This window comes from Alnus glutinosa, chromosome 8 (genome assembly GCF_958979055.1).
Source record: "Alnus glutinosa chromosome 8, dhAlnGlut1.1, whole genome shotgun sequence".
Lineage (NCBI taxonomy): Eukaryota > Viridiplantae > Streptophyta > Magnoliopsida > Fagales > Betulaceae > Alnus > Alnus glutinosa.
Genome location: NC_084893.1, coordinates 27,097,560 through 27,236,014, shown reverse-complemented (window position 1 = coordinate 27,236,014; position 138,455 = coordinate 27,097,560). Strand labels below are relative to the sequence as shown.

At 36.1% G+C, this 138,455-nt stretch overlaps 18 protein-coding genes across 25 annotated transcripts; 11 read left to right on the top strand and 7 right to left on the bottom strand.

Annotated features, from left to right (window-relative positions):
* Nucleotides 1-7,494: 7,494 nt before the first annotated feature.
* Nucleotides 7,495-8,799, top strand: LOC133875996 (heterodimeric geranylgeranyl pyrophosphate synthase small subunit, chloroplastic-like). Its single transcript, XM_062314293.1, has one exon. The coding sequence runs from the start codon at nt 7,611-7,613 to the stop codon at nt 8,505-8,507; it is 897 nt and encodes a 298-aa protein (XP_062170277.1). The 5' UTR covers nt 7,495-7,610; the 3' UTR covers nt 8,508-8,799.
* A 1,877-nt stretch (nt 8,800-10,676) lies between these two features.
* On the bottom strand, nt 10,677-12,288 carry LOC133876243 (protein S40-7). The gene is made up of 3 exons (XM_062314529.1): nt 11,909-12,288; nt 11,708-11,766; nt 10,677-11,508 (listed from the first exon to the last, which is right to left on the bottom strand). The coding sequence occupies exon 3, from the start codon at nt 11,496-11,498 to the stop codon at nt 10,926-10,928; it is 573 nt and encodes a 190-aa protein (XP_062170513.1). The 5' UTR covers nt 11,499-11,508; nt 11,708-11,766; nt 11,909-12,288; the 3' UTR covers nt 10,677-10,925.
* Nucleotides 12,289-21,123: 8,835 nt separating this feature from the next.
* LOC133876457 (ATP synthase gamma chain, chloroplastic-like) lies at nt 21,124-22,869 on the bottom strand. Its single transcript, XM_062314735.1, has one exon. The coding sequence runs from the start codon at nt 22,478-22,480 to the stop codon at nt 21,362-21,364; it is 1,119 nt and encodes a 372-aa protein (XP_062170719.1). The 5' UTR covers nt 22,481-22,869; the 3' UTR covers nt 21,124-21,361.
* Nucleotides 22,870-25,462: 2,593 nt separating this feature from the next.
* Nucleotides 25,463-31,046, top strand: LOC133875314 (uncharacterized). The gene is made up of 9 exons (XM_062313410.1): nt 25,463-25,822; nt 26,227-26,283; nt 26,528-26,580; nt 27,447-27,498; nt 28,394-28,459; nt 28,542-28,601; nt 29,658-29,700; nt 30,093-30,137; nt 30,428-31,046. Exons 1-9 carry the CDS (start codon nt 25,711-25,713, stop codon nt 30,489-30,491), a joined length of 552 nt encoding a protein of 183 aa, XP_062169394.1. The 5' UTR covers nt 25,463-25,710; the 3' UTR covers nt 30,492-31,046.
* A 1,113-nt stretch (nt 31,047-32,159) lies between these two features.
* On the top strand, nt 32,160-42,736 carry LOC133875277 (aconitate hydratase, cytoplasmic-like). The gene is made up of 20 exons (XM_062313355.1): nt 32,160-32,692; nt 33,399-33,503; nt 33,830-33,990; nt 34,074-34,166; nt 34,614-34,799; nt 35,103-35,264; nt 35,938-36,082; nt 36,223-36,365; nt 36,493-36,549; nt 36,648-36,727; nt 36,821-36,896; nt 38,111-38,296; nt 38,383-38,450; nt 38,578-38,696; nt 39,115-39,236; nt 40,551-40,649; nt 40,750-41,229; nt 41,742-41,840; nt 41,979-42,221; nt 42,339-42,736. Exons 1-20 carry the CDS (start codon nt 32,383-32,385, stop codon nt 42,405-42,407), a joined length of 3,003 nt encoding a protein of 1,000 aa, XP_062169339.1. The 5' UTR covers nt 32,160-32,382; the 3' UTR covers nt 42,408-42,736.
* A 334-nt stretch (nt 42,737-43,070) lies between these two features.
* On the top strand, nt 43,071-44,072 carry LOC133876322 (uncharacterized). The gene is made up of 2 exons (XM_062314596.1): nt 43,071-43,694; nt 43,803-44,072. Exons 1-2 carry the CDS (start codon nt 43,071-43,073, stop codon nt 44,070-44,072), a joined length of 894 nt encoding a protein of 297 aa, XP_062170580.1.
* A 1,534-nt stretch (nt 44,073-45,606) lies between these two features.
* LOC133876395 (aconitate hydratase, cytoplasmic-like) lies at nt 45,607-56,984 on the top strand. 2 transcript variants are annotated; one of them, XM_062314667.1, is made up of 21 exons: nt 45,607-45,935; nt 47,891-47,995; nt 48,251-48,411; nt 48,505-48,597; nt 48,943-49,125; nt 49,364-49,525; nt 49,679-49,823; nt 49,924-50,066; nt 50,154-50,210; nt 50,298-50,377; nt 50,456-50,531; nt 51,299-51,403; nt 53,857-54,042; nt 54,130-54,197; nt 54,327-54,445; nt 54,840-54,961; nt 55,491-55,589; nt 55,690-56,175; nt 56,257-56,355; nt 56,445-56,687; nt 56,815-56,984. In XM_062314667.1, the coding sequence occupies exons 1-21, from the start codon at nt 45,626-45,628 to the stop codon at nt 56,881-56,883; spliced, it is 3,111 nt and encodes a 1,036-aa protein (XP_062170651.1). In that variant the 5' UTR covers nt 45,607-45,625; the 3' UTR covers nt 56,884-56,984. The 2 variants fall into 2 exon arrangements, with proteins under 2 accessions (XP_062170651.1, XP_062170649.1); XM_062314665.1 differs by lacking the exon at nt 45,607-45,935 and having other exon boundaries at nt 47,858-47,995.
* A 1,318-nt stretch (nt 56,985-58,302) lies between these two features.
* LOC133875292 (uncharacterized) lies at nt 58,303-61,983 on the bottom strand. Of its 4 annotated transcripts, none has more exons than XM_062313381.1 (6): nt 61,838-61,983; nt 61,538-61,665; nt 60,386-60,555; nt 59,659-59,736; nt 58,999-59,143; nt 58,303-58,913 (listed from the first exon to the last, which is right to left on the bottom strand). In XM_062313381.1, exons 1-6 carry the CDS (start codon nt 61,920-61,922, stop codon nt 58,494-58,496), a joined length of 1,026 nt encoding a protein of 341 aa, XP_062169365.1. In that variant the 5' UTR covers nt 61,923-61,983; the 3' UTR covers nt 58,303-58,493. The 4 variants fall into 4 exon arrangements, with proteins under 4 accessions (XP_062169365.1, XP_062169364.1, XP_062169366.1 ...); XM_062313380.1 differs by having other exon boundaries at nt 61,538-61,668; nt 61,838-61,973; XM_062313382.1 differs by having other exon boundaries at nt 61,538-61,662; nt 61,838-61,966.
* Nucleotides 61,984-62,095: 112 nt separating this feature from the next.
* Nucleotides 62,096-68,072, top strand: LOC133874971 (AUGMIN subunit 4). The gene is made up of 13 exons (XM_062312926.1): nt 62,096-62,346; nt 62,647-62,694; nt 62,782-62,895; nt 63,555-63,896; nt 64,101-64,200; nt 64,572-64,617; nt 65,770-65,863; nt 65,992-66,063; nt 66,204-66,262; nt 66,668-66,736; nt 66,819-66,870; nt 67,449-67,526; nt 67,645-68,072. The coding sequence occupies exons 1-13, from the start codon at nt 62,209-62,211 to the stop codon at nt 67,720-67,722; spliced, it is 1,290 nt and encodes a 429-aa protein (XP_062168910.1). The 5' UTR covers nt 62,096-62,208; the 3' UTR covers nt 67,723-68,072.
* Nucleotides 68,073-69,571: 1,499 nt separating this feature from the next.
* On the top strand, nt 69,572-70,974 carry LOC133874972 (protein translation factor SUI1 homolog). Its single transcript, XM_062312927.1, has 2 exons — nt 69,572-69,732; nt 70,353-70,974. Exon 2 carries the CDS (start codon nt 70,421-70,423, stop codon nt 70,757-70,759), a length of 339 nt encoding a protein of 112 aa, XP_062168911.1. The 5' UTR covers nt 69,572-69,732; nt 70,353-70,420; the 3' UTR covers nt 70,760-70,974.
* A 2,328-nt stretch (nt 70,975-73,302) lies between these two features.
* On the bottom strand, nt 73,303-79,154 carry LOC133874970 (calcium-dependent protein kinase 2). The gene is made up of 8 exons (XM_062312925.1): nt 77,960-79,154; nt 76,411-76,554; nt 76,148-76,300; nt 75,028-75,143; nt 74,653-74,820; nt 74,439-74,566; nt 73,803-73,902; nt 73,303-73,733 (listed from the first exon to the last, which is right to left on the bottom strand). The coding sequence occupies exons 1-8, from the start codon at nt 78,702-78,704 to the stop codon at nt 73,659-73,661; spliced, it is 1,629 nt and encodes a 542-aa protein (XP_062168909.1). The 5' UTR covers nt 78,705-79,154; the 3' UTR covers nt 73,303-73,658.
* A 6,223-nt stretch (nt 79,155-85,377) lies between these two features.
* On the bottom strand, nt 85,378-90,858 carry LOC133876029 (serine/arginine-rich splicing factor SR45a-like). Of its 2 annotated transcripts, none has more exons than XM_062314333.1 (4): nt 90,714-90,858; nt 87,455-88,604; nt 87,062-87,292; nt 85,378-85,706 (listed from the first exon to the last, which is right to left on the bottom strand). In XM_062314333.1, exons 2-4 carry the CDS (start codon nt 88,567-88,569, stop codon nt 85,577-85,579), a joined length of 1,476 nt encoding a protein of 491 aa, XP_062170317.1. In that variant the 5' UTR covers nt 88,570-88,604; nt 90,714-90,858; the 3' UTR covers nt 85,378-85,576. The 2 variants fall into 2 exon arrangements, with proteins under 2 accessions (XP_062170317.1, XP_062170318.1); XM_062314334.1 differs by lacking the exon at nt 90,714-90,858 and having other exon boundaries at nt 87,455-88,146; nt 88,248-88,376.
* A 2,370-nt stretch (nt 90,859-93,228) lies between these two features.
* Nucleotides 93,229-95,037, top strand: LOC133874679 (NEP1-interacting protein 1). The gene is made up of 5 exons (XM_062312553.1): nt 93,229-93,398; nt 93,645-93,796; nt 94,077-94,160; nt 94,242-94,406; nt 94,734-95,037. The coding sequence occupies exons 1-5, from the start codon at nt 93,230-93,232 to the stop codon at nt 94,863-94,865; spliced, it is 702 nt and encodes a 233-aa protein (XP_062168537.1). The 5' UTR covers nt 93,229; the 3' UTR covers nt 94,866-95,037.
* A 2,691-nt stretch (nt 95,038-97,728) lies between these two features.
* LOC133875280 (reactive Intermediate Deaminase A, chloroplastic) lies at nt 97,729-101,828 on the top strand. Its single transcript, XM_062313359.1, has 6 exons — nt 97,729-97,960; nt 99,984-100,099; nt 100,207-100,251; nt 100,796-100,869; nt 100,952-101,001; nt 101,495-101,828. The coding sequence occupies exons 1-6, from the start codon at nt 97,774-97,776 to the stop codon at nt 101,587-101,589; spliced, it is 567 nt and encodes a 188-aa protein (XP_062169343.1). The 5' UTR covers nt 97,729-97,773; the 3' UTR covers nt 101,590-101,828.
* Nucleotides 101,829-102,579: 751 nt separating this feature from the next.
* LOC133875497 (OVARIAN TUMOR DOMAIN-containing deubiquitinating enzyme 2) lies at nt 102,580-108,416 on the top strand. 3 transcript variants are annotated; one of them, XM_062313647.1, is made up of 9 exons: nt 102,580-102,730; nt 103,569-103,650; nt 103,757-103,802; nt 104,397-104,505; nt 106,406-106,497; nt 106,594-106,656; nt 107,188-107,306; nt 107,859-107,934; nt 108,053-108,416. In XM_062313647.1, the coding sequence occupies exons 2-9, from the start codon at nt 103,586-103,588 to the stop codon at nt 108,107-108,109; spliced, it is 627 nt and encodes a 208-aa protein (XP_062169631.1). In that variant the 5' UTR covers nt 102,580-102,730; nt 103,569-103,585; the 3' UTR covers nt 108,110-108,416. The 3 variants fall into 3 exon arrangements, with proteins under 3 accessions (XP_062169631.1, XP_062169632.1, XP_062169633.1); XM_062313648.1 differs by having other exon boundaries at nt 102,647-102,792; XM_062313649.1 differs by lacking the exon at nt 102,580-102,730 and adding an exon at nt 102,804-102,822.
* Nucleotides 108,417-109,324: 908 nt separating this feature from the next.
* Nucleotides 109,325-114,062, bottom strand: LOC133875458 (uncharacterized). Its single transcript, XM_062313604.1, has 3 exons — nt 113,448-114,062; nt 112,654-112,782; nt 109,325-111,391 (listed from the first exon to the last, which is right to left on the bottom strand). The coding sequence occupies exons 1-3, from the start codon at nt 113,850-113,852 to the stop codon at nt 109,832-109,834; spliced, it is 2,094 nt and encodes a 697-aa protein (XP_062169588.1). The 5' UTR covers nt 113,853-114,062; the 3' UTR covers nt 109,325-109,831.
* A 4,667-nt stretch (nt 114,063-118,729) lies between these two features.
* LOC133874512 (transcription factor IIIA-like) lies at nt 118,730-125,002 on the bottom strand. Its single transcript, XM_062312350.1, has 8 exons — nt 124,848-125,002; nt 121,993-122,089; nt 121,630-121,793; nt 121,386-121,520; nt 119,942-120,230; nt 119,511-119,746; nt 119,229-119,372; nt 118,730-119,109 (listed from the first exon to the last, which is right to left on the bottom strand). The coding sequence occupies exons 3-8, from the start codon at nt 121,744-121,746 to the stop codon at nt 118,936-118,938; spliced, it is 1,095 nt and encodes a 364-aa protein (XP_062168334.1). The 5' UTR covers nt 121,747-121,793; nt 121,993-122,089; nt 124,848-125,002; the 3' UTR covers nt 118,730-118,935.
* Nucleotides 125,003-136,804: 11,802 nt separating this feature from the next.
* Nucleotides 136,805-137,598, top strand: LOC133875405 (uncharacterized). The gene has a single exon (XM_062313531.1). The coding sequence runs from the start codon at nt 136,911-136,913 to the stop codon at nt 137,280-137,282; it is 372 nt and encodes a 123-aa protein (XP_062169515.1). The 5' UTR covers nt 136,805-136,910; the 3' UTR covers nt 137,283-137,598.
* The last annotated feature ends 857 nt before the right edge of the window (nt 137,599-138,455 follow it).

Below are 138,455 nucleotides of genomic sequence, written 5' to 3'. Positions count from 1 at the left end.
GTAACACTATATATACCCGATGTAACATAATGTTTTCATTGAGTAATAAGAATATATTTCCTGCAATATTCTAAGTCTTTTATGGGGAAGGGGACGGTGGAGATGGAGGGATGAGGTTTGGGGGATTTTGAAATTTATGAAGATGGGTTTTCTGAAATGAGGGGAAAGGGAAAAGTCTTTCACACGTTTTCTTTTGGAATTTTTTTTTTTTAATTAAAAAAAAAAAAACTAAAGAAGGTGCCACGCTCGTCCTCTGTATAGACGAGCTCCCCTCCAAGTTATAGGTTGATCGAGCCACCCTAAAAATTCACTTTTGAGGCAGCAGGGGTGGCTTCAAGTGATTAATTTTAAGGGTTGCTCGACCATCCCCTCACCCGAGGAATAGCAGGATCATCCCCCTATGTACTGGTGACCAACCCATTCCTCTCCTTAATCTTTCCTTCTTTTTTGGTGCGTGGGTGACACCAAATAGAATTAGGAATTGTTCCGACAGTGTGTGATAGTAAGCGAGAATTGAAGATTGAATGTGAAAGGATAATGCAAGAAGAGAGAAATTAAATTAATAAATAAGGAAGAGAAAATCCTATCCCACCCAAAGAAAACAGAGAGAATAAATCTAATAATATTGGAATTCTTATTTCAATCGGAATAAAGAACTAAGGGTACATTTGGGATTGCAATTTTATAAACAAAAAGTGCAATTTTAAATCAAATCCCAGAAAATAAATCGTTTAGGAATTACGTTTTAAAAAAATTGCGATTTGAAAACGCATAAAACTGCTTTTTCAAATCGCAAGCAATGTGATGCTTTTTTGAAAACGCAGAATTTTAAATGCTAACCTGCGATTTTAAATGCTAAACTAGAATTTTGTCAAACGCTTAATTGTGCTTTTAAAAATCATTTTTTCAAAATTCGCATTTTAAAATCGCTATATTTAAATCGCACTTTTTGAAATCGCAAATTCAAACGGACCCTAAACCCACAAGTTAGCTTAAATAGCTGAAGCAAACCAACATTTCGCCAAAAACAACAAAAATCAAATTATTACATAAAAATATCAAATTGCGAATCAAATAAATATTATGCCAAAAATCTGGCGAATTCTAAAAATAAAATCCTTACTAAAATGAGAAAAGAAATATTTCCTAAAATGGCAAAAAAATAACTTCACATAGTGATTGAGGGAAAAAGAGTAGATTTTGGGCTTGAAAACGACTATTCCATGGCCATAACATATGCACTTAAAAGAGCTTTCTAAATTAGGGTTATGCGTGATTCCTATACTTGTAACTAATGCTCTGTTTGTTTTACTCCAGTGACATCCGGCCACCGTTGCCGGATGCCGGTAGACCAAATTCCGATCGAAACTGGCCGGAATCCTGCATGGTCAAAAGCCGGCAGGATCTGGCCAAAATGGCTTGGATCTAGCCGGATTTGGATGGATCTGGCCACTGATCCGGCCGGATCTAAAAGGATTCGGCCACGAATCCAGAGGAGCTCGGCCGGAATCCAGCAATTTTGGCCGGATTCGGCCCAACATTTGCCGGATTCCAACGACAATTGCATTTTCATCTTTCGTAATTTTTTCATACGAACCAAACGCCGTAAAATATTTTCGAAAAAAAATATTTTTTTTGAAAATAATTTCGTCGAAACAAACGGAGCATAAAATTATACCTGATTTACTGCCTATTGCACATACGATATTGTCACAATTATGCCTCATTCTGCCGATTCTTGCACTAATCTTTCCTGTTAAAATATTTCAATGTCACTAATTCAGAATCACACAAATGCAGCATCTGGTAATTCTTCTGCATCAATGACGTGGCAGTTTGAACAACACGGCATCGTATTGGCAAGTGTGATGTGATAAACTATTTATGTGGATGATGGGCCGTTAATTATTTGAATGGCAAGTTGATAGATTGAGCAAATTAATTGTCAAAATTGAAAACCAGATTAGTAAATTTAAATCGTGAGAAAATGGGACTAATTTTTGATCTCTCTCTGATTAATTATCATTTTATTTTATTTTTATTTTGTCTTTATCATTTCTAAATTGTTAGCCATGGGCTAAAATAGGAGCTGCCTAAAATCCAAACCATTTGACAAACACTGGACTGATGGAAGGCTGCCTTCCTCTCACTGGGCTCCAATAAGCTAAGCGTTGGGCCCTTCGTCCCAATTACCATCGCGATCTTAATTTCATTTCAAATATATATATATATATAATTTCAATTTATTTTTTTGAAAAAAAAAACACATCACTATTTTTGCTTAAAATTAGAAACAATCATAGTCTCCAATTTTTCTTGACCTCCTTGTATTAAGTTGATAAAACTTCCGACATTTGGTGTTGCTGCTGATCAGAGGATTGATATTTGATTCACTTAAACAATATTTGACTATTGTTAATTATGTTAATATAATTGATATTCTATGGTCATTATTAAAATAATAATTAAATAATTAAAATTTATCATTTCTTTTTTTTATCTTCCGAGATAAATAATGATATCATAGAAATGGGAGCTATTATTTCCGAAATTAAAGAAGACAATGACTTGATGTGACAAACTCATGCATGATGTCAAAATTAGCATATTCAACTGTATATAAGAGTCACATTATTTAAATTTTTTAAGAGATGTATCAACATTAATAAAAACAATAGCAAGCCTCCCCTCTCTCTTTCTCTCTTATGACCTTCCCACCGTTTCGTGTTGCTTGCCCGGGGAGGGAGGCTCTCCTCCCGGGGTTTTTTCTTTTTTTTGTTTCTTCTCTTAGCTTTTTCGGGCTAGAGAGGTTTTTGTGCTAGAGTCTTCCAGCCACTAAGGCTGTTTGGAGTTTTGAGTCTCTTGGACTTGTCTGGTGGTGGATTTTAGACCTTCTAGTCCGTTTTGGACTATGGAGGTTTGTGTAGTCTTTTAGTTTTTTATTGTTTCATTCGATTAGCAGGAAAACATTTCAGAGAGGCGTCGGAGGAGGAGATTTCGTCGTTTCGGTGGCTGGCGGAAGCTTTGGTTAGGTTTCAGTTTTTTCATTCTTTGAAGGCCAAATCTGCGCTGTTTCACAGCTCCCCAGTCAACACGCGCCCCTTTGCCGTGCTCATCGTCGTCCTTTGGTTCAGACGCTGCCTTCTACGGCCGAGTAGCTCAGTGGTTACCGGCGCGTGGCATCCACGTGCCAGGGTGTTCTTCGTACTTTGGGCCACGCGTGATGGCCATGTTTCGTATCTTTGCCGTGCAGGGTGGTGCCCTTCTTACTTTAGGCGGTTGCAGGGGTTGTCCTGTGGCGGCGCGTGTGCTGCACGCGCCGTCTCCGGTGGTGTTTCCTCCGACGGCAGATCCTGCTTTGGGTGTTTTTTTGGCTTTTGACAGATTGTATTTAACAGTTTGCTTTGGGTTTAATTTAGTCTGGTCATTGCTTTTTAGCACAGTTTTGTGACCGACTCCATAGTGCAAGTAGAGGTTCATATCTCAATGTAGAGGCACATTTCTGTTAGCTAGGCTTATTAGTAGCAGCTGTTGGTATAATCTGTGATTTGGGTAACTGTAATGGGGCATCTGTATTCTGTTAAGTCCCTGCTATCTGTAATCTGTACTTTCGTTACCCTATGGGTGTTATTAATGAAATCTTTACACTTTCCCTTTAAAAAATAAAAAATAAATAAAAATTAACATTAACATTTATGCGTAAGTCAAATGAAAATAAATCATTTCATGATTAATATTTAATATTATAACATTTAACAATCGCTTTGATGAGCAGTGGCGAAGCCAGGATTTTAGTTGAAGGGGGTCAAGATTTTTTTTTTTTTTTTTTTTTATCAATGATATAAAAACAATTTTAAGTTAATAAAAAATTAATTAACTTTTTTTTTTAAAGCCGTGCTAATCCCCATGTTCAGTTTTTTTATTTAAAAAAAAAATACAAAAAAAAAAACAAAAAGATAGCAATATTTAGGTCTGAGAACTTAACTAATGAAAGGCAAATACATTTCTAAAGTTACTAAAATAACTACCCCATATGGCCATATCCCATTACATAGCCCACTAACCCACTCCCACATTATCTAAAGGCCACAGACACAAGCACACACCATCTACCAAGTGGAACACGTGGTTGCCTCCAAACCACCCTCAACCTTATCACTTCACTACCCACTTCACATGTTCACTATAACCTTCACAAACCTTCTTCGATCTTCAGACAAAATACTTCACACACTTATCCTTCAGTCAACATGCTGCACATAACATATTCTGCTCACACAGTGATTGAACACAGAGAATAAAAAAAAATCGTGCATGAACTAACCAAATCATAATGCTTTCAAATAAATTAAAGGGTTAAATACCCTGTACACCCTGTGCTTTACGACCTTTATTTTTTGCCACCTCAGTTTCACTTTTTATCAAATTTGGTACCGGTGGTATATAAAAAGACGGAAATGGTACCTCCGTCTAATTTTCCGTCCAAAACTAACGTCCAGCCACGTCATCCTACAGGTGTCGGCGTGCATGCGGGACACCTGTTCTCGTGATACACTTCAGTGCTGACGTGGCTATCATTTTTCTTTATTATTATTTTAATGATTTCTTTTATATATATATATATATAATAATAATAATAATAATAATAATAATAAATGAAAAAAAAATTTCTGTTCAGCCACCCCTTCGGGCCACATAGGGGTGGCCGAAACCACCCCCATTTGGCTTGGGGGTGGGTTGGCCACCCCCTAGGACCAAGGTTTTTTTCACTTTGGCCCTTGGGGGTGGCCGAACCACCCCCATGGGCCACGGGGGTGGGTCGGCCACTTCCAGACCGTCTGTAAATATTATTTCCAGACGGTTTAGTTAAAATCGTCTGAAAATTTTCTGGACGGCTTTTACCAAACCGTATGGAAATTTTTTTCACATGCCATGTCATCGATCCGCGTGATACCCCCTTATTTCACCACATCCATCCGATTTCTTTCTCAACCAAAATACAACCATCCGATTAAAACCTTCACGTACACTAGCTGTATTGAAAACCTTCACGCACACTGTATTCTTAAAACCATCGATATCTTCTCTCTCTAGCTCTCTCTCTCTCTCTCGTTCTTCTTCTTCCTCCGGCCCAATCCCAAAATTTCTCGTCTCTCTCTGTCTTGCTATCTTACTAATCTTTCTTCTTTTGTTGTTTGTGTTTTCTTTTTTTTCTTTTTTTTTCAGAAGACGACGACCCACCCCATTGCAGCATGACTTGGTCGCCGGTGACGAAGATCTAGGCGTCGAGGTCTCACCAGGAGGGTGGTTTTGACGTCGTGGTGACGGAGATCAAGGCTTCGAACTCCGATCCACTCCAGGCCAGAGTTTTGGAAGATCGAGTTCGATCTTCCACTTTTTCTCCCCTTTTGAACTCTCTTGGAACTGTGTGTTGGCCGGATTTTAATTTTGGGTTGGATTTCATGGGAGGAGGAAGGGGAAGATTTCGCCGGCCCTTGAAGAAGTTTCTGACGAAGGAGAAAAAAAAAAAAAAAGTTTCCGACGAGGGCCAGAAATAGAGCATCGCCAGCGATGGAAAAAAAAAAAAAAAACAGTTAACGCCGGAAACGAGAAAAATTCTAGACGTATTTAGACGATCATAGCTAAAATATTAACATATATATATAAAAGAAATAAATCGAGTCATCAGAAAAAGAAAAAAAAAAAAAAAAAAAGGTCTGGACGGTTTTGCCCAAAACCGTCCAGAAAAAAAATTTAGCGACTTTATATACTGGACGGTTTAAAACCGTTCAGAATTTGGTTTTTTTTTGTAGTGGTGTCATGTTGTTGATATTTTTCGGGAAAAATGAAAATGAAATTGCATTTATTATTTGTATTAAATGGGATATTAGACTCTCCATCCTTTTCAAAGCTGAACAACCTTATTATATATGGAGATGCAGGGGCGAAGCCACACTTTGGCTTGGGGGTTCCCCCCCCCCCCCCCCCAAGCCAAAGGTCTCCCCCAAAAAAAAATTAATTAATTAATTTTTATCTTTATTTTTTAAAAAATTTATAATTTTGGCAAACTGGCTCCGCCCATGTGGAGATGGATCCTCTTCTGTTGGTTTCAACCGGAAAAGAGCCGATCCTTTATAAGTAGAGGGCAAAATTATCTTTTTACATAAGGGCATTGACTCCAGTCGACTCCATAGTCCCTAAGTAAACCCGTATCTATAATTTTGAGCCTACATATATGAACGTGATACACATACATGCAGCGTTAACACGTGAGAGTATATAAAAAAAATGATAAATAAAAACAAAAAGATTTCATCATTTAATTAATGTATTAATAATGAGCTACTTTAAATTTAAACGTTCATCATGAATGTAATTAACGTAATTCACGTAATCGTATTAAAATGAGTGTACCTTAATTTTTGTACTAATTTATAGGGAGTTTAATTTAAATCACCGCATTTAAATGAATTTTATAAATTAAAACTGGTAAGGGTCAAATAAAACCTCAAATTGCTAACACCTTTTATTTATGATTAACAAATATACCTTTTTCTTCTTCTCTTTTTTTTTTTTTTTTTTTTAGTAAAATAGATGAATTTCAAGTGGTGAATTCCCCTCTAAGACCTTTTTTTTTTTCTTTTTTTCTTTTTTTTTTCTTTTTTCTTTTTTAAATACAAACTACTGTTATTCTAAGAAGCACCACCTTTCTTATTCAATGCGTTTCGAAATTGACACCCCCCCCCCCAAAAAAAAGGTGTAGTTATAAAAAAAAAAAAATACAATCTCTTGAATATTATATATATATATATATATATACACACACACACACTACCATGCAAATAAATTTATAAAATATTTGATGGGTTGGACTAAATGGAGGTAATGACTAAGGATTAGGGAGGGATGGGAAATCCTGAAATTTTTATCTGAATTTTGAGGGGTTCTTTTGAATTTTTGGGTCGAATTCAGGTGGGGAGTGAGAGACAATGGTGCGGGACGTGAGTACTCCGAATAGGTATGCCTAACGGATCAGAATACTCTCAAATTATCTGTTTAAATTTGATAGAATTCAAACATATGATTATGAGAGACCTCTTATGAGACCTATCTGATCGGATAAGTGGTTGAACAACCTAATTTTTATTTGGTCAAGTGGGTCGACCAATAAGTAGTTACTTACAATTATCTGTCCAAATTCTCTTAAATTTGGATAAATAATTTGAGACAACCACACAACCATCTTTCATTTTTTTTTTTTTATTTTTTTTTTTTGGGTTAAAATTCCTCCGTGAATTTCGGACAAAAGAATCCCCCCCCCACCCCCCCGGAAGAAAAAGTGTGTACCAAACCAAAAAGAAAGAAAGATTAGTGAAAACGATGTGTTTAATTAATAAATCTAATGAAAAACGTTTTAAAGTGTGTACAGTGGAGGCATTAAACATGTTCCACGTGCCGATACCAACAAGACAAAAGGTCATCATAAAACAAGCTCACCGCCCCCGACAATTATTGCACTCCACCTTAACTTTTCCCAAACCTCCCCCAACAAAAACTGGTCTACACTTGGACTACAGCACAACAACCATATCCTCCTGATCAGTTCATCAATGGCCGGAGCTCTTCTCCGCCTTCATGGCAATGCTCTCTCCAGATCGGCTGCTCTCCGGCCATCTCCATCACTCCCTCACAGGCCTATGATGGTCACCATGTCCCAAAATCAGTCCTACTGGGCCTCCGTCAACGCCGAAATCGATGCCCATCTCAAGCAGGCCATTGATCCTCTACGGCCTCCACGTGAAGTCTTTGAGCCCATGCACCACCTGGCCTTTGCAGCACCGCAAAACAAAGCCCCGGCATTGTGCGTCGCGGCCTGCGAGCTCGTTGGTGGCCACAGGGACCAAGCCACGGCGGCAGCGTCAGCGCTCCACCTCATGTGCGCGGCTTCCTTCACTCACGAGCAGCTTCCACTAACGGACAGGCCCAGGCCCAGGCCCAGGACCAGCTCCAGGCCCACGGCCCACCACGCATACGGCCCAAACATAGAGCTTCTTGTCCCGGACAGCATGACACCGTTTGGGTTTGAGTTGTTAGCTAAATCCGACGACCCGGCCCAAAACAACTCAGGCCGTATATTACGCGTCACGGTCGAGATCGCGCGTGCCATGGGCCCGCAAGGAATTGTGGATGGACAATACCAAGAATTGGAGCGCCCTCAATCGGACCACACGCGGTGGATCAAGCGCGTGTGCAAGAAAAAGGAAGGCGGGTTTCACGCTTGCGCCGCCGCGTGTGGGGCAATACTAGGAGGGGGAAGTGAGGAGGAAATAGAGATGCTTAGAAGGTTCGGGCTCTATGTGGGGATGATACAAGGAATGTTACATGGGGTTGGAAGAAAAGAAAAGGGACTAGCAAAAATGGTGGAAGAGCTAAGAACTTTGGCACTCAAGGAGTTGGAGGAATTCAAGGGAGGAAAGGCTGAGGCAATTGCTAGCTTTCTTTGCTAAAGTTTAGGGGCCTTGATGTTGATGTCAGGAGAGGAGGGGGGACATGGGACAGGGCATGACATGTAATTGTTGTGTGAACCTTATAATGTGTCCAAAAGATATCTTATGTATATTGTGAAGTGTCTTGTCCTCATTGTTTTCTTCCTAGAACTTATTGTGATTAGTGACCTTCTTCAGTGTGTTGTCCTAATACCTCTTTCTTTGCCACTTGTGATCCTATGAACCTTCCAAGGACTTTAATAATGTCATAACGGGCATATAAAGGTAAGGAGATTCGACTTTCGTTGCAAAATCACAATACTTTTTTATTTACAGTCAAGATTTTTATTTTATTTTATTTTATTTAACGTCTGTACATGGTGTTACTTTCATCTTTGTTACGTCATTTGAAAGTTCCAAATAATTATGTGGCTTATAAAGAAAACACGTACTTGTAAAAATTATAACAGCTTGAAAATGCTCGGACCCTTTACAACTTTTTGACACGTATTAAGATGCCGAATATTTTTCTTATGAAAAAATGTTGTTTGTAGCCAAACATATTGTGGAGTACAGGTGGCAGATGGCCAATCAGCAAATAATTGATGACATTGGAAACTAAAAACAAAGAAGATTAACTTCACCATGTATGGAAAGGTCAAGAATGTGGGGTACTAATTAAACAGATAACAACATAATTAAATGGAGGAGAAAGTTAAAAGAAACTTGTTTTCTAGCGTGGCTTCTTTAAAATATTCATTTCCTGTCAAGGCCAGGATCAACATTGATGGAAATTTAATTATCTCAAAACTTTTTATAAGGGAAGAAAATACAAATGAAGTTGGTGCTCTGTCTCTTTCAACTTTCAACCTTCTTTAGTTCACACTAAATGCTTTCTGGGCCCTGACCAGGAGGAGCTCCACTTAGGAGCATGGCTAGCCTGTTTACTAAGCCTTAGCCCATGTCCAATCACAAAATCGCATTTTTTTAACATAATAGCGAAAAGTATCCATTTAAGAGCGTGTTTGAAAAATACACATTTTTTTAAAAATACATAATTTTAAATATCAAATTACGATTTTACAGAAGTTTAATTGTTTTTTCATTAACTTCATTTTAAAATTGTTATTTTTATTTTATTTTTATCAAATCACATGTTTTAAAACCGCTAGACTAAGGGGCGGCTAATAATTTAGATCAAGTCTTAAAGTGTGTTTTGTTAAATTAATATAAAAGGAAATATCTTATTTTATAATTTAATAATAACTAATCATCACCATCATTGCAGAGACGTAATGCTGTTTTTATTCTACCTAATAGAAAAGAGTTTCACCATATGTTACATTCTTACCTCATGTGCATATCCATCCAGTCTTCACAAAATATTATGTTTTTGTCATATATTTTTAATCTCAAAAGCAAAAAAAAAAAAATAAAATAAAATAAAATTGAAGAGTTTATAAGGTCTATTTTGACTCTAATTATAGCACATTTTTGTTAACCAAATAACATCACAGTTAATAATGCTTAAATACTTTATCAAAAAAAAAAAATGTTCAAAGTATTTTATATACAAGATAATAGAGAGAGAAAGAGACGGTGGATAAAGATTATAGAAAAACTAAAAATATTGTAAATATTATTAGTATTAGGAATATTTAGTAATTAACTTATACAAATGGAAAAAACAAAGTTAAGTGTTTCGTGAAGTTGAGATTCGACTTTTAAAATCGTGTATTTTAAAAACGTAATCTTATAGATTTGTTCACGTTTTCAAATCGCTAACCGAAGGCGCTTTAACCGAAAGCCCATCAAAGTTTTAAAATTTAAATGCAATCACATCCTAGAACCCTTTTAGAAATCCCAAACCTAAACTACTACGATTGAGACGAGTCTAAAAACCTGCCAAACCCATCTCACTACCATCACTAATATAACACCAATCAAAGTTAGACTCAAAAGGGGGAGGGGTTTAATCTTGAATGAATCAGATCATGATACCAACAATCTGATTTTCAATCGATACGTATTTCGGTCTTTAGCCACGACATAAACCTGCTCGGGCACGTGTTCAAAATTTGAATTACGATCGGGTAATTCAAACATGTGATCACATGAGGCTGCCCGTTATACATGTAATAGACAACTTTATTGCACGGATCCAAAACATTGGTGCCTTTGAGTATCCCCTGACCAAATCATGTATAAATTTTCTATTCACAAAGAAAAAGGAAAAAACATTTTGGTAAAGGTGCCATGGGAATGGGGAAGGATCAATTGCCTTTTCACATTACAATAAATTTAGCATACCCTGAACACAAACCATAAGACAACCTCTAAGACTAAAGGAACCACCACAAGCCCGTATGCTTAAAATCACAGAAATTGGAAATATAACTAGCATAAGGAATGCATGGCCATGGAGATTGGAGACCCCCTTCAAGGTGATTCAAGAAAACCAGTTTTTGTTAGGATGGCATTCCTCACTTTGCTAAGGTCCCTCCCTTTGAGGGTTCTTCCAGCACCTTCTAAAACAGAGAAAGAGGATATCTGGCTTCTTGCAAGCCTTCTAGCGACTACCTCATGTGGGGGTAATTTGTAATTGTACTCATCCTCATCACTGTCCCCACCATCATTCACAAGCCCAGTATCATCATCATCATCATGATCAAGCCACGAAGAATTCTTGGAAGCCATCTTTGATTTCTCTCCAGAAATCTGTGACCAGTTTTGAATGTTGACAGGTGCTGATTGCTGAACGATTTTGGGTTCATGAGAGGAACTATCACTGCAACTACTGCTACATGTAGCTCTTGGTATCATTCTTGCAGCACTTGGGAATGGCCTAGGAACAGAAACAGAAGATTCCTTGGATTTGTCAGCCATGGAAGTTGAATTTCCTTCTGCTCTGTCTCTGAGAACAGCCCAAACATCTTCTTCCTCAAAGTCTCCATCTCTCAAGGATCTCCACAAACCACTGCTCTGCCTGACTAAACTATATCTATTCTCCATTGATGATTGCCTATAAACCCAAAAATCAAAAATAAACAATCAAAAATCTCAAAGTTGCTTCGTTTACATATGGGTCTCCTCCATTTCCACAAAATTGTTTCATTACAAAACGAGGGAGACAGATTCAAAAATTACTCTAATGGGTAAGCTGCAAAAACCAAAAGCAATTCGTGCAGGGGAGAAATTAGTTGAGGAAAACAAGAATCTACCTTTCCCTGGATTGAGAACCTCCAAAAGTCACAACTTTCCCCAGATTCTAAAGGGATATCTGCAACACGGGAAAGGAAAGTTAGTTCAAGGAAGACAATCAATCGTAGGACTATTTTCTTCCTTCCTAGCTTCTTATGTATTTCCTATTTTCTCTCATTTTCTAGGATGTTTCTTCCATAGTCATATTCTTGGTTTCTTACCTCAAGAGAGAGTTTGAAGTGGTCGGAATGAGGGTTGATTTAATGGAGAGCCAATAGACCCACAGAAAGTGAAGTGCAGCACATAGGGCTTGAAAACAAATAAGACAGCGCGCCCTGACTTTTTGTCTCTTTAGAGATCTCCAATTTGATGGGTCTTCCACTCTTCCTGTATTTCACGTTTGGTCCCTTGGTAAGCCTAACTTTTGGAAACTACAGAGGGCAGTGACTAAAACTGACTCTGATATTTTTCACTGACTAATTCCCTTAGAAAATCTGATTAGAAGAATTTACAGGGATATTTAGAGGGTCGTTTCTCTTTAAATGAGGAGAAATCAAAAGAAAAAGAAGAAGAAGAAGAAGAAAATCAATCCTTAGAAAAAGGACACAAGGAAAGAAAACAACTTGATGGCTTGATGCTTTTGCCGAAGGAGATTTAAGAATGAAAATATGGGAGTTATGATATTCCGTTATGCCCATTTTATAATCACTTCAAAACGTGGCTGTTTTAATAAAATTATTAATTATATTTGCTTCCTAGATTTGCTTTCCATTTTCTTTTGCTTCCTAGATTTACTTTCCATTTTCTTTCCCCTTGAATTTATTTTAAGCCTACTTGTGTCGGCCACGTGCATGAGAAATTTCAGTAAACATTGTACGGTAAATTATATATTAATAATTTGTTGTTCCTAGTGGATGAATTATAGGGTTTTTTTTTTTTTTTTTTTTTTTTTTTTACTTGTCCACACAAGAGGGGGAGAGATGATTCGAACTAGTTACCTCCGCTTTATGAGGCTTGATCCCCAGCCGATTGAGCTACCCCTTAGGACTTTATTTTTATTTGTTAAGTTTACATCTACTAACCCAGCATTATTTTTAGGAAAAATTACTTAATCACACCCTGAGTTTTCGGACTTCATTAAATCATTCTATGAGTTTCTATTTTTTTTTTTTTTATCATTAATTAGTTCATTGAGTTTTTTTTCTAATATCAAATCAATTTTTCTATCCAATTTCATATAGATTTCTTTTTCTTTTTCTTTTTTTTTTTTTTAACAAAATCTGTATAAAATTACAATTATGTCATTTTCTTTAAAAAAAAAAAAAAAAAGTATAATAATCAAGGGTCTTGCCGTCCCCACTAACAATTATGTCAATTTCATATAAATTTCATTAATTGTAAATTACAATTACTTAATCACACCTTGTCATTTGTGACCAATCTTGCGGTCATCCCCGAATAAAAGCCACCCCACTGTTGAAGGGAGGTTATTTTTAGGAGGTTGAACTCTTAGTTAGAAACGGATCATCTCCATTTCAGCCTCTTGTTTTACAAGGAATCAGCTCAAATGGAGAGGATTCGTTTGCCTCTTAGTTGGGGTGGCTACAAACATCCTCTCTGGTAGGAGTAGCTCCACCTTATGTATCAATGAGCAATCTCTCATGCAAAAGGGTGGCTCGTAAGTCACTCTTTTATATATATATATATATATATATATATATAGAAATGCATAGTTACTGTTTTATATAGACTTTGTAATCTCTCTCTCTCTATATATATATATATTAACAGAATTTTTACTGAATTTGACAGAATGATTAATTTGATAACAAGGACAAACTCAATGGGCCAAATGATAAAAACACAAATTCAAGAAACAATTTAATAAAAAAAACACAGAATGATTAATTTGATAATAAGGACAAACTCAATGGGCTAAATGATAAAAAAAAACATAAGTTCAAGAAACAATTTAATAAAAACACAAAACATATATAGGAAATAACTTTCTTATTTTTACATTGGCTTGTAAATTCCATTGCCCACCTTCCTTAATATTCCCAGCACACAGATTAGTTACTTCCAAAAGGAAGCACATAGAAGAGAGGAAGACTGCAATGCACTAAGATGAAAATGATACTTTTTAAAAAAATATATATATATATATATATATATTTGTATGTAAAGCATATATATATATATATATATATATATATAATAATCCAAAAAAGAATTTTAATATCTTGATGGGAAAAGTTGAATGGGGGGTGCTAGCCTCCAAGGGCATGATCTCAGAGATGACAAAATTCCCCTGTTGAATCGGTAAATGATTAGATTTAAGACAAAAGTTGAAAAAAAAATGAATTATTTATTGGCAGTTTTTGTGTGTCGACTGTCCAGAAATGTGACCCACAATCCCACATGCACATTGAGGCAGCCGCCATTCATCGTATTTGGCTGAAATTTCCAAACTGCTGAGAGAGAAAAAAACAGAGAGATTTTAAGGTTGGCACGACAAACCAATCACATTTTTCATGCTTCCACTTAATGGGTAATGACCAATCCATCCTCTCTCTCCTCTTGGTTTACATATATAAAAATAAGCATTAGAATCTAATTAATTTTTTTTCCTCTTGATAAGGCTTTTTGCGAGCGTGGCGGCTGTTCCGCATGCAGTGGGGTCAGGGTCAGGGTCAGCCGACACCAAATGCACACACGTGATTATGCACACCGCCCGCTCCCTTTCCAAGCGGAATCGTGGCAAATAATAAACAAATAAATAAAGGGGTGGCTGAATGGCGCTAAGCGGTGGACTCAGCGGCGGAGCTACTCCTCCCTCCAAAGGCATGGGGTTTCTCTCCCAAGAAAAAAAATAATAATAATTTTACCTCTAATTTTTTATTTTTTTATTTTTTATTTAGTTTTGGCCCCTCTAATTTTGTTTCTTTTCAATTTGGCCCTCTCAAATCCTAAATCTTAGCTCTACCCCTGACGGTGGCGGTGGGTGGTCGAACAACCTCTCTTTGACTGTTCAGCCACTCTTTTGGTCAGATGACATGTTTTATTCATTTCTAATAACGAATTCGAGATAGGATTGGTAAATCGTGTTTGCATGTTGATAGGAGTGGAACTACAATTTTAAGAAACGTAAGAGAAAACTAAAAAGAAAATATAAAGTTTAGAGGTAATAATTAATTTTGAAAGGCCCATTTATAAGAATTTTTTAAAACTTTTGGGACATTTTTTAAATTTTGGAGTGCCTGGGACCTCCCAATGGCTATGGTGGTTCCACCCCTGCATGTCGGGTTCGAATCGTGTCGAGGCATATTCATAAGATTATATAGGTCAACCGTAACTCGATCCATTGAATTAAACGGGTTAGGCCCCTCAACCACAACTCGTTAATTTTGTGTTGGTTTCGTGTTGGGTTCGTGGGTCGTGTCAATAATTGATAATCCTAAATGTTATGTGTCAAGTTCAGGTCATGTCAATTTATGAGTATAAGACTTTAAAGATTAACCCTAACACAATTCATTCAATTAAACGAGTTAGACCTTCAACCCTAATTCATTCATTTTTGTTGGGTTTAAAGTTTACGGGTCGTGTAAAAAATTAACAACCCTAATTTAGGGGTGGTCGAACCACTCCTTCACCAAAGAATTGATCCGGCTATCACTAAACCACCCCCTTTTACATGGGGTCCAAACCACCCAAAATGAGTAATTTGACCACCAACAACAATTTCTCTTATTTCTTTTTTTTATATACCGTCATAATATAAGCCGCTCATTTGAAATAAAACAGTTAGACTTTTCAACCCTAATTCATTCATTTTTGTTGGGTTTAAAGTTTATGGGTCGTGTAAAAAATTAACAATCCCAATTTAGGGGTGGTCGAACCACTCCTTCACCGAAGAATTGATTTGGCTACCACTAAACCACCCCTTTTACATGGGGTCCGAACCACCCAAAATGAGTAATTTGACCACCAACAACAATTTTTCTTATTTCTTCTTTTTATATGCCGTTATAATATAAGCCGTTCATTTAAAATAAAACAGTTCAAATATTATACGGAATCTCAATCCTTCCCCTAATAATGGAACTCAAGTCTTACCTAGTAGAACAGCTTTTTTCTATTAAATATTGTAATCTTTTAGCCTTTTGACTCAGCACTATACAAGTGATGAGAAACAGAATCAAAGATAAGCAAATAAACAAGCATAGCACTTATAAAAGAAAAAGACAAGCAGTTTTGAAGTGAGTTTATCTTAAGCATACATGTTTATGATTGAGAAATGAGATGTTTAGTATTCTGTGAAATTATTACAAGTGATAAGAAACATAATCAAAGATAATGAAACAAAAGAAGCAAATAAACAAGCATAGCACCTATAAAAGAAAAGGACAAGCAGTTTTGAAGTAAGTTTATCTTAAGCTTACATGTCATGATTGAGAATTGAGATGCTTAGTATTCTGTTCAATTATTAGTATTGGGAATGGGATCATATGAGAGGAATTATTATTAGTGTGAACAACTGGCCTTACCTCACTGGTAGCTGACTCAGAATCAGAAAGAGATCTCCTTGATTCAATATATATAGAGTTTTTCTGGACTACATTTTTCTTGAAAAGAGAACTCTTTTTTTTCTTCTTTTTTTCTTTCCTTTCCTTTCAATACCATTGATGAGACAGGCTAGATTCATGTCAGTGAGGCTGAATCTTGCTTTAGAGAGGCGGCCATAAAGTATGCAGTATTGTCTTGGCTGTCATGCTGAAGCACAGTTACCCTTATGTGGGAACTCATGCCACAGGCCTCATATTCATTCGTTGATAGTGGGATTTGAAGAACAACCTTTTTTCCACTGTAATTGGTACCTTCTGAATCAGCATTTCACTGTAATAGCATGATTCATCGTATTATAACAGGGCAGTCCATGTGAGAACATGAAGCAGGCACCACCAAATAAGTGTTCAAGTTTTGCTTGTTAGAAATATTCAAAAATCCGGCTTAAGTGCTTTAATTTAGGTTTTATTTGGCAAATATTTATAAAGAACAGAGTAGTGAGTTGTTAATTTTAAAATTAGTAAAAAGTGATGATGTGATATAAAGTAAAAAGAATTTGTATAAAAAAGTTTTATATTGTAGTAAATTTTTTTATTTAAATAGTAATAAAAAAAAAAGTAAAACAATGAGAATGTTTGGATATTAATTGTTATTGAAAAATGTGAAAAGTGAGGAAAAATGCATAAAAAGGTGAGGCGCACTACTCTCGTCTGTTCCGGAGCTTGCCAAACAACGCATTAAACTACAACGCATCTGATGTAGAAAAAATACACGGTCCAGATTTAATCGGATCTTTTAAGATGTTTCTAGTTTTCGTTTTCTTACGATGTTTAAGGAGCTACAGACGTCTTTTTTCTCTCTTTTTGAAGCAGACGTTTCTCCATCCTCGATCCGTTCCCTCGGACTCCAAATTAAAATAACCAATTTACAAGAAAGCTTCATCATCAAATCAACAATCTTTTCCATTTGAGAGTTCTGAACATGAGCTACAACGGCATAGAAGGTGCGCTACCCTCAAATATAAGCCAATTGACCCAACTCCAAATCCTCGACTTGATTGTAGAAACAAGATACAGGTTCCAGAAGAGTTTAGCCACTTGACAAAGCTTCAAGTCTTGAAGTTGGGAGGAAACAGCTTGGTGGGTAAAATACCCACTACTTTTGGAAACTTCAAGCGTCTTCTTTCCATGAACTTATCCAACAACAGCTTGGTGGGAGCATTTCCAAAGAAATTCTAAGTCCTCCTAGTTTGAGCACTGTTTTTGAATCTATCTAAGTGGACTTCTACCTCCAGAAATTGCTCTGGAAGGTGTTGTTACCATCGACCTCTCTAACAATTGTTTGTCTTGTAATATCTTCGCAGATCAATCATAAACTATACGAGCTTGGATGAATTATCCATGGCAAGTAATATTCTTTCAGGTCCTATTCCGAATACTCTAAGAGAAGTGAAAAGCCTTGACGCTCTCGATCTCTCCTCCAACTAACAACGGAGGAAGCGTTCCTGTAAAAAAAAAAAAGACGTCTGCTTCAAAAAAAAAAAAAGAATGCGTTTTCCTCCTTAAACGGCGTTAAAAAGAACACTAAAAAAGCATATTATTTCAACGACGTTTGGTCAAAAAACACACCATTTGAGTTAAAACGAAGTTATTAAATTTGGACCGTACATTTTTTCTACAACAAATGTACTGTAATTTCAACTACAGCACCGAAGCCGAATCCATTATCCGAACACTTATCTAAATGAGTAAAATTATATCCCGATCACCTAGATCTTAAGATAAAGCAAGCCAAAATCTGCAAGGATTGAAATTGCGGGCAACACATTGTGCAGTACCAATCTCAATCGGGAGATTCTATCACATCATACCCCATGTTAAAAACGTAAAACTTTCTCTTTTCATGAGACTCATCATCATCTTTTTCATTATATTGTACTACTAGTATCTCACAATCAACTTTGCTATTGTAGGTGGCCGGCCACCTCTTTAGTGACTTTGAGGTGGACAAACCACTGTCTAGGTTATTACAGTGGTTTGATAACCTCTAAAAAAATTAATTACAGTGATCAAACCTCCCAATCCTCACCTTCAAATCAGCCACCCACTTCAGAAAAAAAAATAAAATAAAGAAAACTCATCTGATTTGATGGTTATGGCATATCTCCAGACTCCAATCCTCTCCAGAGTCAAGATAGATGGCGGAATGACCACCCTGGCCCCTGCCTCTTTTCATAATTGATTGGATTTATAAAATCAAATATAAAATCTTTTGATATTTGTACCCAAAACAAAACAAAAAAGGAAAAAAAACTGGACAACATGGTTGGAATAGGGTGTGAACAACTGGCCGCTAAATTAGCTACCAAAATAAAGTATATGTTGAAATGTTGCAAATTAGTGTGTAATCTGTAAGAGAATATCTTCTATAAGTAGGGTTGGGCAAAAACCTGCCCACATGCACCATCTCGCGTTTGTATCTTATCTTGAAAATTTTAGTTTTTAGTTAATTTTTTGCGAGAAATAGTCCAAAAATGACATATCCGTACAGGGCAGGGCGGGTTGAGAGTTGGGATTTTTAAAAACCCCAGGAACCCGCCCTGCCCTGTACCGCATGAAGAAAAAAAAAAAAAAACACCCTAACCCTACTTAAACCTAAGCGCCGCACCCCTCTTCATTTTTTTAATTTTTTCTAGAGTTTTCTTTTCTTCTAGCACAGCGGGTCTTCTTCTCTTCATTTTTCTCCTCTCGTCACAGCCTTTCCTTGCACCACACTTCGCCTCTTCTCTCCTATAGCTCTAGCTTCGTGATGTAGCATGAATTCCTAGAAGGTCTCTATAAACCCCTCATTTTACAACAACCAATTATAAGTGGATAAGTCATCAAAAACCAAAAAATACAATAAATATGAAAACACCCAATCCTTTAAAACAAATTAGAGAATGATGATTTCTATACACTTCGCCAGAATATGGTGGCTTTGGGTGGTGGTCTTTGGCAGATTTCGGTGGTTGGGTGGTTGTCTTTTCCCCTTGATTTTTTTTTTTTTTTTTTAATATTTCCTCAGTTTTGTTGGCAAATCCGATGGGGTGATGGGGTCTTTGCAAGGAAGAAAATTTAAAAAGTGCTCTTTTGTTCATTGGTTTTGTTTTCTTGGCAGATCCAGCCGAACGCCGAAGCCGAAATCCACGGAGTCATCACCGGAATACGTCGAAGTCTACAGCCGTAATTTGCCTCTTGGAGCTTGTTCTTGTCGAAGAGTGTTGATTGGTAGTTGAGAATCTCAAATTTGGGGTTGAAAAAGATCGTGAAGGAATAAATCCTAGGAGATTTTTGGTTTGGGAGGGTGAGGGAAAACATGGGTTGGGCTTTTTTGGGAAAGAGCTTGTGAAGGCCATTGATGGTGGTGGTACCGTGCAAAGCTTAGAGGAATGAAGATTGAAGAATGGAAGATAAATTTGGGGTTGAAAAAGATCGTGAAGGAATAAATCCTAGGAGATTTTTGGTTTGGGAGGGTGAGGGAGAACATGGGTTGGGCTGTTTTGGGAAAGAGCTTGTGAAGGCCATTGATGGTGGTGGTACCGTGCAGAGCTTAGAGGAATGAAGATTGAAGAATGAAAGATAGACGAGCACAGAGTCGTGGTGGCAGTAATACTTGACTAGTTTGGATGACTAGTTTGGCTAAAAGATCCGGTGTTTTCATCATATTATTCTGTTATAGTATTTTTTTTTGTATCTGTTGAATTTCTATTGGAGACTGTAAAAGTGGTGTTTTACAGCACATCCTTATAAAAGGGGCTCTCAAACTTTAAACCCCTCACATTTACATTTTTCATTTCTACTCTTATACCATGTTATCACTTATGTTAAAAGTTTAAGCGGATAATAAAATGATGAATTTAATTATTTGATTAATATTCTAACATCTTTATTCACGAGTTGATTCAGAAACTCTGTTATGATATCATGTTAAATTACCAACTATTTTAAAAATTAAATCTAATAAGAAACAGTAAATTCAATCATTTTGATATGCATTAAAATCACATGGTGATAATCTAATGAGCCTGTCTTGAAATTGTTCCTTTTTGTTTTTGGGATAATTTTGAATTATCTTTCACTTCTGCCAAATTATTGACGAACGTGTTCCTCATGCAGGGTATGATCTTGACCAGTTCCTTTGTTTTTTACCTATATTGTTTTCTTTTTCAGGAAGATACAAACCAATGAACCATAGCAATCGTGGAAGAGGTATGAAACATCCAATGAAGAACAACCAAAGTCAAAGACCCATCAATTTTCATCAAATGAACCTATCCAGAAATGACCTAGCATTTTTCTCCAAAGTGGTTTCATTATTTTTGAAAAAAATAAAATAAAATAAAATGCCATATAGGCAAAGTTAGACAAAAATTGTGTCAAGAGTTGTACAACAATCATTTCTCAAATCCATGTATACCTTTTTCAGTAAACATGAGACATAGATAGGACTATTTACCATAGTGCTTTTTTTTTTTTTTTTTGAAAGCTACCATAGTGCTTATTAATGGACAGGGTGAATGGAATACGGTTCCATCCTTCAGTACTTTTTTGCATAACTAGAAGCTGAGTAAATTTGATTATTAAGATACTCTGAACAATCTGGCATAAAGGATTTATCTTTCTGGAGAATCAGATAGCCTATTTCACCAAATGATTGCCCTAACCAGTCTTCTTAATGAATTATAGTTATGCAGAGCAGGAGGACAAGTGGTACATGATAAAGCTTCCCATACTCTAGATGCCTAAGAAAGTAACGCTTACCAATATCCAGCTCAACAAAGTTCCATAGTGTGAGCCCCATTAAGAATTTCCCTTGTCATTGTTCTAAATTTTCCATTTTCAAACTGCTGTTTATTTGACAAATGCATATATCAATCAATCAGCAGAAAAAGAATGAGGTGATACAATAAACAGAAGGGCACCATAATGTTAGAACAAAACTGTAACATCTTTTTGGCTTGATTCCTCATTCTAGATCTTAAAGTGTATAACAACTCGGGATATCATTCCTCGAGAAACTGTCAATCAAAGTGATGATTTTCGTGACAAAGATTGGAGGAATGGCAATCAATCAACCTCTCTTAGTGCCTCAGCTCCAGCAACGATCTCCAATAACTCACCAGTAATTTTTGCCTGCCTCGCCCGATTATAAGCAATCGAAAGAGTCTTCTTCAACTCCACTGCATTATCTGTAGCATTACTCATTGCATTCATCCTTGCTGCAAGCTCACTTGCCAGTGATTCCTGCAATGCCCTCAAAATCTGACTATTCAAATAAAGAGGCATCATGGCATCAAGAATCTGAACTGGATCCTGCTCAAATTGCATAAGTGGCGAGAGGGCCTCCCTCTTTGTCCTCACGCTATCCCTTTCCACAACCAACTTCCCCTCCTTAGACGTCAACCTAAAGAACTCATCCTCCATGGCATCAACACAGTTCCCATTCACATCGCAAACAACTCCTCTTGGTGACAATGGAAGCAATGTATGAATCACCGGAACACTCTTAACCAACGACACAAACTTAGCATACACAAGCTCGACCTTATCAACCTCTTCACTAACAAATAGCGAAAAGACATCATCAGCAATGGCCTGAGCACCTTTTGTGGTAGGGAAACTCCCTCCTTCAATAAACCTGTCCACCAATGCATTATCCCTCCGCCTAAAATACGAATTACCCTTCTTGCCAACACTGATCACAGTGTAATCCAATCCACGATTCTTCAATTCGGCCATCCGGGTCTCGGCCTTTTTGATAATTAAATTGTTGAAACTGCCACAGAGACCGCGGTCGCCGGTGATAACCACAAGGGCAACTTTTTTGACAGGCCTAACATTTGTTAAAGGAACATCTATATCCTCTACTTGAAGCTGCTCATTGATACCGTATAACATTTCTACAAGGGCCTCCGAGAAGGGCCGGCCCTTGATGACCGCCTCTTGAGCTCGTCGGATCCTTGCAGCCGAGACGAGCTTCATGGCTTCAGTAATTTTATGGGTATTTTTTATAGAATCAATCCGCCCTCGTAGTTCACGGATACCACAATAAACTTGGGTTTTTTGTGAAGATTGAGATAGACTATGTGGGAGTGAGATATGAGGCAAACTGAGAAATGGGTTTTGGTGTGAATGAAAAGAAAGCAAAGAAATGTTAGAAATTGAAGGATTTGCAGAGACCCACATGGTTATATCAAAGAAAGCAATAGTTTTTGATGGGTTATATTAATACAGAGTTTGATTTTGTGGGTGTGGTTTGGGTCACTGCAAAACCAATGGGATGGGAAGGGTTTTAGCAATTTAGCCTGGGGTTTTTCCTGAGAAGATTTAGTTTTTGAGCTTTGAAGATTTTAGGTTTTTTAAGTGTGTGAGGTGTGAAGGAAATTTGAAGGGACTTCACCTGGAGGAGATTTTGGAGGACTGGTTCTGTGTTCTCCGGCGAGGCAAACCACCATTCTGTGTGTGTACGGTCCCGTCAATCAGTGGGAATTGGGGGAGAACAAGAAAGGGAAGAAACATAGCAAAACTACGCAAAAGGGGCATCTGTTGAATGGGTAAAGTTGTCTACAAAAAAGTGAAAAGACTTACCCTTCAAATAAAAGGGGAGCTACCAAATGGAATTTTTATCTAATTGATATATAATTCCAGTAGCCTCCGGCCACGGCAGTGTCGGTCCTTCACGCTCAGCGCGTGGCTTACACACGCTAGGGAAGTCTTTTTGTGGACCGGCGAGTGTGTGTGTCACAGCTTGTCTTCCAAGGCAAGGTTGGAGGTTTTTCGGTGGATCTGAGGTCTTTTGGCGAATTTCTGCTGTTGAGGAGGTCTCCGATGGCGGTGCATGTAGTACACGCGCCGTCGCCGACGATGGCGCCACTAGATGCCGGTCTCGATTTGTGCTTCTGGTTTAGAGTGTTTTATTTCGTTTTTTTAGTGTTTTCTCACAGTTTGCCTTTGTGATGCTTAAAAGTTACTGAACTATTTGTTGGCCTAGGTGTTAGATCTGCCTTTTTCTATTTGTGAGTTGTGCTTTAAATGTAAAGAGTGGCTCATTATTGTTCCCGTAACAATTTGTATTGTTCAAGTTGCTGTTTCAAGTCAGATTTATCTGGCTTAGGGTATTAGGGGTCTTGAATCTCTTGTTTTTGTCCTTGCCATGTGACTTCATTCATTAATATATGATGGCATGCGCTATTTGTTAAAAAAAAAAAAAAATGTACAATGGAAGAAAGGAATGGGAAAAATGCTTCAAATAAAAAGCATTAAAGATAAATGAAGCAGCCCAACAACAACTCTAATACAATTAATAAGGTGCATAAATTTTACTGAGAATATGCTATAGAGTAATATTTATTGCACAATATTTGTATATACTTTATATGACAAAAATGACGTGAAAATTATTTTCAATTTTTTTATAAAGTGTATAATGTTATGCAACACTTTTCACGTCAGCTTTGTCGTATAAAGTGTGTATAAATGTTGTGCAACAAACATTATTCTAAACTATATAAATAGCTTGACCCAAGAGAATCTTGGCCCCCTAGTAAAGAAAGAGACAGCTTAAAATAGCGGTTTGAAGAGACAATCTATGGACATGCTTGAAACAAAATCTACTGCAGCAATAAGCAATCTTAAAAACCACAACATGGAGTAAAGCACCGATAGAAATTAGACGAGTCGTTGACAAGGAGCATCACCACGATGCTTGGGGAGTGAGGTATTCAGTAAAGAAAGGCTTTGTGAACATCACATATGGATCTACAATTTGATTGGGAGTCTATAGATATTTTTTAATAGTTTGTGAGAAATATTCTCAAAATTTAAAATTTGAGAGAAACATTTTAAATTTATACTCCGTTTGTTTCGATGTAAAATGATTTCCGTCGTAAAATAATTTCGACGAAATCATTTTCAGAAAAAATGATTTTCTCGAAAATATTTTTCGGTGTTTGGCTCGCACAAAAAAATTACAAAATGCAAAAATCAGAGTTTGACAAATGCTGCCAGAATCCGGCAACGTCCGGTCGCCGTCGCCGGATTCCGACGAAAAAGTTTGACCTAATTCCGGCCGGATCCGGCCCAATAAATGGCAGGATCTGGTCATATCCGGCCGTTTTGGCCAAATCCGGCAAGAGCCGGCCGGATTCCGGCCACTTAGGCTAGATCCAGCCAGCTTTGCCGGAATCCGGCAATATTTTGGCCGGAATATGGAGGCCGGAGTGATTGGATTTCGGTGCCGGCAAAATACCGGCGACCGGATGTTGTCGGACTCCGGCACCGGTTGGATTCCAACGATCGACAATTGCTAAATTCTGACAATCGGATATCAAACGTGCGTGTAAGAACGAAGAGTTTAATTTTAGAAAACGATTTACGGTTTTAAAAATCGTAAATCATTTTCGAAAAATTAAAGAAACTTTTACGGTCAAACTGAAAACGATTTTCGTTGATCATTATTTTCGCCCCTACCAAATACCGTAAAATACCAAAATCATTTTTTAAAAATCATTTTACGCCGAAACAAACGGAACATTAATAGTAATTTGAGGGACATATACCATTCTTAAAACATAAAACACTTCAATAGGTTACGAACCATAGCCGAGGAATCTAGTCTAGAGCCCCATATTTCACATCTACGTTTTAGACGGATGGAGAATTTACACTAGCAATTCATGCAATAATATGTGAGAAAGTTTTAATGGGGCTTATTTGCCTGTATTAAATAAATGCTGTAGATGGATTTTATAGATATTCTTTTATATTTATTATCTTAATTAGTATAATTACTAGCCATTTATACAATGGGTAGAAATTTTTTACGACTCACGTATAAAAAGGATATGTGTCTTTTAAATATATGAGAAACACATATTTTTTTTATTAATGTTATTAAAAAAGCATGTAAGAAACACATGTATTTAAATAACATGTACTTCTCACATGTCAAGTGACACATGTCAATTTTATATGTGGGTAGTAGAAAATTTCCTACAAATCAATTTGTAGGAAATTTCTGTAGACAACAATTTGATAGGAGCCATTTTTTTTTTCTTTTTAATATCAATATTTATTAAATAAACTTTACTCACATAAAGGCATAGAGCTCTCTAAAACTAATACCAAATATACAAATTGGGTTTCTTCGAACCAACCAATTAAGCAAACCAAATTTACAAAAAAGAAAAAAGAAAAAAAGAAAAAGAAAAAAGAAAAAAGAAAACAGAAGAGGAAGAAGGAGAAAGGAAGAAAACCAAACGAAACCCAGGTGTTCCTAGTTCCTATAACCCTGCAAACGACACTATCGTATACAGAGAGAGAGTAGTTTTGGTCTACAATTTCACCGTTTGATTGCCATTATTGGAAGAGGAAGATGATAGTAATAGTGGGTCCCATTTGAATCTTTACAATCAGAGATGTCGAAGCTATTTGCGAGGATTGCTGGGTACTTCAGCAGCCGGACTCTGGCGGGGGTGGACAAAACAGGAAACCGGTACTTCACCAGAAAGGAAGAGATTGATGGTGTCAGTAAGTGGGACTCAATCTCAATCCTTTATTTGATTTTGTAATGTTTTAGGATTTGGGTTATTATATTCACTATGTATCTGCACTTTTGCATCATGGGTTGTGCTCGAATTTTGCATTGATTCCTTGTGGATTGGACTGTGTTGTGTTGTATCTTTGTATTTGTCAATTGGGTTGTCGCTGTATTGAATTAATGCTTCATGGTTTTCTTATCCTTTTATTTGCTAGAATGCAAGTATTACAATAACACGTTTTGGAGTGAAATGAGGTCTAGCTTATACACTATGATGTGTGCTAGTAGCATGAAAGATATGTGGCTGTATCTATAACTCGTGCGTTTATTATCATAGTATGAAACTTACCCTGCTATGAGTAAATCTAATGCTGTATATTCATTGATGTGCTAGTGAAAGAGAAAAGGTGGGTGGTATTCAGAGGAGAACAGGATCCAACTTCCATTCCAGGTAATTGGTTTAAGCAAATACTACTTCCTTTAAGTTCCAAATTCTTGGTTACTGCTTGCTTAAAACGTTATCACTAACCATTTATTGAGATATTGTCTTTGTTTGATCGGTTTGGGTAGAACATCTGCCCACAATTTCTATTTGAGTAGAAGATGGACATCTAGTAGACTTTTATTGTGAAATAGGTGCCAAAAAAGCTCACTTTGTTTCTATACTCAATGGTTGCTGATTTGTTTTTTGGTAGTTGAATGGATATGTTGGCTGAATGGGCAGCGCAAAAGATCTCCAACCCCTGAGGTAAACTAGAAACTATTTCTCTTAAATTTTCCTATTGAACCCCTTCACCTGTTGGGACGAAAGCAATGACATGTCTTTTAAGATCTCAGGACATAATTTCTTGAATTGCTCTCTCTGGAGAGAACTCATGGAGAGTGAGTTTGTGCCCCCCCCCCCCCCCCCCCCCCCCCCCTCTCTCCGCTTGAATTTCCAGCTTATGAAACATTTTCTTTTTTAAAAATTCGTTTGCAAGCTAGTTGACTGAAATTATCACTGACTGCATTCATTTCTTTATTTTTAGTACCTCTTCAGAGATCAATATTTTGATGAAATCAATGATCCTGGCATAAGCTATTAAGCTTGCTCGCCCCTCACTAAAATTATTGTTTTGCGCCCCTATGTGGCCACAAAAGTCGAAACAATGGGCTCATGGAACCTTGAATTCGATAGTGTAGAAGTTTCTTAGCATTGACCAGGCTGTAGGATTTTCTTTCTTCGAAGGAATTGATTGCATCAGTTTTCTACAGTTTTGTTTAACAATATTAAGTGTTTTTCTGAATTTTGATTAATTAGTTGACCGGTGAATCTTGTCCAATTTAATATGATCAAATTTTTCTTAATGGCAAGTGGAAAACTGGCTGATATTTCTTTATAGTGTTCTGCTCCTCTAATTCTGCCTTGAAGGAAAGAAGAGTGCTTAGTCATTACCATAGAATATAGTACCCAATTTTTGGTCCATCCAAAAAGTTTCTAGTGATGAGTAATCTGTAACATGGATGTCCTTGCTGTGTTAGATACTTGTTTCTATAGAACTAACTCTTGCTTAAAGAGTCATTTGTTTAGAAATGCTACATCTTAGTTGAGAGTTCTGTTGATTCCCTCTTCAGGAAATGATGGAGCTGGAAGCTAGGCGTGAACAAATTCGGCAGAATGTTGCTCGTATGGGTTACTTCTACTGTCACTTGACTCTTCTGTTTTGTTGCTTCTGCTACTTTCCTGCAAATAATTTCCTTGATATTTGTGACCATATATCTGGTGGTTAATTGAATAATCCTTGATACTTTAGTTTAGTAGCCATATATCGGATGGTTAATAGAATAAGCTTTTCTGCCATAATAAGTCTTGGACTGGCGACTTTCCTGAAAGTATCATTGAAAATTTAGAACAGGACATGAAAATCTGTAAATTGCACATCATGAAAAAAGCCTTAGAAATGCCTGTTAGTGGTGTTTTCCTCATAACTTGTTGATTAATGATATGTATTTTAAAACTGATACTTTTCTTATTCTTTTATGAAGAACCTGTTGGGATATATTGCTTCTAAGTTCTATAGATAACAATTAATTTTCAATCGCGTAACTATACATTTCAATATTAATGAATATTGGTCCTCTTTTTGTATGGTAGAAAAAATGATAGCTTAATAGATATTTAAACCTCACAGGATTTTTTTTTTTTCTTTTTTTTTCCTTTTTGTTTTTGTTTTTTGTGTTTTCCGAGGACACTCCTATGAATTTGTTTTGGGTTTATGATTGTGATGCTTTAGGATTCAAATGTGGGAGAAATTTTAAAACTGGTGTCTGCTTTGTGAATGACTGTGTCACAGTGCTATATACATAGAAGGCATATATAATGGAGACCAAACCAGTTTTTCTTTTTATTTTTTATTGTGTGTTTCTGATTTTGTCTGTAAGTTGACATCCTTTTTATGACTATAATATTGTCAAAGGGTTTAGTGTAGAATTGGTATCAAGATCTTTTAAGTTGGACTGCTTTATATCACTTTTCAGCGTAGTACGGAGACCTTAACAAACTTTCTTTTTATTTAACAAAGTTCTCAAGAAAGAAGAGGAAGAAAGGAGAGCCAAAGAAGGGAATGCACGCAAAACCAGCAGCACCGGTCAGCTGTTTACCAGAAGAAAGTTCTTGGTAGTTGTATTACAATAATTATCAATAACTGAAAATTATACTTTACTGTCTAGGTAAAGTTGGAGGTCCAGACTTGAATAGTTTCATTCGGCAATTTCCAGCCGCATCAGAAGGTATTGTAATCCTTCACAAAAATATTGCATAAAGTGAACATTCAATTAATGCCATCGAGGATTTACTAAATGTCATTGGGTCAAAGTGATAAAAGCTTCAACGTAATGTCAACTCACAAGATTTTTTGATTACTCTTTTTTTCTATGTTCTGTAAGTTAAGTGATCTGGTCAAAATTATAGACATATTCTGAAATATGAAATATTGTCACCATTATGGACTCTCAAGTGAAGATACAAGCAATGCCTTACTTATTCGCCCCCCCCCCCCCCCCCCCCCCCCCCCCCCCAAAAAAAAAAAAAAAAAAAGAAGAAAAAAAGATGCATGAACGTGTTTTCTAGTTCACCATTCAGAATAATGTCACAATTGTTGCCTGAAGCATGTATGAAGACAATTTGTTTTTACTAGTAAGAAATAGGAAATGCTAGATAACACCTTCAGCCTACAGATTCTGGGCAATTGTTGTGTTGTTGATAGAGTTGCCAATAAATGTGTACTGTGATGTTTTGTACTAATTGCTGGACAGCATGTCAAATTTTACAAGTTGTCATGTCGTACCCGTGTGGTTCAGATCAGATAACAGTGTCATACAGAACTGCATTAGCTGAATTCCTAGTCACAGTCTTTTTAGAGTAGCAAAACATGAAGCATCGACCAAACCCTAAAACCGTACAAACTAATGAACTAAATTGATTCAAAGAGTCGAACATCCTTAAAAATGTTGAAATGGACTGGGCTTTGTTAGGTCACAGTGGTTAACGATCCAGTGGTGGGAATTTTTTGTATGATTTTTTTTAAAAAAAATTATCACTAGCTTCCAAATCATATATCTAAGTTAAGCTTCTAATAGAGCTTGGGATTCCATTTTATTTTAAGGCCTATCTCCTAGTCATGGATTTATAGTTATCTCTCTGGCTTTCCCCTACCCTCTTCCTTTTTTCCTAACAGAAAATGGTTTCTTACTTGTACTGTTTATCTAATTTTTTTCTTTTAAAGTAGAATGTAATTTATGCTTTTGGTGCTCATAATGTTTCCATTATGGTGGTTATGTTTAAAGGTGACAAAGTTGAGGAAGCACCTGCTGCAATGGATGGCATGAGGTGGGTGTGCCCATATTTCTATTTATACTGTACCAAGATAAAATGATAAAAAAGCTGCTATTTGTTGAGCCTTATAGCATTTAATATAATGTGGTGAGTTGATTCATTGTTTAAGCAATTTCCCAATTTCTTTGACTCATTTTCTTTCTGATGTATGGTTTCTACTTAAATGGTTTACACCCTAAATTGGTTGGAACATTATTTTTCCCACGTGGTCTGGCCAAAAATTTCATCTTGTTATATTATACTTAATTTTACAGACAATGTTTCAAAGCAAATTCTCATATAATTTGTTAGAATGGAATCTTATTTTTTTTTTATCTTGTCCAGTATATAGTGATTCGACCTCAACTTCTGTAACCTATATCTCATATCATACATTTCAATTTCAGGAATTCCAAAGAGAAAGCGGCAGAGAAAGCAAAACCAGACAAAGAGTAAGTTCATTTCTCTTAGCTCTGCATGTAGGCATGCATGGTACAGCCAAGACCTTAGAGACATGAGATAACAATGAGATGGAAATGTTGTCAGTGCCCTTGTTCTGTCAATCAAAAGCCAACTAACACAACTTAGAACTGAATGCGACTTATTGATCTTCAATAACTTCCTTAGCCAGATCGAGGAAAAGAAAGCAAAAGCGATTCTGTAGTAGTATTAGCCTCTTACTTTGTGCGCAACAAGTTCCTAACGAATCTTAATGTTTCTACATTTTTAAACTTATTCTCAGGTATTCAGAGCCAACAGGATCTGGCCAGACGTTTAGGCCAGGGACATGGCAACCCCCAACATGAATTATGATCTCACTTTAAGGGGCTCACCAACACTAATCTGCATGGTCTAAGCCATACCCCTGGTTTCCTTTTCCCAACTTCGATGACCTTATTCAACTCACTCCACTGATAAAACTCGGCATTGATTCATGGATGGAGCCGAGGGCTGAGCCACGTATAAATGTGAGAGGGCCTTCAGCCTCCCAATTTTTTTGAAAACCCCTTAAAGTATGCATTTAGTTTAGTTTTCTTTTGGTTTTGCCCCCGACGTGAAAATAGCTTCTTTTAGATTTGCCTTCCAGCGTGTTTTGAATGCTATGTGCTTATAGCCTTATAGGTTTGCCCCCATAGCACACATCCTGGTTCCGCCCTTGGATGGAGCTAATGTTGTAGAACACTGCACAATACCATTCTTAACCTCTTATCAGTGTTCTCTGGACTTTTGGGGGCTCTTTTTTTCTTTTCTTTTGCATATGAATTCTGGTCCAATTTTCCCACCAATATACAAATGAGTACTTTTTTTCCCACTGAAATTATAGTTTACTGAGATTAATTTTATTGATAAGTTTACACACATTATTCTTGTACCGTGACTACACCTTCTATCTATTACTGCAAGAGAGATGTTATTTAAACTAATGTTCATTGACATATACAAGTCTTTCTGCATTGGTATTAGAGAATTATTCTTATAAATTAGAGTGGTCTTGTAGTCACCTTTAGCGGAGGAGATGGGTGGCTTTGCAGGTACTCTTGACCTATTGCGGTGGCTGAGTATGTGGGTGTCATTAAAGAATAATAGCACCTTCAATTTATAGCTTTATGGAATTGAAAAATAAATAAATACAAGAAGTCAAAGAGGTTATTGAAATCTAATATACTTGTAGTATTCACCGACTTCGCCGATGCGTGGAAGCTTGTAACCATTCTGACAACTTTAAGACTTGAAAACTATATGGTAAGAATTGTCTAAAATCTGACGTGGAAGCATCTTCACATGCACAACAATGGATATTAAACAACGGGGCTAAAAATAGTTGAGGATGTTTTAAGAGAATTTAATAGGTGATTGTAAATTTGAGAGATCACTTATGAAACCTATTTGATCGAATCGAATAAGTCGTTAAACAGTCCAATTTTTATTTGGTCAGGTGGATTTCATAAGTAGTCTCTCAAAATCACTTACTTGAATTCTCTTAAATTCGAATAAATAATTGTAAAAGATTATAATCCTTAAAAATGGTTAATAACAATTCTTTTAACTTTTTTAAGGAAATGATTGGAGTACTAATGTTTTTATAACAACTTCGTTATAAATTGGCGTCGCAGTTCATGTGAGATTACTATATCAATAACAATTAAATTTAATTATTTAGTAATTGACGTGACAAGTGTATTAGAAGTCATATTGGCCAAACAATTTTCATTTTTTTTTTAAAGAGATTTTTATTTTTATTTTTATTATTTTTTTTTATGGGTATTCTAGCCTCTCTCGCGTACATATCTGTCTAGTTGGCATGTTTCATCTATTATTAATTTTTTTAAAATTAATTTTTAATTAAAGGCCAATGAAATACGTCAACAACGAGAGGATGCCCAAAAAAAAGAAAATGTTAAAAAAGGAAATATTCCTTCGCTTTCCAGAAAACTCGAAGGGCCAGGTGTCAATCAGAAACATTATTAAAAGTACAATCAAACGTCAAAGTCAAACAGATTTCACACGGGCCCATCCTGATCCCCTACCGTTCGATTCCCTCTCCACTCCCATCCAACGGACAAGATAAACCCCGCCTGAACCACTCATAATTTACCGAACTGCCACTAAGCCATAAGCCCCTGCTATTACAGAACAACTCCATTGTTGTAGAATCTTCGGGACTCTCCGTCGAGACAATAAAGTTTTCCACAATCCATGCATATGGCCACGTCAGCATCTCCGGTCCAATTCTCTTCGACGCTCTCGAGGCTCTCTGCGGCGTCGTTTCCGCCGTCGGCTTCTAGGATCACGGCCTCGTCAACGTCGTCGTTTTCGCTAGCCTCGGTTTCGTTTGCGAAGCAGAAGCAGCGGACTCTGAGATTATCTTCGGCGCTTCGGTCGCTGAGCTGCTCGGTTCCACGGTGGGGCCACGGCGTCAACTGGCGGTCACCGCTCAGACTCCGCGCCCAGGCCCGGGCCGCTGCTCCGGTTCTCCAGCGGCTCGAGCGAAAGCTATCGACTCTTGGTATTGTTCTTTTGCTCTGAATTGTGACACACACACACACACACACACACAGAGGTGTATGTATGAGTCCTGAGGAAATGGTGGAAATGTTAAAGGTTGTAGTTTTTTATTATATTTGGTTACAGAGGAAATGGAAATGGTCATTTTTGTACGTAAAGTTCTACTCTTCCATGGATTTGTGCATGTGTGGTATGCTTGGTTGCTGAGAAAATGTAGGACAGAAGAATATGATAGCTAGTCTTGAGGGTTATTTGTTTTATTTACTACTTTTCTGTTTTTGTGGGGACTCAATAGATGGGATATCGAAGATGGCTGTTTGACTTGTTTGGGGTGGTTTCTTTTGATATAATTGTTGGTAAAATAAAGCAACGTGTCCGTGCTTATTTTTTGGTATTTGTTGGTTTAGTATTTTTGGGCTGTAAAAACACGTCTGGTTGGTTACTGGTAAATTGTGGAAAAAGATTAGAGTTGTTAATTGTGAAAAAGTTTGTGGTTGAATTCATGTTTTTTTTTTTTTTGGGAGAGATTTGTTAATGGTATTTCTATATAAAGCAGTGGATATTTGAGTTCGGTGGGGAATTTGAATTTGTTTGGTTAATTTATCTTGGGTTATTACAACGAATATAGAATGTCTGAGTAGATTCTTTCAGTGAATCATCGTCACACAAACTTTTGACTAGTTTTTTGCCCCATTTAATTTATTCAGCTTCTGAACATGCGTTCAAGGGAATATTGACCAGTCTTCCCAAGCCTGGAGGTGGCGAGTTTGGGAAATTCTATAGTTTGCCTGCTCTGAATGATCCAAGAATTGGTATGTACGTATGTTAAATTTATTCTACTGAGATATATTATATGTATTCTTTGTTTGTTCATAAATATAATCCTCTAGCTAAGCATGCTTTAATTGCATTCTAGATTCTATTTTAAATCTTTTTTTTTTTCTCAACGTCCACTTCATTTGTTTTATCTGGCATCAAGTATATTCATGGCAAGAAATGTGTTCTTATAATTTCCTGAATGAATCGTATTCACTATATTCTGATGATGATTTAATTTTATTTCACTTATCAAAAAAAAAAAAAAATCATATTCAATAATTTCTTGACAAAGTCATATTTGCCTTTTTGTGTATTGCAGACAGGCTGCCATACTCTATAAGGATACTTTTGGAATCTGCTATACGTAATTGTGACAACTTTCAAGTTACCAAGGATGATGTTGAAAAGATTATTGATTGGGAGATTACATCCCCTAAGCAAGTTGAAATTCCCTTCAAGCCTGCTCGTGTGCTCTTGCAGGTTTGTTGCTTGATTTCAGAGATTGTGTTGGTTTGAATTTTGATAAGAATAGTCCACATTGTAAGGCTTGTTGCTTTTACTAGGACTTTACTGGAGTACCCTCAGTGGTCGACCTTGCTTGCATGCGGGATGCTATGAATAAGCTCAGCGATGATCCTAACAAGATCAATCCGTTGGTTTGTAAATTTTCCATTCTATGCAGTTAAATTTTATTGCATAATTAAATACCAGTGAGTTTCATCTGCAGTGTTTTTAGACGTCTATGTGTTATTTTTAGTCTTTATTCCTATTATCAGGGAGGCACAAATAGCTAGTAATGAAAATGTTATCCTTCAGATGAACATAGTTGTTGTTCTGATCAATGGTAATTCTTATATTTTTTTAGAGCATGCTGATATTTAAAAGAGCCTCAAAAGTTTGATTATATTGTTATTTGTGTCCCCTGACCCCCAATGTTGCACATATATGAAATTTAATATGATAATTAATACCTTGGCTGGATATGAATTGAATAATTATAGTCCATTTTGAATGTTGGTTTTTACATTACACCTTGTCCATGTCATGTGACTCATTTAGGGATTTCATTTCATATGGCTTTAACAATATATATTTGCATCCAGGTTCCAGTAGATCTTGTTGTTGATCATTCTGTTCAAGTTGATGTCGCTAGATCCGAAAATGCAGTACAGGCTAATATGGAACTTGAGTTTCAGAGAAATAAGGAGAGATTTGCTTTTCTTAAGTGGGGATCATCTGCTTTCCATAACATGCTTGTTGTTCCTCCTGGTTCTGGAATTGTTCACCAGGTAAGGAATCTGGCATAATTTATTTGCACAAAAATCTCCTTTAATTGCGTGGCAACTTGGCTAAGTTTTGACGTGCTTTTCTCAGTTTGGCTTAGGGCACTAGATTGCAAATGTCACCTAATGTGCACCATATTCTTTAGAGGACGAAATTTGTGGTGCAAACTATTCTTTAGAGTGCGAAATTTTTTGGTGCACCACCATGCCTGTCTTTGAGCCTCTGTAGATAGGCTTTGCTTGCTGTTAAACCGGTCACTTTTGTTGATGGAAATTGATGGATTTGGAACCATGTCTTTCTGATTGTAGGTTAATCTGGAATACCTTGGAAGGGTTGTTTTTAACACTGATGGCATTCTGTACCCTGATAGCGTGGTTGGTACTGATTCCCACACAACTATGATTGATGGGTTGGGAGTTGCAGGTTGGGGAGTTGGAGGAATAGAGGCTGAGGCAGCAATGCTTGGTCAGGTAAAGTGTGCTGTATTTGGAAGGTATTCTATCTGACTTGACTCAATGCATCATCCAATCTATTAAACTACTTGAAAGTCTGGAAAAGCATTGACGTCGTATGATCATGCTTTACCATGAAATGCATGCAATAGAGGACACTAAAGAAGAGATTTATCATGTAATACTGGATGCGAAATTCCTTGTTCAATATTGGAAACTTTGCAATTTTTATCTCTGGGATACTAATTGTGAACTGCATCCTAATTCATACTTCCATTCTTTTTATGGAACTGGTTGTATGCAGTGGGCAATCGAGCTGTTTGTTTTCTCCATGTTATTGTACTGTACATGACATTGATTGCATCCTCAGATACGTTCAGGATAAAACATGTGGTTTCTCAGGTCCCTGTGTGATCAAGTGGCCTCATGCTGATTAGGGAACAAACTTAAATAAGTTAATAATTTTTATTACGCAAATTGGACGTTCCTTGTGGGAGCATTTTCATTGGTGAAGGAGATTAGCCTTTTCAGTTAAGCCCTGCTCTTTTGGGTTTATCTAGCTGAAGTTCATAACCTTCTCCCACTGCCATGACCATTTTTAATTGACACATACTAACTATCATTCTTTGGTAAAGATACATGCATAATTGAATTTGTGTCTGCTTGGACTCTGTATCTGCAAATTCTACAGCCAATGAGCATGGTGTTGCCTGGTGTTGTTGGATTCAAGTTGTCGGGGAAACTGCAGAATGGTGTCACTGCTACTGACTTAGTTTTAACTGTGACCCAAATGTTGAGGAAGCATGGTGTTGTTGGCAAGTTTGTTGAGTTTTATGGTAATCTAATGATTTTGGAACTGCAAAGGTTTGAAATTTCAATTATTGAACTTCATCTCTGTAAAAATTTGAAATTCCAGTCACTGGACTTCATCTCTCTATTGTGTATACAGCTCTAAGTCATTTGCATATGCATACAGGTGAGGGTATGGGTGAATTATCCCTAGCTGATAGGGCCACTATTGCTAACATGTCTCCTGAATATGGGGCAACCATGGGCTTCTTCCCTGTTGATCATGTCACATTGCAGTATCTCAAATTAACAGGAAGAAGTGATGAGACAGTGAGATTTTTCTTCTTCTCCTTTATTTATTTTTTATTTTTATTATCGGAGAAGAGGTGCTAAAGATTTTGGGGAGTCAGATGAAATTTTATTATTTGGCGTGACCATCATTTTCCTCATATAATAGGTGTCAATGATAGAAGCATTTTTGCGAGCAAACAAAATGTTTGTTGACCACAATGAGGTACTGTCTCCTGTTTCTAATTGTCTTCATTAATTGAGAGTCAATTCAAGATGGAAGTCTTAGATATGAGGTTAAGAATACTAGTTTTTGTGATCCAGCCTCAACAAGAAAGAGCATATACATCTTATCTGCAGTTGGACTTGGCAGATGTTGAACCCTGTGTTTCAGGACCAAAGCGGTATGCTTTATTCTATTGTCATATTCTTTTTCCTCCCCTTTGATTCATATTTTTAGTTTATTCTTTAATCCGTGATTTATTACTTGTTAACAGGCCCCATGATCGAGTTCCATTGAAAGAGATGAAGGCTGACTGGCATGCATGTCTTGATAACCAAGTTGGGTTTAAGGTGGGTTGCAAGTAGACCTGATCATGTGCCAGGGCTAGGCTGGCCTTATTTGGTTTGGCTTTTTCATGTTATAAAGAAAAATATCAACGCCCAGGCTGGAGGTCACACTTATATTTTCAGTTAAGTCCAATCCTAAAGATAACTGTTAAGTCTGAATTCTACACAATAGACTCTGAAGCCCGAGCCCGACCTTCTTGCGCTTCATCATCAACTTCTTCTTTTAGTATGATGGACAATGTCCTTCCCTTTTTGGTTGTCTTCAAAAAACTGAAAGCATTTGTCCCTGATAATTTCTCATGGTATCCTAAAACTTCTTTTTTTTTTTCAAAAAAATAAAATTAAAATTTGAAGTAGGTTTGCTCTTTTTCAACTTTGAGCCTAACTCTTTTATCCCATCCAAGGACATCTTAGGAAGAGCGTTTGTTTTATTAAAATGTGTGCAATTTTGTAAACTTTATTTACTCTCAGAGGGACTATCATTTTAACATTTTTTTACCTAAACAAATGTCATTTTTTTTTTTTAAAGATTTTCTTTCCATTCTTTGAAAATGCTTTATGTCAGTGGGCTTGTAGTGTTCTTGGGCTAGTTGGGCTCGTAAGCACCTAGCCTTAGTGCAGCCCAAAAACCTAATTGGAACTGATCTTGACCCTGGCCTGTCCTTTCAAGCCTGAAATATGAGCCCATGCCTGCTCTAACAAAGACGGGCTCTGCTGGGCTAGGCAGACTGCCCAGTCCAAATGAATGCAGTTTGCTGATCCAAGTTTTTTCATTTGGTTCTTTTATTCTTGTTTTTTCATTTCAATTTTAGCGTTCAATAGCTATTACCTGATTTTTCTTTTCTTTTGATAAGTAACCTGTTTTGTAATTCTTTTATTGACTAGTTTGGTTATTTCTTTTTGTTTTAGTTTAAACATGTTTATCCTAGGATTGGGCATCTTAATAAGTGATCAGAGCAAACTTTAGAAAATTGGACTTTTAGTTTAGTTTTCAAACCTGAAATGTATAAACAATTAAACTTTACTTTTTTTATTCAAGTCTACCTATGGTTCTGAATGACATCATGATGGCAGTAGAACCGAGAATGCATTACATAGAAATTTAACTTCTAGACGTGATTTCAGACTCATTGATTGTGTGTGTGTGTGTGTGATTTTTTATTTATTTTTTGATTTGTTTCCCATGCCTGTAATTGTGATCTTTCTGTTTTTTACAGGGCTTTGCCATACCAAAGGAAGAACAAAATAAGGTGGCAAAATTTTCATTCAATGGACAACCTGCTGAACTTAAGCATGGTAGTGTGGTCATTTCAGCTATTACGAGTTGTACAAACACATCAAACCCTAGTGTCATGCTTGGGGCTGGTCTTGTTGCAAAGAAAGCCTGTGAACTAGGTTTGCAGGTGAGTTTTGGCTTCTGAAATGAACTTTCTATTTCTCATATGGTAGGATATTTTTCTGACATGTAATTGAAATACTTATGAACCAGGTTAAACCGTGGAATAAAACAAGTCTTGCTCCTGGTTCTGGAGTTGTTACAAAATATCTGCTCCAGAGGTATGCCAGTTTGTCTTTTGATTACCTGATCATTAAACAGCTCAACTCAACTTATTTAAGCCTTAGTCTTTTGAGTGCCTGATATCTTTAGCAAAGAAGTCACATTTTTTCCCATGTGTATTTGTAGTGGTCTGCAAAAGTACTTGAACGAGCTGGGCTTTCATATTGTTGGTTATGGCTGCACAACATGTATTGGCAATTCTGGGGAACTTGATGAATCAGTCGCATCTGCAATTTCAGATAACGGTATTACTGTGAACTATGCTTTCATTACTTTTTAGCAATGAGAATAGATGAAAATTTCATATCTATTTTATACCAATTCAGAACTCCTTTGAACATAAGGCTTGTCTGAATTCATTTTGCTGTTTACATGAGTCTTTTTACAGTTTTGTTTTATGTGCTACATCTACTGCAAAAGATTGATCATGCCTGTCTTCGTAAGCTTCAACCAATGTTCTTGTTGGCCGTTTTATGTCTTTTAGATGAACTATGCTTCTTTTTTTCTTTGTTCAATCATAAGCTCAACTTGGGTTGCATTTTATCAGTCTCTGCTTTGAAGTTTTAAAAGTTCCGTTTTAGTTTCAGGTCCTTATATTCTCTTAGGTTTTTCAATCTACTTTATTTTTCTCTTTTATGTAATTCTCTTCATTTACCTTTACAGACATTATTGCTGCTGCTGTTCTTTCTGGAAACCGAAACTTTGAAGGCCGTGTTCATCCATTAACAAGAGCTAACTATCTTGCTTCGCCTCCTTTGGTTGTTGCCTATGCACTTGCTGGCACGGTATGGGCATAACTTTAAGTGGTCATAGACGCCTTCTTTTCTTTTTCTTTTTTCTTTTTTTACCTTTTTGGTTCCTTTTTTGAAGGACGCTCCTTTGAATGTTATCAAGATATCTCTCAAATGATTGACAAGTAGACTTGACCAGCAGTGTCTTAATGAATTTAAAGTGAAGCTAAATATAACTTGATGATTTGAACTTAAAGGACAAAGCCTTTTAAGATATTATGCAGTCATTCTTCGTGTTATGCATAAAACGTTTACCCAGATATGGCATGACCTTTCAGGACTAGCAGTAATATGTAATCCTGGCAGAGGTCATCTATAGTGTTACTTCGAGAGTGGGAGTTAGATGGTACTTAACAGCATGCTTTCCCTTCATTTGTTTGTGCCCTTTGATTGAGTCCTTTTAAAAGACCCAAAAGATCCCCCAAGGGGTGTGTCTAACTACCTCATAGATAGCATCCACAAAACACTGAATTAGCCTAGAAATTTATGAATTTTTTTGCTATCTCTCACGACCTTTCAGTCCCCAGTTTCACTGGAAAATTGGAAGGTCACAAATCGCCCTCTTCAGTTGCAAACGTGAAATGATGCTAAAGCTGGACCCGTGACTATGAAAAATGACTGCTCAGTCGAGGAGTAATTCTATTAGTACATTAAGTGTCCATCGAGTGTCTATCAAAAAATGAGGTGGCTTTTAAAATTACCATTGAGCGTGTGATTAATCAAATGATAATTTCGATCAAATGGTGATTTTAAAAGTCACCTCATTTTTTTATGGACACTTGATGAACACTTAATGTACTAATAGAATTACTCTCAATCGAGACTTGAGTCACCTTGGAGTAAGTCAAGCCACATACTCAACAACGTCTCTGTCTGAATTGTGGAATTGTGGAATCCCTAAATCAAAACACACTAGAATAACTTCAGACACTGGATCTACTTGTATTCAAAAATTCTGGTCTTCTTCAATCTGGTTCTCAAACCAATCAGGGAACTTCCAAAGACCATACGATTCAATCCTTAGATGTCCATGTTCACATTTGCTGTAGTATTCTATACTTAAGTTTTAGATAGCGGTTCAAACTTGTAGAAATCTAGGACATTTATCTATGAACCTGATTTTTCCAAACAATGGGAGTTAGAAAGGTATGTCTATAATTCATAGTCTCTAAACCCTGCTTCTTCCAGCATCCCCCCTCCCCCTGGTAAAACAAAACTATATCCACGCTGGCCCTACCAGGAAAATGACTCACCTTTTTCTTGTATTACTGCTTAATCTCAATTGTCACATCCTTTTGATGATTCCAGGTTGACATCGACTTTGATAAAGAGCCAGTTGGAACAGGGAAAGATGGGAAAAGTGTGTTCTTCAAAGATATCTGGCCCAGTAATGAAGAAATAGCAGAGGTAGATGACATTTGGTCGATATTTTATGATAGAAACTATTTATGGTGAAACTTATCTAATAATTGCACCCGAATGAATGTCAAATGTTATTCATTTATAGGTTGTCCAATCTAGCGTGTTGCCTGATATGTTCAAGAGCACTTATGAGGCTATCACAAAGGGCAACCCTATGTGGAATCAGCTGTCAATCCCTTCTTCCACCCTTTACTCTTGGGATCCAAACTCAACCTACATTCATGAGCCACCATATTTCAAGGACATGACTATGGACCCACCTGGTCCTCATGGAGTAAAAGATGCCTACTGCTTGCTCAAGTTTGGTGACAGTATAACCACTGATCATATATCTCCAGCAGGGGCTATCCACAAGGATAGCCCTGCGGCAAAGTATCTCCTTGAGCGTGGGGTTGCTCCCAAGGACTTCAATTCCTATGGTAGTCGTCGTGGCAATGATGAAGTCATGACAAGGGGTACCTTTGCCAATATTCGTCTTGTCAACCGGCTCTTGAATGAAGAAGTGGGCCCAAAGACAATTCACATCCCAACAGGAGAGAAACTTTACGTGTTTGATGTGGCGATGGTGAGTTCCATGCTATCGACTTTTTGACAGTTGTTTGTCAAATTTATCTATACCTGCTTGTGTGCATAATACTTGGATACCCTTTTTGGTGTCTGTCTGATACAATTCAGTCTCTGATGTTTTTATGGAGATGGAAATGGATGAATTGAGACTAATATTTCCTTGTAACTAATCTGTTTCATAATTCTTTGCTTTTCATTTTTCAACTTCCTTTTCATCTCATTTGCATATCGACCTTTTCTGAAAATAGTCATGTCGGGGAAGCTACTTGGTAGATTATTGTTTATGCCTAATTCATTTCCTTAACAAGAAAAAAAGATATGCATATGTAGAATTTACAGAAAAAGTTATATGACTCATTGCATATCAAAATTCTGAAGTGATTGTTCAGTTTTGGTTCCTTTTGGAACATCATTAGAGTGTAGCATGAGCATATTGTTGCCTATGCAGAAATATGTTTCTTCTTTACTGACACTTTTTATCTAACACTTAAAATATCGTCCCATTTGCAGAAGTACAAGGCTGCTGGGCAGGAAACAATTGTCTTAGCCGGAGCAGAGTATGGATGTGGCAGCTCTCGAGATTGGGCTGCTAAGGGTCCAGCGCTACTGGTGAGTTTTAAATCTTGATGTTCCTCAATATCTGCCTAATGTTGCGTTGATATTGCTCCTCTCTCTCTCTCTCTCTCTCTCTCTCTCTCTCTCTAATTCTATTACTTGGTTGGTTATAAACTAAATTTTGCGTAACAGGGAGTGAAAGCTGTAATAGCGAAGAGCTTTGAGAGAATTCATCGCAGCAATCTGGTCGGAATGGGGGTCATTCCACTTTGTTTCAAACCTGGTGAGGATGCAGACACACTAGCATTGACGGGTCATGAGCGGTACACGATAGACCTTCCAAGCAAAATCAGTGAGATAAGGCCTGGCCAAGATGTAACTGTGACAACTGACACTGGCAAATCTTTCACGTGCACGGTCCGCTTTGATACCGAGGTACTTGCCCCATACTTTCCATTGTTTGGATTATTGATTTGTATAAGAGAAAGGGGGAATAAATGGAGTTGGTTATTGTGGAGTTGGCATATATTAATACAATTGCTACTTCTTCAGGTGGAGTTGGCATATTTTGATCATGGTGGCATTCTTCCATACGTCATCCGAAACCTGATCAAACACTAAACAATGGAGCTCCTGCATCAGCTGTCTTGCTCCTTGTGATCTCCTTCCCAGAATTTCTTTAGGGACAATGCCTTGCCTTTCTAGACATTAGGAACTATAGTAAGAGCTTCAAATTCATTATAAATTTATGTCCCGTTTTCTGCTTAGCTCAATGAGGTACCCAATAAAACTGTGAAGAAAGTTGATCATTGTTTGCTTCCCGTTCTTCATGGGATTGGGAGGGTTGCATGAGGGTGTACTTGTGTGATTAATATGCGAGATTGGCGTAACTACCAAGTTTTTACATTTTCTTAGTGAGAAAATAAATTAAAGAAACAATCTATATGTTATCTTTGTTGTTGATGGGAATTCTCTGTTAAGATCCTATGACTCATATTTATACTACAACCACAATGATTCAATAATATGAGTCTTTCATAATTGCGGAAGAAATATAGTTCACTAATAGACCGAAGGATAAAGTAATTCGACTCGATTCACATTTAGATCATGAATGTTTGGAATCCATATTATGCAAGGAGACATTTGTATTGCTAATTCGAATTAAAGGGTGATATAAAATTGGTCTATTTTCAGCATTGTACCTACAATTAGCACATTAATCATAGTTAGAAGCTCCAGCTATCTATCAAGATGAGAGTCAATATTATCACTATCCTCAAAATGCACGGAGTGTACACCCAATTGATGTACAAATATCATTACTATGGTTTCAATTGCCATATGAAAGGTAGGAGTTTCTGGAGTGTGAATATCCCTCAGGATTGTTCTTGCTGTTGGAGAAGTCTTCTTAAACTTCGGAATGTTGTTAGGGACTTTATTTTTTTTGAGGTTGGAAATGGTCAGAATATTCATTTATGGTTTGATAATTGGCATCCTTGTGGTGTGTTGATTGAGAGGTATGGTTCTCGGGTTGTTTATGATGCTAGAAGTGGGCTAAATTCTAAACTTTCTTCTGTTTTGAGTAATGAGAATTGGTGCTGGAATCCGGCCAGGTCTGAGGATCTTGTTGCTATTCAAAATCGCCTACCTGAAATTGTTTTGGGCCATGTTGATAAGCCAGTTTGGAAGATTGCTCGAAATGGTTCTTTTGTGAGTTCTGAAACCTGGATTTTCTTGAGGGATAAGAAAGCTGAAGTTGAATGGTGGCATCTGATTTGGTTTCCTTATGCTATCCCAAAACATGCCTTTATTCTTTGGTTAGTAGTACATAACAGGTTAACAACAAGTGATCGCCTTCTTGTTTGGGGTTTCAATGGAGATCCTCTTTGTGGGTTCTGTCATCATGTTATTGAAAGCAGAAATCATCTTTTTTTTTAGTGTAGTTTTAGTTCCAGAATTTGGAAGTCTTGTATACAGAGGTGTCCTGGTGTGCCTTGTTCACTTGACTGGCAGGTTTTGTTCTCGGAGGGTTACAGAAATTGGAAGAAGAAAACTATGTTGGGGGTTTTGTGTAGGTTGATTTTTGGATCTGCTATACATGGTTTATGGAAAGCTATAAATGCTATTCGGTTTTGTGGAGTTCCTTATACTGAGGAGCAGATTCTTAAGAGGATATTTTGGGATGTTAGAACCCGGATTTCTGGGAAAGGCTCTTTCAAGAAGACTAGAGAAAATGTTTTGCTTTGTCAGATTTGGAATTTGGATGATTCTATTTTGAACTAATTCCAGTCTGTTTTTTTTTTTAGTTTGTTGTTGTTTGGTTGTAATTTGTTTTGTTTTGTCGAGAGATGTTGTTTTGTTTGGCTGCAGTTTTGTTTCTGCAGTTTGGATGGTTTGTTGAGTTGCTTTTGTGTAACTCTGTTTTGGTGGTTTAGTTGTTAATAATATGCTTACTTATTCATCTAAAAAAAAAAATTACATCATAAAACAGATCACAAATCACAAAAATTTTGTTCAAACATTACAGTTAGGAGATGGACAAGAGCTAGGTAGAAGAATGAAAACAAACATTTCTCTTACAATTATATGCTAAGCTTTTACATATGCAATGACAGAAATTTTATTTTTTATTTTATTTTTTAAAAAAAGCCACTCTCAATTTCGGACGTGACAATTCAAGCAAAGACAGAAATTTCCTAAAAACCGATTTGTATGAAATTTTATACAACCCACGTATAAGATTGACATGTGAGAATCGTATGTTTTTTTAATAGCGTGTACTTTTCACATGCTTTTTTAATACCATTAATAAAAAAACATGTGATTCTCACATGCCAAGGGATACATGACAATCTTATATGTGGGTTGTATGAGAAATTTCTATCATTCAAGTACTACTTTTTATATCAACTTCTAAACATGCAATAATACTTTCATGTAATTAATGTGATAATTCCACATGAATTGTCATGTTATTTTATTAGTTTATTTGTTATTTATCATATCAGTTAGAGCACTAGCAATAGTTTTCATAAATCTCATTTATTTTTTTAAATGTAAAAAAAAAAAAAAAGAATTATAAAAAACTCATTGATCGAATAAGATTTTCTTGTTCCATAAACTAAAAAACCATAAAGGGAACCAAAAGTTATATCTTAAATTTAGGAAATCAAAAGTGATTTCCTTAACATTTATTTTTTAATATAAAAAAACTCTATATTTCCGCTCTCATTCCTCTATTATTCATTTGAAATAATATTTAAATGATTTTATTTCTTCTATTTTTTTCCATAGCATTTAATTTACAGAATATTTAAATGGTATGATAATGATAAGATAAGCTATTGTGAAGTATATTTAAATAAAGAAATAAAAAATGATAATTTTTTAAATTAAATAAAAATTTAAGAGAAGCAATGGTTAGTACTCTTAATACATAATTAATTTAATTTAATTATGATTAATATGATAATGTAGCGTGGAAGACACAAGCAATTATAAAATAGAAGCATATTAACCAAACAATTAATTTTAATTTTTTAAACCAAAAACAAATATTAAAAATGGAAAATATCACTTCGCTTTCCAGAAAACTCGCTACCATGGCGCCAAACGTCTAAATCAAACAGATTTCACGTGGCCCCTTCCTAATCATTCACCGTCCGATTCCCTCTCCACTCCCATCCAACGGCCAACATAAAACCCGCCTGCACCACTCCTAATTTACGGAACTGCCACTGGGCATGACTCCCTTCATCATTCTTGTAGGAAGCTCAGAGTTCAGACACTCTCTGAGTCTCTGTAGAGAAAATAGGGTTTTACTTTTCCACAAAGCCATGCTTATGCCCACGTCAGCGTCTCGGGTCCGATTCTCGTCGACGCTCTTGAGGCTCTCCATTGCTTCGTTTTCGCCGACAGCTTATAGGATCATGGCCTCGTCACCGTCGTCGCTTTCGCGAGCCTCGGTTTCGTTCGCGAAGCAGAAGCAGCGGACTCTGAGCTTATCGTCGGCGCTTCCGTCGCTGAGCTGCTCGGCGCCAAGGTGGAGCCACGGCGTCGACTGGCGGGCACCGCTCAGCCTCCGCGTCCAGTCCCGGACCACCGCTCCGGGTCTCGAACGGCTCGAGCGAAAGCTATCCACTCTCGGTATTGTTCTTTTGCTCTGGATTGTACACACACAGCGGTTTATGTATGAGTTCGCAGGAAATGGTGGAAATGTTAAAGGTTGTATTTTTTTGGATGAATAATGTTAAAAGGTTGTATTTTTGGATTATATATATATTTTGATGTTTGTCTTGTCTCTACATCTCTAGCCTGGTACTCTCGCTCTCTCTCTATCTACGTTCTCGTCGCTGTCTGTTGCGATTGCTGTTAGTTTTACGACTCAGAATGCTTAGTTGGTGGCTTCTCCGGTGAAGGTGTACACGGTGTTTTACTAGGGTTTGGGTAGTTGTGAAGGGCTTCGAGTGGTTTGGTGAAGATGGATTTTGTGAGCCGGTTTTACGTTGAGGCTAAAACGTTCGAGCTCTCGGTGGCTGAAGGGGCCTCTGTTCTCCGGCTAGAGGAAAGGAGAAGGGGCTTGTCCCCTGGTGCGTTCTTGGGGAAGTTATGTACTGCTTGGTTAAAGCGAAGGGCGTTCATCGTTCAGAGAGGCTCCAACTGGTACGGCCGGTTTTTGGAGGTGGCGGTATACGCGGTGTGAGGACGGAGAGGACTCATCATTATGCCGGAGGGACGAGAAGGGCGGGGTTGGAGTTGTTTTGCCGCTGAACTAAGAAAGGCGAAGGCTTTCTTTGACTCCCTGGTGCAGTGGCCAGCCTTCTGGTGATCCCTCGATCTTCGTCGGGGATGGAGGCGTGTTCTGGGGTAGTGGGGTTGATAACAAGTCCTACGTGGAGGCGGTGAGACAAAAGGGGAAGGCGACGGTGGCTTTCGAAGCCATCCTCGTTTGACCGTAGGACCGCTGGGTAAGGCTGGTGGAGAAGTGCCTGCAACGCCTGCTATGCAGTCCCTGCCCTCTTTTCGCTCTGCAAAGGATGAGGAGAATCAGTTGGAGAAACTAAGGGCATTGTTTGAGTAACAATTTTTTATTTTTTTTAATTATATTTTATTATTTTTCAGAAATAAGTTTGAGTTATTTTTTGGAATTCAAATTTTACTCGGGTTTTATTTATTCAACTTTTTCTAATTTTGTTTCAAATTTTCTAAACCATCTAAATATAATTTAAAAAACAAATTATCTTGATATTCGCACACCCAATTGAGTCCTATAGAGGGGAAGTGGATCAAGCCCTTTTCTCTGTTGAGAGGCTTAAGGTGTGTGGGTTGGCCATGTTATGCCTTTTTCAAAGGACCAGGCGTGTGGGGTGAAAAAAATAATTCATCCTAAGGTCTTAGTTAGCCGGGGCCACTGTGGGGCCATTATACAGTCATGGTATATTAAAGATTTTTTTTTTTTAAAGAGTACATTAATATACATAGTAGGACATCACCTTAGTCCAAAAGAATAAATTAATGGACTTGGGTCCACTTAAGTATATTATCCACTCACTTTTCTTTTTTTTTTTTAATTTTTTAATTTTTTATTTTCTCAATATGGGACACAAACCTTACAAGTGCACTCACAACATTCTTATTCATTGTGATGTTACTTATGCCATTTGGAGTGCCTTGTTTAGTCGTTTTGAACTTTTTTGGGTTATGCCTAAACATGTAGTCAATCTGTATGTTTGTGGACTTTTGTCCTTCTTTTCGCCTTTAGGCAGACCATTCCTTGTATACATTCTGTGTTCTAGGGTTGCGCTCTTATGCGCTTTTCAATGAAATGAATCACTTATGAAAAAGAAAAAAGAACAAAAATTATTTGGGGTGGTTTCTTTTGATGTAATTTAGTAATAAAGCAACGTGTCTATGCTTGATTTTTGGTATTTGTTTTTTTAGTATTTTTGGGCTGTAAAATCATGTATGGTTGGTTTCTGGTAAATTGTGGATAAAGATTTTGAGGGTTTTTACGATGAATATGAAATGTCTGGATAGATTCCTTCAGTGAATCATTGTCACACAAACTTTTGATTATTTTTTTCTCCATTCAATTTATTCAGCTTCTGAACATGCGTTCAAGGGAATATTGACCAGTCTTCCCAAGCCTGGAGGTGGCGAGTTTGGGAAATTCTATAGTTTGCCTGCTCTGAATGATCCAAGAATTGGTATGTACATATGTTAAATTTATTCTACTCATGAGATATATTATATATATTCTTTGTTTGTTCATAATCCTCTAGCTTAGCATGCTTTAATTGCATTCTAGATTCTATTTTAAACCAATTATATTCCTGAATGAATCATATTCACTATATTCTGATGATGATTTAATTTTATTTCACTTATCAAAAAAAAAAAAAAAAAAAATCATATTCACTAATTTCTTGACAAAGTCATATTTGCCTTTTTGTGTATTGCAGACAGGCTGCCATACTCTATAAGGATACTTTTGGAATCTGCTATACGTAATTGTGACAACTTTCAAGTTACCAAGGATGATGTTGAAAAGATTATTGATTGGGAGAATACATCCCCTAAGCAAGTTGAAATTCCCTTCAAGCCTGCTCGTGTGCTCTTGCAGGTTTGTAGCTTGACTTCAGATCAAGATTGTGTTGGTTTGAATTTTGATAAGTATAGCCCACATTGTCTGAGGCGCGCTTGTTGCTTTTACCAGGACTTTACTGGAGTACCCTCAGTGGTCGACCTTGCTTGCATGCGGGATGCTATGAATAAGCTCGGTGCTGATTCTAACAAGATCAATCCGTTGGTTTGTAGAATTTTCCATTTTATGAAATGCAGTTAAATTTTATTGCATGATTAAATACCGGTGACTTTCATTTTTAGGGTTTTTAGACGCCTGTGTGTTAAGGCACAAATAGTCAGTACCAAAAATGTTATCCTTCATATGAACATATATAGTTATTATATATCATTATTCTTCATAGCTTTGTATATTTGGACAGCTGCTTGTGTGTCTCATCTGATGATTAGTTATAGTTATTTTCTTGTTCTTTTTGCTAATTCTAGTTAGGTGTTTAATTTTGTATACTTCTTATGCTTTTATTGAGATTTGTCGATTACTTATAAGAAAAATATATATATTTGCATCCAGGTTCCAGTAGATATTGTTGTTGATCTTTCTGTTCAAGTTGACGCCAGATCCAAAAATGCAGTACAGGCTAATATGGAACTTGAGTTTCAGAAACATAAGGAGATATTTACTTTTCTTAAGTGGGGATCATCTGCTTTCCATAAGATGCTCGTTGTTCCTCTTGGTTCTGGAATTGGTCACCAGGTAAGGAATTTGGCATAATTTATTTGCACAAAAAAATCTTTTTTTTTTTTTTTTTTGCGTGCAACTTGTTTGAGTTTTGAGGTGCTTTTCTCAGATTGGCTCTGGGCACTAGGTTGCAACTTTTACCACCATACCTGCCTTTGAGCCTCTTTAGATAGGCCTTGCTTGCTGTTAAACCAGTCACTTTTGTTGATGGAAATTGATGGATTTGGAACTCTGTCTTTCTGATTGATTGTAGGTTAATCTAGAATACCTTGGAAAGGTTGTTTTTAACACTGATGGCATTCTCTACCCTGATAGTGTGGTTGGTACTGATTCCCACACAACCATGATTGATGGGTTGGGAGTTGCAGGCTGGGTAGTTGGAGGAATAGAAGCTGACGCAGCAATGCTTGGTCAGGTGAAGTGTGATTTGTTTGCAAGCTCTACTCTTTTAGGTTTATCTGGCTGAACTTCAAAACCTTCTCCCACATGCTAACTATCATTCTTTAGTAAAGATATGTGCATAATTGACTTTGTGTCTGCTTGGACTCTGTGATTGCAAACTCCACAGCCAATGAGCATGGTGTTGCCTGGTGTTGTTGGATTCAAGTTGTCGGGGAAACTCCGTAATGGTGTCGCTTCTACTGACTTAGTTTTAACTGTGATCCAAATGTTGAGAGAGCATGGTGTTGTTGGCAAGTTTGTTGAATTTTATGGTAATAAAGCTAATGAATTTGAAATTAGAAATTCCAGTCACTGAAATAGAATTTAAGGAAGCTGCTCCTAGTACTCTAAACCATTTACATATGCCTACAGGTGAGGGTATGGGTGAATTATCGCTAGCTGATAGGGCCACTATTGCTAACATGTCTCCTGAACATGGGGCAATCATGGGCTTCTTCCCTGTTGATCATGTCACGTTGCAGTATCTCAAATTAACTGGAAGAAGTGATGAGACAGTGAGATTTTCCTTTTCTTTTTCTTTTTTTTCTTTCTAAATTTGTAATTCCTTATCTGGGGTGACCATCATTTTTCTTATATAATAGGTATCAATGATAGAAGCATATTTGCGTGCAAACAAAATTTTTGTTGACTACAATGAGGTAATTGTCTTCATTAGTAGATAGTGAATTAAAGACGGAAGTCTTAGATATATATGAGAGGTTAAGAAGAATATTTTTGTGATCCAGCCTCAACAAGAAAGAGCATATACATCTTGTCTACAGTTGGACATGGCAGATGTTGAACCCTGCGTTTCAGTAACAAAGCGGTAAGCTTTATTTTTCCTCCCCTTTGGCGCATATTTTTTTGTTTTTTCTTTAATCCGTGATTTATTATTTGTTAACAGGCCTCTTGATCGAGTTGCATTGAAAGAGATGAAGGCTCACTGGCATGCACGTCTTGATGAGCCAGTTGGAGATGAGGTGGGTTGCAAACAGGGCCTTTTTTGATTTGGGCCTTTTCATGTGATACAAAAAATTACAAAGGCCCATGTTGGGCCTGGCCCAGCCCAAAGGTCTCACTTAATATTTTAGGCCAAGTCCAATCCTAAATATAACTGAGTTCTATCCACCAAACTATTAAATCACTACTTATTTCATCAAAAGCTTGAATTAATAGGTATAAGTAAATTTAATTATTTAATTAATATTTTAACACTCTTTATGTGTGGGACTAAATTAAACAACATGCGGACTATTTGAGTTGAAATTGGGGTAAATTGTGAGGATGAAGATTCGAACTCACAACCTTTGCTCTTATTCATGATAATTTTTTTTTTTTTTAAAAAAATAAATAAAAATTTAAACTTTTTCATTGTCGAGCATACCTTTTTCAGCCCATCTAAGGACTTCTTAGGAAGAGTGTTTGTTTTATTAAGATGAGTGTCATTTTGTAAACTTTCTTTATTCTCAAACGGAAGGAGTATCATTTTAACAATTTTTTTAATTCAACAAATCTCATTTTTTAAAGATTTTTTTTTTTTAGCAAAATGATTGAACTTTGTTCATTTTATTCAAGTCTACCTTGCGTTCTGAAAGACATCATGATAGCAGTAGAATCAAGAATGCATTCATAGATTTTTAACTTGTAGATGTGATGCTAGGCTCGTAGATTGTCTTTTTTTTCTTTTTTTCCTTTTAAATTGATTTGTTTCTTATGCCTGTAATTGTGAGCTTTCTGTTTCTTCCAGGACGTTGCTAAACCAAAGGGCGAACGGGAGAGGATCGAATATTTTGTGCATACATTTATATTTGGATATTTGCGTGCACGCAAATTTTTTGTTGACAACAATGAGGTACTGTCTCCTGTTTCTAAATATAAAAAAAGAAAAGGAAAATTGCATCATTGGTCCTGTGGTTGGCTTAAATTATAAATCGCTCCCTATGGTATCAAAATTAATTCAGAGATTCATGTGGTTGGCTTAATTTATAAATTGTTTTTTGGCCCCTACCCTCAGACGTGTTAAAGTGTTCTACATGCCAAGAGATACATGACTTGGGCACTTTATATCCTATAGACACGTCTCCTTTGTCAATGCATCTTTTGAGAGTGAATTAGGCTTATGGACTTTTACATGGTATCGGAGTAGGTTCCTTGGACGATGATGAACCTTTCCCTCCCGATGGTGAACACATGTTTGGCCAAAAAGTTGCCACATGTGAATGACGTATTAAAGTGTCCCACATTGTCAAGAAATACATGACCTGGTCACTTTAGAAGTCATTAACACCTCTCCTCTCTCAATGTGTTTTTTGAGAGAGTAAGACCCATGGACTTTTACATGGGAGTGGATTGCTTAATTGGAACTGATCTTGACCCTTGCCTGGTTAGCCAACATTCTAGGGTGTGGGATTGCTTCCTTGCCGGTGAAGTATGTCGGTCTTCCTTTGGGGGCTTCCTATAAGTCTACTCATATTTGGGACGAGATAATCGAGAAGATAGAGGATCGACTGGCTAGTTGGAAAAGGTTATACCTCTCTTAGGGTGGTAGAGTCATCCTTATTAAGAGTACCCTCGCCAATTTACCTACTTATTATTTGTCTCTGTTCCCTATTTCGGGGAGTGTTGCTACTCACATTGAGAAGTTACAACAGAATTTTCTTTGGGCTGGGATGGGTGAAGAGTTCAAATATCACTTGGTCAGTTGGTCAAAGGTTTGTAACCCAATTTCTGAAGGGGGGGTTGGGTATTAGGAACTTGTTGATGTTCAACCACGCTTTGTTAGGAAAATAGTTATGGCGGTTTGGTATTGAAAGGGATGCTTGGTGGAGAGTTGCGGTGGACTCTAAGTTTGGCAGTTTGTGGGGTGGGTGGTGCTCTTGTGAGCCTGTAAGTGCCTTTGGAGTGGGGTTGTGGAAGAAGATCAGGAAAGAGTGGGAGGCTTTTTGGTTTTGCTAGATTTGAGGTGAGGGATGGGGTTAGGACAATTTTGGCACGATCTGTGGTGCGGGGATACAGTTCTAAATGAAGTTTTTCCTAATCTCTTTGGTATTGCTCAGGTGAAGGATGCCTTAGTTGCGGATAATAAGGAGGTTTTGGGCGGTTCTACTCAGTGGAACGTAAGCTTTGTTAGAGAGGCGCGTGATTGAGAAGTGGTTGTCTTTGCTTAATTCTTCTAGGTGTTGGTGAGTAGAGATCGTGCAGATAGGCTCTGGTGGGTCTCTTCCAAGAAAAGTTTGTTCAAGGTCAAGTCCTTCTTCAGCTCTTTGGCTGGCTCTGAAGGTAGACACTTTCTTTGGAAGAGTGTGTGGCGGACCCAAGCTCCTTCGAGGGCGGCTTTTTTTGCATGGTCGGCAACCTTAGGCAAGATCCTTACTGTGGACAATTTTAGGAAGAGGCATATCATCATTGTGGACAGATGTTGCTTGTGCAAGAGAGATGAGGAATTTGTGGACCCCATTCTTTCACTGTGATGTGGCTTTCTCTCTGTGGAATAACATATTTACTCGGTTTGATATGTCTTAGGTTATGCCTAGAAGAGTTAACGACTTATTTGCCTGTTGGTGGAAGTCTGAAAGGCCAATGAGTGCTGCAATTTGGAAGATGATTCCAATCTGCATTTTTTGGTGTGTTTGGAAGGAAAGAAATCTTAGGTATTTCGAGGATTTGGAAAGTTCTATAAAGGATATTTTAACTTCATTTTTTCATACATTGTATCTTTGAACAGTGGCTTTTTTGTTACCACTGTTCGTTTTCTATTCCTAGTTAGCCAGTTAGGTCTTTCCTTTTGTATACTTCTAGTGTACTCAGGGGCGCCTACTCTTTCAATATGACTAAATTTACTTATAAAAAAAACTAAAGACGGGCTCTGCTGGGCCAGGCACACTGCTCAGTCCACGATCAAGTCTACTTGCAAATGAGTTCTGTTTGCTGATCCAAGTTTTTTCATTTGGTTCTTTATGCATTCTTGTTTTGTAATTTCAATTTTAGTGTTCAATAGCTATTACCTGTTTTGTAATATTTCTGATGGATAGTTTTCTGGTGCATCTTAAAAAGTGATCAGAGCAAACTTTAGAAAATTTTACTATTAGTTAGTTTAGTTGTCAAACCTGAAATGAATAAATGATTGAACTTTGCTCATTTTATTCAAGTCTACCTTGGGTTCCGAAGGACATCATGATGGCAGTAGAATGCATTACGTAGATATTTAACTTCTACATGTGTTGCCAGGCTCATTGATTGTGTTTTTTTTTTTTTTTTTTTTTTTGTTTCTTGTGCCTGTAATTGTGAGCTTTCTGTTTCTTCCAGGGCTTTGCTGTACCAAAGGAAGAACAGGATAAGGTGGCGAAATTTTCATTCAATGGACAACCTGCGGAACTTAAGCATGGCAGTGTGGTCATTTCAGCTATTACGAGTTGTACAAACACATCGAACCCTAGTGTCATGCTTGGTGCAGGTCTTGTTGCAAAGAAAGCCTGTGAACTAGGTTTGCAGGTGATTTTTGGCTTCTGAAAATGCACTTTCTATTTCTTATGTGGTAGGATATTTTTCTGACATGTAATTGAAGTACTTATGAACCAGGTTAAACCGTGGATTAAAATGAGTCTTGCTCCTGCTTCTGGAGTTGTTACAAAATACTTGCTCCAGAGGTATGCCCAGTTTGTCTTTTGATTACCTGATCATTAAACAACTCAACTCAACTTATTTAACCCATAGTCTTTTGAGTGTCTGATATCTTTCACAATGAAGTCACATTTTTTTCTCGTGTGTATTTGTAGTGGTCTGCAAAAATACTTGAACGACCTAGGCTTTCATATTGTTGGTTATGGATGCACAACATGTACTGGCAATTCGGGGGAACTTGATGAATCAGTCGCTTCTGCAATTTCAGAAAACGGTATTACTGTGAATATGCTTTCATTACTTTTTAGTAATAAGAATAGGTGAAAATTTCATTTTTGTTTTATGCAAATTCAGGACTCCTTCGGACATAAGGCTTGTCTGAATTCGTTTTGCTGTTTACATGAGTCTTTTTACAGTCTTGTTTTATGTGCTACATATAATGCAAAAGTTCAACCAATGTTGCTGCTGGCCATTCTCTGGCTTTTACATGAATTATGCCTTTTCTTTTGCTTTGTTCAATCATAAGCTCAACTTGGGTTGCATTTTACAAGTCTCTGCTTTGAAGTTTAAAAAAATTCCGTTTTAGTTTCAGGTCCTTGTACTTTCTTGTGTTGTTTAATCTACTTTATTTTTCTCTTTTATGTAATGCTCTTCATTTACCTTTGCAGACATTGTTGCTGCTGCTGTTCTTTCTGGAAACCGAAAGTTTAAAGGCCGTGTTCATCGATTAACAAGAGCCAACTACCTTGCTTCGCCTCCTTTGGTTGTTGCCTATGCACTTGCTGGCACGGTATTGGCATAACTTTTAAGTGGTCATAGACTTGTTTCCCAATTTGAAGTGAAGCTACATATAACTTGATGATTTGAACTTAAAAGGACAAAGCCTTTTAAGATATTATGCAGTCATTCTTCGAGTTCTGCATAAAACGTTTACCCAAATAAGGCATGGCCTTTTAGGACTAGTAGTAATATGTAATCCTGGCAGATGCCATCTATAGTGTTACTTCAAGACTGGGAGTTGGATGGTATTCTGTACTTAAGTTTTAGCTAGTGGTTCAAACTTGTAGAAATCTAGGACATTTATAATAGTATGAACCTGGTATTTTCGTACAATGGGAGTTAGAAAGGTATGTTTATAATTCTTAGTCCCTAAACTCTGTTTCTTCCAGCATCCCCCCACCCCACCCCACCCCCCCCGGCTTCTCCCAGGCAAAACAAAACTATATCCATTATCCACGCTGGTCCTACCAGAAAAATGACTCACCTTTTTCTTGTATAACTGCTTAATCTCAATTGTCACATCCTTTTGACGATTCCAGGTTGACATCGACTTTGATAAAGAGCCAATTGGAACAGGGAAAGATGGGAAGAATGTATTCTTCAAAGACATCTGGCCCAGTAATGAAGAAATCGCAGAGGTAGATGACTTTTGGTCGATATTTTATGATAGAAACTATTTATGGTGAAACTTGTGTAATAATTGTACCCGAATGAATGTCAAATGTTATTCATTTATAGGTTGTCCAATCTAGCCTGTTGCCTGATATGTTCAAGAGCACTTATGAGGCTATCGCAAAGGGCAACCCTATGTGGAATCAGCTGTCAATCCCTTCTTCCACCCTTTACTCTTGGGATCCAAACTCAACCTACATTCATGAGCCACCATATTTCAAGGACATGACTATGGACCCGCCTGGTCCTCATGGAGTAAAAGATGCCTACTGCTTGCTCAACTTAGGCTACAGTGTGAGTGTAACCACTGATCTTATATCTCCAGCTGGGAGTATTGACAAGGATAGCCCTGCGGCAAAGTATCTCCTTGAGCGTGGGGTTGCTCCCAAGGACTTCAATTCCTATGGTAGTCGCCGTGGCAATGATGAAGTCATGGCAAGGGGTACCTTTGCCAGCAATTGTCTTTTCAACAGGCTTATGAATGGGGAATTTGGCCCAAAGACAGTTCACATCCCAACAGGAGAGAAACTTTATGTGTTTGATGCAGCAATGGTGAGTGTCGAAATATGTTGCTTCTTTCTGGACACTTTTTTTTTATCTAAAGAGTTGAAAAGAGTATCGTCCCATTTGCAGAAGTACAAGGCTGCTGGGCAGGACACAATTGTCTTAGCTGGAGCGGAGTATGGAAGTGGCAGCTCTCGAGATTGGTCTGCTAAGGGTCCAGCGCTACTGGTGTGTTATAAATTTTGATGTTCCTCATAATCTCTATCTCTCTCCAATTCTTTTACTTGGTTGCTTATAAAGGGAAATTTCTCTACTAGGGAGTGAAAGCTGTGATAGCTAAGAGCTTTGGGGCAACCCATCGCAGCAATCTGGTGGGAATGGGGATCATTCCACTTTGTTTCAAACCTGGTGAGGATGTAGAAACACTTGGATTGACGGGTCATGAGCGCTACACAATAGACCTTCCAAGCAAAATCAGTGACATAAGGGCTGGCCAAGATGTAACTGTGACAACTGACAATGGCAAATCTTTCACGTGCACCATCCGCTTTGATACCGAGGTACTTAACCCAGACTTTCCGTTGTTTGGATGATTGATTTGTATGGTAAGATAGTTGGTGATTTGGGGGGTTGCCCTTGTGCGTTCAGTTTTTAAATTTGATAGGCATACTATTGCTTCTTCTGCAGCTGGAGTTGGCATATTTTGATCATGGTGGCATTCTTCCGTACGTCATCCGAAACCTGATCAAACACTAAACAATTGAGCTCCTGCGCCTACATGAGCATTTCCTGCACCATTTAGCTATTTTAGCTACCTAAAAATACATATTTCTATTTTAGAAACTAGTTTTTCAATATAAGCTCTAACGTATTATCTATTATATTCTCTACTTTCTTTAAATATTTTTTCTCAATGTTTTTTTTTTTAATCTACTCTCTCTCTCTCTCTCTCTCTCTCTATCTATCTATCTATCTATCGACGAGACCAGTGGAGCAAACACCACACCGCACGCCAGCAAACCCAATGGAGCAACCATCATTCTCCCATTTGGCCATTCATGTAGCAGAATTTCAGCAAAGAGCCAGAGACACCCATTTGGACATAACTCACAACAGCTCGATACCATGTGTTTCTAACTTTCTCAAACCCAATTTAGAGAAAACACAATATGGGTTTCTTCATATCAAAAAAAGTAAAAGGGTATCTCAGATTTTCTCTTTAAGAAAATCCACGAGAATAATGTGTTTTTCAAACATTCGACGGTAACGTCATACCCAATTTGCCAAAGAACACGGATCTGTTGGCTTGGAATATCCAGTTTTAATTTTTACTTATCAAAAAAGAACAGAATAAAAAACTGTAAGCTAAAGGATTTCTTTGATCTGGACTTCGTCGACCACTTCGACAGACTGCTGGACTCTCTCCTCTTCAAAAAGATCGGTGACGTCAAGGCTCAGAGCTGCTGTCCTGTGGTGTCGCCGTGCTTCCACTCGCTTGTCCCGCAGGCTCTCAAAATGTGGTGGTTATTTTTGCGTAAAACTAAAATTTGGCTCCTACAATTAGATTTCCGCCAGTGGGAATGGCTGATTGAAGGAGCTTCTTGAATCTTTTATTTACTAATGCGGCTTTACTGTGCTCTTTATTATGGATAGGAATTCTCTTCATAAGACCCTATGAATGGATTAAAACTTCAGATTTATTCTACAACTACAAAGATTCAATAATGAGTCGAAGCAATAACAAAAATATATATTTTTTCATAATCTTGGGAGAGAGTTTGCGAATAGACCAAGGGATAAGTATGAATGTTATGCAAGGAGACATTGCTTTTATTGATTCAAATTGAAGAGTGATATGAAATCAGTCTATTTCTAGCATCATATCTATAGTTGGCACATTTGTCATAGTTAGAAGCTCCAGCTCCGTATCAAGGTCAAGGTCATGGTCAATATCGCTACCACAAATTGTTGAAGCTTCTATAAAAGTGAGACTAAGCAATAAAGTACCTCATATTTTTTCCATCGGACTATCTCGCAATCCCTTCTACAGCTCGGCCAGCAAGAATACCTTGACCAAGCATCAGATGTTGCCCGTGTTATCCTAACATTCTTAAAGGTTATGGAAAGCAGGTTTTGATGAACAGAAGTTTACTTACCTCCACTACCAATGTGGTGTTAGTGAAGAAAAATCGTCCTCTTTATGGTCGTCGATTATAAATATTGTTTGTCCGGTATACAAATTTGTTGGGAAACATTCTTCATCTCCAAACACTCCCTTTTCAATCAAAATAAATACTACTGTACAGTCAAAAGCAAGCACATTACAGGGTAATACAGCATAATAGAATGTTGTAAATGGTAGGACATTAGTTCCAACTGTGTAGAGATTTGCTGGTTTGTGAGGCCAGAGCTACTGCCTTGGCTCTTGTATCCGTCATCATCCACTCCCTCTCTGCACGCCGCTGGTGTTGCCTTGCGTTCTTTGCTCGCTTCGGTGCTAACCGAGTGTCTCTTTCCACAAATGCAAGTCTAAATTTTTCAGCAACAGACAATTCAGGGCGGCTTGAAAGAGATGGAGAAGAGAGAGTCTTTGGATTAAACCCACACACTGCCCATGTTGTTGGATCAATATCCTTGACAACAGGATCATCCAATGTAATATTTGGCAATGCTTCCCTTGGTACTGCATCTCCCCTGAAACAAAAGGGTGATGATGGCTTGGGATTTACCATAATGCGTGGACATTCAGTGGACAAAATCTCCAAAGAATCTTTATCAATCTTTGGCTGCAAAGAGAGAGAGATAAGTATAAGAAAGGAAAAAACTGGTAAACTGGGGACAAAGAACCAATTATCCAGGAGTTAGCCATACCCACACAAGCCAGCGCAGTGACCCTGCACCATTTGCAATTTCTGCGGCATCAAGCTCCTCCCATGAATCGCCATCTGCGTCAATCAGCTTTGGTTTAAATAGACCCAAGCATCTACGTGCAGTGTAGTCACTCCTTGGGGAACCTCTGCAACATTAACTTCAATTCATAACCTGTTATGAGGTTTGTACCCCTAGTCAAAACCCAAAGAACTAAAACAACCAAAAAGTTGCCTATATTCTATTTGGTTAAGTTCCATGCTGCAGCAATGAAGTTTTAACAAAGCACTTTCCATCTATATGCTTCACATATAAAACTGCTCAGACCTTTTCCTTTAACAAGTTATGGAAAGATCTCAATAAAGCATGAAAGTACCTTGGAATATGCACTTAGTTCAGCTAATACTTATGTCTTTCAACTCTCAGCCCTCATACAAAAACAAAAAGGGAAGAATTCTACCAAAGGGTACCTCTTGAAATTTACTACAAATTATTACAGAATATTTACAGTTGGGAAGATAAGAAAAAAGACAAAGGACATAATTATTTTAGTGCATCCTAAAACAACACAAATCATCAAAAGCTCCACAACAAAACTCAATTTTACAGAACCGGCCAAACCCAACATTCAAAACTTTAAAAAGGTTGAGAATAAGAGTGTACCCGCATCTTAATGTTTCTAATGAGTGGCAATTCTCCACAAGTTCAGAAAATCCAGTGGTAGTAATTTTATAGCACCCACTGCAAATTAAAAAAAAAAAAGGTCAAATAATTGAAACCTTCCACAAACCAAATTGAACTTCGATAACAAAATATGTACTGAGCCCATTATGGCGTAAAAATGTAAAATAAACACTAAATGTATATGAGAAAGAAGACAAAAGAGAATCTAATAATTCATTAATTTGATCTTGGGGAAGTCTAACAACATAAATGAGTATATAAGAAAGAAATTAATGAGACCTAAGATTTTCTAAAGCCTATAAAGCTCCACTAATGAGCCACTGTGAGTAATTTGTCCATTGGTATAACTTATCTTTGAGATTATTAACCAAAAAAGAGAGAATATGCAACTCATAATATCAATGTAAAGACAGATTTAAGAGAATATAGCCATCTACTTCACATATCGTTTTCATACAAAAAACATGTTTCATTTATGGTCCATTTGTCATATCTCTGATGTTCCAGCCTAATGCAACGAATACAAAGTTAACAATTATCTGACTCAAGCATTCCACCCAACAGTATAAAGTGTAAAGACCATACATAAAATCCATTCTCCTAGCACCCCATTTCCATGCACATCCATCATTAACATCATATATCTGATGGTCCATGTAATGTGAAATTTATGAATTTAGATTGAGAAAAATTCAAATTTCTGTACCTAATATCCACGGCTCGGAGAAATTTGCATGTTTCCACCACTTTCACTAAGCCAAGATCAGAGACATCTGAACCAGAAATGTCAAGAACTTCCCAGGAACTATCAGCCAAAGAGATGATGACTTCATCATTGAGCAGCCTTCTTCTCCTTGCAATTGCTGCAATTGCCATCTGTTGTTCAATGACATCAGAAAAAAGATCACAAATCAACAGGAATTTTGTTCAAACATTACAGTTAAATGCTAAGCTTCTACACATGCAATGAAAAACATTGAGATGTAGACCATACACAAAACGGCACATCTTTAAAAACTTCTGGATTATAAATTTAATCTATTTGGAGTTGAATGTGATCTAGTTATCCTCTTCCCTTCCAGAGCTAATAAATTTCTTTTACAGAACTCATAGTTTTCTCATTATAAGTCATATGAATTACAAACTTTGAGCTTTAATGAAACATAGTTTTTAGTGTTTGGCTTTAACCTGAAGAATTCATTTGTAATAATGAATACACATGAATGACATGATTCAGTTTCACACATGTCAATGTTCATTCTTCTCCCTCTTATTGCCATCTTATATTCCTTCTTATTCTTCTCCCCACAACATACTTTGGATATTTTTTGGACTGAAATTTTGTGGTTCTCGATGGAAAACTATCTTGCATTACAACAAATAGCAAATTAAAAAGAAGAAAAAAACAACTAGCAATTTACAACATAAATAGCATCCGGTCTAAAATTATTAGGCTGCCCACTTTAAATATCTCCCAAGGTGTACATAAACATATTACACTGAAGGAAAAGCACATTTGATTGAGCACCTTGGAAACGCATCTTTGCAAAAGACTAAAGCAAATATCAAATGCATCTATGAGCACCTCATTTAAGCATAACAAGCAAAAAAATGAAGATTTCTCTTCAAGAATACAAGCGTCAACAACCCAAAAAATCCAAATGCTCTCCACTTGCTACCCGGTAAAGAAGAAAGGCCCAAAAAACGAATACCGAAATCTATTGCCTATATCTTTGTATTCATATTCATACATATCTAGAACATATATCCCAAACTCAATATATATATTCGGTAAAAGTGCAAAATATAGTGAGAAACCAAGTAAAAAATACAAATTGAGAGTGGTTCGAGGAGCAACCTTAGTATCTGCCGGAAAGTTGATGGCAATCTCACCCAAGTCTTCAATGATATCCTCCAAATGCTTCCCGACAACTCCTAGGCACAAACTAAACAAAGTTGGAGGCTTTGTCTTCTTAGGTAATCCTGCTACTAACAAAATCAACAACTAAGCACTAGAATTTTCCGTTTTAACACATTACAAATAACATAAACTTCCTAAGGCCATGTTTGGCTTCTTAGAAACCTAATGGTCAAATTATTTATAGAAACAAAAAGCATACACATAGGCTTAAATTTCAACAGAGAGATAGAAACACACCAGAGGATTGGAGGGTGGTGAGTTTTCTCGAAGATTTGGAATTGGAATTCAAATCTAGCTTCTCCACTGATATCCTCACCGCCATCCCCAAAACGAGAGAGAGAGAGAGAGAGAGAGAGATTTATGCGATTTTATATTTTTTCCGTTTTATAAATGCCCTGAATTAAAATCAAAAATTACAGTTTTATCCTGCTATGAGACTTCGTCATGGCCTGTAATGCTTGGGGGTATTTTAGTATATTGAATGCAATGTTGCCGGCCTGGGCTTTTAGAAATTTGAATCGCCTTTTCCCTGGCAGTAGTAGTAGTACCGAACTGGCACCAACCAACTTGATTCAAGATCGGAGAAATACGGCGCCGTTTAGATCTCAATGGTGAAGGGACTAGTGCTACAAGGAGGGCAAACCCTGCCGGCCGACGTGGCGCAGGTGATCGATCAGCTGGAGCGCCACTGCTTCGCCCCCGATGGTTCCCTTGTCCCCAAACCCGCTTTCTACGACCTCCAACTCGTACTCTCTCTCTGGCTCGCTCTCTCGTTTGTTTGGTTGCTGACAAAACTGTTGCCGAATTTTGTGAAGAAAAATGCAATTCATTTCTAAGCAGCCAAACATGGCCGAATTCTTTATTTTTTTTTTGAATTGATAGAGTTACTGAATGTAAAACATGGATTTTCACTGCGTTTGTTTGGTTGCCGAACCAAAATGTAGGCAAATTTTGGAACAAAACAGGCAATTCATTTCTACGCAGCCAAACTGAGCCAAATTTCTTGTTGTTTTTTCTGATTAGAATTGAGTTTGAATAATGTGTAGGCGAGAGAGGAAATGTCTAGGGAAAGGCTGCGGTACTTGGAAGCCATGGTTAGGTCTTGACGCGATTTCATTTTCCTCTGTTGTTGGTTTGTCTGATTTGAAATTATACGTGTTTCACTGTGATTTTGAATGTAGGCAGTCTATTGCGAGGCCATTGCGATGGTGGAGGAGTATCAGCAGGCGGTTTCAGTGCGGGGCGACGTCCAGGGTTTGTACCCGCAGCAGCTTGGCTTGAACAACTCCCCTCAGGTTTCAAATCCTCACATTTGGAACTTCATTTTTTTGGGAGTAATATGTATAATTGAGAGCTTGGCATGGCTGATGGGAACTTGTTTCTAAAATTTATTTGCGTTCTTGCTTCTAGCGTAACGGTCTTAGAGTTGTTTCTTATTGGTGGCGTGCAAGTTTTTTTCATTTTAATCTGTTCTGAGAGAGGGATGATGTTGCAAATGTTCGTTTAAAGTTTGAAGCTTTTGAGTACCTTCTTTTGATACAAAACCGAGATTATCTTCTATTGTGGATAGGGAATGCCATACAAGATACTTAAGGGATATGTCATGTACTCATGCCTTGGCATTGGATGCGAGATGTGTGTGCTCTTGTACGTATATCAGTAGGGATTTTGCGTATCTGATATGGATTATCCTTATTGGGAAATGGAGAATGAACATTTTTGTTTGTAGTAGCAATAGAAAGGGAGGGGGGGACGAGGCGCGAATAAAGTAGAAGCCATCATCTAGTTTTAGTTTTTCGTGTAATCATTTTGTTTTGTGTTTTTGTTTGTGTTAATGACTGAATTATATAATCCAAAAGACTGCTGGGCAGCTCAGTTTACATAAAACATTCAGATATGCCGGAAGAATTCTAGAATTTACAATAACAGGATTGTAACGTCTAATGGGTTTCAGGTATACAAGACTTTAGAGCATCGAATGGTCATTGCAGAAGCAGCTCAAAAGTTGAGGCTTCCTCTTATCTCCAAAGATGGTGAAGTTCAGGAAGATGACATTGAAAAACTGAGTATAATGTCACGAAGCTCTCTTGACAGTACGAGTACCAGTGCCACAATGAGCTCAAGCTCAAGCTCAACGAATTATACAACTGCGAATAGCACCACTAGTGTGGCAAATAACGCTGTTAGTGCTGGTGATGTGGGGGAACCTGGAGTTGGCGGTGTTCCTAATCGCTTTCTTGGAATCACACCTGCTTATTTATGGCAAACTCAGCTCCAGCAATTGCCATTTTCCATGGTATGATAACCCACATGAAGATGCACACAAACTCTCATGACGTTTCTTCTCTATTTTTTCAGCTCTGACATTTTCTTTATATGTTATTGTGTGATGTCTATTGAATATTGATTTTCTTTTTCTAACATTTAAAGACCTAAACTTGGAGGCCTTTCAGTATTAATTGAAAACCTTTGAGAACTTACTCTGACTTTGCAATTGTAGGATATGGCAGACTACCAGATGTCTCTTTCTCGTGAGATTGAGGCTCGTTTGAAAGATAAGTGTGATAAGTTAGGTGATGCCTTTATAATGGACGATATTGGTAGGCTCTCTCTCTCTCTCTGTGTGAAATCAAAATAGCCCATGTATGTCCTCATGACGTGCATATTCGTGATGTATTTCCTGGGGGATAGTTGGTTTTGTTATACACCATGTGAAAAATCACCTTGGATCAGTGTGGCAAACTGTTGATCCAGAATTTTCCATTACATTTATATAGGTATAGAATGGCTGGATGAACTGCTGCCATGCACAGTTGAGACTGATGCTTTGTATATTCGTTTTTCTTTCTTTTTCTCTCCTTTTCTTTGGGTGGTTTTGGTTGGGGGCGCGGGGGAACTGTCTAACAAACACAAATACATTTGCATATATGGTGTTATCTGCAATTTGTTACCCCATCTTTTCCTGATGCAGACTCATCATCTGGGCATCAATCTTCAAGTGCTCGGCTTCCAGAAAGGTTTGAGCTACTCTCTCACTAGAATTCTTTGCGACATATCTCTTCCACCTAAAGAGATACTATATGCTAACCATTTGCAATATTATTTGATAAGTACTTCTTGATTTCTGCATAATCGTTTTTTCCTTGTTATGTAGTTCCAGTTGTTTAGATGTGTCTGATTCAAACAGCCAAATCACTGGTTATGGGAGGACGTTTTGTTTCTATAATTAGTAAAAATTTGCTGCTTAGGGATCCAACTTATAGTTTCTATTCTCAAGAAAGTGCAACCCAATTTGTGATTCTTTTATGCCATGGAGAAGGGTCAATATATGTAAGGTTTGGCTGTAAAATTGTGTGGTTCCCAACTCTTTATATAATTTAATTTAGAAGTCTTCCGTGGAAAAGGGAATTTGCTGATAGAAGGTGTGCAGCTGGAAAGGATAGTGTTTGGTCACCTTTTTTTCTTTTTTTGTCGGAAAGAAAAATGGTTTTATAAGAGGATTTTTCTACGAGGAAGGACATACGAACCACAGAGAGAACCTGAAACAATATAGCAATTCAAACTAAAAGGGAAACAATCCTAGGACTGAGGACACATTTGGAACACAAGTGCACTCCTTTGAGAGGGGTGGAAGAGGATTCCTAATTTCTGTTAGTGAGAAAGGTGTACAAACTACTAAGAAAACTCATGTATAAGCCTCCCTGTCCTGTATTGGTTTGTTTTCTCCCTAGATCGATATCCATCATTATCTTCTTATTTTGAATGCCCTATTTTAAGAATCAATAATTACATTTTTACTAGTTTCAACCTTCCATGTGTTATGAAAACTGTTCTTGAGCTTCAATTGGGCTGTGCATATGTACACTGGCAAAAAATAAATAGTATCTTTGCCAGATACAGCTGAATGGCAAGCAAGTTTTGTCTAGCTGACCAAGTAGTTGGCATGAAGTTTTTGTTTGTGTATTACAAAACAAATTTTTTAACTGCTTAAGGAGAAGGAGACAAATTTCTTTATTGTCTTCTCTTTATCCTGTTCCCCGATCGTGGAATGGCTTATTTTTATGCACTTCTTATTGTAATGAAATGCATGTTCCAATTGCTGGAATCAACATTCTCAATATTTATGTAGCCTGAGTTTACTGTGCTTGTGTAACTTTCCAAATTACCAGGGTAAAGTTGATAATCGAGGAGATTGAAAGGGAAGAAGCAGCTCTGCGGGAGGACCTCTATTCCGCTGATAGAAAATTTGCTGAATACTATAATGTATGTGAATAGGCAATTTTCGTAATATTGACTTAATATTTTTCCCTTTACCCGTTTTATTAGGAAAAATTTGTTTGTGTTGATATTCAATTCTTCTTTTTTTTTTCTTTTTTTTTTGCCCCAACTAGGTCTTAGAGCAGATACTTGGAGTTCTTATTAAGCTTGTTAAAGATTTGAAGTTGCAACATCAACATAAATATGTAAGTATCTACTTTGTTACTGTCTTCGATGGCCAGGTTTTCTTTGTGTCTCACACTATTACTTCATTATGTTTTTATATGACTCCGTTCTTATCCCTCGTGAAGGCAGCTTGAACTTATTGTTTCTAAATAATTTATAGGATGAATTGCAAAAAACATGGCTGTGCAAACGGTGTGAGACCATGAGTGCAAAATTGAGGTTTGTTATACCATTTGCTGTAATTTAATATCTAATTTCTGCCATTATTGTTGCTCAGAAACTAAAATGATGTAATTCTGATCCCTTGTACCATCCTTCTTAATTTGACTCTTTTGATGTTAGCTGATATGTATGCTAACACGCATGTCGGCTATGACTTGTGAAACATGACATGCATATTTTTTCCCCCATTTGTTACCAAACACAAGCATCGCTGAGGTCACCACTGATTGACTTTATGGTATTCATTTGTTTTCCAGTAATATAGCTTCTTATGTATAAGCAGATACTTCATAGGCACAAAAATTACTCCATATTGACTATAGTTTCTTACCGGTTTGAGTCTTGTTGTAAAATTCTGTTGATTTATATGTGATGAATGTGATATGCGCCATCATTTCTAAGGGTTCTGGAGCATGTTCTCCTGCTTGAAACTTATACCCAGGAGTCAATACCAGCCCTTCATAAAATAAGGTACTAAATGATGACACTTTCTTGATTGAATGTGCAGTTTTTGGTTCAAGGTAAAATGTTAATCATTTTTACTTGTTTCTAGGAAGTATCTTCTTGAGGCTACAGAAGAAGCTTCTATTGCCTATAATAAAGCGGTATGTTCTTCCATATGAGATTCAGTGTTCTAGTAAATTATTCAGTTTTCATTTTCATTCTATTTGATTTCTGGTCGTGAGTTGGATTCATATTTTACTGTGCATGGGTCTTGATGAAATATGTAACAGCCTAAACAATGAATCACTGGCTCATGCCAGTTTTGCTGAATGTTTCATATTGTTCTTTTGTGTGAATGGCAACAACGCAGAATAGCTTATTTATTTTCCCCACTGTAGTTATATTCAATTCCATTTGCCAATAAGTCAAGTTTTTCATTGTTTTAAACTGATTTTTCTCACACATTTTGGGTTTTCTATTGCCTCCCCTTTTCTCTTCTAGGGATTTTCGATAATAAATAGGATTTACCTAAGCTAGTTTTCTGACTTCTATATGAGATGGTTTTGGCCATTTAATATTGTTGATATTGCGAATCTGTGTACAAGAAACGTGAGCTTCTGCATGAAAAGCTAACAATAAATACAGTTTTCTGTCTTACCATGGATATCATTATGTTTATTTGTTTTGACTATCTCTTTCCCGCTCCTCACTTTCTTTTTTAATTCAATACTTTTACCAGGTTACACGTCTTCGTGAGTATCAAGGGGTTGATCCTCACTTTGACACAATTGCGAGGCAGTACCATGATATTGTAAAGGTAATTCTCGTATACATTTTGGATACATGTCAGTTTAATAGACTTAATTAGAGGAATTTCCTTCAACCCAGATTGAAAGAAAACTCTGTGCTCCTAATATCGTCAAAATTCCGTACAGAAATTGGAAAACATGCAATGGACAATCCACCAAGTTGAAATGGACCTGAAACGCTTACCAGATCAGCAAACCTCATGAACTTCCCTAGTTCCATCTGGTTTTACTGGCCCTAGTTATTTTTATCATGTTTGACTACTTTTGAGCTATTGTGTCCCAATATCCAATTCATTTCTTCACCATCCAGAATTCCAGATGTGTTTTGTGTAGCATATAGTCTTTTGATTTTTCTCCCTTCATTGGAGATATTCTTTAGCTTTTTTATGTGTGCTTTGAACCTAGTGGATTGGTCATCGACAGCTAGTTGGGGGTGTTTTGGAGAAGTGCGTCCTCATAGGAAGGCACCATGTAAATCCTCATCACATTTGCTCATGTATACCCATCCACATTCTCTCATGAGTGCCAAGAATTTCAAATATTTCTTATGCTCAGACATTGAATTTACACGCATGAGTAATTCGAACTTAACCCTTTTTCACAAAAAAGAAAAATACTCAGTTTGTTAATGCTTTTTAGAGGGTTTTTTAAGTGTTTTATGAGTATTTTGAGTTCTTTATTAATATTGAAGATGCATAAACAAACAAAGTCAGATAGAGGGTAATAGAGTGGGGATGGCTTAAGGGGAAAAGTTTTACAAACGGTATTTTTAAGTGGAAATGAAATTCATATCAAAGGTGAGAAAATTTTATTTATGATAATTTTTTAAGAAAAAAATAAAAGAAAGAAGGAATTTTCTTCTAAGATTTCATGTCAGATATGTTTTTGTTTATATACTGCATTTAGTTGGGTAGATTCTCATGTGTACTAGAGAATGCATGATTTTCTATCACCCAACTTGCTCCAAAATATTCTTTGTAGGTGTGAGCGATGCAAAAACTAAATATAAAAGAGTATAAAGGTATGACAAATCTCTGCGTTTAATATATATATATATATATATATGAGAAGACAGTTTTAATAAAGTCAATAAAAAAAAAAAAAAAAAGCCATCCACAAATCATGCCTTATCTCATTACAAACAATATAATATTTATATGGTAATAGGGTCAAGATTTCTATCATTCTTAAAATATTTTAACATGTAGAATTTTTTTAAAAAAAATTCAAATCAAATTATTAAAATCTTTTTTTTTTATGCTAATATTAAAATCTTATTATATTTATATTTATATTTTAAAATATGATAGCCTCTTAATAAGTAACAAATATTTAAATTCTAATCCTTTAATTTAAAGGGTTAAATTCAAAACTAGTAAATGCTATTAATGTTTATCTTAATACTCATTGAGTTTTAAACAATGATTAAATCATAAAAGACATGGGGTGGTCGTGAGCCACCTTTGGCCAGAGGTGGCCGCGTACCACCCCTAGATCCCTTAAGGGTAGTTGTGCGGCCACCTGCATTGACAAGCCACTCCTTTTCCTTTTTAAAATTGTTTTTTTTTTTAAAAAAAATAATTATAATAATAATTGTTTAAGTTTTATACATTTATATTTTTGTATTAAGATTGACACGGGTCGTTATCTTATTGATGCTGACGTGGCACTTAATGCTATCTGTTAAATTTTTTTAATGGAATTTGACTCCAAAAACCGATTTGTAAATTAGGTCAAACCATATCAATTTTTAAATTTATTTCTTTATCTAAAGTAATTTTTAAATTTATTTTAATACTACATAAAATAATTTGTAATTTAAATCTAGCAGATATGCTAATGATGCAATTTTCCCATAAAAAAAATAGCCTGCAAACGTTAAATTTGATGCACCGTGTTTCCGTCTCTATCTGGTGGAATCTGGATTCTTCTTTCCATTGGGACCCACAACGGACTTTATTTGACTCTTTTCGGATGCCAGTCCGGCCTGGTGGGTGCGTTCAATGAACGCACTCTCAAAAACTCTAGCACTCAATCTTCACCGTCCACACGTCCCAAACCGACTTCCGGCCCGGCTCAGGATGATTCGTGGCTAAAGAAAAGAAGCGTGTCACGCTCCCCAACCCACCCACTATATATATAGCCCAACGCACCCTCCGTTTTCTCTCGTAGAAATCCGACTCTTGCTTGAAAGCACCTGCTTTTTTCCTTCAGGTAAGATTCTGGAAGACCTTTTTTCGTTGTCTTCTTTATGTTAATCCTATAACTATAAATTTTTTGTATGTTAGTTTCTTTTTGTCTTTTTTTGATGATTTATTTTTCTGAGGTTTGGGGGGTTTATGTTATTTGATTATGTGTGTGTTTGTGAGGGAAAGCGGTTGATATTTTTTGTTTTGTTTGAATTTCTGCTTATGGGTTGCTTAGAAGAGAAGAAATAAGACATTATAGCAGTATGTTTTGTGGGTTACGTGAATCGTTGAGAGGGAAAGCAAGGAAAACAAGTTGATCTTCTAGCAATAGTGTTTGTGGGTTACACGAATTGTTTGGAAAGGATGTGTCTTTGTGTTTAGAAGTATGATCCTTTGTTCTATCATGAATTGAATTTGTATGTTGCAGTGCTTGGGTTGTGTGAATTTTATCCTCTGTATGAATCTTCTTGGTTAAAACGAAAGAATCAAAGGAAATATAATAACAAGTTCAATCTTTCTGAGAAAACTTTGCCTATCTATCAAAAAGTGTGAATGTTTTTTGAGATGTTAAGAAGATGTTGAAGTACATGCTTCTTGAGGATTTAGCAATTGACATGAATTTTTGTTTTTGATTCGTCTGTTCAGCTTTCGCGTGATTGCATTAAAGAGAAGAGCTTTTCTTGGTTGTTTAAGGTTTCAAACAGACCAAGTACATGGTTGAACTAGACGTCCAGATTCCCACTGCTTTCGACCCGTTTGCTGACGCCGAGAACTTGGATGGCACCGGAGCCAAGGAGTATGTTCATATCCGCATCCAGCAGAGGAATGGGAAGAAGTGCCTAACCACAGTGCAAGGCCTCAAGGGGAACTTCAGCTACGACAAGATCCTTAAGGACTTCAAGAAACAGTTCTGCTGCAACGGGAATGTGGTGCAGGACAAGTTGATGGGGAAGATTATCCAGCTCCAAGGGGATCAGCGCAAGAACGCGTCCCAGTTTCTTGTTCAGGCTGGGATTGTGAAAAAGGAGCAGATCAAGATACATGGTTTTTAAGGAATTGGGTGCTACTATATATTTTGTGTTTGGTGCCTGTGGGTTTGTCAGCTAAGATATATTATTCTGGCAACATTTATATATATGCGTGTGGGGTTTCCATACCCGTTTAAGCTTTTGTGTCTTGACTGGCTTTTTTGTTTTAGTTGATGGGGATTTCTGTAGATTGTGATGAAGTTCCGAAATTAATAATACTGGATTCTATTCCTTTGAAATCTCTCTCTCTCTCTCTCTCTCTCTCTCTCTAGTAATGGTTGAAGCTATATGCCTGGTTCTATCCTCTGGGTGAAGAAATCTATAATAAAGAAAACAGGGGAAGAAATAGACATAGGATAAATAAGATAATTTTGAAATGGTTCGATGTTAGAAACTTACCATTACATGAGAGAAGAGTTCGATATAGCTATATATAGCCTATATTCTCGTTTTTCGTTTTCATTGCTCGATAATCTTTACATTACAAATAACTTCAATAAGATAGATTTGATTACAATTAAACTTGGCATCAATTAATCCTAACAAAGAAATCCTATATTTTAACACTAGAGTAGGCTCATCATCTCAAGTTCAGCCATTAGGCCCTTCCTTGCATCTAGTTTCCAGTAGCAACTCTGTTTACTAAACGAAACAGACTTCAACTTCCCATCCAAATCTCTTTAGAGTACAGCAACTTCGTATGTCCACCACTGGTAAATCTAGGACTACTCACTACTCAGGTGCAGGTTCAGATTTTTTTCTTCTTCCATGATTGTTATCTCATTCCAGCTTCTTGTTGGAGCTCTCCACTCATGTCATGAATTAAGCATCCTTAATCACATTATGTGATTGATTCACTATGAAGACCCAACCACGTGCTGACCTGGCAGCATGAAATATTTAATATATAAATTTAAAAAAAAAAAAAAAAAAAAAAAAAAAAAAAAAAAAACCCAAAACTTGGAGCTCTTTCCCTTCGGCGCTGTGCAACATGAGATTAGAGTGCTTCTTTGACACAATGTAGCATACTAGGTCGTTGAATTTACAAACTCAACTTTTCTGCAGAACCAAAACAAAATTAAGAAATTCGTAGAGAAAATGAAAAAAACTCTCTCTAGAATGTTTCTTATTGAAAAACTGATAAAATTACTAAAGTTAAGTAGCCAAGCCGTCCTTATTAGGCTTAAATAGAAGTGGAGTTGCAACCCTAAAAAACAAATAACAAAATTAGCTTGCTATGACGTTAGCCAAACAAACATTAAGTTTGGTCAAATGAGATGAAACATCGCATTGGAACAACCCTAAGTTGAACGAACTTCAACCGAAGCTCTCAAAATTTAGTATTGACTGACATCATCCTTCGGCCGACCGAATCTCATTAAATAGATTTTTTCGTATTTCGGTCAACAAACATTTTTGTCCTAATAAACACTAAAATTTTCTTCACTAAAATTAGAAAATTTTCATGGAACACAAATTTGTGGCCCTTTGAATAGGTTTCAAATGCCATCATGTTTGTCTCCATATAATATTGGAATCGTAAGATAACAGATATAACCTTTTTATTATGACTATTTTGCTCGTAACTCGCATGCATCATTCTCTCTCTTTACAACTTCGCAATATTCAAATTTACTTTCAGAATTTTTGGAATAGTGGAGAGTCTTTAATTAAGTGTCACAGGTTGACTTTCATTCTCAGGCAGGGGTTGGGCCGAAATTCTATTTTTGTTTTTGATGAAAGTCGAAGCCGAGACGGGGCAAAGGTTACTCCTCGTTTTTGACATAATTCCAACCTGCTACTGCCTATATTTTTTTAAAACAAATATTGACTAAAACATTGTTTTATGATTTACTGATATTTATAAAAAAAAAAAAAAAAAAAAAAAAAAAAAAAAAAAAAACTCAAGTGCGGTCGTTTTGAGCCTTAATGTCCTATAAATTTGTTTCTTCCCAGTTGCAAAACCTAATCCCGGGTCGTTTGTCCGACTCCATAGACTCCACTCTCCAAATCCTGACTAATCTGAAAATCCTCCCCATGTCAAATCTTCACTCTCATTGCGCTGTTCGTCCAGACTCATATCCCCACTTGGAGGGTCCTTCCATTCTACCGATTTAATCAGATTTTTTAAAAAAAAAAATTATTTATTTATGTGTGATTTGATCTGTTTGATCTAACTGATCAAGTCAACCAACTACTGACTAAAGCTATGGATGTCATGGTCGACTCAGTTTCAACCGAGCATTCAGCTCTGTTCAGTTTGAGTTTTTTTTTTTTTTTTCTTCTTCACTTCCGACCCTATCGATTCAGAAGGGATTCACAGCAATTAGCTATCCAAATTTGGGCAACTAATGTAAAACAGTCCATATGAAGTTTAACTGCCCAAATAAATTTTGAATTTGTCTAATCAGTAATCACCAACCCGAGCAACCAGATCCGCGTGGAACCTCTCACATTAGCTGCCTAACGTCCTTCCCTGAACTTGGTTTCCCACCTTCCAGACAGAAGGGTTGATTTACACCCCAAAAATAAACAGTGAAACGTTCAGATGCAGATTTGAAACTGAATTCCAAACAAATCCCACATTTTATACTTTCTTATTGGAACTGCTAGCAATCCCTTCATCAAAACCTGTCCAAAGGGTAGTTATGCGCATACCCTACAAAGGAAAACAACAATATCATCCTCTTCAAATAGTCTGTCCTCCAAACATCAACATTTCCCATCACAAATTGAGGGAAATACATAGAAATTTTTTTTAAGGAGTATGGTGATTACTTATGCACAACTCTTGCACCACTCAAAAACAATACAAATTTGGAAGCTTTACAAGCTTTACGAGGCAGATGTTTACACTCGATGAGGATTAGGAAAGCAAATATAACCGTCTGAGATGGGTTAAGCAGCAAGAACATCTGTTGATCTAGAAGAGCTTGCCCTGCTGTTGGTTTCCACTTCTCATCATAGTACAGAATTCGTCGTAGTTGATCCTGCCATCCTGTAAGTCCAATAGAATTGAGTGCTAATGACTTACATTATCTGTATCAAGATAATAAAGATGACTTACATTATCTGTATCAACTTCGGATATTATTTCCCTGATCGTGTCATCATCACCCATTCCATATTCTTTCATGGCCGCCTCTAGTTCATCCCTGGTAATAAACCTGCAATAGAATTCCCCAAAAAACCTCTCAATATATTGATCATTGACTACACAAAAACTCGTTTACATTTGGATTATAATTAAACTTTAAGGGTGTTCCCTGACACAAGTTTGAAGTCAAAGATGACCAATCTACTTGATGCCATTCAATCAGTATGCCCTAATCCAAATCTTATCTGCAGAATTAACCTACTAACCCTGATTGATTCACCTCTACAAGATCTTAATTGTATTATCCATCAAAAGTTTATACCCATGTCAATTTGCGGTTTTAAATATCCAGATCCCCATGTCAATCACTGATAAAAAAAATATAAAGCACCTCCTGCGGGTAGTAATCCCAGGAAGATATATGAACACGTTATAGTACATAATAATTTTTCTGAATCATCCAGTAGTAAAGAATGTCAACTGTATTGTAGTAAGACTGTTAAAGAGCAAGTATGATAAGATGATATGATACAATTTTCTTGTTTTGCAGAATAAGCTGTCCAATAAGGTGTTTATTGTTTTCAGAGATTGAAAGAAATGACTCACCCGCTACTATCCTTATCAAAATATTGAAAAGCCTTGTAAAGATGATCATCTCTTTCTAGCTTGTGTCTATGCATTGTAGCAGTGATAAATTCAATGTAGTCAATGGACCCATCCCCGTCTACGTCAGCCTAAATGCAAAACCAACAATGTAAGTACAGTATGAAGCAAAAAGCATAAGCAGAGCAACAACAAAAATTGGAGTTCAACATCCTACAGCTTCCATGAGCTGCTGGACTTCAGTCTCTGAAAGCTTTGAGCCCAGCCGAGCCAACCCAGCCTTCAGTTCCTCATAGGTGATTGTGCCACTTTTATCGGTATCCATGTTTGTAAACATTGCCTTGAGCCCTTGGATTTCTTCCTCAGAAAGATTTTCAGCAATGACCTATAATTATTGGCATAGTTGATCAGTTTATTAGATGGGAAGCACAGTCAGATCCTTAGCTGCAATGGGACTTACAACTGGGCCATAGATTCATTGAGCATCCCAAAATAATTAATTTAGATATACAATCCAAGTTTCATCTATACACATGGTCACAATCACATTGAAGATTGAAATCCATGTATGTAGATTTCTGGATGTATATACCTTCAGTGCAAGTTTCTTTAGTTTGTTCATTGCTCTGAATTGCTTCATCCTGGAAAGGACGGCACTGTCTATTGGCTTGTCTGATGCTTCTCCATCTTCTCTAATCCATGGGTGCTCTAGATAAGCCACACAGTTTCAGATATCAGTCAGAAGAGAAATGTAATGACAGAATGACTGAGGAATGCCTTTTTATTGTTGACTGTAATGATAAAATGTCCAGAGTGTTATACTAAAGAATCATTAGAAGGTTTTATTGGTGAAGCAACATAAACATTTTTAATTTGAAAGTTCTAATAATCAACAAAGGTATATAATAGCTTAAGGGTGACACTGGTTGGCACAATATTTGATACGTGCACATGTCTTGTCATACTACCTCTTTTCAATTCTCAACCATGGGCATATCCAGGTCTCCTTTGGTTTAGAATTGAGAAAAAGAAAATGAAGTTGAAACTTTTGAGACCCATCATTTTCGGGGCACTTTCAGTCGCTGAAGGTGAACTCCAAAAAAAAAAAAAAGCCTTTTAAAGTGCTCACAACACATTTCATCATTTCAATTTTTCTTGAAAAAAAAAGGGTTCTCATAATACCAGATAGGCCCTTAGCTTCTATCAAAAAGGCTCATGGGTGTCGCAACTAAATTCTCTAACTCCTTGTATGACTTACAAAAAATATATATATAGACAAAAATTAGCTTTTTGACCTTGGTAAACTTGCGAATTAGCCAACCCTAAAGATTTTTCTCCTACTTATGTGTGTGTGTGTGTGTGTGTGTGTGTGTGTGTATATATATATATATATTGATGAGTAAATGATGTTCATTAAAACCAAAAGGGCGCCAAATACACAGAAAGTATACAAGAAAAGTACCTAACCAGCAAAAAGAAAAGTAAAAAAGAAGTCATGAAAACTAGAAGTATGAAAACAATCATAGACAGCCATCCACTGAAAAAGAGTATAGAAAAAGAAGGCCTTTCGCTCTGCCACTTAAGTACAGATGAGGCCTTTTCCAAGTAAAACAAGATATTACATATATGAGTCAAGCTACCATCGGGAAAATTAGTCATGAGATGACCTGCATCTTGAGGCATAATGATTAACTATATTAAGAGATGCATACCTAGAACCTGGACAGAAGTAATCCTTTTCTTTGGGTCCTGCGTTAGCATCTTCCGGACGAGGTCCTTGGCACTGTTTGATATAGATGGCCATGGACTACTTTCAAAGTCAATATCTCCTTCCAATATAGCATCAAATATCCCCTTCTCCGTCTCTGTAATATACATTAATTACAAATCATCAATTCCCCCCAGAAAAACAAAAGAGAACATATAGTTGTACAGGAAAAACATATTGAACAAAGAGCGGATCTATCATTTTTACCAGCCCAAAATGGAGGTACACCACTGAGTAATATATACAAGATAACTCCTGCACTCCAAATATCTATTTCTTTCCCATATCTGCGCCGAAGTACTTCAGGAGCAACATAATAAGCACTTCCCACTATATCCCGGTACACCTTTCCTGGCAAGAGTGAGTCATAAAAGATCTTAATGTCTACATTTCAAGCAAAAGCATATAAATTATAGTGAATTTTCTTTTCAATCAAATCTAACTTTTTTGAACAACCAGTACCCGAAAAACAGTTCTATGAGACTATACAGAAACAATACATGCCCATTATAGATTTAATACAACAAGAAATATGAAATATAGAGATGGGAGGTTCAGAGTTTCTATTAAGAAAAACAGTTCTATCTCAAATTTTACTTCCATGATTTCAGTCAGTCTCATAAAATATAATTTACAAACCGTGAAAGACCTCTCAAATTAGGGGCACCAGGGAAGCAGTGTGATCATAAACAGAAATTGAGCAATGTTAGGATTTAATTTTGGTGTGGCAAAAGTTAAAAACAGCTTCTATATAAAGTATATGAAAAAATCAACCATGGCTACTATTTTTTTTTTTTTTTCTTGAGTACCAATCATGGCTACTTAATAATATGTGAAGACCTGTTACTGGTTCGCCCGTTCTCTCCCTCCCCTCACCCTATGAGAAGTATCAAATATGCACATATTCATCTCATAACACACTCTTATCATTCTTCAAACTCCAAATATAGTAAAATCAATATGTCAGGAGGCAGAATATCAAAGTAAAACATGAAAGAAAATCCTGAAAAGGGTTGCATAAAAAAGTGATCCTGATATCAGAAATATAGTTGCATAGCTACTTGGTTTCTAAAATAGAATGAAGGCCGCTATAAAAGTTGGGAGAAAATTTTTGGGTCATCACAAGCGAAAAATGGCACAATAAATGCGTTAGTAATAAAGCAGATATGATTTTTTTTTTTTTTTTTTTTTTTTTATATAGATATAAAGCAGATATGATTAACTTGCTGGAAGTCAATTCTCATTTTCATTCCTGATGGAAAGACCACTCTACCTGCCACTGTTGAAGGTGAAGGTTTCGACTTTTCCAGTCAGGTTTTGAAAAACAGACCTAGCAACCGTCTAAATTGACGACAACAAATGTTCCACATTATTCTTTTACTTATGGGAGGAAAAAAATAAAAAGAAAGACAACCCGACTTATTCTTCTATTGAAGTCTTGCAACATCATATTCAATCCAGCTTCTAAATCAACACGCTTTGGAAATTCATTCATTGAATAAACTTTTGGCAGGAGTTGAAAATATTTATCAATATTTGATATTTACAAGCAACAAAACTCCAGAAGAACATATTTAAGATGGAAAAATACATGAAAAAAATTTCCTGAATAATTATCCGACCAACAAAAGATTTGAGTGCCTCTCATTCTAACATTCTCATGAAAAATACAAACCTCCAAGCAACTATTCAACTTTTCGTTCAATCATTAAACCTCGTGAACATGATGGGAGAATTCATTGAATTAAAAAATTACCTTCATCAATGAAGACCGACAACCCGAAATCCGTGGCCTTCAGAAGTGCACTCTCATCCTTGGCAGATAACAAAAAATTCTCAGGCTTAAGATCCCTATGCATCACGCCCATGAAGTGGCAGATATGCACAACATTAACAATTGCCCTGCATATTGAAGCAGCAGCCCTTTCACTGTAATGACCCTTAGCAATAATCCTATCAAAGAGCTCACCACCAGCGCATAGCTCCATAACAACATGCACTGATTGCTTATCCTCATAAGCGCCCTTAAACTCAACAATGTTGGGCTGCCCACTCAAATGCTGCATAATCTGAATCTCTCTCTTTATATCCTCCCTATCATTCTTACTAACAAGCTTCCTCTTGGATATAGACTTGCAAGCATACTGCCTGCCAGTTGAATTCTCAGTACAAAGATAAGTTACCCCAAATTGACCTCTACCCAATTCTTTGCCAATGCTATACAACTGCTTAACATCCTCATATGGTTTGCCAAGAATTGTATCTGGCCGGTGGACAGGCTTTGGGCTTGGAACCGGAAAAGATGGCCTTGACGCCGGCGGCGGGGCGGGCTGAGCCGGCTGGGCCCTCCTTTCAGGCAATTGGTGGGGTTGTTGGACTGGGGCTCTGGATTGGTGAACCACTTCATGGGTTTTTTGGTAGTGCATGCCAGAAGCACCTCCTGATCTGTAACCATTTTGTGTTGTCTCTGAAGTTTTGCCTTTGCTAAGACAAGCACCCATATCTTTCAATGACTAATTTTCAGGAAAGAGAGAAACTTTAAGGCTTGGATCAGAAATTAAGTTGACTTATCTGAGAAAAAGATGGAAAAGGAACAAGACCCAGATGACAAATCAGAAGGATTGTGCAGAAATATGCTGGATATTCAGGGGAAAAGTGGAGGAGAATTTTGGATCAAGAAACCTAGATGGGGTATCCAGAGAATGAATATGAAGAGGATGTGAAAAATAGACAAGTTTTGGATTGTTGTTTAATAAAAGTGGATCAGAGTCTTGGCTTTGAAGTTAGGAGCTTTGAGAGAAGTCCGATTAAGAAAGGATAAACTGGAACTCGGTCAATCACGCAATCAAGTTGAAAGGTTGAAATTTTGGGGACCTTACCCCCCAAGCAGAACTGATGAAGAGAGAGAGAGAGAGAGAGAGAGAGTGCTCTGTAAACAGTGCTCTGTAAATAAAGTTAGAAAAAGGAGCTGCAAACAAGTTTTCATATACATTTTCTTTTCATATTTATGTATTTACATTGATTTTTTATTATTATTTTATTTTATTTTATTTTTTGTATATTTACATTGATGTTGGTAAGATAAAGTTGGCAAGAACTCTAGTGCTTAAAAGGAAGTGATCTTTTTCAATTCACGAATTGGAAAATACTTATCAAATTTCAGTCATTATTTTGCAATTAAATTATTCAGATTTTATCGTATAAATATTTATTATATTTTAAAATGTAATAAATATTAAAGTGATAATATTGAGGTGATATAAATACCACAAACACTTATATTATTTGTGCAGAAAAATAATGTTACAATTCATACTTATTTAATAGACTCGTTTTATGTTCGTGACTTATTTTAATGAGTAATTCTAAATATTGCTTAATGTCTTTCTTGTGTTTTCGAGCATATGGCTTTAAAATCACTATTTGATCAAAATTCAATACTAATCTATCACAAATTCAATTATAATTTTAAAAGCCACACCAGTTTGTGGGTGACATGTAACATTACTCTGTTTTAGGTAGCTTCCCATGTCATTCAGTTAAAAAAAAAAAAAAAAAAAAAAAAAAAAAAAAAAAAAGTAATTTAAAACACGTATTGCATGCGGGTGTGAAATGGAAAGAGTAGCATTATTCTTAATAAAATGTGAAATAATGTGAAAATATTGAATAGACTTTCCTAAATAATTTGGGAATAATTTGTTTGTACAATAAATCGAAATTGTAAATTATGCAAGGAACAAAAAATAAATGCATTGGACGAAAATAGTTTGACCTGAGATTAATTTGCAACCCCTATTAATTTGGTTAACATATATATATATAGAGAGGATAAAAACTTCTAAAAATCTTAACATATATAAGTTTTATTTTTACTAATACAAAACAACTTTTGAGAGCTTATTTACATGAATATTAAACGTCAAAAAGCAAATTTATTTTATTGAAGAGAAATGGGTGAATGAGAAGGAGACTTTCATATCACTTCTTCGATCTCCACCGTGAGCATAGGGCTGGTAAAATGGGTTCACATGTCGGGTTTAGGCCAATTTATTTGACCTGTCAACCCGTTAAGGGTCAACTCTGAAATAACTTTTTTAGTTAAAACGGTCAGACCCTTCGACTCTAATACAATCAACTTAAATAACAGGTTGCCACAATACGATCCGTTTGACCTGTTTATTTTAGCGAGTTGTGTCGGGGTGACCCGACCCGTCTCACCATAACATGAAAATAATGGGTTCTTGAAGTTGGCTTTGAAGACATGATCCAAAGGACACCTGCTTATGTTGATGTTGATGGTGATGTTGTGATCTGTTTTTCCATTTGACAAAAGCTTATGCTTATGTTGCTGGTGATGTTATTATTTGTAATGAAAGTATGAAGAGCAAGACAACGTGAAGGCAAAAGAAGAGACTGAAGTGAAAAAGAGTGAAGAGTTCGAGAGTTTTTTTAAGTTCTACTCTTCTTTAGGTTTTAGAGTTTTTATATTTTTTTAAAGGAAAAAAAGAAAAAGAAAAAAGCACATGTCAAATGGTCAACTCAAGGGTCAAGTGGGTTGACCCGTTTGAAACGTTTATTAATAGTGTCATAAACGGGTTACCCGAACCTATTTATGCTAAACTCTAATTCTCTAACTTTATGACGGGTTCGTGGGTTATGTAAAAAATTGGCAACCCTACGTGAGCGTAGTCAGCATAAACACACCCCGAAAAATAGCCTATTTTGTTGTTTTCAAAACATAAAATACTATTGAGTTTGTTAAAATTTGTATTTTCTGTCTTTTTTTTTTTAAAAAAAATATTAACAAACAACTAAAAAAAACAAAACGCTCAAAAAAAAAAAATACAAAGCTAAGTTTCACATTCATGTCATATTATAACACTTTTACAACAACAAAAAACAAAAATACCCCCCACAAAACATATTAACAAACATAACTGTAACTAAAGTCGACGATTTTTTACACAATTAACAAATCAGATACAAAACGGATCAGTTAGAGTTGGCTTATATAGTCTTATACCCATACTTAAACATGACATAAACCCAACACGCGAACACAAATTGCCACCCTTTAATTATAACATTCTTTAAACACCTATCACATTTGTATTAAGATTGTGGAGCGATTACCGCCTCGGCTATCCGCCTGCCCAGTGAGTTAGGGGTGGATAGGCAAATACAATTTCCAATACCCAACCACCATTTGCAGGCAGATATCAAATTTTGAATAGTTGGTGGCGGATAATATATATATTTTACAACTACATCGTATTTGGATTTAATCCTAAAAACACGCCATTTTGTCTAATGAGATTAAGAAAAGAAAATAAAAAATCAAAAAGAAGAAAGAAAAGGAACAGTTTTTTTAAAATCATAATCCAATCAAGAGTCAATTATTTTTCTCCTTCTTTCTATCTTTTTTTTTTTCTTTTTTTTTTTCTTTGATGAGAAATGTATGATATCATCATTAACCAATCACTGATGACAAGTGACAACAGCAAGCAAATTCATTATCATCAACAAGAACGCGGATTCCCGAGCCAAAGCCACGCAGTCAACGTGGGGGCCGAAAGCTGTGGGGGGGAAAAGAAAGAGCCAACCAGCCATCATGTGTACCACGCGATTCACGCGCAGGTGAAAGTTTGAAACACAAACAACCGGCTTGTTTGGTAAAGAAATATCTTAAAAATAATTAATTTCAAAAAAAAAAAAAAAAAGTTGTAGTTATTGGATCATCATGTGACATGTCTACGGTGGTCACCAGTATTGGGCCACGTGGCCAGGTGGTGGGTGGCTGTCTAATCCCTGCGCAAACAAATGGGAAACGTGTACACTCGGTCTTAGATCTTTTTAATTTAATAACCCAGGCGGCCAAGCATATTAATAATAATAATAATAAAATGGAATATACGCGGTTTTGATAATGTGAGACACACGTCTTAACAATGTGTCTCCAATGGTTCCAAAAAAAAAACAATATGTCTCCAATAACCAACAACCACTGAAACTTCTTCAATCTTCAGGCCGGGAGTATCAGGACAATAATATATATATATATATATATATATATATATATTAAAAAAATGTTATAACGTGATATTAACATGAAAGTAATTTTTATTTTTTTTATTATTCTGTGATTGGAGTTATTTGTTAATGCTTTTAATTTATTACAAGCAACAAAAACATAGCTGGCAAGAAATATGGAAGGTTTTTTTTTTTTCTTTTTTCTTTTTTTTTTTTTCTTTTTTAAGGTTAACTTGGTTAACTTTTACAATTTTTGTAATTACTCTTCAAAGTTTAAAAATTTTCAATTTAGTGTATTGAACTTTCGGTTTTTTGTAATCTCACCCCTCATGTTAGGATTTGGGGTTAAATTAGACGGTCAAATAATAAAATGACATTTATACCCCTATAAAATTATTTAAAATTACGAATTATCTTAATTAAAAAATTATTTTTTTTTAAGAAAAAAATGAGTATTTTGAGAATTTCTAAGGCCTCAATTAAAATTTAACGAAAAATCATAATAGAGGAATAAAATTGTAAAAAATTGAAAATTCTATACACTAAATTGAGAATTTTGAAATTTTAAGAAGGTAATTGCAAAAGTAATAAAAGTTAAAGGATGGTTAAGCGAAATTTCTCCGATTTTTGTTTTTGGGTGAGTTAACCATGAAGATTGGTGTGGACCTTGTGATTTGGAAAAGGTTATGCTCTTTTCGACCTAATGGGTTGGATGAGGTACAAAGAATGCATGGCATGGAAGCTGCAGTATTTTTTCAAGTTTTTTTTTTTTTTTTTTTTTTTTTTTTTTTTTTGACATGTCCACACAAGAGGGGGAGGGGGGATTCGAACTAGTGACCTCCGCTTCATGAGGCGTGGTCCCCAACCGATTGAGCTATCTCTTGGGGGACAATATTTTTTTCAAGTTGTAATGGCAAAGTGTCTACCAATCACAAAATTTGCTTTTTTAAGTGGAAAGTTCCTTTTTTTAAAAATAAAAAATAAAAAAAATCAGTCGATTAGGTTAAGTCACATGATTCTCATAAGCCGTGAAAATTACATGTTTTAAAAACATATATCAGTTTAATAATCTTAATTGGAGAAATTTTTACCAATCTAATTTAAAGAGAACTTTGTACTTTTTAAGGGGGGAGGTGGAGATTTACATTCAGCCGTGTGAAAGGAAAAAAAAGGGGGAAAAGGTTTGCCTCCTTAAAAGAAGCTTCAATGTTTGTATCTTTCAATGAAAATAAAATTGCCACTTTACTTTAGAAAGAAAAAAGCCACAAGCTTCCAAATTCTACCTATAAAGGTTTTAACTGAAAAGATTAAATAATTAAAAAGAAGATGCTTCATCTTGTTTTCTTTTCAAATGACCTTTTGGATTAAGGATATGGATTAATCATTGAGGTACAATTATTAAGAATATCATATTATTCTTTACATTTATCGTCTTTCTTATTAGGATTTATTATTTTATTCCCATGCTTTATGTAGTCTAGAGCTTCTTGCTCATTACTTATTGTTTCTTTATAAATAGAGATTTATGTAATATTGTTACATGTATTAGTAATACTACTTTAATACAATGTAGTTCATTATATACTTCGGCTCTTTCTCTTCCGCTCTCTCTCCTTCATATATTTCTTCAATATATTTAACACCAATAAATAAGGATTTAAAACTCCGAGATTGGATTGGCTGATGCTCATCCAGTGCATGTATATATACAATTTAGGCTCTTCAATTGCTTTATTGAACCAAAAAATAAATAAAAATCACGTACTCATCACATGCTAAGAGACATGACAATTTTATAAACGGAATTGAAAGAAAATTCCGAGGAAATTTCTATTCCCCTCAAAAATAACCATCGCTTGTTCAATACTTAAAGTTGTCCAGCCACTTGATAACATACTAACGTGCTCACATAATAATTGGATTCACGCTCTTATCTATCCATCGACTCATTTGGATATTCCTTCGACAGATTCTCGTAAGTTCCAGCTTTCTGCAGTTCTTGTTATGGACCTCATTTGGCAGTCAAGGAATAAATTGATCCATGAAGGTACTTTGCCTAACCCAAGTCTTGCCATTCAACATCTTAGAGTTACCATACAATCTCATTACTTTGCATGGCAATATGTTGCTTTGTCCTCTCTTTGGCAACTACCTTTCTCTAGCTGTCTCAAAGGGAATTTTGATGTGGCCATCCGTGATAATTTTGCTGTGACAGCGGCTGTGATTAGTAATTCTTATGAGGATATCATTATTGCAGTGACTCAAAAGCTAAATGTCTCTGATGTCTTCATTGGTAAAACTTTTGCAGCATTTCTTGCTATCGGCTTGCTGCTTCTATGGGTACTAGAGATTTTCTGCTTGAAGAGGATGCTCTTCTAGTAATATTAGCTGTGAATCAGCCTCAAGCTTTTTTCCTCTTGGCATTTTGCTCATTTAATTTCAGATATTAGACTTGATCTTGCTACCTTTCATAGCTGGAGTGCTATGAAGGTTTCTAGAAGTGCTAATCTTCGAGCACATATTTTAGCTAAATGGGCCACTACTCACCTCGTATTTGGTAGCATTCCCACTGGATCTCCTATTCTTTCTTCCTTACAGATCAGGAATGGGAAGGATACACCTTTGTAACCCTTTCCTTATAAAATAAAAAAAAAAAAAAAAAAAAAAAAAAAAAAAAAACTGATAATCTGAAAGCATACATGCACCTGGAAACCAAATATCTCTGACTACTTGTCTACTTCACATGAACAAGCTTTATTTCTCAAGAAAGAATGGATTCCCAGGGGCCTGAACTCCTTACCAGAGGCTTAAAGGGACACCCTGTCCCTCCAGATATGGGAAGGTGTCTTTATGGCCGTGAGTAGGACAGGATGAGCTATCAACCAGAATCTTAATGGCTCCAGCCTCCAGGGTAGCTACTCATGAACTTCTATAAATTTCATGACTTAATTCCAGGATTTTTATACCCTGTTGATCATTTTAAGATCAGTCAATGCAGAAAACTATGGAAGACATGCTGTAGTTTTATTTTATTTTATTTTTTACAGCACCCAAGCCAAATCCATTAATAATAACCAAACATACTTGCCACCAAAAATATATCCTGCACACCAGAGTGAATAAGTAATGCACAATGGGAATAGGTTAGCCCCCAAGTAACACATTAAAGGAGTTTTGTTTTGGTTAACACAAAAATCTTTTCTTTTGGGTGAAAACCACCATGCAAATTTGTACTGTACTATTTGTAAAGAAACAAATCTAAACTGCTGAACAAGAGTTCAACAAATTATAACTTGATAACTAGGTTCCAAATCATAAACTAGTACATAAAGCTTCAAGGCCCTCAAGATTTTGATTTCTCCACAAGGATAATTCGACCATTCCATTCAGTCTCATCCATAGCTCTGATTGCTGCATCTGCATCTTCATCCCTTTCCAAGGATAAAAATCCAAACCCACGCGAATCCCCAGACCTTACATATAGAAAAAGGAAGTGAAAAAAAAAAAAATCAATTCACAGAAGAATAAAAGAGTAAAACACTATTCGTGTCAAAAGATTCAAATGCATCATTCTTAAAGCTCAGGTCTTACTTTGAACATTTACATTGTGATAACCACTTAGCCTAGCAAATGTTAGATTGATACAAGAATTGATCACAAAGATTCCTTTTGCAGACGTTCCAACTACTAAACATCTTCAATCTTCAAAACCAGGGATATGAAAACCTGCTCTCCATCTGTCAAGGTCCTTGTAGTTTGACCTTTTATCAAATCACTCCCTAGGGTTTAAAACGCATCAAATCACTCCTTAAGGTATGGACGGTTGTACCGTTATCAAATCAGTTAGATTTTTTGACGGTAAACAATGACATGTAGACAGATGGTCACTTCATATCAAATAACATTTTGACAAGTGTACATGTAGTTGAGTCATCACCAATTGTTTTTACCACATCATTTCGAAAATACCACAACAGAAACAAACAAATAAAAAAATAAAACAGAAAAAAAGGGTGTGGTTGGGGATGGCCGAACCACCCCAAAGGCTTTGATTAGGCTTCCTTTTAACGGATTTGATCAGCATGTCGTACCTGCAGCCCTGCTGAATTCGACCTTTTATCAGCAGGTTGGGTAGCAGTAAGGTCCCAACCACACTTCCTTTTTTTTATTATTATTATTTTTTTTTAATGTGGCATTTTTAAAATTACATGGCGAAGTTAATTGGTATTGACTCAAAGACATGTACGCGTGTCAAATGTTATTGGATATGATGTGGCCATCGTCCTACATATCATTGCCTACCGTTAAAAAATCAGAGAGTGATTTGATAATGGTGCATACCTTAAGAAGTGTTTTGATGAGTTTTAAACTCTAGAGGGCGATTTGATAAAGGCCAAACAATAGGGACCTCTACAGTATTTTTCTCTGAAGAATATCATATAGAGTAGTCAATTGTTGTAGCTAGAACAAATATAATGGTACTCACGGATTTGGCTTGAACTGTTTGCCCATCACACAGTTCAAGCTTTTTTACTTTCTTCTGAATTCAATTTTGGGGCTAACATATGTGTTTCATGAAACTTCAAAAAAGCTCTCCATTCATGTTGAGAACAACTTTCTATAGCATAAAACTTCACTTGGTATAAGAAAAATCAGATTTTAGACTCCTAATAGCCAACCAGCGTACAATTAATTAAAATAGGAAGGTGTGTAGTGATAATCATTTTGCAGATTGGAGTTGAAAATTAAAAAAGAAACTCCAAAATGTCCTTGTCAGCAGATCTAAATAAACTCTTTCAATAAATATAAAATTGCATCACATATTTACCTCTTGTCTCGAACAATACGAACATCTCGTACGCGACCAAACGTAGAAAATTTTCTTTCCAAATCTCTCTCTGTAGTCAAAAAACTAAAACCTGCAACAAACAAATTTCTACCTGGTAACCCCACTCCAGTGGTCCTATTACGGGGCGGTGACCAGGGTCTTCTTCTAGCGGACCGATGATGAGGATGATCTCCAAAAGGAGGAGATCTTCGTCTTGGAGAAAACCTTTTCCTGTTCACCAAAAGAATGTAACATTATGATATAAACTCACACCCTCAGTTTGAGAATTAAAAATAATAATAGTAATAATTCATAGTGGAACAAACTATTGGGTATTGAACATTTATAAACCTCAATTAAAAAAAATATTGACCTTAATGGTTATAAATTCACCTTGGGGATCTATAATGAGCACTTGAGTATGGGGACCTTGATCGAGATCTGTCATGATGTTTTCTCTTGTAATCCCTTTGCCGAATGGGTAACCTTGACACTGATCTGTCCCGTCTTCGATCAAATGAGGGTGAGTAACTGGTTTTTCGTGATGCAGATATGCCCTTCCGAGAAGAATCATCCTTATGCCTGGACCTTGGTGGAGAAATAGAAACTTTTCTAGCAGGAGATATCTGATCCTGGGATGGAAGCCCCTTATTTAGGCCTTTCCTTTTAGGTGAAGAATGTTTCTGCCTTTGTGATCTAGGTGAATATGATGGGTCCTGAAACACTTGTTGGGAAGACAGTGGCTTATGACCACTGGGTGATTGGTGAATGCAAGGAGACCTTTTAGGAGAAACCGGCATCCGTCTCTCCATCACAGATGATATTGATCGTTTGGGAGTTCTCATGGGAGATTGCATGCCAGAATGGAGCATGTCAGGCTTTGTGTTCTCAGTTTGTGAGTTTATGGGGTTGTAGAAGTTTCCATTCTTAGGTTCATTTTTGCACCAGAGTGGCCTCGGGGAAGATAACAAGTGTACTGTATCACTACCTTCCCCTTCTATCTCATTATAGACAGATGGCATACCTAGGTCAGAATCTCTCTCCATTTGTTCTCCCCGGTTGCCCTCTGCCAACAGAGGAGACTCCTGTGAATGAGCAGAATCTTGAGTTCCCTTATTACTAAAAGTTTGTGCCTTTAAATGAGAGGAGTTAAGAAAATTACTGCCATGCAATTCATCCATCTCACCTTGGTAATGGTTGTTCTTGAGTGGAGACTGAATCCTCTCATGATCATAGTCAAATTGCGTACTCCCAACATCATCATGATCAAATTCATCTGGCACAGGATAGGATTTTTCATGAGAAGGTTTTGAAATGTCATATGCGAAATCTGCAGGCAGTGAGGGGGGACCCAGTTTCTCATGCTGATTCATATCCACATTAAACTCACCATTTCTTGCTAGATTATCATCAACATGATCTTGAACCTTTTTTTCTTCATCAATTGAAAAGCTAAGGTCTAATTCTCCCACCAAAGGAGAATCGTCATTTTCATAATGATCACTCATTTTAATTCCCTTCTTGGAACAACCCAAATTGATCCCTGCATAGAAATTCAACTAGAATAATAAATAAATACTGTGGATAGTCTATGCATGTAAAGAAAGAATAATGTTCAAATTCCATCATAGTATCCTCTAGACTATTTCAATGCAATCTTGAGCCTAATCAAAGAGGAAGATAAAGCAATCTATATTACAACATCCGGAGACAGTTCAAGTCAAAATCTAGAGAATGAAAATATAGTCAAACCAATGAATTTTAAAGACACTTTTATAATTAGATATTAAAAGATCACTTTGTGCAGTAAAGCATAACAATATACAAATGGATAACTTGTATATACAATCCATACAAAATGTCGAGGCATCATCACCCCCACCTACTTAATCCTCTTCACCTCAAAGAAAAGTTACCAAGAGCTTCCCATGTATGACAAAACTACCATGTTTAAATCAGGTTGCATGGGATGCATGTATAAGTTGCTCATAAGATCAACATCTACCAAATGCCAGTGAGCAGTCAATTTGAACTGAATTAACATAATTTCTCAATTCTCACTGATTGTTCAGAATCTTTGTATTGGCTTTTCCCTGTGAGGGAAGCCAGAAAGGCGATTCCCAGTAAGAGTACTTTTTGTAAGGTGTTAGGAAAAATATGTGTTTGTAACAAATATGAATATCCAACATTTTATTAATACACATGGACTGAGGATGCTAATACCCCCCATCATGGGAGTTCACAGAACTTTTTGCCAAATCTGCTTTTCAAATCTTTTGAAGTGTGCTCCATGGCCACTGACCCTGAAAGTGCTGCAAAACAAGGCACCAAACACTCATGTTGATGCCAACATGAGGTTCCTGGACAGGCAGCAGGGACCAGGGACTTAACCTACGTAAAAGTAATGCTTCTAAAAAAGGATTTCTCATTGAATTGCTAGTACTATGACCCTCATCCCAAATGCCAGCTGGGAAACTAGCAGCAGCCATCCAAGCCCTAAAAAATGGCTGTAACCTTGCAGCCTATTTTGTGGCAGAGTGTCACCATTGTGATCTGCCAAATAATATGTTATAAGCCTGATACTAAAAAGACCCAACTTCCGTAACTCGGAACAAAGATGTAACTTGCACTGAGGCAACCGGTTTTAAGCACAACTATACTAAGACAACAACTTCCTTGCTTATGTATCCATCACTCTCAAATTTCTCATCTCAGCACTTAAATTATGGTATCCATTGCATCATCCCATTAGTCTAATACATCTTCAATAATCTCAAACAATTCACACACACATTGATTGGTGAGTTATGACTTCACCCTCCATACCGTTCTTACAAGGGGAGGAAGTGCCATCTGAGCTGGAGCTTTGGCCATAGAATTCACATATATCTACATGCTCAACCTTCTCATCATATTCCTAGAAACCATAACTCATTCTTTCAACATAACTTTAGCAAAGGATACACTTTTGCAACCCATGGCATTTTTCATTGACATTGACAAGACCATGTCCTTTTATAAGTTAGTTTCGATGCCCAACTCTTCACAAAAGTATTCTCACTCGAACATGATAACTAAGGCAACTTTCCTCCATATAAAGGGCACTAAGATGTCCCATTCGTAAGCAATTTCATACAAGTTACAGACTAAGGTTTCAGGAATTTCCAGCTCAAACCTTAACAGACTTATTTACGTATGCACGCATGACGCATGTATGAATTTATGTATGTACAACTATCACAAAAACCAACCATATTATAAATCCTACACCGGTGATTATTGGACTGCTGAAGCATTATCTTCAAATTCCAGCTCCTGGGTATTGATGCCTATACGAAGATTTCCTCTTACAACTCCAAAGTTTTAATATTTACAATCAAAAACTTGCACCAGACCATTTTGTCTTCCATTAAGCTTTCAAATACAAATTAAACCCACATATTAATAAAACGAACAAACACCCAGAGGCTGACACTTGAAAAAAGATATTCTTTTTAATGGAATTAGAACTGATTTCTTCATTTTAGTTTGGAAAAACAAATTTATGTGCTTCACCATCCAACTCCAGGTAAACTGTTTTTTCATCAGACCAAAAAAAAAAAAATAAATAAAAAAAATTCAAGCAGTTTAAGCACACGGAGAGAGAGATTACCTTCTTTTTTTCTGGGTGAAAATCTTTCTGCCCGCACTTGTACGACTGTACGAGTGACTGATTTCACGGAGGTCGTTAATGGTTTTCAGAACGAAAAGGAAAATACAGAATATAAACAGATAAAACAATGAGATTAAGAGAGAGAGAAAAAAAAAAAAACAAAAAAAAATTGTTTATTTTTTATAACCACAAGGAACCGTCGTCGCTTTTCCCTATCAACCGTTGTCGTTTAAGGTTCTAGATTGATTGTGATATCTAATTGAAGATTTTCCAAAAAAAAAAAAAAAAAAAAAAAAAGGAAGAAAATATCAACAAATATTTTATAAAGTTGGATAAGATGAGTTTGAAATAGGAAAACAGAAAATGCATCCTCATGGGCTTTGGCTTTGGATAGGAGCTTGATGGGCTTTAGGGCTGTGGTAATAGGCCAGATTAGCAGTCCCAACAAAAAAAAAAAAAATAAACAACAACAACAACAACGTCAACAACAAATTGAGTAAGAAGAATTTTAGTCTATTAAATTAACGTATGTTCTTAAAACATATGATTATCACATTTATTTAAAATTGCATGTGAAAATCAGATGTTATGTTCATTTTATTAAATATGCATGCATGTAAGATCATGTCCTCTAAGAAGCATATGTCAGTTTAATAAACTAGGTTGAAAGAATTTTTTCCATTCCAATTTAGAAGAAAACTTTATCACCGTAAAAAAGCATTAGATTCTTATGGGTTTTGATTAGTTTAATCAATGAAATGTATCCATTCATATATAGAGAGAGAGATAGAAAAAAAAATCTCACTAAACTGATATGGCAGGGTGTAATAATATTTGGACCGGCCATTATTAAAAAAGAAAAAAAAAAAATCTAATGACTACTAGATGCTGCTACATTAGTTAGGTGAAATATTTGTCAAAGTTTGACGTGGTATATAGCATTACTCGTGTGTGTGGATATATATATATATATATATATATATATATATATATATATATATATAGAGAGAGAGAGAGAGAGAGAGAGAGAGAGAGATGTAAGATTATCTCATCTGCCTAAAATGTATATAAATTTGGTGCAACAGACAAAAAAAGAGTAAAGTGATGCAGTTGGCTGTGCATTTTGAGTGGTTTTCAGTATTGGGTGATATCTTATGCCAAGTTTAGAAGTGGTTGATTCAAAGCATTTATGAGTGAAGCCTTTGGATAATCTGTTTTGGCAAAAGATCACAGCAGCTTTCAGAATTGTATAACTTAATATCTTGGTTAAAATACCAAAGAAGATATTGGAGTAGTAATGAGGTTCTGCAGACGTGCCAAAGTAGGCCAAAAGATCGAGCTACATCTGCCCATTAATGGATGCAATTAAAGCACCACTTGCTCCACACACAACACATATACTTAATGCCCCATGATCTTCCAATTTTCAAAATTCTCAGCCCACAGAACCACCATTCTGCAGCACCTGGTTTTCTTTCCAGTTTTCCTCTTTTTCTTTGGCCTGCAATTGCCACCCCCCACCTTGCTTCTTTACCAACAAGCAAGTGTAAGGTGGCTATTTAATTTGGTAGAGGCTTAGTCACCATCTATAGCCCTGGGGTTCAATTCCCACTTCTGACACCAAATCTTAGATAGTTGAGTAATATGCCAGAAGATTTAGAGCTGATGGAACGCAAAAAAAACCACTTTTTTTCTTATAATCGGCTTAAACTTGTGTGATAAGTTTTATCTTAGGTAGTTAACTAATACACAGTAAGTTTTAGAGCTGACGGAACGCACAAAAATTTAACTTTTTTCTATCGGTTTAAACTTGTGCGATAAACTTTATCTTAGTATAAGAACAATTATTTTGAGTTCGAACATTTTTTCCGTCATTTATCATCGAATCTTATGAGACTCTTCTTTCCTTTTTCTTCTTTTTTCTTTTTCACAGAGTAACCCCATAAGACTCTAAATTAACCAAAACAAGATCAAGATAGGGTTTTGGTATATGCCATATTTATCGGTTGGTAATCATTACAAGGCTCTTCAGGAATGTTGAAATATTATTTAATTAATTAAATTCATCATTTCTTATGTCAAATTAATACAAAAACATCAACAAACAATTCAAAATACTCAAAACTATTTTCACTTTTATGTTACATTAAAACAAAAAAACATCGTCTACAGACAAACGAAGTCATGTATCTCACCCATATAGATAAGATCAATAGTACTATAAAAATATCCACATTGTATCTATTAAAAGTACTGTCTACCTGATCCATCATTTATACAGGACTGCTCACATTTTTACCATTTTTTTAGTAGTCTCAGTCGCTCTGAAATTCTATGAATCTGTAGTGCCTCGTAAACCAATTAGTATGTATATCCACATGCGTAGGGTAGGCCTGAGCTCTAGCCCTCTTAAATGCCGATTCCTTTCCTCTCCTTTTAAATACTAGCTCATGTTGCTTCACACTTTCACAAAGGCAAAGCTCTTAGCTTTTTTTCAACTTATTCAACACACATATATGACACTGTTGAGCATCATCTTTCCAACAATGGAGAGGTGGTTTTCTTGCATAACAATGGCGGCATTCAGGTCTAAAGAGGCTGCAATTTGTTGTCTCAGAAATGGGTTTTTCACTACAGTCATAAAGAGAGTAGCTCTTGCTGCATTCACCTGCTTTCTTGCTTTGGGTACGTTTTCTCTAGCTACTTTATTTTACTGGATTGCTATCACTTCAAAGATTCATGGGGGCATGGTTATATTGCAACTGATGAAAAGACATTCAAAAAATTATCTTCTTGCTGTTAAATGGTCAATATACTACATATCAATGCTATCCTTGAACAATTATTTTTTAGAAAATAATCTGCATGTGAATTTTTCTCTTCATTGTATGAGTTTATGATTTGAAACTCAAAGGCCTTTTGGTTTTGTAGGAGGGGCTATAGTGGGAATATTTGTTGGAGCCATCAAAGGGCAGACCACAGAAACTGGGTTTCTAAATGGGGCAGGCATAGGAGCCGTGACAGGGGCCCTTGCAGCCATTCAATTACTGGAATCAGCAGCTGATTGTGAGTCATTATCCAAGGTAATGCTATATGTACAATTTGATAAATCACTACTAATCTCAAAAGTTTAAGCTGATAAGGAGTGAATTTAAGCATTTAATTTATATTCTAACATGATTCAATTTGGAGCATGAGATGCAAGCTAGCAAGTTGATATCCATTATGCTTATGCATATATATTGAAAAATGATGAACATAGTACTGCTATGAACTCTGGTTTATATCCATGTTAAGGGTAGTTTTTTCAAGTAATTTCATTTTTATGCTCATTGTGTGGTCAAATCATTTTTATTTTGACAGGTTGCCCTCTTAGGTAGTTTAATGAATGGGAGGGTCTTTGTGGAATGGGTTTGTCCTGCAGTGCTAAAAGCTTATCAGTGGCAAGTAAGTGAATCTCTTGGCACTCAAACCAGTAAGTTTAGTCACTGGGTACTGGTGTTCAATGTTTATTCACCTATTGAGCAGGTTAGGAATCTTGAAACAACTTATAGAGAAGTTTCAGATATCTATGACATCAGTGGAGTTAAAGGGTTATCCAACAACTGCATTCAGAAGCTTCCTATGCATAAGTTCCACTCTAGAAAGATGATCGAATCATGTCATGATTTCTGTTGCTCCATTTGCTTACAGGTGAATATAAATATCTTATACTATCTTCAATTAGGCACCAAAACGTTCAAGAACAGAAAAAAGATTAAGAAAAGAGGCTTTTGAAAACAAATATGTAGGAGTTCTCAAATACCCATCTGCTCATAATTCTGCAGCTAAAACTAAAAGGTTGTGACCCGGCAACAACCTGGATTCTCATAAAGAACATTAGACAATATACAGCTTGAAACTGATACACTATCAATTTGGAACATCATTAATAATAACTTAGGATGACACACGCATCTTAAGAATCCATTTTATGGAAGTTATGGGCTTTATGTTGCTAAGAAAATTTGTCATATGCAGGATTTCAAGGATGAAGACTCAGTGAGAGAACTTCCCAACTGTGGACACCTCTTTCATCTGGACTGCATAGACGAGTGGCTAACTCGACAAGGCACTTGCCCAATGTGTAGAGATTATGTTTGTGATGAATGATAATCCGAATGCATTACAACCACCATGGTTTGAAGTCCAAAAGAACAGAGCAAAATTTAAGATTTTTATTCTTCTAAACCAAAAAAAGATATAAACAAAGGGAGCCAAGGCATACACAATGTATATCAATTTCAATGTATCCAAACGATATTCCTTTTGAGGGTGGCTTTGAGATTACACTTTAGATGACTTCATCCATTCCTCTTCTTCTTCTTCAAATTACTAAAAAAAATAAAAAAATCAGTGTGACCAATAATCCAAATTGTCCTGTTAAGGGGAAAAAAATGAGCAAACCATGTAGCTGGCCTGCTGCTCGATCAAATACAATCAAAGCTACCAAAAGTCCTTTTAGAGCAGGAAGATTATGTGATTACTAATTCATACTTGGAACATTGCCCCTTCTGGGAATTATCAATGCCAGTAAACCTAGCACTACAATATAGTACAATAGTATGGGTATGATTCTAATAGCTCACTCAAACTCAAGGTAGATTGCCATAGATCAACATGAGTTTGGATGCAAGATCGTGAAAACACTATGGAGAATGTGACTTTGAGAAAAGGTTTGCGAGTTGATCACCATAAGCAATGGAGTGTAGCTATAAGGATCCTTGAAAAAGATGATGATGGCCAAAATGACAATCGATCTCGATATGTTTGGTCTGTTTATGAAAAACAGCATTATGAGCAATCTAGTTGTCACAGTATACAGGACTACAGGTGTAGTAAAAGAGAGACACCCATATTTACTTAGGTAGCAATTCTTTTAGGAAAAACTATACTTACCCCTCAATTTATCATCCAATTTGCAATGTTCCTCTAATTTCTCAATTTGATTAATGTACCGTACTGATTTGCAATGTTCTCTTCCACGAGCAAAAATGACAATACTACCCTCCATAATATAAAAAATCCCAAAAATTAATAAACAAAAAACAATTTAGAAAAAACTAACCCACAACCACGCCATCACCAGCACAGAGCGGCTATTGGTTAGACAGATCACCAATTGACCCACGGCCACGCTATGGGTTCATTTTTTTTTTTCTTTATTTTATTTTTTTTTACCCTTTTTCTAGATTTTATGAATATTTTTCTTTTCTCTTTTTTAGGCAAAATGAGAAGTTGCAACCTCAGTGAAGCAATGAGAGATCAATAAAACACATTAATCAAATTAAGAAGAGATTATAGGGACAGTGCAAGTTATGTAGTTGACTGAAGGGCTAAGTGTTGATTCTTTTTTTCTTTTCTTTTCTTTTTTTTTTTAAAAAAAAAAGATAATAATTTTTAGGAAAAAATATAAAAAAGCTTTTTGAAAACTAACAGTCAATTTTATAATAGCCAATTGAATTCTTAAGTATACTAATGTGACTTATCAAATTACCAAAGTTTGCCAAAAAGTTTATTTTTGTCGAAATATTCCTATAATACCTATATTATCTTTAAAAAAAAAATTAAACTAAATTATTATTATTATTATTATTATTATTATTATTTTTTAAAAAAAGATAAATGTAAAATCAATCCATGTAGTTGGCTTAAATTACAAATCGTTCGCTTCGGTATAAAAAATAATTGAAAAGTCTTCAAGGTAGGCAAAAAATAACAATTTAGTCATTGAAGTCAAATTCCGTTAAAATACTTGACGGATTCTGTTAGTATTACCGTCAACACCAATAAAATGATGGCATGTGTCACTCATACTAAAAAAAATATCAATATATTAAAAATATACATTTATAAAACTAAATCACTCATTGCAGTCAAATTTCCGTCAAAACACTTACGTATTCCGCTAATGTGCCAAGTTAGCATCAATAAAATGACGCACATGTCACTATTAATAAAACATATATAATATATAATATATAAAACTAAAGGGTTAAAATATTTTAAAATTAAAGTTTTTTAATTGGCAGCTACCCATTTTCTTCTTCTTCTTCTTCTTTTTTTTAATTAAAAAATCTTAATTTTTAAGCTTTTAATTTCTTTAACTTTATAGTTTTATAAAATTTCTTTAATTTTTTTAAATAGTTTCTTTTTTATTAATTTTTAAAAGAATAAGAGTATTATAAGAATATTTCGACAAAAGTAATATTTTTGGCATTATTTTGATAGTATTCATGGATGATTTTATTTTTCCACAAAAAAAAAAAGAAAAAAGAAAAGAAAAGGGATAGACAGGACAAAATAGTGAAAATACCACTAGTACTTGAGCAAATATGGTTGGTTTGGCAACAGAGTGGAATAATTATTCCACTCGGGTTTTTTCTAAAACTCACCCACCCGCCTAAAAACTTGGATTTTGACCTGAATTTTGAGTCCACTCAAGGCTGTCTTTCAGGTTAATGGTGGGACCCACGCGCAGGAAAAGTTGACTAAAAAAACGTGTGGGTCCCACATTTAAATAATAAACTATTAATAATTTAAATAAAAAAAATGAAATTAAAAAAAAAACAGAGGGGTGGCTGCCAGCCTAGGGGTGGCCGCGCGGCCACCCCCGACCTCCTCTGGGGGTGGCGCGTGGCCACCCCCATTGTCTGGGGGTGGTCGGGCGACCCTGAAAGGGGTGGCTGCCGGTTGCTTCATTTTTTATTTTTTATTTTAATTTTTAATTTTGATTTTAATTATTTTTTTTTAAAATTTTTTATTTATTTATTTATAATTAAATAATCAATATATAATAAATTATTATTATTTCATACAACTTTTCAAAATACCAATTATTATACACAACTTTTTAAATTTTCAATAATTTCTTACCATTAAAATATAATATTTTTCAATCTCAAAATTCAACGTCCAAACACAATTTTTTATCTCGATATTTCTAAATAGAATTAGAATTCAATTTTAATTCTAAAAATTCAATAGCCAAACGTACCAGAAGCGTGAGTTTGAGTGAGAGATGGCGTGGTGTGCAGCTAGGTCGATCCACGTGCCGGCGATCGATGTGGGCGCGCTGCGCAAACGGGCTCCAGTGGCAGCCGGCGTAGGATTTGCCTCCGTGGCAGGCACCACCTTGTGGAACTCCTTCCCCTCTTCTTCCAAGCGCTCTACGCCCTTCGCTTGCTTGGGCATTTCCACTGATTCTCGTGAGCTCCGATCTTTCTCTGTCTTCCTTAAGTTTCCCATTTGCCCCTGTTTGGTTCCGGAGAATATTTTCTCGCAAGAAAACGCTAAACATTGTTCCGGATTTTTTAAATCGGTTTAAGTGGCTTATATGGGCCGAGTTTGTGTGAGCAATTGTTGGATTTTCGGGCATCAAATTGTGCAGAATTTGAGAAATCTAGGATTTTATTTGCTGATTAAATTTAGGATTTTATTTGCTGATTAAATTTTGGGATTTTATTTGCTGATTATACGTATGGAGCTTATTCCATTTCTATAATTGTTTCGATTCCAATCATATTATTTGGTCACAGTAGGAAAGTTAAACATTGGGAATAGGAAACTTGTTAGAAATTGATCAAAATTTACACATTTTTTGGGGAAAAAAAATTAGGACCTAATTAGTCCTTTCACCCAAAGCCCCTATGCTTGCTTTTTGTTTGTCCCATGGAATTTAAATGATTCCAGTTCATACGTATAACATAGGAGTATGTGTAAATGAACTTGATTAATGCACAAATGTATAACCTTTTAATGGGAAATGCTCCAAAACTACTGTCATTGTGATTGGGGCTTGTGGGTTTTTGCCGTGGACATCACAAAAATTGAAATCTCATAGTAGTAATACTGGCACAATCGTAGCTCTAAAGTTGGAGTCATCACCGTAGATGATGGGTAGAAGCATTCTTCGAATAATTCATAAAATGTGCTTATATTATTGTTTTCCTTTTATGAGGATGGCTGCTATGTGTAAATAGACCCGTTCATAGTGGTGAATTTGTGCACTATAGGCTATAATAAGGGGTATGTTTTTAAATTCAAGGGACAGCAAACTGGCACTTAGGTTTCCACGTATATAAGCCACGGAATGCATGCTTGTTAATGTGTTTGGGAAGGTTTGATGTTAAGTCTGTAAATCAGGTTGTGGAGGGATCATCAAACTGGGGTCTGAAATGACAAGTCTAGTCATTTTTGTAGGTTTGTTCTGATTCTAGGTTTGGTAGTTGTGGTTATAACTAGAATAATTTGGTTACTTGATTCACTTTTATGTGTACGTGCATTTTCCAGAGTTCTTTTGATTTTGACCACTGTTGTAAGTTCTAGGCTTAGAAGCGGACAAGTCATTGATCTTGTTCTCTTAGGATTTTTCAAAGTATTTATGGTGATTTTGAAGGCAAAATTTCCCTTTGTTTTTGCTTTGGAAAGCAACAAAATTACTTATTGAATTCTAAAGGTCTCTTAAGGTGTTCTCTCTTTTCTTTACTTTTTTTTTTTTTTTTTTTAATTGTTAAGGTGTATGAAAGGCAAAGCCCTCATACACAAAAAGTATGCAAGAGAAAGCAACCGCCCCAATGGGGTCTGAAGTGTAAAATTTTAGTGAACAGAATAATCTTGTCCTTCTAAGAGTTTTTGTGTGTGTGTGTCTGAATCTGAGAGAGAAAAGGTAACTAAAAAGTCCATTACAAAAGATGAACTCCTAACACTGAATCACACTGAATCAAACTAAGAATACCTTAAGACAATGACTTGTCCAAGGGCTTTGCCACAGAATATCATCTTTCTTAGTTTTTATTGAGATGTCTTTGAGTGGCGAAACAAAGAAGGAAGAACTGAAGAAAGATAACATGTGTAGCTTTAGAAAAATGCTCTCAAGCAAGCAAATGCATTTGCTTTTCTGGTTTATCAAGTTAACCTTAGAAATCTCAATCAGCTGTGCTCAGCAGAATTTGGAATTCTGGCATCTTAACAATATAATATAGAGTTGTGTTGTATGGCCAGGGTCTAAGCTACCTCATATGAAGAGAAGGCTTGCAAGTGATATTTTTGTGTGTTCACAAGCACAAATGATCAGTTTTATTGTCTAAACTAATTACTAAATGACTAACATCAAATAAGTAATAGTAGTTCTGAAACTGTTAGCCCCAGATGTAATTTTTCATTAGCTTTTATTTTCATTGTGTTTTCAAAATCCCTGAATATCTATGCTTATATTTGTCCTGATTGTAGGTATAAAGGAAGCTGTTCAAACAGAGAAGGCTCCTGCAGCACTGGGACCATATTCTCAGGCCATCAAAGCCAACAACTTTCTCTTCGTGTCTGGTGTTCTTGGACTTGTTCCAGAGGTTTGTTCTTGGACTTAATTTTACCATTTGGCACGTGGCTTTACATGCTCATTTGTTTGTTCCTTGGGCAACTGTACTGATGATATAAAATTTGTATGCACATTCAGACTGGGAAGTTCATCTCGGATTCTGTGGAAGATCAAACAGAGCAGGTAAAGTAAATGGCATGGACTTAACATTAGTATTTTAAGAACATACCTATGTATTTTGCCTTTGAGAGTTGATTTGCAAGCTAAATTATAGATTGACATTTATTTCCTGAAGAGAGCAACATCGGAGTGCTTGGAACAACCAATATCATGTCACACATTTGGAATAGCTCACACGGCTTGAGCTGATAATTAAATCTGATGAACATAAGCGAAATAAAATAGGAAAATATATAGTTAAGTTTGCTATCTTAGATTCTTAATCATTCCTCTCATAGACCTATCAAGAAATGTTAATGCATTCTGTGTGAATGTAGCTTTTGTTTATTTCTTCATTTCTCAGGTTTTTACCTTCTAATAGATATCACTGTATTATCACGTTCAGCAGAATATTGTAATTCTTGGCCTCTTGCTCCCCCCAACCCAAAAAAAAAAAAAAAAAAAATAGAAATTATATATGGTTGATATGTCACATTGCCCTTTTTTAAGCTTCCAAATTGCAAAGCAGACTGTTTTAAACATATTCAGGCCAATGGGAAAACTGCAGGTTCTCAAAAATATGGGGGAAATACTGAAAGCTGGTGGTGCAAGTTATGCTGCAGTAGTTAAGACAACAATTATGTATGAATTCCTCAACTCTTTGCTCTGTATCCTAGAAATTATGTTGCAAAAGAACTAAGTTTCTTTGTCATTGTTTCTGCAGGTTAGCTGACTTGAAAGACTTCAAGAAAGTGAACGAGATTTATGCTAAATGTGAGTTCTATTGAATTAAGTTTGGAGTTTCTGTGTTCGTTGAAAGCTTGCTATTCAGCACGCAAACAGATGTGCAGTCCACCATGTTGAACATGCAGTTGAGGCTGTTGCTCATATTGATAATTCATGGCAGTTTATATAGGAATTGTCAATATGTGTAACATATTGACAATCCACCATTATAAGACCTGCTCATATGGACATTTTACAACAGTCCACCTGCGTAGCAGCATTATAATGTTGGATTGTCAATATACAAAATCTTATTGCTTCTCAAACATTATTGCTTTTGCAACACTCAACAGGTCTTTCCTTTTGCGACACTCATTGCTTCTCAAACTTCAAATGCACATAATCTTAAAATAATTTAAAGAACACATATTTCTTAACTAAAGACTACAGCTTTACTTATTTTACCACAAATGATCACAACTGGGAGTATTATGAGATTTCCTAATGACTTCGATGCCTGGTTAAATGGTTTGTTTTGTAGATTTCCCTTCGCCTGCCCCTGCTCGTGCAACCTATCAGGTAGCAGCATTACCGTTGGATGCCAAGATCGAAATTGAGTGCATTGCTGCATTATAAACTCCTCTGATGCATGGCAAACACATCTTCAGACGGCTTGGATTAATAATGTGGAAGGGGTATCTCCAAATTTTGGAGTTTGACTTTGTTTGTTTCCCCGTGGATGTTGTTATTCTAAGAACACGATCACGGTTTAACTTGTGAACTAATTGGAGAGCATCAACCAACATGAGGACATTCTAGATGCACTGTCCACGTTTGATTGAATTAAATGGAGAGAAAGCATTTGGCTACACTTATGTATGCTTGCATCAGTTTTGGCAATGATGGATTGTACTGCAAATGCTTTTAAACCAGTATCAAAGATGTTATACTTAGGGCAAAAAGTGCCATGCAGATGCAGGCATGACCGATCATCTGAAATGATCACCATAAATACTTTAAAATGCTATCAAATTAAACAATGTCAATTACTTTGTCCCCTTCTAAGCCCAGAACATGCAACCCTAATTAAAACCAAAAGAAAGAAAATTTGAGAATGTCTCATACATATAACAGAAATTTCCTTCTCATATGAGCTGACAAGAGAAATAGAAAATAAAAATTGGCATTTTTCAAACGTTTTGATAGTTTGGGAGGTCATAGTTCAAGCGTTGACAGTTCGTGAGACTACTTGTAAAATGACTGACAGTTTAAGAGGCTAAACTGTAATTTTTTCTTTTTCTCTACACTTTTGTCGGGACCGCTCAAATGAGTGACCCCCTTCCACTAATTGAGAAGGAAAAGTTATTTCATTTGAATGAAAAAATTGTCCCAAACGTTACTCCAACAAGTATTCATGTCAAACAAGTTTATAGTTGCGTACTTTCCAACTTAAGTTATATGGTTTGTTTGAATGTACGTCTCCCTCCCCTCCCTTTTACCCGAATCACTTATCAGTTTCCAGATTAACCCGGCCCATCAAAGGAGCACGCCAGTCTCATTGTCGTAGCATAGGCTCGAGTGCAGCTAATCATTTCCCAAAGTGAAAGGACCAACCGCATCCGTAAACAGTGGAAAACCACTTTGTCGTAGCATAGGCTCGGCTCCCGTCTTTAAGAAAGGCATAAAAGAATCCATAGCTATAGCTACAGCTATAGCGATAGCTGGTAACCCACTTTCCCCTCTCAGCTTTCCTTGTCTTACCAACAAAAAAGAATAAGTAAGATATCCCAAAATTCATTCATTTATGTTCCAAAGTTCATTCATTTCTTGCATAATAAGGTATTCTTGGTGCTATACCAGATCCAGAAGGTTTTCTTTTTCTTCTTTTTTTTTTTTTTTTTTTTTTGAATTTGTGGGTGCAATTTATGCTTCTGGGAAGCTGCAAATTCAGCTGCTTATTTTTCATGAGCACTTTGGATTACGCTTTTATGGATTTTAATTGGGATGGTAGTCCTTGTGGGAATTGCATCCGGATTTGTTTTTAAAAAACTTTTACCTGGGTAAGCATAGTAAGTTTTTTTCTTTTTTGGATTCAAGAATCTGTTTTCATCCTTTCACGACTTTGAACAATTTAAACCTTTTTCTTTATTCGTGTCTGTTTTTGGCTTCCCATAATAATTCAAGATTATATTTTTTATTATTATTTTCTTCTTTTGTTCCTCATTTATATATGAGTAAATGGCCTGGTACATAGTTGAATCTGGTAGGTGTTACACTTTGTCCGCCAAGTTGAGTCTGGTTGAGTTTTGAGCCTCTCTCATGCTGCTATAAGTTTAGGAATTGGTTTTGAAGAAATTTTCTGTATTATTGCTTTAAATTGTACGATGGGTACACTTCTGTATATTATTCTTGGTTCCTCTTCCCTCTAAGCAAATGGGTTTCCTTCATTTTGCATTGCAATTGCTTGCTTTGGTTTCTATTTTGTGTGTTTTGTATTCATTTCTGGCTTGTGTTTTCTGATTGTAGATCCAATCATGTATTGAGAAAAAACATGAAACTTCATTTATATTTACATGTCATTCTGAAACATTCTATGTGATTGTGATTGTTTTCAGGGTATATTGATCAAAACATGGAAGGTACTGTTGTGAGAAGGGTCATTCCCTCGGACAATAGTTGCCTCTTTAACGCCGTTGGGTAAGCTCAGATTACATAACCTCTATTTGCCATTATCTATTGAAATGAAGTTAGTTCATTGGCTATGTTTAATCTTTTATTTTTTCTCTTGTTTCTTGATTTGCAGGTATGTCATGGATCATGACAAACATAAAGCTCCTGAGTTGAGACAGGTTACAATCTATAGCATGTATCTCTGGTACCAATGTCATAGTATAAGTCACTTTACCAACTTTTCGACTTTCTTCTTGTGGGTCAATAGGCATAACTTGATTCTAAGATTGTAAATACTTCTATTTTTTTTTATACGTGATAACATTTGAAAAATGTATTCAGATTTAAATTTTAACTTTTGTTATCTTGCTGAATCTGCTTGATTAAACTTCATATTCTAAGTAGTTCTGCAATTTTTATTTGTTGGGGGGTGGGGGGGGGGGGGGGGGGGGGGGGGGAGAGGTGCTTAAATCTGGACATTATTGTTGCAATGCTCTATTAAACCATTATTATATGCCAGTAAATATCAAGAGATTGTGTCAGGAAGTTTTCCATGATAGCTGCTTACATATAATCAATTCATACCAAATGCATAGGCCAAATAGGTTCAGAATTAGATATATGAAATCAGGACTGTAATCTAGGGATAGATAATTGTTAATGTTTTACATTTTTCCTGTCCTTCTGCTTATATATTAAGCATGCATTAATGGCATAATTCATTGCTTTGTGCTGTTTTTTTATCCTTACATTTTTTATCAATATTTTTCAAGGTTATAGCTGCAACAGTGGCAAGTGATCCAGAAAAATATTCTGAAGCATTTCTTGGAAAGCCAAATGAAGAGTATTGTGCTTGGATTCTTGACTCAGAGAAGTGGGGAGGTTTGTTGAACTTTCCATTCTTAATCAGCGAAGGCATCATTGTCCATAAAATGTAATTGAAATGAAATGAGTCCGTGACTATCTTGCATTAAAATCTCCCTGCAACTGTTGCTGGATTTTGTCGTGTACCAGTTTGTAGAGGCTGCATATGGGTATTAAGGTTTATCTTTTTCAATGAACAAAGTGATGTCCATTTTCACAAGATGATAGTTGATGTGTGTTTAATTCTGCATTTGGGCTAGGTGGGGCATAGGATGACTAGTAAAATAAATCATATTGCAAGTTGACCCTACCGCTTAAGGGTAATTCAACCTGCCTCTGATATTTGTTGTTATTGATTCTTTATCGCTCATTTTAAAATTTATAAACTGATTTTGAAAGAGGTTAAAACTTACCTTGTTGAAGATCTTCACTGCTTAAGTTGTTTGGTATAACAGTCAAGTCATTGACCTGGTAACATCTCTTCTTTTAATTCCTTAAGAGTTCGATATCATGTTCTACTTGATAAACCATGTATATTCTTCCGCCATTTTGGCTTGAATATCTCCATTACGTTGAATAGCATGAATGAATTTGTTGTAAGCTCATAATCTAGTTTAGTTGATCACTTTTTGCCGTTGTATTGCAATTGGGGCAATTAATGATCTAAAGATATCATCATTCGTTTTCAGTGTAACAGACAACTAAATTTTTATCCTGGTTTCTTTATACCAAGTTCCTTTATTCTGTATAGAGGATATAGATTCTCGAATCTTTCTAAAAGCACCTTTGGTGGCTCCTTTACTTCCCACTTCCATTCCTCCCCACCTCAAAAAGAAAAAAGTGTATCACTTTAAATTTGATGTAAATTTGGGAATCAACTTCACGGTTTTCGTCACACACCTTTATCAACTGCATAAGATGTATATACATGCGTGTGTATGTGTGTGTGTGTTATATTTTCCTTTGCTGAATCTAGCTTATGGCTCAAGTGTTGCTTGATATGTTCAGATGCCATCACACTCTATATGATGGAGAGTGTATCAGTTTTTTGGAATATGCTTTGTTCGTTCAAGCATATTTTCTCACATTTTGACAGTAATAACTGACTTTTTAAATAGCAGTAGTGACAGGCCTTTAGTTTGGCTTGTTTACATCCACTGACCACTATGATGCTTGAACAAGTTCATTTTGAACAGTTCACGTGAAGATATATTTGATGAATTGAATTTCTGTGTGGTCATTCTATTGTTTTGAAATAATTTAGTATAAGTTTGAATTATTGCCCCTAAAAAACAGGAGAAAAAGAAATAAAGAAAGAATACTACTAGTTAACTTCAGATGTATAAAACTGTATAATATAGATAGAGTGAATATGTGCCAGACATGTGATTTCCATAGGTTTGGTGGGAGTTGCTCATTCTTTATCTTCTCTTTTAATTCAGCATGTAGGGTTCAATTTGATTTAGCTTCACTGGCCAGTAGATATGCTGAAGATGTGTTCAACTGCTAGGGGTGGGTAGAATTTTTGCTGTAGGAATCCAGTCTCTTTTGTGCTCAGTTTCTTCCTGGTAACCAACCAAATCATAAAGAAAAACTTATGATGCAGTGAACTTTAGTATGAGTTTTGGCTGTCTTCTGATTGCCCACTAGAATACCCAAACTGGACTTATACAAGAAGTTAGATGATCTAATACAATATTGGAAGTTCTTGAGTTACAATTTTTTAGAACACATTTGGCTCTTGGCTTTTCATGAAAATTTTGTATGGCAAGTCTCCCTATTGATAAGAGTGTCATGGAAGTTTTCTCTGCTTTTGTTGAGTTCTTCTGCATATTTAGTCACAGTCAAACACTACAATATTGTTAGATCATTTCTTGTTTTATCCTGCAAACTTTGTTACTTTATATTATCTGTGAAGGTGCCATTGAGCTTTCGATATTAGCCGATCATTATGGACGTGAAATTGCAGCATATGATATTCAGACCTCACGATGTGATTTGTATGGTCAGGTTAGCATTTGGAATCTCTTCTCTGTGCATCCGAGTCTAGTCAACTTGCCATTACTGAATATTTCGCTATTTTTTGGGGGGGGTGATATTTGACAGGAAAAGAAGTACTCCGAAAGGGTTATGCTGATTTATGATGGGCTCCATTACGATGCTTTAGCTGTATGTTGTTCTGATTATTTCAATTTTTTATTTTATTGGTTGTATGTTTAGAGGAATGATCAAGAATGAATGAGCAATTACCCATATATTACAGTTCTAGATTTCTGTGATCCCTTTAGCCCCCATTTGAGATTCACCTGGCCAAGTATAATCCAACTAAATGATCTTAACCATGATCTTAACCATCTGTTCCCTTGCATGCATATTGGATTCAAGAAAGAAAAAGAGAAGAACTTAAGAAAAAAGACTGCTGAGCAGATTTGATACTTATGGTGGGATATGTTTACTGAAATTGCAATTGATCAGGGCAAACAAATTTTGGTATAAGCACAGTTGACCATGGAGTTTTGTAGTTAATACTAATATTTGTTATCCTTTTATGCGCTCATCACTATTTAGATTCTTTTCAACTTGTTCGCCATCTATGCGTTCACCATTATTTAACTTCTTTCCGGTTGACCCCATTCATAATTATGGTTTCTTATGTATAATTTCCAGTGATAGTGTGCTTCATTTTTACTGAATTGACAGATGTCACCTTTTGAGGAAGCCCCAGAGGAGTTTGATCAGACTATTTTTGCAGTACAGAAGGGCAGGACCGTTGGTCCGGTTGAGGGGGTTGCTCTTAATTTTGTGAAGGAGCAGCAAAGGTAATACTCGAGTTCTGACCAAGAATACATGGAATAGAACAAGAACAGGTATAAGAAGAGTTTCTCATCGAGATGTGAACTTGTAAACACATGAAATGGTCTCACAATTGCCCCTGACTCGAAATTAGTATTTTCACCTAATAAAAAACATAAAAGTCCAAGGAGCTGTGTATAAAGTTTACTGGTTAGATTGATGCTCTACAAACAATCGATCTGTTTTAAAAAATGTAAAGAATTCTACTATGCAATAATAACCTTTTGTTTTAGACAAGAGGCATGCATAATATCAATAATTCAAAAAATAAAAAATAAAAAAATAAAGTCATTTTCTTACTCTATTTTTCTAGGCTTTGGTTTATAATTGAGGTTGGTTTTTTGTAGAATGTTTTCCCACTTGGTTCGTTAAGGATCTAAGTATGTCAAATAAATATTGTCTGCCCCAAATACTCATGTTAAAAAAAAAATATATACTTGCATCAACTATGATTTATGTATACATATATTTGATTTACAGTGCATGATCACAAGTCAATTCCATCCTTCTGTTTCCAGGAAAAGGAGTTACACTGATACTGCCAACTTTACCTTGCGTTGTGGGGTGTGCCAAATTGGAGTAATTGGCCAGAAGGTCATTTCTCTTTGATAGAAATTATGCTTGCTTAACCTTTCTCTCCTTTTAAACCTACCTAAGCCTAATTTCCTAAACTCTTATGATACTCGCTGAATAATTTTCTGTGAATATTTAGGAGGCTGTGGAACATGCACAAGGAACAGGCCATGTCAACTTTCAAGAGTACAGATAACAATAACTGTGAAAAACAAAGCCACAGTGTGGTCTCATTTTATCACAGTGAGCTTCTTTGGACTTGCCTCATTGAATTGTTGTATGGTCCAGTGAATTAAGCTGAAAAATCAATAATTGGTTATATGTTCTTTGGGAAATGTAATGAGATTGGATATTAGTCTCCCTGTTATGCACTTGAATTTTATTCGGTTTACTTTTGCATCAATGGGACGGCCTACTCCAATTAATGTCCTGTAAAGGGCAATTGGTATTAGCTGGGAAGGAGCATATTCTAGTGTTGAGAAATAAATTATGGATTTGTTGTAGTGCTGTGGTTGCTGCGCAGTCATTTTCCTTACTTGATTACAGTATGTTTGTTAATGTGTTTTGGTGGTGTTATTTGTTTTTAGGTTTTAAAAAGTGATTTGATATGATATAAAAGTGAAAACAATTTATGTTTTTTAGAATGTGTTGTGTTTTGAATTGATTGTTAATGTTATTGACTTGAGAGCAGAAATAACTTTAGGAGTGGTTCGGCCACCCCTATGTTCAGATTCATTATTATTGTTTTTAGAGGTAAGTTTTTTTAGGGCAAATCTGGTTTTTTAATAGTCAAAGCGAAGGTATTTTAGAAATATTTTGATCAAATTGGTCGAGGCATGTGATCAATTTTTCATCCATTCTAACATCCGATGCTAATGGAGAAGCGTTTTTTACACAAAATAGTATGTTGATGTATCTAAGTGTCGCAATTGTCAATTTGTACAACTAAGTTGAAAAATAGTTGTAAGTTCAATGGGCTTAAATATATTTACTTCAAATTTCAATTTTGAGACCCTTGTGTCAGAAGTTTTTATCTTTATTATATAGTCTTCTCCTTATAAAATACTCTTGTTTTGAGACCCTTGTGTAAGAAGTTTTTATGTTTATTATTGCCTGCCCCTTATAAATACTCTTGTCACAATTCTTTCAATTTCAAGTAAAATGAAAAAAATTCAACTTATGGTGAAAATTGTTTTATTGCATTTAACAATGTAAATAGTGTCAGGACATTTAAACAGGGTGTCCAAGTCATTGAAAATTTTAAATGATTTGATAATATATAGAACATTAGATCTATGAAATGTAATTTAGACCATCAAATGGATCTTCTCCACTTTACTTGAAATGAGGATGGAGAATCCTGATCCCTTTTTATACGCCATTGATCTGCATACCCTGTATTGGACCGACCAGCAAGCAAAGACAGACTGTCATCTGCATTATCTATAAGATATTCGAGGAGACATCTCCCATAATAAGAAAATAAATTACAAAGGAGAATGTTATCATTTCAATCTCTACCATGCATTTGTGTTCCCCGATAGTGTCAAGACTTAAATGATACAGTACAAATAGCATACTTTGCTCTCCGAATCACTTGCAAAGAGAATCCTATAACCTAAACATGCGAAACTGCAGTAACTCATGACAGAAGATAACCTGAATATGGTTATTCCTCGGAGGTTGGCAGAAGTGATGAAACAGAACTTTCTGTGGAGCATGGATCAATTGCTAGTAAAAACTGGAGAGCCAGAATATGAGAGCTTCCACTAGGCCAATCATGTGCAATTATTCACAGGCTCTTAAAAACAACCTCTGAGCAGTTTCAAATGGGGTACCTTCAAAGGTGGCAATGAAACTACTTATTTCCATTTGGCTTTGCCAGTAACCACGCTGAGCATTTTGTGCCTCACCATGTCTAAATCTTCTGTTTAAGAACATGGCGCAATTGGACCTTTTGGCTTTCCATCCTTGCCTCCAAAAGCTTTGCCTTCAAACTATTCTTCTGTGTGCTGCGAGGAATGCACCCTTTCATCCCTCTGTGAGGATCCCCGTAATCGGGAGAACTCCACTGCCCTGCCAAATCAGGGGGGCTAATCCCGTCTTTACGAGAACCCCTATCTGGGGATATCGTACTCCCATTGGATATCCTTCCATTTGAAAGTCTACCGTTCATCCCCTCTACAGAGATAATCTTGTAATTTTCACCATTACTTGGGCATGATCTCCAAAGCCGTGCTATGGATGAGACCTTCTTCAACTGCCTTGTTGGTACAGAGCAGACTTCACTGATTTCAGTAATTGGTGTTTCTTCACCAGCATTTCCCTCCCATTCCGTGCCGCTCCTTGAGACATTACTGTCTCGGCGATTCTTGTTGACAGATGGGGCACTCCCTTCTGGTGAATAACTTGAGCCCTGATCCTCAAGATGGCTCACAGTTTCCCACCCACTTTCATCTTCTTCTATATCACCATTCTGATCAATAAATGTATTTGAATGTCTCTGAATGCTGCCCTTGTTAATCATATTAACTTCAGGACTCACTGTATGAATTTTGGAGACAGGACTGGCAGGACTGTAAGCGACACATGACTCAATCTCCCTCTCATTGGATTCAGCAAAATTAACATCTTCAAAAACAGAGAAAATATCATCTGGGTTGGGGGGTTCATAAGAAAATTCCTTGATAACTTGAATATTCACAGAGGCAGCGTTCTGTAGGAGCAACTCTGCTTCTCTCATCTCCTTCACATCTGGACTTGCACTTCTTGACCTCAGAAATGTCTCTAGATCAGATACAAGCTTGTTCATCTGAGAGTACTTCTCCTCAAGGGCCACCTTTGCATCTACCAGCTTCATCTGAACACGTTCTTCCCGCCAGACCTCAGCCATCTGCAACATCTTCCTTTCCTCTTCCACTTCGTCTTGGAGTTTCATGGACTCCCTCTTAAGTGCTTCAACTTCAGCCTTGTCTTCTCCAATTTCCTTAGCAAGCTCGTCACATACTTCCTCAATTAATTCCCTGCCTTTTCTTTCTTTTTCATAGTCATGCATATAATGCTTTGCAGATAATTTGGCATCAGCCAGCTCATTAACCAATTTGGAATTCACCATTTCGATCCTCTGGCGATTTTTCCTTTCTCTGCTCAATTCAGATTTCAAGTCATCAATAAATGCACGGATTTTCTCATGCTCCCTACTACGCCATGAGGCCTTTTCCTCGCTGACTTTCTTCAAAAAGTGCTCAAGTTTCTTTTTTGAGGATCGGCGCTCAGTCTCGAGCTCCTGAATGTAGGCTCGAGCCCGCTCTAATTCTGCTTCAAGTGCAGAAACCATTGAAACAGCACTTAGTTGCTGGTCAAGGAGCTTCATGTGACCATAAATCTGCCGCACTTCATCTGATGTCTTAAAGCAGACAGGGTCCCACTTTGTTGCCCCCTCCATTGCAGAGTTTGAAATTTGTAATGAAGGTTCAAGCTGAAAAGAGGCAAGCTGTCTAAAATTAGATTACAAAAAAAAAAAAAAAAAAAAAAAAAAAAAAAGCTGATTCTTTCTTCTTCTTTTTTTGGCGGGTTGGGTGGGGGTGGGGGGGGGGGGAGGAAGAAGGTGTGACAGACCCCTCATCTTTTTGTTAATTTGTGCACTTGAACCTTTTTTTTATTATTTATTAATACAAGCTGTAAACAGGGTCTGATATTTCCTTAATTGTATCTTATACCCATCGGCAAACATTTCTCAGTTGACAAATGCTTTATTAACTGTGAGCCAAAGGCAAAGTTATGAACTCCTTTCTGTGATGGCTCATTTCTGTCTAAATTTCTTGTTTTGTCGATAATACGGCACTAAGCCACCATCCAATTAATTAAACAAATCTAGCTTGTGGACCATTTCAGGCATTCCAGTAAAATTCAGGCCTTTTTACTGGACTGCATAGATCCGGGCAGTATTCGGAATTTCAGAGTGGCAAACTTATCATGTAAACTTTAACAAACCTAGAGGAATATTTTTAAACAAGTTAGTGAATATAAACAGGAAATATTCTTCAGTTTGCAATAATTTTTATGCCCTTGTGTGTCTTCGCTTGTACAGATTCCAGTATATTTGTCCCAAATCAGATGCATAATGACACGTTTCATTCTGTAATTCCAGATCATAGTGATTCAATTGATAAATTCTAATCCTACCAAAGAAAACAATAGAATTTAAACCAAGTTGATTAATCTGACTGTATTGGCAAGAATTCGGCCCCATCTCCTTTCCATATGAGTAAATTCTAAACTAAACACGATGAAACCTTGATAAATCTAATGGAAAATCATAATACCGACCAAAACCAAATTAATGACTTTGTCCGTGAAGCAAATAATTATGATGATAACATAAGCACCAATCCTTGGAAAAAGAAATCACCTAAATAGGACATAGGGTATTCCCTAGGTAGGTCCTGCCAGCTAGTAAGACAAACATGCAGCATTGAATGTGTACGACATACGAAAGACATTAAATGGAATGAATTTCTCTTCAGCTGCTATATGCTCCTAACTCAGTAATCTCTGAATCTAACGGATCAGAAATTCAATTAAGGAACTTAAATAACCAGGTAGCAAGCACAGCACAATAAAGGGGGTAGGTTATACTTTAATAGCTAAATGACCCTCGCCAAGCAATCCCCGAATCCAATGGGTCATTACTTATTAATACAGCATGTTTCAGTTAAACAACTTAAAGAAGAATCATACCTTGGACAAGAATCCATTCTTTGTACCAGCAATGGAACTAGGGCTTTGTAACAGATCCTTCACTTCAAAACCATGACCTTTGCTGCTACGATGACACGGAAAGGGAACGCCTATATGGCCAACACCGTGCTGGATGGAGGGACAGCACAATCAGAAAAATCGGAAAGTATCAAGAATTGACTACGCAAAAATTTTACCATATCCAAATACACCCAACAATTTCATAAACCACAAGAACAACACACCGAACACGATGTAGTAAAGAAAGCAGAATTCTCGGAAGTCATCTAAGTTACTATATAGATGCCCTAAAACAGAATCACAGGTACAAATTAAAACATTCAGATAAATTTCCATTACTAAAAATCTTAACAAAGGAAGTTTCCACTACAAATTTAAAGTATTTCCCAATCAACAAAACCCATTTATGAGAAAATGCTACCTAGCTTAGCTGGGTATCTAACAATGATCAATGACCCAAGAGAACCCTCTTGGTAAAATAATTTCACCAACTACCACGTACAACGCACAATGCTAATCCATCACACACAGAAAATTCAAAAACAAGTTTAGCATCCCAAAGATCAAACACATTCTCACAAGTCAAACTCTAAACTTCAAAACCAAGCAACAACAAAAAGTTCACCATAAAGATAAAACCTCAATCATATCACACCAAGCCTATAAATACATTCACAAAGTTTGCAAACAAACCTAAAAATCACAGATCTTCAAACTACAAACAAAAAAGAAGATAATAGTATTAACGAATAAAATAAACAAGCAAAACTCACCTGAAGCCCTAGCCGAGCTCCACCGGCGCCGGCAGCCACCTCTGGAATCTGCAACCGCCAGAGCCCAGCGGCGAGCTTCCTCGCCGACACGACCACCTCGTCCTGTCCCCTCCGGTGAGTCCTCCGGCGACATTCTCTTGCCGACTTCTGGTCCTCCTCGACGCGGTCGTTTCGGTTGCCTCCGTCGACGCTCCACCTCAGCAGCGGGGTCTCGGGGCGGCTCCGCCTCCCGGACGGAGCTCCAGGCCTCCTCAAGCGGGTCGGGGTCCGGGCCAAGCGCCGTGCGGGTCTTCGAGTGGTTGCTGACTTGTATTGGAGATCTGAGTCCGGCGACGCCTTTAGGGTTTTGGTAGAGACGCTCGCCGGGAATGTCGCCGGAAGTTGCGGCTTTCCTGTAATCTTCATCTTCGCCAGCTAGATTCGCCCATTTAGGGAAAGACAGCGGAAAGTAGAAGCTACAGAGAGAGAGTGTGCGCGTGTGTGTGAGTGTGTGTTTGTGTGTGAGAAATGGTGGAAAGTACAAAGAGAGCTTCAGAGAGAGAGAGAGAAAGAGAGAGAGAGAGAGGAGGCACAGACAGTGAGGGATTCTGACGAAGAAAACGTCGCGCACAGAGACATACACCAATGTGTGTATGTATGTATGTATGCATGTATTTTATACGGTCAACGATCCCGTATTTTTTACAATTTTGCATTTTTGACTCAGTGAAGGACCTTGCGCTACGTCGTTTTTGGAAATAGACGTTGTGATTTGAATCTGCAGATTCGCCGTCTAAACGAAGTCGTTTTTTTTAATCTATTCTGTATCTCTGACTCTGTCTCTGTCTCTTATTAAATATATATATATATATATATATTATTGTGTCCTCGTCAGAGTCATAAATCTGCCTATGTTTCCCACATTATTTATTTTCATAGGCAAGAGCATCCGAGGGACTCACCACGTGGCTCTGCTCAGTGCGCTACACGTGGCAACCGACGCGCGTACATGTCAGCAACGTATCCTATGCATGTTTTGCAAGGCGACGAAATGCACCCACGTGGGGTGGTCTTAACTAGTTTTCTGAGCCAAAGAATATATATTATTATTATAGGCTTCACATAGGGTTTAGATCTAATCTAAATTAATTCATCAAATAAAAAATAAAATCTAATCTAAATTACTTCAATCTTTTTTTCTATACTTACAAAACTAGTTCCATTAAAATTCTTTGCTACAAATTTCAATCTATGCTTTTAATTTTAAAAAATATTTAAGTTCCATACATACGGGACAGAACAGAAGGTTAGCGGGAAAGCAAAACTCCTCTAATTTTTCTTTTAAAATATTTATATATATTGTCTTTGTTTAAAAATCAAATTTGACGTTTGGCCAAACCCGGCCCGGGATAGAACCCGTGCTTAGTAAGTAGCGGCAACAACCCTATTACTAGGTCGGAGCTATGAAACTTACTTTATTATTATAAAAAAAAAAAAAGAAGAAGAAAGGATTCATTTTAGCTTGCTGATGAAGAAAGATTGTGGCAAACCCTATACATACATAGACATATCATGTTGGAAGTGGAACCAAAGAATCTGCAAGGTGATAGAAGAAACATGTGGGTCCTATGGTGGGAGGGGCCTGAGGTCCTGAATGCCTTACCTATCTTTTCTTTTCTTTTCTTTATTTTTCTTTTTATTTTTTATTTCATTGTTGTCTTTGCTTGGCAATACTCTACTTTTAAACTATGTGATGATTATGAGCTACACGAGTGTTACAAGTTTCAAACTTCAAATTTTTGGTACTGAATTCTATGCATGACTTGCATTATATTTGGAATTAGCATAAACCATTTTGAAAGAGGCAATCTATTATTTCTTTCTTCCCCCTTGATGCCGGACGAAGTTTTTCTTCAAATTTATTCTTTCAGCACGCGTGTTTTTAGATAAAGACTTGAAATGAACGTGTTTTTAGATAAAGATTCTCTTCATTTTAAGTGAAATAGAGATGAGTCTTTCGTTTCAATTAACGGTGAAATTTGATGAGTTGTTCAATCAAGAGTATGTGCATGGCATCATATATATATATATACCGTTAAATGAAACAAAATAAAATCTTAACCATGAACTTATAAGTAAAATAAAGAGGATCTTATTCTATACGCTCTCACGTGCTTCTTCTTTTTTTTTAAATGCATTTAATTTCTTGAAAACGTATCAATTTAATATAGCGAATTACAAAAAAAAAAAGCCTCAACAATCACAATCCCACCGCATGCAGTTAAACAAATGGTCTAAAATGAAAGAGAGGATCATCCCCAAATAAGAGAAAAGTCGTCATACATTATTTACTTAACCATCGGAGCTAGGTTTCCGGTCGGCGCCACTTTAGTGATCGTTTTGTTGTCTTGTAGGTGGCCCGTCGGCTAGTCCGATAGTGCGAAAATCTGCTTTTGCACATGCATAATGCATAGCGATTCAATTAGAGTTTTAATGCTCTCCTTTAGACAAAGCTGTACGTTCATGATATCATCGATCTTAATCTATAGACCAAATGAGCTCTTGAGGACAAGGAAATGGATGGTCGTTGATGTCATGATGTCTGGGCTTTGCATGTTTGAAGTGATAGTCCACGTTCAGTGGGGACTTCTTGTCCATGGTCTACATAAAAACATTATTGGTCATCTTTACCATGACTTGACAATACTACTATTGAATAATAATATAAGTCATACATAAAAATAAATGCATAAACATCGAATTGGGTGCAATTCGAGCGGCTCCTATAAAAAAAAGTTAATACGGAGCATACCGTCCGGAACAATTGGAGTAAAGTTACTAAGAGCCTTGAAGAGTAAGTCAACTTTTATTCGAGAAAACTTTAATTATCACATTTAATCTTTTATTGCTTTTACAATTACACATTTAAACTTTAAAAGATGTCAATTTAAGGTTATCATCTTTTAGAAGTTTGCGAAATGTCAACCCTCCGATCTGAATTCACTGTTAAATCCTACCGGAAGAAGTCAAATTCCCAAAATATCCCAATCCAAATTCAAGGCATTTTTGTAATTTTATAAACATTTTACGGGTATTTTAGAGATTTCACTCATCAACCGTTTGATTTAACGGTAAATTTCGACGGAATAATTGACATTGCAAATTTCTGAAAGATGGGTATTTTAGAATTTCAGGATCCGATCCATAAACAATCTTTCTTTCTTTTTCTTTCTTTTTCCTTTTCTTTTTGATTCAATCCATAAACAATCTTAACCCACATCACCTGTGCACCCTTTTGAGAAAACATTAATGGGGTTCCTAGAAAGCCTCTAAATCTCCCATGAAACTTCTTGTCTTGTTCTTTTGTCGGTGACAATGAATGAGGATGATGCAACTTTTTTGGACCATTAAAATGGCTTAAAATCAACATTGTGCCCACAAAATCATAAGAGCATGTCTAAGTTCCTTTATGATTGTAATTTTTTTGCTGCTATTATTCTGTGTTTTATATTAAAACAAACCCGAGTAAAAAAAAAAAAAAAAAAAAGTCGTCCAAAACCTTATACATCTTAATTTCAGACCACCCGGCCCTAATGTTGCATGACGTATGCCTTAATGCACGTAAAAATCACGTACTCTAACGACAAATGCCAATTTAATCCTTTTTAATCAAAATTTGAGTATCTATATAATCAAATCACGTGCGGAAAGGAGTTTGATATGTGACTGCTATGAAGAAGAATGGCAAGCTTTTGGCCCCCTTTCTTGTGCATCTAATAAATTCAACAAGATACTATATATTATACAATTTGGTGAGGTGGAAATGATGTTACTTGGATCTAACCTTATAGAATGAACCTGAATCTAATCGTGCGGCTAAAATTAGCTTATTTGTCATGCTCACATGAAACAACCGTTTACATGTGAGGAGGTAGGGCTGAAGTTGTTCAAAAAAAGGAGAAAAAGAAAAAGGGAGAGGGAGTCTGTCAACAGAGGCTACACTTATTTAATGGCTATAACCATGTCTATGAAATTTCTGTGACCATTTTCGGCTGCCTTAAAAGCTTCCAACTTCATTTGTTTGACCATTTAACTTTCTAGGTGCTACCTGCACCCTATGCCAAGTTTTAGCCCATTTAATGCTTTTTCTTTTTTCAATGGAGAAACTTCACTTATTTTTTGAAATGTTTTTGCAATGTAGGGCTTGAATTATAGAGCAGTTTACCGTCCCTGCCCGCCCCTTTTCATTAAAAGGGTATTTTTTTTATTAAAAAAGCCGGTTGGGGGACAGTTTAACCGTCCCCTAACAATTATTTCCCTGAATTATAAGACGTTGAAAAATGAAATCTTCGTATTGATTTTGATAATTTGAAGTTAACATTGCAAAACTCATAACACGGGAAAAATAGGGAGTAAGGGAAGTTTTACTTCTTTTTAATTATCTTTTTTAATGTTGTTTGCATGATAAATGTTGTATGAAATAGAGAACAATGCTATTCTTTCACATTCATTTATTACATTTATTTTACACGACCGATTGGTTATCTTTTTTTATGCCAATAGATTGTTATGCTATACTTTGTATAGACTAACGTTAAAGTTTGATCCGGTCTTGATTACATTCGTGATTTTGCTTAGATTATCATGAGTTGAACAAAATACATTAATAAGCTTAAGCATAAAAACTACTGGAATGAGATGCTCTTATGGTGATCTTGGCTATCAACAGCTCCTCGCCCTTCTCTTCTTGAAACTTTTCTAATATTGTATATGATATTATTTGTAATTTGTTTTGCTTTTAAAGTTGGAATACTTTGATGAAAGTGTCTCGTAATGTCAATTTTCAGACACATGCTTTATCTCAATGGACCGCTTCTCATCTTGTTTTTTAAAGCATTCCCACGAGATCTTTCCATTCATTCTTCCATCCGGATTGGGAAAAACCCTCCCATGTTCCATGGTTTCTCCTCCAAGATCTCCCCCAAATCATCTTCCTGTGTGCACAATGGTGGCCGGATTCAAACCACAAATTTCAGAGTTTTCTCCTTCAATTTATCTGAAACCCAGCTTCAACAATTCTCAAGAAGAAAATCTTATCAAAACTTTATTGGCAAATACTTGCCCGCAATAACTGCAACTTTTTCTCTCCTTTTGGTCCTTTCAAAGGCTGGTTTCTTCTGCAAAAAACAACAAAAGCTAACCTGGCTTCCAAGCAATTCTCTTCACTAACAATTTCGAGCGAGCAAACCTCATCCCAACCTTCCCTTCAAAATAAATAAATAAAGAGGCAGAAAAAAGGTTGGTTGAAGAAACTAAGGCTAGATTTGTATACCATATTATACAAGGAAGAGTAACAAATGAGGAACAGAACCATATTATACAAGGATTCTAACAAGCTATATATAATATATCATCTATAATGAACTTAAGAGTAAATATACCCAATTTCTATATATATTTCCATTGGAAGAGTCTATTCACATCGCGCAAAACTAGAGGGCATGAGTCACTACTCGTTGTCAGTCCTCTGTGAGAGCAACCAAGAAAGATAGTCAGATCCCTCATCCAACTGACTTGGTGGAGTAACCCTCTTTCGGATCAGCATTTCTACAGTTGGGCACTTTCTCTTCCGCCCGCCCCTAGGCCTGGATTGAAATTGCTCATCTGACTCCTCAAAGTCCCCCTGAACCCAAAGCAATTACAAATCCAAGCATGAATGTCATTTTCTATCCATGTTGGAAAAGGATGCCTACCCAGATGAACACAAAACAGTTTTGACTCATCCAAGCATAAAAAACTTACAGGTGTGTAAACATGGTTCCCTGTTTTTTCATGATTGTCTCTCACGTGCTTGTGTGCGAATCTCATTCCACAACCAGTAAAGCTACAGGCAAAGGGTTTAAGATCAAGGTGCACAGCCTTCACATGCTGACGGAGATTTGATTTCTGAATATATATATATATATAAACAAGTGCAAAAAAAAACATATCATTGAAAAGCCGTATCATATTCAGTTGTGTGTAAATATAAAAATGAAAGAAAATAAGCTGAAAATGGAGAATATCGATGGTGTTGTATTTTACATTTGAAAATGTGTGAAGACAACCCTTGTGATTGCATTTGATCCTCACCAACGACACTTTGGCTTCATGCATTCGCAGGTGCCGCTTAATGTTCTTTTTCAGCTGCTTGGTCCCGCATATCTCACAAGTAATATGTTGGTGGCAGGACTTGATGTGGGCCTTAAGGCATTGATCATTGGCAAAATATTTCATACAACCAGCTTCACAACAGAACGCCTCCACTGAGTCTAGTTTAACTGCAGCGGTAAAGGCATTTGTCAAATAGTGCATTTGATAAAATTTCCAAAATTTAGCAAGTGTACTTGTTTCTCATTTCAACAACAATGTTACTAAACAAGATAATCTATACTACAAAAATAAAGAATACATTCAGAGATATCCAGAAGCAAGATTATAGTAAGAATTGGAATTTGGAAAGCAGAGCAACTTGCCATGGGAGTCCTCATGCTTCCGCAACTTTGACGCAAATCTGAAAACCTTCCCACACCCAATTTCAGGGCAGACATACTGCTTCTGGCATTTAGCATCAGTGGGAGGGTGATCCTGGCCATGAAGTTCTTTCACGTGCCTTTTCATGTTGCCTTGTAAAGAAAATTCACGGTTGCAGTTCTCAATTGGACAATTGAAGAGTTTTCCTTGGTGCTGAAGAAGATGGCGAGTCAAGTGGTCCTTTCTTCTATAGCTGGAATGGCAATCATCAACTTTACAAGTATACGGCCTCTGCAACAAGATCAAAAGGATCAAATAAGAGTCAAGAGCTACTAGAACTGCAAAGATAACTAGCCACTGTATCTAAATATACATGATAAGAAACCTTCAAACCTCAACTTGGAAACATGGCGTGATTGAGGCTCACTTGAAGGAGCTTCTCAGGAGGTCTCCCACCTGATACTAGACCATTCAAGTCTGAAGATAAAGCCTCTCGCATTTTGGAGTTCATTGTATGGGATCCAATGCTTACACGCTTTAACATCTCAAATAAGTAAAGATTCCTGCAAAATAATTCATCTTCAATCGACCCATTAGCTAAAATAAATGTCATTACCAAGATACAAACAGCCATCAACACAGTTGGCGGCTAGGAATAAAGCAGTATCATAGCAATGTCTTCGAACATGCACCCCCACCTCTAATAAAACCCATGTTTTGCTCATATGAGGCAACTAGTAGCTTATCGGTTAATGGACTCTTCAAATGATTATGTATTTTCTACAAAAAGTTAAATCTAGTCAACTAAAAGTTAAATGAGTTTCCAGATCAAATTCACCACATCTTAAATTTCTTACATAGGTACGCAAACAGCAACCAAAAAAAGCCTATTGATAATTGATCTTGTCAGTCCATTAATACACAATTTTGTAAGAGAAGTAATTTTGTAGTCCTTTAAGATCTTCTAGCCCGAGTCGAAACGTGCTATAATGGACTGACAAGATCAATTATCAACGAGCTTAATACTTTATTTGTATGGGTTTCGGCTCATCATAGCCCAAGTCGTGTTACGTTGCAAAGTTTTTAATTTCTTGCTCTTTTGTTTCCTCTTTTTAGGGACACTTTTGTATATTTCCCGTATACTAGAATTGCGTCCCTCTGCGCCTTTTAATGATATGACATTATATATATATAAAAGATCTTCTAGCTCATGGGCCAACATAATCACGCACACACAAACGGATCTAGCAGGCATGCACTATGAACAATCATTTCAAACCAGCAAATCCAAAGCCAAGATTGTTATGAGTTAGCGCGAGACCAAACCAACCCCAACCCAACAACTAATCATTTCAAATACGCAAATCTAAAGCTAAATGGGTTAGACCAAGTCTCAATAACACTAAAAATATGCAAACCAAAAAGGAAAACCATGCAAACAAATACCTCGAGGGAATGACTCTGCATATGTTGCTTCAAATACGCTGGTTTCTTGAAAGAGGCACCACATTCTGTGCAAGTATTGGATTTTGTCCCCTCTATTTTCTCTTCTTCATCAACACCCTTCTCCTCCATTTCTTCCTAAAAAATAGGAAAACAAAGAAAAAATAAATAGCAATTTCAATACACAATCAAGCACATATTAGAGAGAGAGAGAGAGAGAGAGAGAGAGAGAGAGAGAGATGGAGACCTTGTGATGGGTGAGGTTGTGAGAGGTGATGAGGGACTTCTTGGACCTGCAAATGCTGCAGTACTCACAGAAATAACGCCTTATGTCTCTGAATATCGGCTTTTCTATCTCACCCATCTCTGTTTGTGTGTGTGTGTCACTCGAGCGAGATTGTCACACCCAGACTTTTAATTCACAAAAAAAGGAAAATTTAGGGTGTGAACTAAACTTGCATTAATTTCAAAGTGGAAAAAAAGTAAAATAAACATTTGACAAAGCTAGAACAACGGAAAATTTTCAAACTTTTAGTCCCCCTGTCCAATAAACCAAAGCACTAAAACCTCAATCATAGAATATGTAGTTTTCAGTCATATTAAAATTTACCTCGTCTTCTGTTGATGACTAGGGCGTCAAGTTGAAGTCTCTATTCTAGTATTAATTACCCTCCAATCCTGTGAGTTGACACCGTACTTCATTTTCTCTGTAAATAAAAATTTACATGTGAAATAGTGAGTTCACGGCTCAGCAAGTAAACATAAAAACAAATAACATAATAAATAAGAATAATTAAATCAAACTCAGCCTCGAAATAAAACATAACTTTCTTTCTTTCTTCCATAGATCAATAATTGATATCAAGAAAAAGATAATTTTTTTTCCCCGTTTCTCTTTAAAGACTTCTTTCTCTTTTAGAATAATAACGCTTCTCTGAATTTTAAATCCCCCAGGGACGTCATACTCTTAATCCCTTCCCGTTACATAGCTATCATAAGTTTTGCATTCCCCGGTACCTACCGCTATCAATTCCAGTATACCACTATCATAAATTTCACATTCTCCGGTAGCCAGTACTACCGCTATCAATTCCGGTACACTTCTTTCATGATTTTTACATTTCCCAGTAGCTAGTGCTACTGCTATCTTTCCCAGTGATACTACTTTCATAATTTTTACATTTCCCGTAGCTATTGCTACCGCTATAAATCCCGGTAATACCGCTTTCATAATTTTTTACATTTTCCGGTAGCTATTGCTTTTTTTTAATAAGTAATTTTTTGTCCCCAAGGGGAGGGGGAAAGGGAGATTTGAACTAGTTGAATTCTTTTAGAACTCCATAAGAAGGCCATGCTGCCCAAGACTTCATTTCTATGAAATTCTGGGCATTCTTTCTTTCTTTCCAACTAAGCTATGCTGTCCAGAATTTTATTTCTAGACAGCATTTAGCTTTCCTCTTTATTATAGTGTAATTACCCTGAGGTTAAGCACTTAAACAAGACTGACTACAGTTTAAACACTCCCAACCAATACCTTGTCTGGAGGGTGGTAAAATTCAACATTAACATAAGAGGAAATACATAGATGTTGTCATAAATGTCTAATTCCTCCTAATACATGGTTACTACAATTCATAGTTTTCCAAAATCAACCAACTTTATACATATAGAAACTATGTCATACAAATTACCCTTACAACTCACTATGCACACCTAACATCATCACAAATCATAAATTATTATTACACTAGAAGATTCTGGGCATTCTTTCTTTCCAACTAAGCTATTCAAATGTCGACACACATGTATATTTCCATGCCACTTAAAAGGATAACACTACAACATCAAAGAAAATCTAGCGACTACAAAACTCATTCCAATATTTACAGCCACCAAACTAAAGCAATAACATTAGTTCGAGCTTCAAATTTCACTAAATTCTTCAAGGCTGTCAAGGCCTTTCTTCAAACACTCCATCATTGTATTTTCAAGACATAGATTATATTAAATTGTCCCTCAAATACCAATCCCCAATATTGCTATGAGAGTATGAGCTATTGTGAAACTTCAAATCATGCATGAAATCTAATTTACAGCAAGTTTCTTCGTATTCATCAGCAATACAGCAAGTGTCTTTCTAAGAAAACCTTCAGGTAAGTTGCACAACTGAGCCCAAACTATAAGCCTTTTGATTATTTACTACAACATTATTCTAACAATGTGTCCTATTGTAATTCATGTTTACTTATAAACCAGTTCTAAAACAGAGTCATCATCTTCTTAAGAATGGCAAATTCAGTACATGCAATGGGGTTATAGTTCCCTTTACTCAATTCTAATCCGTCAACCAACCCATAAGTATCATCAATAAGTACACCAAAAGAAAATCTGGACAATGCCTAAAAGTGATAAACTCATTCCCAGATCAAACCCAAGTCCATTACCATGCACACAAGTAATTGATATCCCAAAATATGAAGCTGTCCAGTTCCAAACAGCAATATAAACATAAGTTCCATTACTAAATCTGTCCAGCTTTACATTAGTGTGTAAGGTGTGTGCTTGGTTGGGTTCTAGGAAATTTCCTTGCTATCTTTATTTCATCAACACTTCCAGCAACAATACAGTTTCTCAATCAATACAAAACTCATTCTTACTTAACACATCAATAATTCAATTGTTGGAATACCAAAATAAATATTTAATTCTACCCAATAGCAAGCATACCAACCCCAAAATCATATTGCTTCATTTTACAATCCAACACATGCATCAAGTGTCAAATTTAAATACATTTGATGATTAACCTTTTTTTATACAAACACAAATCCCAGAGAAACCTCAAATAGATGGCTTATACCTGTAACCTGTCCACTTACCTCTTTATAGAAGATTTGATAGTGTCTCTTACCAGACTATGCACTTATGAATAAGCAAAATATACTATTACAAGAGATCAAGATTACAAGTCGATGAATATTCAGATCAGAATTAAAAATTCGAAATTTTAATTCAAAACTACATAAAGCTTATGTCCTCATCCAAACACACGGATTCTCAAACCATATTATTTTGGTTGGAGCAGCATCTGGATTATGATAGTTATTTCAGTTATAGCTGCATCTGAGTAATATTTCCCTGATTAAGTTTTGCACCAGCAAAAGCAGTATTTCAAATGAACTGGAATTAACTTTTCTAAAGAGAGAGAGAGTGTGTGTGTGTGTGAAAAGACGAAAGGGGGAGTTCACGGTTTCGACCCAAAATCCCAACTTAGTCATCAACACTTCAGAACCCAAATCAAATGGGTATATCAAAGAACTACCAATTTCACCATAATCCGAAATTTAAGCCACAATCAAGGAAAAAGCAGGACTTGAAATTTTTATTTTTTTAAAAAAAAAAGAAAAGAAAAGAAAAACAGTAACGAGAAGGAAGGAGAACGGCGAGAGGGAGAGAGAGAATAACCTCAAGTAGTTGCCCTAACCAAATCCTCTTGGTTTCCTGCCTACGGTGATTACCGAAGAAGAGAGGTTTTAGGCGCAGGGTGTCTGAACGGAAAGAGTGGTTGTTTGAAGGAGGCGAAGGGCAAGTCTTTTGGGAAAATCGATAATGTAATTAGTGTTTCCAAATGTTCTGAACGAAAGCCACGTGTAAATTAGTAATACAAGTCTTGATTTTAGGAAATAATAAAATTTAGGTTTAATTTTTTTTTTTTTTTTTGCTTAATGGATAGAATTTTGTGTCATATATCCTATGTCCCATTAATAATAAAACGATCAAAACAACAAAATATATATATATATTAAAAAAAAAACCTTTTAAAAAAGAAAAATGAGGAATGACTAAAAAGCCACCCCATTGCCGGCCCATGATGTGATTCGGCCGCTCTAATAAATAGCAGAGATATGTTATATGCACATCACTTGTACATCTTTTGTACATCACTTTTTTAAATCAACCATTGGATCTGTAGGACCCACATGTGAATCCTTGTGGGTCCTACGAATCCAATAGTTGATTTAAAAAGATAAATGATCCATACACTCATTTCTTACAATAGCCCGATGTGGCTAATAATATTTTATTATTTTTTTACAAAAAGAAAAGAAAAGAAAACAAACAAAATAATAAAATATTACCAGCCACGTCAGCTTGTTGTAGGACTGTTGTGAGAAATGAGTGTAGGGATCATTTCTCATTTAAAAAAAATGATGTACAAAAGATGTATAAGTGATGTGTAAAAATTATTTCTCTAAAAATAGCAATGCGGGGGTGGTTTGAAAAGTGGGATCCAGTCATCCATAGCTTGAAAAATATTATTCTTCATTGGGCCAAGTTTAATTACGATTGGGCTTTGGGCTGCCAGCTGGATCTATTTGGGATTTCACAAAATAAATCCAAAAAACTGAAACCCTATATATTTTTGGCAGGAATCAGCCAAGGGAAAGGAAGTTTTGAGGTCTTGTATTCCAGTTTACCCACGACCAAGAACTGAATTCCCTGCCAGAAAAGGACAAGTCCTATAACCAACAATCTCTGGATATGCCTTGTCAATTTCAGAGGCATTGAAGGGAGGGAGCTATACGCAACGAAGGGCTATCACTTACTCCGGATAAAGGGCTTCTCAATCTCCAGGAATCGGCCAAGTTGTGGTGGACACGGTATATAGAAAGGGAACAAACAGTAAAGCGGATGAGGCCGAAGGAAAAGAGGAACGCTAGGCATCCAAACACTTGTTTCCAAAATTTAGTTCTAAACTGATGTGTCACAATCCCATGAGATCTATCATTTTGGGAAGTGTGTCACAATCTCATAGGATTGTAACACATCAGTTTGGAACCAAATTCTGAAAAAAAGTGTTAGGATGTCTAGCATTTCTCGAAGGGAAAATGTTTTGGGTGCCTCAAGAGGAAAGAGTTGGCAGCAGCATTTAGTTTCCAGAATTTAGTTCCAAACTGATGTGTTACAATCTCATGACATTTATTATTTTGGGAAGTGTGCCACAATCTCATAGGATTGTGACACATCAGTTTGAAACTAAATTTTGGAAAAAAAGTGTTAGGATGTCTAGCATTTCTCGAAGGAAAAATGTTTTTGGTGCCTCAAGAGGAAAGAGTTGGCAGCAGCATTATGTTAACGAAGGTTGTGATTGTGTGAGAGAGAAAGGAGAAATAAAATTGGTGAGGGAGTTGATGAGTGAATATTACTCATCAAAATAAGCACGTTATACGTACACGACACGCAGTACACAACTCTCTTTATCATTTGAGTGATCGGTCAAAATTAATTTGTCGTATTTTATTCTTTTTTTCGTCTTTTTGTAGATAATTAATGTTTCTACCTATATATTATATTATATATGCGTAGGTGCCCACCCATGCATATGCATATTCTCATATCTTGGAACATCATAATCTCATCCCATAGCTTATTAATTATCACTCCTTCAATAACAAAGATGGGCCACTATTAGTTACTATTTTGTTTACCAATTAATAATATATGTTTACTACATTAATCCCAAATTATTGCTAGACAAATATTCATAAATATGACAGTTGAGAGAAGACAGATTTTTAAAATAATGACCATTAAAATAAGACAAGTATTCAAAAATATGACCGTTAAGAAAAGACAAAAATTCAAAAAAAGATTAAATAGATAAAGAATAAAGAAATCTGAAAAAGTGTTTTTTAAATGTAATAATGATAGTGAATAGTTAAAATGATGAGGCTACTGATGAAATTTTAAAAAAGTGGCTCACCAAAATAGAGAAAAGTAATTTTTAACTATTTTAGCGAGTAAAATTTGGTGAGGCTACTAGGAATGCTCTTAAGTTATAGAGGAAGGTTATAACTTACATTTTCACCTCACAACTATCCCAACTATCACAATCAACTTTAGATTAGTCATTGTTAAAATAATAATAATCCAAAAGTTGGTTGGGACTGTCACATCAACATTGTGAAATAATTATATAATAAAAATGTAGTATATAACATATTAACATTACTCATAAGTAGGGTGGTCAAAGGGCAGGGCAGAGTAGGGCTGATTTCCGCCATTTTTGCCCCCGCCCCACGACCTTGTTGGTTCAGAAAATCCCACCCGTGACAGCAACTTTGTTCACTAAATCTGCAGGGTCACAGGGGAGGGCGGGGCGGTTTTTGCGAGTGCGGGTTTTGGAAGGAGATTGATTTGAATCAGAGAGACGGAGGAGATACGAGTCAATCTAGGAGATTAGAAATGGAGAAGAAGAAGGATACAGAGCGGTTTCGATCTCTTTGGGGCAGCAAAAGAAGGACCAGTATTGCTTGTAATCGTCTCTGACTTTCTAGGCCGAGATTGAGCCGCCCGATAGATCGACAACCCGCTTGCCCTTCTATTCGGTGGTGTTTAACGATGAGACTAGGGTGTCATCGTTTCAGTATGTTGAGAAGAAGGAAGAAACAAAGGAAAAGGAGATGAAAATCGTGAAGATTATGCTAAGGAAGGATCCAGAAGTCCACGTGCCAGAAGATAATGGGTCCGTAGGTATCTCGAGACAAATAATGGCTTACAACTTGCGTTGGTTCAAAACGCACAATATAGAGATAGAGTTATTTTCACTTTTTTAAAATACCCAAATACTCGTGTGTTTTGATTCTTTTGAAATTGAACCAATGCATGTCTTTCAGGCTTCCAGCTATACTCCAACTTCACAAGTGACTGCCACGTACCCTTCTAGTTCTAGAGCCTTCTATCTGCATGCCCTTCCTTTGCTTTCTTTTTTCACTTATTTGGGTCGTCTTCTTCCTCAGACTGATACATAAGAACGAAGAGAATAGAGGCTGAACAAACTCAATGAAGAGTGAAGAGTGAAGAGAAGAGAATAGAAGAATGAAGAAGACTCTAGAGGCTGCGGCACAGGGTTAGGGTTTTTTTTTAAAAAAAAAAAATCGTTTTTTTTTTCTTCCTGCGGGTAGGGGCGGGACGGGGTGGGTCCCTAAGATTTTTTAAAACTCCAACCTGCAACCCGTAACCCGCCCCACACAGGTATACCATATTTCAATTAAAAAAAAAAACACTTAAAACCTGCTTGGGCAAGACGGGGCGGGTCCATAGGTTTTTGCCCACTCCTACTCATAGGTTAAATGTTCAACCCATATTAGCAAACTAAAACCCACAATGAGCAGGCTAAGGTATAAGATAGAATTTATACATTAAGGTATGATTAATTTTATATATATATAATTTTTTTTGTCTCACAATGCTGATAATCAAGTAGTCCCATTAAATCCTTGGTTTTTTTTTCCTTTTTTTAAACAATGATTTATCCAAGTGTTAGATGAGATTATTACGTCGATCAGAATTGTATGGAATAAAAATGTGGTATATATCATTACTCATATAATTATTGGATCTGTAAGACTCACAAGAACTCACGTGTGGATTTTACAGATTTAATGACTGATTTAGAAAATAGATCTATATATATATATATATATATATATATATATATGGTGATGTACAAAAGATGTATATATAACATGTCTCTTACTTATAAGAGGCATACGACAAACTTCTATCATGCCAAACATATCTTGTCATAACATGACATGGAATTCAAGATAAGATCATCAGTTTGAAACTTCTGTAAGCCAACCACGTTTGATTCCTCCAAAAATTATGAAAACTAGAGGATGCTTATCCGTTTGCATGCAATAAGATTGATATGTTTGAATTACTAGTACTTCTTCTGTCATTGGATTAACGTAGGTAGAACTGGTAAACAGAACCCTAAAGTCAAACTTCACAATCAAATATGTCCCTGTCAAACTCGTTACATCAAGTTAGTAAACCCAGACGGATGAAAAAGATCTCTCAAGCCATTATTTAACTTTCAAGCCCATCTTGAAAGCATACAAATTCAACGTTTTCTACAGTGGCGTCATGCAGTTGATTTTGATCGATGATCATCATCTCATTGCCGGCCGGCTGGCGGATGGTCTTCCAATTAAACTTCTCTTATTTTCAGTTGACAAGAATATCCGATCATGAGTAGGTGACCCGTTGGAGAGGTTAACTCCTGTCTTTGAATATCAACAAGTTGGTGAGCCATGTGAGAGTGTTCGATATATATTCTGCAATATATTCCCATATTTCTGCTTAACAATTCCCATCTATCTGCAGGTTTATTCTCCAACCAGGGAGATAAAACAATTTGATTACTCTAAGTGTAGCAATTATATTCCTTGCTCCGCGCTTTGATAGTGACATGGGAGAATAATATATATTAATAAAATGAAGTCAAATGCAATAATTATATCTCTAATGATATTGAATCTCTTTTATATATATATATATATATGTTTGATGCAAACTGTAAGACATACATTTATGAAGATATTTAATTAGCCGCCCTATTGATTAATTAATTGTACGTATATGATCATCAGAAGGTTAAATTGGTGATCAGTTGAGTCAAAAACTTAAAGTGATGGATGGGAATATTTTACGCAAGTTTGAATGCGTATAACCCTGGCCTAGCTATCAAGCAATTTATTGACTGTTGGGAGGAAATATTAAAATTTTAAACTATATATATATAGAGTCCAGATTACAGATGCTTAATTAATTAAAGATTGTTAATTAAGTACGTACCTGCTTTACTAAATGGTGGGAATTCAACAACAAACAGCAACAAAAACAAAAACAAGAAGAGATAAAAGAGGAAGATCGACAGACAAACTAGTCTGCCGCCCCCATTTGTAAGCTTTCTAATATCCAACATTAAAAATAGGAAAAAACAAGTTTGACTTCAACAATACATTCCGGCCAGTCAATATTTAAGCATATATATGATGGGTTTTTTTTTTTTTTTTTTTTAATTTTATTTTTTGGGGGTCTATATTTAAAAATTGTTTTATATTTTGAATTATTTGTCGTCGGTAATTTTGAGAAAAGAATGTATTTTTAATTTTGAAACAGAAATATATTTTCAAAACCGTGACTAAATTAATTAAAGATGCCTTTTTACAATTTGGATGATGTTGGATATATATATATAGGCCGTTCAATTCTCACCATATATATAGTTTGGAAGATGTTAACATTAATGCCTGATATAGGACAAATAAAGATAAATTTCATGTTGAACAGATCAGTTTCATTGGCCAACAATTGAGATCGAGTTTGGTAGAATCTTACCGACAAAGAGAAGATGAGTCACACCTCAAATAGAGAAATCTCGTGTCTAAAAAAGATTGGAAAAAGCTAGATCGGAACAATTCTCATCCATTCGTTTTTTATTAATTTTACGGAGTAAATCAATATTTATAGACTATACACTTATTTGCTAAGAAAAATATAAAAATACAAAAAAAAAAAAAAAAAAACAAAACAAAAATTAAAAGAGAGTTACAATTAATTGACAACTAATAACTGAACACTACTGATGCGTGAAGAGTACTACTTCCTCTTTGGTCTTCATCTACGAATCCTCTCAGTACGTACCGTATCGTGCCTGGCATTAATTAAGTTCAACAATAATTGAACAATATTTCTAAATTTTCATGTTAAGGACTTTCTTGATTTTTAGCCTTGACAAATTTCAACATTTGCATGTGCATGCCTTAAACATGACTTCGATCAATTGATGTAGTTTTCAATTCTCTAACGAATGGCTCATTTTTAGCCATCAAACTTGAATTGAAAGGAGCTGTACGTTCAATGCCCATGCATCAAACTTGAATTGAAAGGATCGAGCTGTTCAATGCCCATGCAGTGCCCAAAACACAATTAACCATATATTTATATATGCATGTATGACATATACCATGGCTTACCAAATTGACTGTGGCCGTACACCTGGCATGAACTCACACCAGTAGTATATTGTTTATCAACAGGGAACCATCACACCCCAACAATTAATGCTACCATTCACACTGGCCTATCAAAATTGCGTGTTTTACTGCTGTTTTCTGTTAAATCATCATTTATTTCAAAATTTTAAATTGATAGGAATATCATCTAGGGTGATGGTTCAATGGCCCAAGAAAATTTCTAAAGTGGTTAGGTAAACATGACTAGGGCATGGATTCAAATCCCGCAATGGGAATCTCTAATCTCTATGCTTCATCAGTGTAAATCACATTGGTCCCTGCTAATGCATGCCCTGGTGGGGTTGGGTCAAGCTATGACTCAAGTCGGACTTGAGGGAACGCCTACTGTTCCCACCGTCTAGGCCTCTCCTATGCGGCTTTTAGCGGGTAGGTACTACTATGGTTAAGGTACAATAACCACAATTAGTCTCCCCGTCATGCCCTTTTTTGTTAGAGGAAAAAAAAAATGATTTGATAGGAATAGATGAATTTAATCATTTTAATTTATATTATAACACACCTTCTCAGGTATAGACTCAAACTTCTCCTTGATAAGTGAGGTCCCGTACATGAAATGAGAAGTGAATTACATATAGAGACATATATAATTCGAATTCATGACCTCCGCTCTGATATCATGTAAATCATCATTTGTCCTAAAAACTCAACACGTGAAATATTTAATTTAAATGAAAAATGAATTTATAGAGACAATATTCGAATATATCAATTAAAACACACAACGTCAGTCAATGTGATAGATGGGTGTACGTTGCCACGTGTTATATGTGAAAGGTGATGTATGCTTACGTGGGGGGTGAGCCAATGGTCACGTGAGTGTGAGGTGGAAGGGCGGTAGTACTCTTAGTATATAGGGTTTTTGGACCTTAGCATAGGGACGAGAGGAACGGTTCGTGAATGTGATGGATGGTTGGTTGGTACAAGGAGCCAACTTAGACTCACCAACCTCCCAAAAGCGAACCCTTTTTCGATCTAATCCATCAATTTTATATTTACTTCTTCGGATCACCTCTTTTTAAATCTATCACCGTTCATTATCCACAAATTTTCCCATTTACACTCTAATGGACTTACTTCGAGCTTTTACCTTTTCTTTTTTTTTCTTTTTTTTCTTTTTTTTTTTTCTTTTTTTAAGCGTCAAATTTGTTGAGCGGTTTCGAAATGTGCGGTAAAATCGCGGGCACGGTCTTTAAAATCATACCCTCATTTGAGTCAATATCTGTTTGTTAAAGAGACGTGCTATACATCTTTACGTGATCTCACTTATTCAACGGGAATTTTAAAAAATATGAGAATAAAAGAAGAATTGAAAAAAGGAAAATGAATAATTTTTCAAACAAAAAAACAATTTCATATTTACATCACATCTCATAACACTTTTTCAAACTAAAATAAAAAAGCGTCCCTTTAAATGCATTAACAAACAAACAAAAAAAAAAATCACATTTTCAAACTTCTTTTGTTCTTTTATCAAACCGATGCTTGAACGGAAACAATTTTTGCAATTTTATTTAAAAAACATGTGTTTGGCCCGCGAAATCAGGAGGCGAGACTAAGTGTACTCTAAATACCCAAATCCCTTGATTAAACTTTGGTGTATATTCAAATTCGAGACTCTCTGGCCAATCAAATGATAAAATCAATCCAAAGCAATGAAATGTATAACTTTGACTGATAGATGTGATCTAGTACGAATTTGATCTCAAGGTGACTTTTCACGTATATTTGAAAAAGAAATAAGGACCAGGAGTTATGATCGACTATAATTATTTATTGAAATTTAAGATGATTCGAATAAATAATTATGAGAGACTATTTATAAAATTCATCTGACTAAATAAAAATTGGACTGTACAATCATTTATCCGGTTAAGATGGTTCTATAAGTAGTATTTCATAATAACCCGCTTAAAATTTTTTAAATTCGAACAAATAATTATGGACGATAATGATATAAAAAAAAAAATTTAAAAAAAAAAAAAAGAAAAAAGAAAAAGGAAGGAGGGCTAAGTTTGTTCATATGGATAAGATATCCATAATTTGGGTTATGATGAAAAAGTGCATAATTCGTAATTACATGCATCGTAATCAAGTGGCCAATCACACGTGAAGGAGCAGTGGCACTTACGTCATCAAAGATTCCCCTGGCTCATTTGTGTTCACACCTGCTTTGAGGTGGAAGATTCCCTTCGAAACCGCGTTCACACCTGCTTGGAGTTGGTTTATTAATCCAGCTTGAGCTTGTAGCCGGCTTTGGTCTCAGTCAAACGGCGTGACTTCATCAAATTCATGGCTTCATTTGAGCAAATTAAACGGTCTTTTATCTATTTGTCTCTCTTTATAATCAAAGAGTCTGGCCTATTTAATTTAATAAATTTTGTGTTAAAGTTAATTTATATAGTCTTATATATATTATTCGACAACAATTCAATACAAAGTTAGAGGGTTCGAGTTGAAGAGTTCGACCCGTTTAATTAAATTGATCAGGTTATAATATGACCTAAACTCGACACGCAAATACAAACTGCTACTCGTGACTCACGTGACGCACATGATAAAAAAATAAAAATTAATTTTTGGAAACATAGAGTATATATGCATTATTTTTTGTAAGACGATAACAATATGATGGGATGAGTAATTAATTTGATCATTCATAACAAAATCATATCATCCGTGATCAAAATTGATAAGTATATATATTATGATAAAATATTAGTCTGATCAATATTATTGGAAGGTGACAACGATTGGTATTATAAATTATAATTCATTATGGTACACATATGATTTGCAATACTAGTCTATTATAATGTGTATCACGTGTGGGTTTGATCATTCAAATTAACACATAGTTAGTCATATATATTAATATTGTATATTTGCACAATTCAAAGTTCATGATCAACTCTCAGTCTATGACTCTATGTATATCTCTAGTTTGGTTGACAATGCATAACTCATAAATCTTGACCCTTTCCGTAGCTAGATCTAAATTGTAAATACAACACCATTAAAATTAAATAACTAAATAAGTGAAATTCACATCTAAACATTTTCCATACACAATTTTTTTTTTTTTTTTTTTTTTTGTATTGATTCGATGTTGTCGTGATGTAATTCATCCCATTGAATATTGAATTTACCGGCAAATTAAATAGTATAACGTGGGAAGATTTTTTTATCAATACCAAATTAATTCAAATTTTGATTTCTAGTTAATCTGATAAGTAATATATTTACTTTTTTGTTTATCATTCTTTTCTATAACCTGTGACACTCCTTTGTACAATCATGTGATGAAATGTCATAAGACCGCCTTTACACTTATATTGGTTATTAAAAAATAATCCCAATGAAATAACTAGTAAAAGGGAAATGTTAAAAAGGAAGAAATTTAGTTCTAAATTAAACCGTCCTAGCTTGTTCATGATTTAAATTAAGGGTGGGCATAGGGCGGGGCGGGTTCTACTAAATGCCAAGTAGAAAACCCTAGAATAACATAAATCACTTTGTTCACATGGCCACCAATCACCATTTTCAAAGTTAGAACCAGAAGTTAAACAATTGAAACTAAATGAGAAATTGGGGTTTCAGATTGCTACAAATGGAAACAGAGAAACCCTAGAAATCAAGAAGAGCAACTACAGATCAAATTCACAAAAACTATAGCATTTACAAAAGCAATCCCCCAGTCAAAAACCAGAACGAAACCAATAAAATCGAAGAGAAAAAAAAAATCAAAGAACCATGAATGAAACATAAAATCAAACAAAAAATAATAATAATAAAAAAAGGGTGACAACTTCTCACCAATTAATAATTTAGAAAGCACTAACAATTCCTCAGAAAGCACAGGGAAGGCAAGAGCAACTTACTCTGAGTGAAGGAGGGTGAAGATTGAATAAGATGAAGAACAGCAGGGTGAAAAAGACTCTAAACTTCAGAGGAGAAAAATGAAAATGAAGGGAGAGAACGACTGCGGCGCAGGAGGTATGGGCAATATGTTAGATTGTTAGATTGTTAGGTTTTTTTTTTTTTTTTTTTTTTTTTTTTTTTTTTTGTTCGCTTATAAGGATTGATGTGGAGCGTGGAGGGGCGGGTCCCCAGGGTTTTTTAAACACAACCTGCACCCCGCCCTGCCCGGCACGGTTTTACAAAAACCCAACCTGTGCCCACAAGTCTAAACAGAAAACCCTGCCTGTGCGGATATGAATAAAGAAAGTGCTAGTAAAAAAAATAAAAAAAAAATTCAAGCATTTCTTCAAATTCATTAAAAAGTTTGTTTTCTTTTAGGAAACTTCATTTAATCCCTTTGAACTTCCATTGCATTTGCAATTACCCTCTTAAACGTAAAAAACTTTCAATTTAGTATATCTATCTTTCAATTTTTTTCAATTTCATTCATCCGTTAGGATTTTCCATAAATCCTAATGGATTGGTGTCAAATTTTTCAAAATACCCATATTTTTTTTTTAGGAAAAAATTATTAGAATTTAAGCGCTGGTAAGGATTTAACGGAATTTGCAAAAATACTCACGCTTGAATATTTGGAATTATATATATATATATATATATATATATATATATATATATATATATATATATATATATATATATATATATATATATATATATTTAAAAAAAAATGAAAATTTTGATAGAATTGAATGAAAAATCATAACGAATTGGTGAAATTGAAAAGAATTGAAAGATTGATACACTAAATTGAGAAATTTTCAAGTTTATGAGAATAATTGTAAAAGTGATAACAATTCAGTAGATTTAAATGAAATTCTCCCTTATTCTTTCTTTCCCAAGACCCATAAACTTAAAAAATATTATTCATTCCTTCACAAAGAGAGATAGCCCTTGCTAAGAGAGAGAGGATCTTCTTCGAGTTTTTTATTTTATTAATAATAATTTCATTTCCTTGGATTGATTATGGGATGCATATATAAAAAATTCAGTGTGAAATTCGAATGCAGATAAATTGTTTCAAATTCACATTAATAATTTCAATTCTTTTTCTTTATATATATATATATATATATATATATATATATATAGATAATATAATTTTTTATTTAAAAATAAATTTATAATTTTTTAAATTATGTATTAATTAGCAATTTCGTCTGTACAAACAGCAATTAAGCTCAAGCAATTACGTACCATGCATGAAAATTTCTCTATTTTTTCACACAGACCAATTAAAGGCTATTATTAAACTAACTGATCAAATTAAGGGGCTAATTCTTGGTAAGCCAAATCAAGCCGCCGCCGCGCGCCCACCGACGGCTCTAGCTACCAATGTGGAAGTCATCACATGCTTTCAGTTGGAACCAATGATCGTGATGGGGTCAAACCCGCATTACCTGCCACGTAGGACAGCATGTCATCCGAGGTGGCAACAAAGTAGGTCTGACTCTTTCTCCTCCATTATCTTTCCCCATTACCTTCCCATTTCTCTGTCACCACCTTTCTCTCTCTCTCTCTCTCTCTTTGTGTATATATATATATATATATATATATGTATAGCCCACTCCCCTCCATGTCCAAAACCTTGTCCACAAACAAAGGAAAACATAAAAAGAAAAAGAAAAGAAAAGAAAAGATACATAACAAGTACTGAGGAATAATGGGAAATTGTATAAGGCACGAATCTTCTATGCAATGGGGTGGCGAGGACTGGGGGTCGCCCGAAAAGGGAGGTCTTTTCGCCGGTGATGAAATGGGTAAGGGGGCCAAGAGAATGGAGGAGGAGAAGGGTCTTCTTGGAGATGATCATGACAGTACTACCGGGTTTAGTTCGTCTACAACAGCAGCCAAAACTACGGAGGTGAAGATCAAGATCACAAGGAAGCAGCTGGAGGAGTTGCTCGGTAGGGTGGACATAAAAGACTTGTCGGTGCACCAGGTTCTTGCCCAGTTGATGAGCGTTAGTGATCGGTACGAGGCGCATCATCGCTCCTGGAGGCCTGCCCTACAGAGCATTCCTGAAGTGAATTGATCCGGTACGTTCTTGTACGTAAAGCGTTGATCGATCAGTACAGTGTACATGTAGTGGTGATCATGATCATATCGATGATGATAAAAAATGATATATATATTAGTGTTTCTTTAAGGATCGATGTCTTGTTGTTGGTCAATGTCATGTAATTGGATCTTGTTAATTAATTTTGTGAAGGAATTGAAGAGCTCAATAGGTTTAGAATTGGAGGGCTTCTTGGTTTTTGTTCTACACATTTTGGTTTGCTGTAAATACCAAACACACCTTTTAATGAGGCAGAGTTTGAAGTTAATTATTTCTTGGTTTTGGTTGTTAATTCTTTTTGTGTTTCACTTCGATCTTAATTTTCATATTTAAAAGATTTTTAATTTTTATACGTATAAGAATTAATAATTAACAAAGATTAAAGAAAAAGATATTTTTTAGTTTACTTTTGTTCATATATATATATATAATATCATGATGTTATCCGTAATGATATGACTTACAAATTTTAATTTAGAAATAATCTCATAAATACAATAAATAAAAAAAAAAATAGAGGAAGACATTATCAAATTTTATTCCTTTTTTGAAGTGGGACTTGTTCAACTTAATTAAAATAAAAAGAAATATTATTATCAAATTGGAAGATGCCAAGATGGGGGAATGCTTGTGGAAGATGGAGTACTTGTAAAGTAAAACCTGGATCGGACGGTTCAAAATTCAACCACCTAGTCATTGTTTGTATTCTCGTACAGTTGGTTAGTGTACAGGTGAAGAAAAAAGAGAGAAAAAGAGCAGAGAAACAAACAAGGACAAATTTGTTGAATCAGCCAGCGCCTGTTGGAAACCCAACATCTAAATAGTTATATATGAATGTTCATACCAGTCCGGTCCAGAATGACCAATCGGTTGCGATTACAGTTGCGATTATTATCGATAGTCGGTTATTCGGTTATTAAAAACAAGTTATTAACTGGATAATCAATTTTTATACTTTTTTTTTTAATTCAATATTCAATTCTAAATAGTAAATATTACTGGACGTGCATAATTTCATTTACTGTTCAACATTTATTCATCTCAATTAGCTCACAATCAAGTTCATATATTAAATAAAATGATTGTAAATAAAATCAATCAAACAAATATTATAAAGTATAATGATAATTGTATAATTAAAATATGATG

Coding starts and splice junctions, on each gene's coding strand:
- LOC133876243 (XM_062314529.1), bottom strand. CDS start 11,498: ATGGAGAATAGATATAGTTTAGTCAGGCAGAGCAGTGGTTTGTGGAGA.
- LOC133875280 (XM_062313359.1), top strand. CDS start 97,774: ATGGCGTGGTGTGCAGCTAGGTCGATCCACGTGCCGGCGATCGATGTG. Junction 100,870..100,951: donor GTAGTTAAGACAACAATTAT/GTATGAATTCCT, acceptor TTGTTTCTGCAG/GTTAGCTGACTTGAAAGACT. Junction 101,002..101,494: donor GAACGAGATTTATGCTAAAT/GTGAGTTCTATT, acceptor TTTGTTTTGTAG/ATTTCCCTTCGCCTGCCCCT.
- LOC133876457 (XM_062314735.1), bottom strand. CDS start 22,480: ATGTGGGTCTCTGCAAATCCTTCAATTTCTAACATTTCTTTGCTTTCT.
- LOC133875458 (XM_062313604.1), bottom strand. CDS start 113,852: ATGAAGATTACAGGAAAGCCGCAACTTCCGGCGACATTCCCGGCGAGC. Junction 112,783..113,447: donor GAGCTCGGCTAGGGCTTCAG/GTGAGTTTTGCT, acceptor CCCTCCATCCAG/CACGGTGTTGGCCATATAGG. Junction 111,392..112,653: donor AGAATGGATTCTTGTCCAAG/GTATGATTCTTC, acceptor GCCTCTTTTCAG/CTTGAACCTTCATTACAAAT.
- LOC133876322 (XM_062314596.1), top strand. CDS start 43,071: ATGCACGGAGTGTACACCCAATTGATGTACAAATATCATTACTATGGT. Junction 43,695..43,802: donor TTTGTGGGTTCTGTCATCAT/GTTATTGAAAGC, acceptor CTTGACTGGCAG/GTTTTGTTCTCGGAGGGTTA.
- LOC133875314 (XM_062313410.1), top strand. CDS start 25,711: ATGTCGAAGCTATTTGCGAGGATTGCTGGGTACTTCAGCAGCCGGACT. Junction 25,823..26,226: donor GGAAGAGATTGATGGTGTCA/GTAAGTGGGACT, acceptor TTGATGTGCTAG/TGAAAGAGAAAAGGTGGGTG. Junction 26,284..26,527: donor GGATCCAACTTCCATTCCAG/GTAATTGGTTTA, acceptor GTTTTTTGGTAG/TTGAATGGATATGTTGGCTG.
- LOC133875405 (XM_062313531.1), top strand. CDS start 136,911: ATGGGAAATTGTATAAGGCACGAATCTTCTATGCAATGGGGTGGCGAG.
- LOC133874971 (XM_062312926.1), top strand. CDS start 62,209: ATGGTGAAGGGACTAGTGCTACAAGGAGGGCAAACCCTGCCGGCCGAC. Junction 64,201..64,571: donor CTTTATAATGGACGATATTG/GTAGGCTCTCTC, acceptor TTCCTGATGCAG/ACTCATCATCTGGGCATCAA. Junction 66,064..66,203: donor TGCAACATCAACATAAATAT/GTAAGTATCTAC, acceptor AATAATTTATAG/GATGAATTGCAAAAAACATG.
- LOC133876029 (XM_062314333.1), bottom strand. CDS start 88,569: ATGAGTGATCATTATGAAAATGACGATTCTCCTTTGGTGGGAGAATTA. Junction 87,293..87,454: donor GCTCATTATAGATCCCCAAG/GTGAATTTATAA, acceptor TTTGGTGAACAG/GAAAAGGTTTTCTCCAAGAC. Junction 85,707..87,061: donor CGTATTGTTCGAGACAAGAG/GTAAATATGTGA, acceptor TCTATATGTAAG/GTCTGGGGATTCGCGTGGGT.
- LOC133874512 (XM_062312350.1), bottom strand. CDS start 121,746: ATGGGTGAGATAGAAAAGCCGATATTCAGAGACATAAGGCGTTATTTC. Junction 119,747..119,941: donor GAAGCATGAGGACTCCCATG/GCAAGTTGCTCT, acceptor TTACCGCTGCAG/TTAAACTAGACTCAGTGGAG. Junction 119,373..119,510: donor GTCTTCACACATTTTCAAAT/GTAAAATACAAC, acceptor ATATATATTCAG/AAATCAAATCTCCGTCAGCA.
- LOC133875996 (XM_062314293.1), top strand. CDS start 7,611: ATGGCCGGAGCTCTTCTCCGCCTTCATGGCAATGCTCTCTCCAGATCG.
- LOC133875497 (XM_062313647.1), top strand. CDS start 103,586: ATGGAAGGTACTGTTGTGAGAAGGGTCATTCCCTCGGACAATAGTTGC. Junction 103,651..103,756: donor TGCCTCTTTAACGCCGTTGG/GTAAGCTCAGAT, acceptor CTTGATTTGCAG/GTATGTCATGGATCATGACA. Junction 106,657..107,187: donor TCCATTACGATGCTTTAGCT/GTATGTTGTTCT, acceptor CTGAATTGACAG/ATGTCACCTTTTGAGGAAGC.
- LOC133875277 (XM_062313355.1), top strand. CDS start 32,383: ATGCATATGGCCACGTCAGCATCTCCGGTCCAATTCTCTTCGACGCTC. Junction 38,297..38,382: donor CCTGTGAACTAGGTTTGCAG/GTGAGTTTTGGC, acceptor CTTATGAACCAG/GTTAAACCGTGGAATAAAAC. Junction 41,841..41,978: donor CTAAGGGTCCAGCGCTACTG/GTGAGTTTTAAA, acceptor TTTGCGTAACAG/GGAGTGAAAGCTGTAATAGC.
- LOC133874970 (XM_062312925.1), bottom strand. CDS start 78,704: ATGGGTGCTTGTCTTAGCAAAGGCAAAACTTCAGAGACAACACAAAAT. Junction 74,821..75,027: donor TAAAGAAACTTGCACTGAAG/GTATATACATCC, acceptor CAATAATTATAG/GTCATTGCTGAAAATCTTTC. Junction 74,567..74,652: donor TCCAGCAGCTCATGGAAGCT/GTAGGATGTTGA, acceptor TTTTGCATTTAG/GCTGACGTAGACGGGGATGG.
- LOC133874679 (XM_062312553.1), top strand. CDS start 93,230: ATGACACTGTTGAGCATCATCTTTCCAACAATGGAGAGGTGGTTTTCT. Junction 93,797..94,076: donor ATTGTGAGTCATTATCCAAG/GTAATGCTATAT, acceptor TTATTTTGACAG/GTTGCCCTCTTAGGTAGTTT. Junction 94,407..94,733: donor GTTGCTCCATTTGCTTACAG/GTGAATATAAAT, acceptor TGTCATATGCAG/GATTTCAAGGATGAAGACTC.
- LOC133876395 (XM_062314667.1), top strand. CDS start 45,626: ATGCTTATGCCCACGTCAGCGTCTCGGGTCCGATTCTCGTCGACGCTC. Junction 48,598..48,942: donor CTAACAAGATCAATCCGTTG/GTTTGTAGAATT, acceptor ATTTGCATCCAG/GTTCCAGTAGATATTGTTGT. Junction 56,176..56,256: donor ATGTGTTTGATGCAGCAATG/GTGAGTGTCGAA, acceptor TCCCATTTGCAG/AAGTACAAGGCTGCTGGGCA.
- LOC133875292 (XM_062313380.1), bottom strand. CDS start 61,922: ATGGCGGTGAGGATATCAGTGGAGAAGCTAGATTTGAATTCCAATTCC. Junction 61,669..61,837: donor CACCACCCTCCAATCCTCTG/GTGTGTTTCTAT, acceptor TGATTTTGTTAG/TAGCAGGATTACCTAAGAAG. Junction 60,556..61,537: donor ACTTTCCGGCAGATACTAAG/GTTGCTCCTCGA, acceptor ATTGAACAACAG/ATGGCAATTGCAGCAATTGC.
- LOC133874972 (XM_062312927.1), top strand. CDS start 70,421: ATGGTTGAACTAGACGTCCAGATTCCCACTGCTTTCGACCCGTTTGCT.